General features: G+C 46.7%; 6 protein-coding genes across 17 annotated transcripts; all 6 read right to left on the bottom strand.

The window, feature by feature from the left end:
* Positions 1-11,497: 11,497 nt before the first annotated feature.
* Positions 11,498-97,001, bottom strand: LOC149443106 (uncharacterized). Of its 6 annotated transcripts, XM_089655808.1 has the most exons (10): positions 27,220-27,458; positions 27,010-27,133; positions 26,796-26,893; positions 26,378-26,605; positions 26,103-26,297; positions 25,713-25,910; positions 25,408-25,623; positions 25,139-25,318; positions 24,889-25,030; positions 11,498-18,597 (listed from the first exon to the last, which is right to left on the bottom strand). In XM_089655808.1, exons 2-10 carry the CDS (start codon positions 27,092-27,094, stop codon positions 16,349-16,351), a joined length of 3,591 nt encoding a protein of 1,196 aa, XP_089511934.1. In that variant the 5' UTR covers positions 27,095-27,133; positions 27,220-27,458; the 3' UTR covers positions 11,498-16,348. The 6 variants fall into 6 exon arrangements, with proteins under 6 accessions (XP_089511934.1, XP_089511935.1, XP_089511933.1 ...); XM_089655809.1 differs by lacking the exons at positions 26,796-26,893; positions 27,010-27,133; positions 27,220-27,458 and adding exons at positions 96,580-96,783; positions 96,864-97,001; XM_089655807.1 differs by having other exon boundaries at positions 27,010-27,458.
* LOC149443108 (uncharacterized) lies at positions 44,878-59,572 on the bottom strand. Of its 2 annotated transcripts, none has more exons than XM_089655875.1 (8): positions 59,464-59,572; positions 59,129-59,263; positions 58,919-59,042; positions 58,603-58,802; positions 58,338-58,479; positions 47,706-47,878; positions 47,469-47,610; positions 44,878-47,318 (listed from the first exon to the last, which is right to left on the bottom strand). In XM_089655875.1, the coding sequence occupies exons 1-8, from the start codon at positions 59,545-59,547 to the stop codon at positions 46,663-46,665; spliced, it is 1,656 nt and encodes a 551-aa protein (XP_089512001.1). In that variant the 5' UTR covers positions 59,548-59,572; the 3' UTR covers positions 44,878-46,662. The 2 variants fall into 2 exon arrangements, with proteins under 2 accessions (XP_089512001.1, XP_089512002.1); XM_089655876.1 differs by having other exon boundaries at positions 59,391-59,568.
* Positions 82,412-94,040, bottom strand: LOC149443107 (uncharacterized). Its single transcript, XM_089655806.1, has 2 exons — positions 93,854-94,040; positions 82,412-90,011 (listed from the first exon to the last, which is right to left on the bottom strand). Exons 1-2 carry the CDS (start codon positions 94,038-94,040, stop codon positions 88,723-88,725), a joined length of 1,476 nt encoding a protein of 491 aa, XP_089511932.1. The 3' UTR covers positions 82,412-88,722.
* A 444-nt stretch (positions 97,002-97,445) lies between the features above and the next one.
* Positions 97,446-98,502, bottom strand: LOC149443105 (uncharacterized). Of its 2 annotated transcripts, XM_089655903.1 has the most exons (5): positions 98,428-98,502; positions 98,258-98,319; positions 97,978-98,171; positions 97,662-97,861; positions 97,463-97,582 (listed from the first exon to the last, which is right to left on the bottom strand). In XM_089655903.1, exons 3-5 carry the CDS (start codon positions 98,153-98,155, stop codon positions 97,463-97,465), a joined length of 498 nt encoding a protein of 165 aa, XP_089512029.1. In that variant the 5' UTR covers positions 98,156-98,171; positions 98,258-98,319; positions 98,428-98,502. The 2 variants fall into 2 exon arrangements, with proteins under 2 accessions (XP_089512028.1, XP_089512029.1); XM_089655902.1 differs by having other exon boundaries at positions 97,446-97,582; positions 98,258-98,465.
* Positions 98,503-108,002: 9,500 nt separating this feature from the next.
* LOC149443104 (uncharacterized) lies at positions 108,003-116,392 on the bottom strand. Of its 4 annotated transcripts, XM_089655867.1 has the most exons (9): positions 113,885-116,392; positions 113,068-113,202; positions 112,858-112,981; positions 112,542-112,741; positions 112,226-112,453; positions 111,939-112,145; positions 111,383-111,524; positions 109,427-109,714; positions 108,003-108,489 (listed from the first exon to the last, which is right to left on the bottom strand). In XM_089655867.1, exons 1-9 carry the CDS (start codon positions 113,966-113,968, stop codon positions 108,473-108,475), a joined length of 1,425 nt encoding a protein of 474 aa, XP_089511993.1. In that variant the 5' UTR covers positions 113,969-116,392; the 3' UTR covers positions 108,003-108,472. The 4 variants fall into 4 exon arrangements, with proteins under 4 accessions (XP_089511993.1, XP_089511990.1, XP_089511991.1 ...); XM_089655864.1 differs by having other exon boundaries at positions 108,003-109,714; XM_089655865.1 differs by having other exon boundaries at positions 108,003-109,660.
* A 4,053-nt stretch (positions 116,393-120,445) lies between these two features.
* On the bottom strand, positions 120,446-123,504 carry LOC149443103 (uncharacterized). Of its 2 annotated transcripts, none has more exons than XM_089655869.1 (5): positions 123,222-123,504; positions 122,960-123,094; positions 122,486-122,794; positions 122,221-122,362; positions 120,446-121,992 (listed from the first exon to the last, which is right to left on the bottom strand). In XM_089655869.1, the coding sequence occupies exons 1-5, from the start codon at positions 123,303-123,305 to the stop codon at positions 120,923-120,925; spliced, it is 1,740 nt and encodes a 579-aa protein (XP_089511995.1). In that variant the 5' UTR covers positions 123,306-123,504; the 3' UTR covers positions 120,446-120,922. The 2 variants fall into 2 exon arrangements, with proteins under 2 accessions (XP_089511995.1, XP_089511996.1); XM_089655870.1 differs by having other exon boundaries at positions 122,486-122,873; positions 123,222-123,497.
* Between the last annotated feature and the right edge of the window lie 4,331 nt (positions 123,505-127,835).

The following is a 127,835-nucleotide window of genomic DNA, read 5'->3' as shown; positions in this document are numbered from 1 at the left end:
ACCTGTATGGTAAAGATTTTGTTGAAGTGTTGTTTTCTATTGCAATGTTCACTGGAAGATTCTGCTTAAAGGAGACTGTGCTATCCTGCTACCCCTGGATTACAAATACTCTCCCATGCAGAGAGTGAGCGCTCTTCCATTGATTAAAGGGCCCTGACGTTGAGAGACTTTAAGTTTCACCCCACTGGCCAGTGGTTAGGTAGGACATTTCTGCTCTAGATAATATTGCTATAGCAAATGTCAATAAGCTGCTAAATCAGAGGTGTCACCAGATTCAGGTGGGAGCTGAACCTATATATCTAGCCAAGCATCACCCAAGGGTGTGCTACATTTGGGGGCTCGTCCGGGATATTTGACTCCACCTACCTGATTTAGCTATACCTAGCTCACCCCACAGATGTGAGGATGGAGCCTGCCAAAGGGTTAAATATACCTATGTCTTGGAAATTCGCTTTCAATGAATTTCCCTTACCGTGAGTGACCGCAGTTGGATGCGCAGCAATCCCCCATAAAGCTGTGCGAACTTCACTGCAACCGTATTGTGCCCTTTGCTTACTGCGACTGCAGCTTAGCCCCACGATTCCTGCGCCTCCAACCTGTGTGCAAAGGTTTAGCTCTTTTGAGAGGTGGGGAAATGGAGCTCCAGTAATCCAGGAATAAGTCAGACGATACTCCCAGGTTAAAGTTGGAATCCACTCTGCCCGGGTCTAACCACAGACTCCTGTTTTTATTATCTTACAAAACACATCCCCCGCACGGGGCCAAGTCAATCCCCTCCCACAGAGCAATGTATAGGGAGTGTCCATACACGAGAATGTCCATCCTGCTCAGAGTGCAAAGTTCCCTCTTAACCTATACTAAAACCAGTTAAACCAGTTTTTCCTGCCCTCCCCCGTAAGCTTGCTTTGGATAGCAAGTTTCACATTATTTACATGCTATCAGCTCCCAGCAGTATGTACATTGTCTGTACAAGCATCCCTTAGATTAAACAGTGCCAGTCTGTATCTGAATGGGCACGATACAATCTTTATTAAAACACATCCATACAGATACAGTTCAGGTCGGTAGCGGCTTGTAGAGATATACATGAGCCTACACGTGGAGTTCGCACTGCCTGGCGTCTGGCCATACGAAGTCCATGTGGTACTATGCTGCTGATATGTGGATACAGGCCCGCGGCCTACCGCTGGCGGCATTCGCATCGAATGCCGTGGTAGCATACACGCCAGTCTATAAGCGCAGATCTGCCATCTCATCCATTACCGAGCTGAGTACTGTAATATATACATTGTAAATGCACATGGCCTAATTGCAGCCTTCAGAGCTTTAATTAAGCCACACGAGAGACATATGAATAACACTAATATATGACACATTTAAAGGACAACCTGTAATAGAAAATTTCCATGACACCTACTAGTGCAAATACTGCACAGGCTGAATCTGATTCTTCACCAACTACTGTTGGCTTAGAGGTTTTGAATACTCTTGGGAATCTAGTGGAGAAGTGTTTGACATCTATTCCATTGAATAATAGATCTGAATATCGCAAATTGCGATTCTTCTCTAGAAAGCAACCTACACCAGTGGGAGAAGATGATTTTGAGGAATGGAGGGAACAGGCCATACAGGCGTTAGATGAATGGGATGTCTCTGAGACACAAAAGAAACAGAGAATCTCTGAAAGTTTAAGGGGAGCAGCTTCAAGGGCAGTGCGAAGCCTAAAGCTCAGCCAACCAGACTGTACTGGCCAGGACTACCTCAGTGTTTTACAAGATGTTTTTGGGAAGACAGATAAGATCTCAGATCTTATGTACAAATTTGAACACACTTATCAGGCAAAAGGAGAGAAATTATCTGAGTATATAATGTGCCTGGATGAGATTATACATCAGCTGTTAACAAAGAAAGGTATCAACCCCAACACAGTAGACAAGATCAGAGTTTGGCAGGTTCTACAAGGAGCACAGCCCTTAGACCCTATTATGATCCAGTTGAGGACACGGACAGACAATGAAAACTTAAAATACCCTGAGCTGATCAGAATTGTAAGAGAGGAGGAAGCAAGGTTAGAAGAAAAAAAAAATACAGCATATTAAATATTAAATACAGCATATTCAGCTGTTGAGGTTAGGTTAGTAAGTACGACAAATACTCACTCTGAAATAGCCTCATTGAGGGCTGAGGTGTCTGAACTGAGGGAAATGATTGCCATGCTGATGTCCTCCAATGGGGGTGAATCAGGAGGGCCTCAGATCAAGACAAACCCCACTCTAGCTGGAAACAACAAAAACCCTGTAATCTGTTACAATTGTGGTGGTGCAGGCCACTATAGAAGCAGCTGTGTAAGTCCACCTAAAGGGAAACTTCAGGGGACCTTAGTAACGGATCCAGCCAAGTATCCAATTGTGAAGAGCTCCAATAACACAAAAAGATTCAAATCCACTGATCGCTTTTTTAGGGCCCCTGTCAAGAAGGGTAGAGAGCCAACAACTAAAGTTACCTCAGATCCACCTAAATGGATTAGAGACCAAAGGAGAGTAATTCAGAGAGAGTCTCCTTTTTCAAGACAAACCCCAGACAAGTCGAGAGGACAGTCATTTGTGCAACATGGAAACACTGATTGTGGATCTACTGGTCAACCTAGATCAAGAGGGTTACCCAAGGGATCAGTTGGACCTTCACCTGAAGTATCAGTGAACATAGAGGGAGTGTATGGCCGAGCTGTGTTGGATACTGGTGCACAAGTCACTATCCTCTACAGGGATTTTTACCAGAAGTACCTGACACATTTGCCCTTAAACAGATTGGAAGATTTGGAGATCTGGGGCCTGAGCAATACCAAAGTTCCTTATGATGGATATATTTCCCTCAAATTAGAGTTCCTTGATATTGTTGTGGGGTCTGCCGAAACCTTTGAGACCCTGGCAGTTGTGTGTTTTAGGCCAAAAGAAGAAACAGGCGCTGCTATTTTAGTAGGGACTAATACAGACTTTATTCAAAGGATGTTGCAGCCACAGCTGAGTCAACACCCTGTATTAAAATCTGTATTCCGTGCTTCACAACGAGAGAAGACTAACCCTAAAGAGGTTGGACATGTGTGGTTACAAAACTGGAAGAAACAGGTGATTCCTCCAAGGAGGGTCACCTGCTTGAGGACTAATGGTAAAATGTGTGGGTAACCCACTAGTTCCCATTACATGATGGAAATGGATCCAGGAGATTGTGCTAGCAAGATTTCTGATTTTGGATCTACACAGCTCAGCACTGCGGACCCTGAACAAGTACCAGAGGAACCTTTAGGCCCTGATTTACTAAGACTTGAGTCTACCAGCAGACTCTGAACATTCAGGCAGACTCAGTTAAATCAATCAAGACCTGTCAGTCTTCTGAGCGGCGTCTAGCAATCTCATTGACGAACGTCTACTTTGCTATTAGTAAATGTGAAATCGCGTCTGGCACATTTTTAGGTGCAATACCGGATATGTTCGCTAGATGGCGCACAAGCGCGGGCTTTGTAGCATTGGCGTTTTTCTGTTAGCAAAAGAGAATACTTAGAATGTAACATAATTAGTACACCTATATTATTAATTTTTTTTTTTTTTTTTTTTGCTGTTTCTCCAAAATGATCAGACAACTAATGCATTTTCAAATGTTAAACATTTTCACACTTATATCTCAAATATGTCTAGTTCTAATTTCCCAATATAATGATATATCTTCATTCTCTTTAATCACGTAACTATTCTATGGTAAAGACAAGTGCAGCGCTATAAATGCATGTGATCAATAATGAACGCATGTAAAAACCAAAAAGTGCAAAGAATTGCAATAATGATGTAAAATGGTAAATGGTGCTAAAATAAGTTCATATAATCATTCCTGAATAATGGAATGTCCTTCGTGTGACAGTACCAACTCAGAGAGTGCCTATGAATGGCACGTAGTGCATGAACTCATGAAAGATAAACCACCCTTGGGACTGGTCTACACTCACCAGAACAAAAGTATTAAAGCGCATGGATTATACACATCACACATCTGGGGGTGCAGCGGTATGCTGGCAGCTATGGGTTAGTCATCCAGCTCCATTCATCCATCCATCAGGGTGGGTGCCCAAATGGTCCTGGGGAGGAATTAGCTCAACCACAGGAGCCAGAAAGGTGCTTAATAGTGTAGTACACTGTCACAGGGGTGGATGACCTTTCGCGAGTTCATGCACTACTGTACGTGGTTATATTTATCTTGTGTAATACCATTTTAGTAGTCTATATAATTTGACCAGCGCTTGCTTTATCATTTTTAAACAATGGAACTATTCTACATTATAGCTCAAACTGTGTCTCCTACAGTGGTTTAGTGGTTAGCGCTCAGAACTTACAGCACTTGGGTCATGGGTTCTAATCCCAGTCATGGCTGCATCCCAGTTTGCATACTTTCCCTGTATGGATGTGTTTCTGCCAACACTCAAAAGACATGCTGTTATGTTCATTGGACCTAGTTACATGGCTGAGTTTCTGCCCTTAGATTATAAGCTCCTTGACATTTATGAATGTTAAAAAAATGGAGATCAATTTTCTGGGTTGTGTCAGTGCCAGGAATATTGATCAATCAATTATGATTTTGCCTAATGACTAGAAAGTGGATGAATGTTTCTTGCGTCCTGTTCTTCTGCCAAGTAGGAAATGTGTAAGTTTCATGCCGTGTATATTTCATTGTAACTTTTTTATCTTCTTTTAAATCTGTCTCCTTATACAACTTGACCCCCTCCCCCACCCCATCATCACCTGTCCCATATGCAAATTTATGGATCACCGCCCTACTCTTTTTAACTATTTACTGATCAAGTGAATGTGTCTCATTTTCTATCAGCTACAGCTCAGATCTCACATTATTATACGATTGCTGATTGTATTTCACCACTAGTCTGATTGAATTCACAATTCCTGGTCAGTCCCGTTCCCTTACCTCTAATAATCTTTAGGACCAGTTCACACTACATGTGTTTCAGTTGCTTTTTCGGCATCACAAACGCACAGAAAGAAGGTTATATGGTTGTCAATGTCATAGTTCACATCAGCGCTTGCATTTTCAGTGCATTGCAGGTGCTGTAAACAAAGTTGACCACGCTGCATTGTTTCTGCACAGAACTGTACTGGAACACATTGAAACGTCCTTGAATGTACTAAAACACACATGTCCCTAATTAAATTGAATAAAAAGAAAGAAAAAACTAACTGGAAGGGATACAAAAATGCAATGCAATGTGTCCAAAACGCATTCAAAATGTACTGGAACACACTAAACATGCATGCCAAAAGGGCATGCAAAAAGGCATCAGGAACACATCTAGACTGTTTCTATAGTGTGAACTGGCCCTTAAGACTTGTTCACACCATTGGTGGTGCAGAAACGCATGCAAGAACACACATTTTCCAGCACAGCAAAGAAATGCAATGCCCTTTGCAGATGTGCACGGTTAGGTGCAACACACTTTTAAAATAATATGCCTGCAATATTTTTGCATGTTCCCACACATTAGGCATCCCATTGAAATTAATGAGCTGAGGGGAAAAAAAAAGTAAAAAATGCCCCATTCACACAGGTCCTCTGGCCTGTACAGCATGAATGAGTGGGTTGTTTATGTGGCTAGAGCCACCTGTTACACTATGGGGACACAGCAGCTGTATGAACACAGGTTTTAATCTGACAGGTGTGAAGGCGTGGGGAAGTGGCCCTGAATGCTCACTGTCTGTGTTCAGGGCTGTACACCTGCACCCATATGCTTGTCAAATTATGACCTGCAGCATTTCCATAGTGTAACATAGGTTGCCTGCAAACGGCGATAGCCACAAAAACAAACCACTGATTCCCACTCTATAGGCCACAGCACCCATGAGCCCCAAAACCTCAATTACACCTCAATTACACACACAGCTTTATGAACTCAGTACAGTTTTATCATTTCACAGGAATATGGTTGGGATTATGTCCATTAATAATGGTTTTAGTGTATTTTTACCATAAATATAATTTGGATATTTTCTCTGCCGGTGGGGGGCTGTCAGGTATGCTGTACGGGGCCCCATGATATCTAACAGTGGCCCTGGGTGTATGCTTGTGTCTGTGCCACCTGTATAGTTAGGAAGAACCTTGAACCTCTGCTATGTACCTCAATGGATCTAGGAATTGGACGTTTTCAACTGAAAATACAACAATTATTAGTAATGTTTCCCCAGCAAATGAGGATCAGCTCCTCGGTGGAGAACAGCGATCTCGCCATGTCCAGATGTGGTCTGGAATTCCACAAAAGAACAATTCACAAAACTAAAAAATAGACTTGCAAATTACCACTAAACTCTCCTAACTACACTCCCATCCATTCACACTCCCCATTTCCGGGTGTGTGCAAACGTCCTTCCGCAAACGTCATGACGTATTTCCGGTATGACAGCTGCTCTAGTGCCTCCTCCAACAGCCATCTTGGCATTTATTTGTGCACCATAACAATTTTACATGCGGCTCCATTGTGTATATGACATTCGCAAATATATGTTTGCAGTTCTATTGTAGATTTGGCATTGGTGAATGTATGCTTGCAGCTATACTGTGTATATGACATTGGCGAATATATATTTGCCATTTATATTTTGAATACATTATATTTGCCAGTAATGTCCTAAAGTCAACATAAATTGGGGGCCCAATTTATTACTGTTAAGAGGATTGTAGAAAAAGAATAGCTAGCTGCACATTGAACACGACCTATTCATTGGTACATAACATGGTCTTGTGGTGCAATAGAAGGCTTTTGGTTTGTTATTTGGACATACTTGCACATGTGCGCTCTAACAAGGAAGATTTGGGCATATTATATAGCTAGCAAAAATAAGTGTTAGGGGTGTTAGTACATTTCAGATACTTATATAGCGCTGTCAATTTATGCAGCGCTTTACATATAGATGTGGTAAATTCACATCAGTCCCTAACCCTCAAGGGGCGTACTAAGAGCCCTAACTTACATTCATACATATACTAGGGCCAATTTTGACAATTAACCTACCAGCATGTCTTTAGAGTGTGGGAGGTAACCAGAGGAAACACAGGCACAGGGAGAACATGCAAACTCCAGGCAGGAGGTGCCATGGTTGGGATTCAAACCATCAATTCTAGTACTGCCAGGTGAAAGTGCTAACCATTTAGCCACTGTGCTACATTCAACTAGAACATGAAATAATCCCCCCAAAAATACATAGTCCAAATGTTTATTGATCAAATACACATTCCACATTTATTTGGACAGCAACAACAAGTAGGTACATGCAATATCTTGGTGAAAAAAAAAAGCAGGATTGATGTTGCTAAAATAGAACGGTTCTGCTCATAAGAGCTTACAATCTAAAAGATTATACTTCTAATGAACTGTGCTTTCACAGATTACAGCAGGAAACAAACGGTTAATATGAATCACTTGGGCTTATTCACAGAAGCTGCAGATCAAAATATCAATATAAAAATACATACATGCCAAAATAAAAACACCTCCCACCTCCCCAAATCCCCCACACATACATTTCTCACCATGTTTGTCTGAAAACTGCATTTCATTCTAAATAAAGCAAACTTGGAAGAGCAGAGCAATGGACATGTGTTATGATTACAGTACAAAGGTAATAAACACAATCATTGTACAATAACACACAAACACACCTTAGAAGGAAGAACATGCAAAACATTTACAGCCCACATCAAAACACAGCATGAGTGTGGCCTGGGGCAATTCACCACAATATCTCTTCCACCCCAAACCACCACAGACAAGGACTTGCTGAAATAATGTGGCCTGTACAAGGAAAATCAGCCACTACTGCATCTCTTTATATAAGGTAGGCCACACCCACCACTGTCATTCATTTGGTCAGAGAAAGTGTTTGCACCTGATTAATTCTCTTCCCACCTTTGTTAACCCTTGGTATACAGGCCCCACAAATCATAGTCAGAAAGAAATCCACAGTGAAGTGTACCTGTGCAGCATACAACAGAACATTGAACAGGGATGTGAAAGGGAACCCTAATGGCAATATTTCTTGGCCCTATGGGCACAATTCACTCCAGATTATCGCATGAGTTAAGGCAGTCACATGACCACATCTCGCATGCAATACTGAAAATGTCAATTCACTTTTGCTAGTATGTGGCATTTCCCATAAATCGGAAAAACACTCAGGAAATCAAACATAAAAAGGCCTTACACCGCGGTCACATCAAAGCCGATTTAGAAATTGTGCGACGTACAGTGAAGATGCCGATTCCTTGCAATTTGCAAGACATCTGACACAGATATCTATGCAAATCACCACAAAAGTAGTACATGTACTACTTTAGAAATCAGTGTTGGAAACGCACCCATGTGACTGCTCTAATAGCAGACAAATCGTATGCCAATTCGCATCCAGGGTACACGATTTCAGGTGCGATTTGGGAATTGAAATTGTACCTGATATCCGATCTAATGAATGTGGATGTGAGTGTCTTAACGTAAGCGATTTGCTGCAGCACAATTTCAAACGTCGTTCTTTTCTACCTTTTTCAGCATTTTGTAGCGATTTCACATATAGACTACAATAGAAACCGCAGGGCAAAACACAATTGAAAATTTAATAACTCATTGGTAAATCTACAGAAAATATGGTGAAATTGCCAACAAAAAGCACAATTTTAAATCACATCTAGTGTGAACCAAGCAGGCAATTCAACAAATTAAATAAATCTTTGAAGGCATGCGGTATCTGCATGCTTGGATAAGGGTCTGTTATGGATTTGGGGGGGGGGACTCCATGCCATTATTGTATTAATTATTTTTAATCCTTTTCTCTCTCTTGCTCACTCTTCTCATGGTTTGACAAACTTTCCCAAAAGGGGGTGGAGTGCAAACCAGCATTATCAAATCAATCATTAGTCCAGGCCCTTATCTCATGCCATCGTTTGACATTCACATAAGGTGCTACTTTAAAGGTGTTTGAACAGACAAGGCCCCATTCTAATTTACATTCTAGGGATCATTTAGACAGAAAGCAAAGATGCTGCTACCAGCACATGTATGTTAGGGTAGTCACACGGAGATCATCCAAATTCATTGCCATCGTTGGGATTCAAACCAACAACCCTAGCGTTGTGAGGCAGCAGGGCTAACCACTAATCCATGGAGCTGTTGAACACTAAACTAGCCTGTATTTCTGTGGTGTGAATCAATCCTAGGTCCCTGGGCAAGGTCAGTGTAACTAGCCAGATATCGCCAATGTGACACAAATGTTGTGCTATGTTGCCAATTCTGATGTATGTTGGTTCTATGTATCCCAATACAAAGGATTGCAATACTAATACTAATACTAATACAGGCGTACCTCGGTTTACCAACACCTCGGTTAACGGAATTTTTGGTTTACGAATGAAAATCCATTGAAAATAATGCCTCGGTTTACACAATTGTTAATAATTTTATTTCGCAATACAAAGTGTATGTCGGCGCTGATTTTCAAATGCAAATGCCAGCCTTTTTTTTTTCTTCACTATAGTTCACAAGCTTAGAAGTCACTTTCCCCGAAGTTACAGAAAACTTTTAATAAACTTAAAGTAAACATTGTTTCCTTTAGGGATATAAATTTCAAGAAAACTTTCTCTTTTAGCTGGGGGAAGTGACAGGTGAATTTCTGAGCTATAGTGAAGAAAAAAAAGGGAGAATTATATTTAAAAACCATAATAAATAAAAACCAGCGTGGGGTCCCAGCTCCCATCCACACCAAGCCCTTTGGGTCTGGTATGTATCTTAAGGGGTAACTCCACACCAAAGTGTAAACAAAAAACGGCGTGGGGTCCCCCCTCCCATCCACACCAAGCCCTTCGGGTCTGGTATGTATCTTAAGGGGAAACTCCACACCAAAATGTAAACAAAAAACGGCATGGGGTCCCCCCTCCCATCCACACCAAGCCCTTTGTGTCTGGTATGGATATTAAGGGGTAACTCCACGCCAAAATTAAATAAAAAACAGCGTGGGGTTACCCCCAAAATCCATACCAGACCCTTATCCAATCATGCAGCCCGGCAGGTCATGCCCTCAATATGGGTGCTTTGGTACAGGGGGGCTCCCACCCCAAAGCATTTTGTCCCCATGTTGATGGGGACAAGGGCCTCTTCCGTTAGTGGGATAATTGGTCAGCCATTTTTTGGGATTTCGGGACATCAAGCATGTGACATGGGGTGGGGTCACTTGGATGATGTTCCCGGCTGGCCCCGCCGCTTACTTATAAGAACTGTCACCCTGTCTCCTGCGTAACGCTGGTTGGTCTCTGTGGAGAGACAGGGTGACAGTTCTTATATAGGTAAGGGGCGGGGCCAGCCGGGAACATCATCCGAGTGACCCCACCCCATGTCACATGTTTGATGTCCCCAGCTGGCCCCGCCCCTTACCTATATAAGAACTGTCAGGCTGTCTCCTGCATAACGCTGGTTAGCTTCTGAATGGTGCGGAACTTTTTTTTTTCTTTCTTCGGGTCGCCGTCGTGACATTGTGATTGACGTTGGATCTACTTCGGGGGACATTGTTTTATTATAGGACTTGTCAAAGACTGTGTACTGTTTTTTTTTTTACACTACACTTTTACTTTTTTTGTGAATTAGTAGCGGTACCATGTACCGCAGACTCATTCCCGTGGGGGGGCGGGATCTGGGGGCCCCCTTGTTAAATGCGCCTAGGCTCAATAGTAAATCAGGGCCCTGGCGTCAAGAGTGCACGTGGCATGTGATGATCAATGGGGGTGAGGGGGCAACATTGATGCTGAAAGGGAAAGAGTGGGGGAACAATAGTGCCCAAGGGTCGGTGATGGGGATTGATAGGGCTTAGCAGGGGAACAATAGTGCCCAGCAGAGGGTTGGAGAAGAATAAAAATGTCCAGCAAGGGGTGGGATAAAAAGTGCTCAGCAGAGGGCGGGGGAGAACCATAGTGACAACCAGTGGGGCCAATATCCAAGCACAGTCCCATGGAATCCAAGATGTACCAGCTCCTGGTGCTCTTTTTAGACAATGGACAAAATCTAGTTTCAAGATTGCTCCCCCATAGACTTCAAAGGGATTCAATCCTAAATCTGGGTTTTGAGGATTTGACAAATTACTCCACAAATGGAAATGGCCACATGAGCTCAGCCATAAAAAGGATGTCCCTACTAACATAACATATACTGTACATTTAAAAACCATCCAACCAGTTAATAATATTGCTTTGGGAAAAAAACATCATTTAGTTGGTGTTCCAGAAAAACGGCTTGGCTCCTCCCAAGACTGGGCTGTTGGTAATCATGCTGATCCTCGTGCTTAGAGGGACATGGGACATAGAAAAGATGGAGGGGGGTTCCTCTATGTCAGATGTGCCGGAGATTGTGAAGGGCTGAGGGACTATGTGTGGAAGGATTTATGGACTGACAAAAAAAGACATCAACATATACGGATCTGAAGGTGGACTTTTATTAATCAACTTACAAAGAATATCATATATTTTATCATTCATTCATCCACCAGCAATATCTTACATGGTTGGTAAGGAGGACACCAGTCCATCCAGTTCAAGCTGTGTCAATGTGTGTGTGGGATTATGTCACTACCAATTCCCATACGATGAAAGTCTAAACGTTCTGTGAAATTATCGACACTTCCCACTGACACCACCAACTGTGGAAGGAAGTTCCACATCCTTACTATTCTAACAGTAAAGCACCCCCTACTTCACTGAGTGGCCCCCGTGTCTTCTTGAGCAACCCGAGACTGAATAGTTTCCTCCCTCAGCTAGAATCACCACTAAGATATTTGTATATTATGATCATATCTCCTCTTAAGTGTCTTTTGTCTATGGAAAATTAGCTTAACCATTTCCCGCCCGACCTATGGCCAAATGGCGGCCTGCAAAAACCCTCACCGCTCCAGGTGGACACCACATGGCGTCCTTTCAGGCATGCGCAATTTGCGCGCCTGTAGAGCCGCGCAGCGGCGCGATCTGTCACCGGCCGTGTACCTCCGACACGGCCATTGACAGATCTGTGTACCGGCCCCGTTGCCGGTACCATGTGACCTGCTGTGACCAATCACAGCAGGTCACATGATAGTTGTATACAATGGATGGCTTTATTCATGCCATCCATTGTATACTAGTGTGTCTAGCTGTGAATGATCACAGCAATCACATGCACAAGCTGGGCCAATCACAGCCCAGCTGTGCCATGTGATTAGCCGTGGCCAAATCACAGCTAAGCACAAAAAAAAAAAAAAAACCCTGAATGAATCGATGTCATTCAGTTAAATGCTTACTTATAGCAAAGTAATTCATTGATATAAGCAAATTGTGTAAAAAAAAAAAAAATACTGATCACTTCCCCAAAGTAGTACAATGTTACTATGGTAACAATATTCTACTTTGGACACAGTAAAATATGAAAAAAAAATCTTAAAAAAAGAAAAAAAAGTAATAAAAAATTAAAAATAAAAAAATTTAAAAAATTATATATTTTTTTTCGTACTGTCACCAGTCAGTGTCCCTGATCACTGCCATGCCAGTTATATGATGACGCTGTACTGCACTGGTGACAGGATGTAAAAAAAAAATAGTGAAAAATTTTTATTTAATGCTTTCATTTTCCGAAAAATTATGGCAAAAAAACTACAACTTCAAAAAACTCACCATGCCTCTTATGAAGGACGTTGGACTGTGTACTCTGCAAAAAGGGGTCATTTGGGGGATAACGGTACTGTCCTGACATTTGGGGGGTATCTGTACTGTCCTGACATTTGGGGAATATCGGTACTGTCCTGACATTTGGGGGATATCTGTACCGTCCTGACATTTGGGGGGTATCTGTACCGTCCTGACATTTGGGGAGATATCTGTACCGTCCTGACATTTGGGGGGATATCTGTACCGTTCTGACATTTGGGGGATATCTGTACCATCCTGACATTTGGGGGATATCTGTACCATCCTGACATTTGGGGGATATCTGTACTGTCCTGACATTTGGGGGATATCTGTACTGTCCTGACATTTGGGGGATATCTGTACTGTCCTGACATTTGGGGGATATCTGTACTATCCTGAAATTTGGAGGATATCTGTACTATCCTGACATTTGGGGGATATCTCTACTGACATGACATTCTTGGACCTCAAGAAATTAGATTGGCTGTCAGTACTTCAGGATTGATCAATATTCAGATCTATACCATAGTTTGTGAACTCTATAACTTTCCTACAAACTAAATAATACATCCTAATTTGGGTTATTTTCACCAAAGACATGGAGCAGAATACATCTCGGCCTAAATTTATGAAGACCAATTATTTAGTTGCAAACTTTTATTACAGAAACAAAGAAAAATGTGGGTTTTTTTTTACATTTTCAGTCTTTTTTTGTTAATTTAGCAAAACATAAAAACCCCAGCGATGATTAAATACCACCAAAAGAAAGCTCTAGTTGTGTGAAGAAAATGATAACATTTTAGTTTGGGTACAATGTTGTATGACCGCGCAATTGTCATTCAAAGTGTGAGAGCGCTGAAACCTGAAAAATGGCCTGGGAGGGAAGGGGGTGAAAGTGCACGGCATAAAAGAGGTTAATGTGTGTAGCCTTTCCTGATAGCTGAGGTCCTCCATCCCCCATACCTGAGGTCCTCCATCCCCCATACCTGAGATCCTCCATAACTGAACTCCTCCATCCCCCATAACCGAGGTCCTCCATCCCCCAGACCCTAGGTCCTCCATCCCCAAAACCTGAGGTCCTCCATCCCCTAGAACTGACGTCATCCATCCCACATAACTGAGGTCTTCCATCCCACATAACTGAGCTCCTTCATCCCTCATAACCGAGGTCATCCATCCTACAGAACGGAGGTCCTCCATCCTACAGAACTGAGCTACTTCATCCCTCATCACTAAGGTTCTCCATCTGATATAACTGAGGTCCTCCATCCCCCATAACTGAACTTGTCTATCCCTCATAATTGAAGTTCTCCATCCCCCATAACTGAGGTCCTCCATTCCCTATAACCGAGGTCCTCCATCCCCCATAACTGAGGTCCTCCATCCCCCATAACCGAGGTCCAACATCCCTCATAACCGAGGTCCTCAATCCTACAGAACGGAGGTCCTCCATCCTACAGAACTGAGCGACTTCATCCCTCATCACTGAGGTTCTCCATCTGATATAACTGAGGTTCTCCATCTGATATAACAGAGCTCCTCTATCCCTCATAATTGAGGTTCTCCATCCCACATAACTGAGCTCCTCCATCACCCATAACCGAGGTCCAACATCCCTCATAACCGAGGACCTCCATCCTACAGAACGGAGGTCCTGCATCCTACAGAACTGAGCTACTTCATCCCTCATCACTGAGATTCTACATCTGATGTAACGGAGGTCCTTCATTCCACATAACTGAGCTCCTCCATCCCCCATAACCGAGGTCCAACATCACCCATAACCGAGGTCCAACATCCCTCATAACCTAGGTCCAACATCACCCATAACCGAGGTCCAACATCCCTCATAATCGAGGACCTCTATCCTACAGAACGGTGGTCCTTCATCCTAAAGAACTGAGCTACTTCATCCCCCATCACTGAGATTCTCCATCTGATATAACTGAGGTCCTCCATCCCCCATAAAGGAGGTCCTCCATCCCCCATAAATGAACTCATCCATCCCTCATAATTGAGGTCCTCCATCCCCCATAACCGAGGTCCAACATTCCTCATAACCCAGGTCCAACATCCCTCATAACCGAGGTCCTCCATCCTACAGAACTGAGCTACTTTATCCCTCATCACTGAGGTTCTCCATCTGATATAACGGAGGTCCTCCATCCCCCATAACTGAACTCCTCTATCCCTCATAATTGAGGTTCTCCATCCCACAAAAACTGAGCTCCTCCATCCCCAATAACTGAGGTCCTCCATCCCCCATAACCGAGGTCCTCCATCCCCCATAACCGAGGTCCTCCATCCCCCATAAATGAGGTCCAACATCCCTCATAACCGAGGTCCTCCATCCTACAGAACGGAGGTCCTCAATCCTACAGAATGGAGCTACTTCATCCCTCATCACTGAGGTTCTCCATCTGATATAATGGAGGTCTTCCATCCCCCATAACTGAGCTCCTCTATTCCTCATAATTGAGGTTCTTCATCCCACATAACGGAGTTCCTCCATCTCCCATAACTGAGGACCTCCATCCCCCATAACCGAGGTACACCATCCCTCATAACCAAGGTCCTCCATCCCCCAGATTCTTCATCCCACAAAACTGAGGTCCTCCATCCTACAGAACTGAGCTACTTCATCATTCATAACAGGTTCTCCATCTGATATAACTGAGGTTCTCCATCACCTATAACTGAGGTCCTCCATCCCCCATAACTGAGATTCTCCATCCCCAATAACAGAGCTCCTCCATAACTGAGCTCCTCCATCCCCCATAACTGAGGTTTTCCATCTCCCATAACTGAGGTTTTCCATCCCCCATAACTGAGCTCCTCCATCCCCCATAACAGAGGCTCTCCATCCCCCATAATGGAGCTCCTTCATCCCCCTTATTAGTATTGTTGCCCTTCTCTGGACTCTCTCCAGTTCCAGTACCTCCTTCCTGAGGATTGGTGACCAGCACTGCACAGCAGATACAACTGAAGCAGAGTTGTGTAAAGTAGTAGTTTCATCTCCGGAGGTAGTCCCCTTTGTGATGCACGCTGATAGTCCTAGGACCCCCAGATCCTTTCCTATCCTTCATTCCTCCAGAAGTTCTCTTGCACCTCTTTCGTCAGGATTTCTCTCTACGAAGAGCAGGGAAGATCAGATTACATCGCAGGAGGGACCTAAACAGAAATGGTATGCCCCCTCCCTCCTAGCAGAGTAGGTCAGATAGAACTTTGATGTCTTTGGTGATTTTCTTTTGAAGATTTTTTTTTTTGTACATGACGTGTATCCAGGTTCTCAGCCACATTGTGAGATCTCTAATAGGCTGCAAAATATCATTCCATTTTTGAGACATTTCCCGCACTCAGGTCTCTAACCTGTCTCATCAGCAGTGTGTTTTCTCTGATGCCTGGCAAAACTGGACTGTTCGGTAAAACTTTTCCCGCATGTGGGGCATGTATACGGCTTCTCTCCTGTGTGGCATCTCTGGTGTTTAGCGAGATCCGATTTATTTACAAAACCTTTCCTGTACTCGCTGCAGGGATATGGCTTTACCGCTGAGTGAAATCTCTGATATCTAGCAAGATAGGACTTCTCATAAAAACATTTCCCGCACTAAGGGCAGGGATACGGCTTCTCCCCCATGTGAGACTTCTGATGTGCAGAAAGTTTTGACTTCTGTGAAAAACTTTTCCCGCACTCAGGGCAGGAATAGGGCTTCTCTTTTGTGTGAGACCTCTGATGTCTGACAAGGTCTGATTTCAATGGGAAACATTTTCCGCACTCAGGACAGGAATAGGAAAACTTGTTTGTATGAATCATTTGATGCCTCATAAGTTGGGAATGCCACGCAAAACATTTCCCACACTCTGTGCAGGAGTATGGCTTCTCTCCCGTGTGGGATCTCAGATGTCTGACAAGAGCTGCTTTCACTGGGAAACATTTCCCACACTCGTTACAAGAGAACGGCTTCTCCCCCGTGTGGGAGGTTAGATGTCTGACCAGTGCCGCTTTATATGGGTAACATTTCCCGCACTCGGGGCAGGGATACGGCTTCTCTTCTTTGTGAAGCGATAGATGTCTGACCAGTGTCGCTTTATATGGGTAACATTTCCCGCACTCGGGGCAGGGATACGGCTTCTCTTCTGTGTGAACTGTTAGATGTCTGACAAGAGTTGCTTTGTGTGAACAACATTTCCCGCACACAGGACAGGAAAATGACTTCTGTCTGTGAGATAACTGGTGTGAACTTAAACCCGCTTTATTGATAAAACATTTCCCGCACTCAGGACAGGAAAGATTCTTCTCACCCGTGTGGGTTATATGATGTCTGACAAGCTCTGATTTGCTTACAAAACATTTTCCGCACTCAGCACAGGAATACGGCTTCACCCCCGTGTGATATCTTTGGTGTGCGACAAGTTCTGATTTCCGTGGATAACATTTCCCGCACTCAGGACAGGAATACAGCTTATCTCCCGTGTGATATTTTAAATGTGTGACAAGTGTTGATTTCACCGAATAACATTTCCCGCACTCAGGGCACGAGTACGGCTTCTCTCCTGTGTGAGACCTCTGGTGTGCATCGAGTTTTGATTTACCAGAGAAACGTTTCCCGCACTCAGGACAGGAATATCGTTTCTCCCCCGTGTGACATGTCTGATGTGCAGAAAGAGATGACTTCCGTGAAAAACTTTTCCCGCACTCAGGGCAGGAATAGGGCTTCTCTTCTGTGTGAGACATCTGATGTCTGACAAGGTCTGATTTTAATGGGAAACATTTCCCGCACTCAGGACAGGAATAGGAAATCTTGTTTGCATGAATCATTTGATGCCTCATAAGTTGGGAATGCCACGTAAAACATTTCCCACACTCTGTGCAGGAGCATGGCTTCTCTCCCGTGTGGGATCTCAGATGTCTGACAAGAGCCGATTTCACTGGGAAACATTTCCCGCACTCATTACAGGAATACGGCTTCTCCCCGCTGTGAGATCTTTTATGCACATTAAGACTGGCTTTAGAATGGAAACATTTCCCGCACTCAGGGCAGGAATACGGCTTCTCCCCCGTGTGAGATCTTTTATGCCTACTGAGAACGGAATTAGAACGAAAACATTTCCCGCACTCAGGACAGGCATATGACTTCGCCCCTGTGTGCAATTGCCAATGTACATTAAGACTGGACTTCTGTGAAAAACATTTCCCGCACTCAGTACAGGAATATGGCTTTTCACCTGTGTGAGATCTTATATGCTCATTAAGACCAGATTTGAAACGGAAACATTTCCCACACTCATTACAGGAATATGGCTTCTCCCTGCTGTGAGATCTTTTATGTTCATTAAGACTGGCTTTAGAATGGAAACATTTCCCGCACTCGGGGCAGGAATACGGCTTCTCCCCCGTGTGAGCTCTTTCATGCCTACTGAGATTGGATTTAAAATGGAAACATTTCCCGCACTCAGCACAAATAAACGGCTTTTCTCCCGAGTGAAATCTCTGATGTGTGGAAAGATTGGACTTGTGTGAAAAACATTTCCCGCACTCAAGGCAGGAATATGGCTTCTCCCCTGTGTGAGATCTCTTATGACGATCGAAAACGGATTTAAAAAGGAAACATTTCCCGCACTCAGTACAAGAGAACCTCTTCCCTGTTGGAAGGACGGCCCAGTCCCGCACAGTCTGAGGTTCTTCAGGATACGAGGAATCCGATAGTCCATCTACACTGGGTGGTGCCGGATGGACATTGGAGGGAGCCGGGTTTTCTCCTGAACTATACTGTGTGATGTCCTCATCTTCTACTTTCCAGTCTGGAGACAAAGTGAGACAATCCTCGGAGGTTTTCCTTATCTCCCGGCCATGGACTAAAATACAAAGACAGAGGTTGTGTTTAGATATGAACTAAGGACTATGTCACCTACAACACGGAGTGCAGGGGTCAGGAGTATGCAACGTACAGCATGAAGATTGTAGGGGGTGAGGAGTATGGAACACACAAGTGATGGCTCCCTGCACAGTGTAACAGTCAGAATGTGAAAATGTACAACATAGCGCATAGTATCCACACATCAGGAGTATGAAACATACAACATACAAAGTGCAGGGGTCAGTATTATGTAACATATAACAATGTGTATATAGTGCAGGGGCTGGGAGTATGGAACATGCAACAATGTATGGAGTGCAGGGAGTCAAAAGTACACCATATTGCCCAAAGTATAAGGCCCGCCCTCCCAATCCTTGGATTCAGGTGTTGCAATCCCCTCCATATATATATCCTGTATATACCTCCATACACACTATATTGCTCCAAGTATTACCCCCCCCCCAATCTTTGGGTTTAGGTGTTCCAATACCCTCCATATCATGTGATTCAGGTGCTCCCATCCCCTCCATATCATGTGATTCAGGTGTTCCAATCCCCTCCATGGACACAGGTGTATACAATCAAGCCCCTTGGCATGCAGACTGCTTCTACAAACATTGGTGAAAGAATGGGTCGCTCTCAGGAGCTCAGTGACTCCAAGCGTGGTCCCGTGATAGGTGGCCACCTGTGCAATAAGTCCATCTGTGACATTTCCTGGCTACTAAATATTCCACGCTCAACTGTTAGTGGGATTATAACAAAGTGGAATCAACTGGGAACAACAGCAACTCAGCCACCAAGTGGTAGGCCACGTCACATGACAGGGCGGGGTCAGCACATGCTGAAGAGCACAGTGCGCAGAAGTCGCCAACTGTCTGCAGAGTCAATAGCTAAAGACCTCCAAACTTGGTGTGGCCTTCAGATGAGCCCAACAACAGTGTGTAGAGAGCTTCATGGAATGGGTTTCAATGGCCGAGCAGCTGCATCCAAGCCTTCCATCACCAAGTGCAATGCAAAGCGTCGGATGCCGTGGTGTAAAGCACGCCACCACTGGACTCTAGAGCAGAGGAGGCGTGTTCTCTGGAGTGACCAATCACGCTTCTCTGTCTGGGAATCCGATGCAAGTGTCTGGGTTTGGCGGTGGCCAGGAGAACGGTACTTGCCTGACTGCATTGTGCCAAGTGTAAAGTTTGGTGGAGGGGGGACATCGGTGCCTGACCTGACAAATGTGCTTCTGGAAGAATGGTCCAACATTCCCATAGACACCCTCCTAAACCTTGTGGACGGCCTTCCCAGAAGAGTTGAAGCTGTTATAGCTGCAAAGGGCGGTGCCAACCCAATATTGAACCCTACAGACTAGGACTGGGGGGCCATTAAAGGTCATGTGTGTGGAAAGGGCGGGGCCAACTCAATATTGAACCCTATGGACGAAGACTGGGGGGCCATTAAAGGTCATGTGCGTGGGAAGGCCGGCGGTCCGATACTTGGGGGAATATAGTGTATATAATAATGTGTATAGAATGCAGGGGCTGGAAGTATGTAACACACAACATAACGTAAGGAGCGCAAGGGTCAGGAGTATGGAAAGTAATGCCCCAATCATTGCTGTACAGCAGAAAAAAATATCTCCCCACTCATTATTGGCAATTAAAAGAGAAAAAAAAAAAAAGTAGACCACAGCTTTACTTTAACCACTAGCCTACCGGGCACTTCTACCCCCTTCCTGCCCACCGGGCACTGTCACCCCCTTCCTGCCTACTGGGCACTGTCACCCCCTTCCTGCCTACCGGATCCTTCTACCCCCTTCCTGCCTACCGGGCACTGCCACCCCCTCCCTGCCTACAGGGCACTTCTACCCCCTCCCTGCCTACAGGACACTGTCACCCCCTTCCTCCCTGCCGGGTACTTCTACCCCCTTCCTGCCCACCGGGCACTGTCACCCCCTTCCTGCCCACCGGGCACTGTCACCCCCTTCCTGTCCACCGGACACTGTCACCCCCTTCCTGCCCCCCGGGCACTCCTACCCCCATCCTGCCCCCCGGGCACTCCTACCCTTTTCCTGTCTACAGGGCACAATCACCCCCTTCCTGCCTACCGGACACTTCTACCCCCTTCCTGCCTACCGGGCACTTCTACCCCCTTCCTGCCTACAGGGCACTTCTACCCCCTTCCTGCCCACCGGGCACTCCTACCCCCTTCCTGCCCACCGGGCACTTCTACCCCTTCCTGCCCACCGGGCACTTCTACCCTTTTCCTGTCTACAGGGCACAATCACCCCTTTCCTGCCTACCGGGCACTTCTACCCCCTTCCTGCCTACCGGGCGCTTCTACCCCCTTCCTGCTTACAGGGCTCTTCCACCCCCTTCCTGCCTACCAGGCACTTCCACCCCCTTCCTGCCCACAGGGCACTGTCACCCCCTTCCTCGTTACCGGGCACTTCTACCCCCTTCCTCGTTACCGGGCACTTCTACCCCCTTCCTGCCTACCGGGCACTTCTACCCCCTTCCTGCCCACCGGGCACTGTCACCCCCTTCCTGCCCACCGGACACGGTCACCCCCTTCCTGCCCACCGGACACTGTCACCCCCTTCCTGCCCACTGGGCACTTTCTTCTGCCCCCTTCCTGCCCAGGCCAATTTCCAGCTTTTAGCGCTGTCGCACTTTAAATGACAATTGCGCAGTCATGCAACAATGTACCCATATGATATTTTTATCATTTTTTGTGATAGACAGAGCTTTCTTTTGGTGATATGTAAGCACCTCGGGGTTTTTTAGATTTTCTTAAACCAAAAACCACTGAAAATTTAGAAAAAAATGTTTTAGTTTTTGTTATAAAATTTTGTAAATAAGTGATTTTTCTTCTTCACGGATGTGCGCTAATGAGACTGCAGTGATGGGCATTGACAGGCATCACTGATGGGCACTGATAGGCGGCACTGACTGGCACTGTTAAGCAGCACTGATGGGTATTGATAGGCGGAACTGATAGGCAGCACTGACTGGCATTGATGGGTGGCACTGACGGGTGACACTGAAAGGCAGCTTAGATGGGCACTGAGAGCACTGGTGGATGGTACAGGACCTGTGCTGGAACAGGGTATGGTGGTGGGACAGTTGATGCTTGCTGATGCCCTTATAATTGGCAACTGTAATAATCAGTTGTCCCACCCCCTTCCTCCTTCCCTTATTTATTGGCTCACTCCAGTGGCCAATCAGGTCTAAAGAAAAGGCAGGTTGCCTTGAAACGCACCACCGCCCCCTTGGACGATTCCCAGCAACGTTTTGACGTCACTTCCGCTTGGCGGCCATCTTGGATGCGCCTCAAGCTGGCTCCATTACTTACGCTGATGTGAGAGATCAGCAGCGCCCGCCCTGGATCTCGGTTCCTCTCTGCGCCGCGACTCCCAGTTACTGCGCTTGCCGTCCTCGCTTCCTCCTGTGGGACCCGCCTAGAGTGCCAGCCTTGTAATACCTTGGCACTGCAGCCATCCACCTGTGAGGTGCAGCACAGATGACGTCCTCCTGGCGCACTTCTCTCTCTTCTCAATTTTGGTACTGCTGGAGCTACACTGATCATCAGTGCCCTGATGATCAGTGTAGATGTCCCCTCTTAGGAATGCCGATTATCGGCTCTCCTCTCCAATGTCAGCGTGACAGCTCGACAGGAGAGAAATGTCGATAACCGACATTTCCGTTTACACGCGATCGCTGTGATTAGACACAGCTGATAACATGACTGAGCCAACATCTTCGGCTCTTTCCGTGGATCGGTGATCCGCTGTGTCCGAGGGATACAGCGCACCACTAATTGCCACGCTGCACGCTCCTGGAGCCACGCATGCGCGGTTAGAATGGGAGAATGAGAGAACCGCCTTGCGCCCGTCATTGGACTATATGGCGGGCGGGAGGCGGTTAAGGAAATGGAAGAAACTAGTAAAGGTGGAATATATATTTTCATTTCTCTGAGAGATACAGAAAGTCTTTCACCTAAGGGTTATACAGCCGCCTACAGGAGAATTGAACACTGGCAAGCAAAGAATCTGTAGGCCATCCTAGGATAACTCCTCCCACTACCAGCATGCCTCAGGTCTTCTACTAGTGTCCTATATAAAGCTCTGCACCTCTTATCTTCTCTCATTGGAGACTTCTCATTTCTAGATTTGTAGTTTCCTGCATGGTCATCCTCAGCCTGGCCTTTGGAGTACCGCTTACAGGCCACCCTGGCCTGGAAATCATCTTCAAGCATTGGGTTCTATGTAGATTCTCTGCGGATTGCTTTCCAGGTTTCTAGCCCTTGGCGTTGCCTTAGCCTTTGCCCTTTCTCTGAAGGCTCGGTCAGTGGGTCTGGTGGGAGTTACCTGAACTATTTAGATTGCTGGGCACCTCGTTCTCACTGGTTTTGCCATAGAAGGAGTAATTCTGAGGGACTAAGTGCTGATATCATCCGCTAGAGTAATATGTGCCCATGGTCTCTTCTCTGCCATACAGCACGGAGAAAGCTGCTGCTCCTGCTTGAAAAGAGTCATGTGGATCTCGATCTGTTCCTGCTGCCCACCTACCGTGACTTTGATGACCTCTGGTCATGTCTGGGTTCACCTTGTCTTTTGCCCTGAGCCTATACATTGCCTCAGCCATGTCTAAATGTTGACATAGGGAACCATCTTGCTGTACCAGGTGCCCTCAGCCCTCCCTTGCTTGAAACAAGTCTTCTGACAGCTCTGAGGTCCCCAACCTGGAATCATGGTATCCTCTAGAGTTAGAATCTGTTCCATGCTCGGAGTCCTCAATCTGGCGGGTGATACTTATGAGCCTTGGATCTGTTCAGCGAAGGTTTTGTAGGATCTGGCAGAGTCCATCCTTAACAGGACACTTACCATTCCAGCAAGAGGATGCACTTGTAAGGTCCAAACTGGGAAGCAGTTAGAAGTCCATTTTGTAGCTCTGTTCTTCCTGGCAGGTCTCGATCTTCTCCCAACTCTGGCTGTTAAACCCAGATTCTGAGGGATGGGGACATCAGATCCCTACAATGCCAGGAGTTTCTCCATAGGATGGATTCTCACTTTTCTAAAGCTTGGTCTGGGGTCCGGACCAGCGTCTGACTGAACACTATCAGGGGTCAAGGTTCTGCCCTTTATTCTCTGTTTCTTTGCCCGTTGGCCTCTCACTCGCTGATTAAGACATTCGTACAGAGGGTCTTCCACGTAGCTCCCACCCCCCGTTTCTCTGTGATTTTTTGGGATCTGAACTTGGCACTTGAGAATCTATCATTTGAACCCACTAGATACATTCCTCTCCCTATTCTCATCTACAAGGTGCTTTCCGTTGTAGGCCATCGCCTCTGCTGGGGGGAGGGGGGGGTGTCAGAACTGCTGGCTTCATCTTGCAAGGAACCTATGGTGCTGAAGCCCAGGAATTCCTTCATGCCTGAAGTAGTTTCTGCCTTTCCCCTCAACCGGGATATTGTTCTTCTGTCCATCTCTCCAGCACCAGTTCATAAACAAATTGACCCTCGTCTGATTTTGGTTTGAGCTGTGAGTGTCTGAATCTCGGCCACTGCTTCTTTCAGGAAAACTCTGCACGCCGGGTCTCCAGTTCCACCATCTTGGTCCAGGCGCACTCTGCTGGATCTAGAAGCGCTTCTTGGACTTTATGGCATCGAGAAGCTATTTCCAAGATTTACAAGGTTGGATTCTGCTCCCATGTTCTCCAAGTTCTACCAGGTGGATGTTGTAGCCTCAGCCAAAGCCAGATACAAGTAGAGGTTTATTAAGGCCGCTCTTTGAGCTGCAGGCAGTTTTCAGTTCCATCTTGCCTCTTTCTTGGCCCTGCTAGCATTTGTTTGCTGCGTTTCTCATCCCTCGGCTGCACTGCTATTGGACTTCCTGAAGGTCAAAACTTCCTGCGTCCCTCAAGAGGCGATTATGAAAACAAGATTTTTGTACACCCGTTAAAATCCTTTTCTTGAAGTCTATTGGGGGACACGGGTCCCTCCCCTCTGTGTTTAGGATTATACTTTGGGTATTGCTTTGCTACAAAACTGAGGCATGCTGGTAGTGGTCATCCTGGGCTGGCCTGTAGGCTTTTCTTAATTGCTAATGATGAAACTTCCTGTAGGGGGATGGGGCAATATAACCCAAAGATTTAAGGGTTCCTGTGTTCCTCAATGGATTACAAGAACATTATTTTACATCGAGTATGACGGCACTACTTTAGCTTCTGTAAAAAAAATAATGAAACAATTTTGTGCCAGCAGTATGGGTGGAGGAATGGATTTAGTGTTCATGACCCACCTGTGCTGATCTCTGTAGGAGTGTCCTCCTCTATAAATGTCCCTGTTATTCCATCCTCCTCCATAGACTGCTGATCATCCCTCACATACGCCTCTTCTTCTTCTGATTTCACCTCAAATTCTATATCGATTGGATCTCCACTCTACATCAAGAGAAGGAGAGAAAATAACATTCTTCGGCATCTATACATCACTTCCGCATGTCAGAGTGTTGAGTCATTTTCATGTTCTAGAAGCTCTGTCCCACCTACCTGATGATGGTGAGGGATGGTGAGACAAATCTCTGGTGGGTTTCCATAGCTGGATGACTCCACCATGGTGTCCTGGTACAGATCTTTGGGAAGCTCTGACTTCTCAATCACCCCATCCTCATCATCCTCCCCTTTTATCTCTTCTTTAACCTTAACTGTAGAATCTCTCAGGTTTCCACTCTGAAAATATAATAAAAATGACATCAATGGTAACAATGCAGATAATGTACAGATCCTAATGATACTATCAGTGATTGTTTCTCATCTACCTGATGGTGAGGGATGGTGTGACCTTCCTGTGTGGAATCCCAGGAATACAGAGGACAGGGACATTTCTCTGGTGGGTTTCCATAGCTGGATGACTCCAGCATGGTGTCCTGGTACAGATCTTTGGGAAGCTCTGACTTCTCCATCTCCCCATTCTCATCATCCTCCTCTTTTATCTCTTCTTTAACCTCAACTGTAGACTCTCTCAGGTTTCCACTCTGAAAATATAATAAAAATGACATCAATGGTAACAATGCAGATAATGTACAGATCCTAATGATACTATCAGTGATTGTTCCTCATCTACCTGATGATGGTGAGGGATGGTGTGACCTTCCTGTGTGGAATCCCGGGAATACAGAGGATGGGGACATCTCTCTGGTGGGTTCCTGGTATTAGGTGGCTCCATCATATCCTTGTGTCCTTCTGAAAACTCCTCCATCACTCCATACTCCTCTTTATACTCTTCTTTAACATCAATATTATCATCCTCGAGGATTCCACTCTGAAAGATATAACAAAACATTCATTGTAACAAACATGCTGTTTATGAATCAGAACTACCAATAATGGTCATTGGTGTGACATATCTCTGGTGGGTTTCCATAGCTGGATGACTCCACCATGGTTTCCTGGTACAGATGTTTGGGAAGCTCTGACATCTCACTGGTGGGTTCCCATGACTGGAACCATCTACCTGATGATGGTGAGGGATGGTGTGACCTTCCTGTGTGGAATTCCGGGAATACAGAGGGCAGGGAAATCTCTCTGGTGGGTTCCTGGTATTAGGTGGCTTCATCATATCCTTGTGTCCTTCTGAAAACTCCTCCATCTCTCCATACTCCTCATCCTCCTCTTTAACATCAATATTATCATCCCCGAGGATTCCACTCTGAAAGATATAATAAAACATTCATTGTAACAAACATGCTGTGTATAAATCACAACTACCAATAATTGTCAATCATCTACCTGATGATGGTGAGGGATGATGTGACCTTCCTGTGTGGAATCCCGGCAATACAGAGGATGGGGACTTCTCTCTGGTGGGTTCCTGTAGCTGGATGACTCCTCCATGGTGTCCTGGTACAGATTTTTGTGTTCCTTTAGAAGCTCTGACTCCTCCATCACACCATTCTCATCCTCCTCCTCTTTTATCTCTTCTTTAACCTCAACTGTAGAATCTCTCAGGTTTCCACTCTGAATATATAATAAAAAGACATCAATGGTAACAATGCAGATAATGTACAGATCCTAATGATACTATCAGTGATTGTTCCTCATCTACCTGATGATGGTGAGGGATGGTGTGACCTTCCTGTGTGAAATCCCAGGAATACAGAGGGTGGGGACATCTCTCTGCTGGGTTCCCATGACTGGATCCACTTACCTGATGATGGTGAGGGATGGTGTGACCTTCCTGTGTGGAATCCTGGGAATACAGAGGAAGGGGACATCTCTCTGGTGGGTTCCCATGACTGGATACATCTGTAGGAAACACAAACACTGACTGAATCCATTGTTTCTATGTGTTTATCAGATGATGGGGGATCTAGGTGGATCCTCCGTACTGCTCTCTCCTTTCCAATAAAGTCTCCTCTTACCCGGTGATGTGAGGGGCGGCTGATTGTCCATCATGACGTCCTTGTAGAGGTCCTTGTGTCCTTCTAAATACTCCCACTCCTCCATGGAGAAATAGACAGTGACACCCTGACACCTTATAGGAACCTGACACACACAATGATACAGTCACCATCCAGACACATCCCTTGTCTGTTACTGGAGAATGTCCCAGAATTCCCGGCACCGCTCACCTCTCCTGTCAGCAGCTCAGTGATCTCTCTGGTGACTTCTAGAATCTTCTTCTTTCTCTCTTCTATCAGGGAGGGAGGTGGAGGCAATGTGATGTCATATGATCTCCAGACCTCACAGGAGGAAAACTCTGGCTTTTACTGAGTGTAAATATAAAATCAGATCCTCCTCTTCCAGCAAAGTCTCCTCTCTACCTCCTCCCAACTCACCACTCACCCAAAACTTCCCATTTATACCTGAGGTCACGTCCTGTCTGTCCCTGACATCACTTCCTATCTTCCATAGAGACTTCCTGTCTGGGTACAAGTGAGATCCCCACCTTGTGGAGCTCAGAGGAACTGCAGCCCCAAGAACCATCTGGTAGTGTGACCCCAGCCTTGTGCTGGGTGTGTATGGGCTGTATTTATTTATTTCAGGTACTTATATAGCGCCGTCAATTTACGAAGCGCTTTACACATATATATTGTACATTCACATCAGTCCCTAACCCTCAAGGGGTGTACAATCTAAGGTCCCTAACTTACATTCATACATACACATATTAGGGCCAATTTAGACAGGATCCAATTAACCTACCAGCATGTTTTTGGAGTGTTGGAGGAAACCAGAGTACCCAGAGGAAACCCACACAGGCACAGAGAGAACATGCAAGCTCCAGGTGGGTGGTGCCGTGGCTGGGATTCGAACCAACGACCCTAGTACTGCCAGGCGGAAGTGCTAACCACTAAGCCACTGTGCTGCTCCAAGGGTTCCTCCAAAGGGTTCTAGGGGTTCCTCCAAAGGGTTCTAGGGGTTCCTGGAGCAATGAACAATTTCTGTCTCTCAGTAACAACTATTAGCACAATGTATACATTCCTCCACTCACTCTGATGGGAATACATTAGACCTTGTTTTCTCCCATCGTTGCACTACCTACAACCTCACAAACACCCCCTTTCCTCTCTCTGATCACAGTTTCATCACCATGACAGTCTCCTCGTCTTCAAACACCTATCCCTCCAAGCAGCAAACAATTACCTGCAGAAACCTTCACAACTTGAATCCTGCTCCTTTCCACTCTGCAAACTGACCTCCTCTATGACACAATCTCTCCCCTGTCCTGCCCTGACCTGGCCACTGCTGTCTATAACCGTTCACTTTCATCCACATTAGACTAGCTTGCTCCTCTAACATCACGAAGCATCAGGCCCCGACCGTTACAACCGTGGCAGACTGATGTAATGACTTTTGGAACTGTTTATTAAAAATTATTATATTATTTCAAATTAGGATCCCAGTTGACTGGGAGTGAAATTTTCCTAGATATTTCAAGAGGTTACCACACAGACTGGACATTGAAAGAGGTGATTCAAGAGGGGATGAGATAGATATCACTATTTGAATTTCTACAGGTGAGCCAACACACGGAACCAAAATGACAATGATGAGATGGAAACCCATTGTCTGAAAGCTCTCACAAAACCTCGGAAAGTGTGATGAACAAACAAACTTCTTGAGATGTCACAATAGCTATTGAATAGGAAGGTTTAACTCCGGTCTCTTCTATTTACCCTAATTCTCAAAAAATAGTGAAAGCAACTAGACATTCTTTCCATCACATCGCCTTGAACTGTGTATGCAGAAGAAGGTGAAACCTGGGTCATTTCAGATACAAAGAAAAATGTGGTTTATATCAATAGAAATCTTATAAAGGGTATATTTCCACACACCAAAATATATTCAACAAAGTTGGGTATTGCATACCACTCAACTAAGTTTGAAGTGATGAAGAAGAAGATGATTTGTGAATTGGGGTAAATTGTATATTTCCAAAAGAAATCAGCTATTCCAAAACAGTTTAAATATCAGGAAAATGAGAAACCAAATGTATTTACATCTTTCTATGGTCCTTATCCAAGAGTTAGTGGTGAAATTAACTATACTTGAATAGGACATATATTTGATACATAAAGACATTTTGTTTCTATCAATGGATGGGTCATCATTAAGACCACCAATTCATTTGTGATACCGGACTGTCCCCAGTGGACAGGTGAGGAATATCTCTAAATACGCAACTTCTCAACCATGCAATCATCAAGTCTGTTGGGAGGTCTTTTCGGAACAATGGAATTGGATGATATAAAAATGCCAAACACCTAAACTCAAAAACTCACAAACTGATGAACTCACTTGCTCACCTGATCACTTCAAGACTTCAAGACCTTAAGACTTCAAGACTTCTAATAATCACTTCACTTCTTCTGAAAGACTGCTACTACTTCTTGATCACTTCTGAACTTAATCTTCCAACTATTTCTTCACTACTCCTACCACTATATACTGCACTATACTCACTTGCTACCTGTGGCCATTTTGCTGAGAACTTCCAGCTGCCATTTTAAAGGAAGAGAGCTCCACCAGAGACGCTGATGCTCAGTTAAATTTTGGGAGTGGTGAGACTGTGTTAGAATATTGTAATTTTCTTTGATATTTCCAATTTTCTAAAGACTTATAACATTGTATTTTGTGGTTAGGAATATATTAAGGTTATATATATAATTATCACTATACTGTTTGAAATTGGTATTAGATTATATATATTGCATATTAATTAATTTGTATTGTTGTTGTGGTGCAATTTATTAGAGAGATTTTCTTATTTTTCTATGGCCACGAAAAATAAGAAATAATATCTGAAGCACTATAAGGTTACACTAATCCTAAAAATGTTATCTTTCTTTTAAATTGATAATCACATATTGTTTAATAACAAAGAAATTAGAATATTATATTTTTGATTGTGTGTACGAGTATATATTCATCACCAGTATTTTGCATTTGTAATAATATATATACATAAATTTTGTACATAAATAAATGTATTTATGTATCAAAAAGGCAATTTTTGTGTATATGGTACGAAATCATACTGGTAAAAGAATTCAAGGTATATTATTAAGTGGTGATCAAATTATTAAGGTGTCCAAATTATTGGTTCATTAAATATTTGCCGTATTTGAACGGCTGGAGGCACTGTGATATTTTGTTTAAGGGAGAGGACACTGCCCTACATATTTAGAATAAATTATTACATAAACCACCACACTGACCACACCGGACATCTTAGGAGACATAGTCGTGTGCTGGAGTGATTGTGGTGTAAAACCAAATCCCAACAAGCATTCACCCAATATAAATCTGCTTTCTTCACATACAATTCCTCTCTCCATGCTGCCAAAGAAGCCTACTTTGTCCCTCTCATCAATAGCTTGTCATCCAGTCCTCATCGTCTCTTCTCTACTTTTAACTCTCTATTTTCTCCACCTCCACCCAGCACCTCCACCTCCGCTTAGTACCTCCACCTCCACCCAGTACCTCACTCACTGCTCACGAGATTGCAAATCATTTCAAAAACAAGATTGACGCAATTCGTAGGGGCATCTCCACCGCACAGACATCCATCCCACTTAGCATACCTCATACTAAACCTCCCTCAACACTTTTCTCTTTTGACCTCGCCACTACCGAAGAGGTCACTAAGGTTTTCTCAGAAGCCCGTCTCTCTACCTGCCCCCTAGATCCTGTCCCCTCACAACTACTACGGTCACCCTTTTCTTCCATCCTATGCTCCCTCACTCACATCTTCAATCTCTCCCTCTCTAACGGTGCCTTCCCCTCCCCTCTAAAGCATGCGCACATCACTCCCATACTTAACAAGCCCTCCCTGGATCCCACCAACCTGAACAACTTAAGACCCATCTCCCTGCTGCCATTTACCTCTAAACTCCTAGAACACTTAGTCTACAATCGTCTGAGCTCCCACCTCACCGACAATAACCTTCACCCTTTATAGTCTGGCTTTCGCTCACTACACTGCACTGAAACTGCCCTACTAAATCTCACTAATGATCTACTAACAGCTAAAACCAATGGCCATACTCATCCCGACCAATGGCCACTACTCCCTACTCATCCCAACCAATGCCCAATACTCCGTACTCATCCCAACCAATGGCCACTACTCCGTACTCATCCCAACCAATGGCCACTATTTCATACTCATCCCAACCAATGGCCACTACTCCGTACTCATCCCAACCAATGGCCACTACTCCATACTCACCCTAACCAATGGCCACTACTCCATACTCATCCCAACCAATGGCTACTACTCCGTACTCATCCCAACCAATGGCCACTACTCCATACTCATCCCAACCAATGGCCACTACTCCGTACTCATCCCAACCAATGGCCACTACTTCGTACTCATCCCAACCAATGGCCACTACTCCGTACTCATCCCAACCAATGGCCACTACTCCGTACTCATCCCAACCAATGGCCACTACTTTGTACTCATCCCAACCAATGGCCACTACTTCGTACTCATCCCAACCAATGGCCACTACTCCGTACTCATCCCAACCAATGGCCACTACTCCGTACTCATCCCAACCAATGGCCACTACTTTGTACTCATCCCAACCAATGGCCACTACTCCGTACTCATCCCAGCCAATGGCCACTACTCCGTACTCATCCCAACCATGGCCACTACTCCGTACTCAACTCAACCAATGGCCACTACTCCGTACTCATCCCAACCATGGCCACTACTCCGTACTCATCCCAACCAATAGCCACTATTTCGTACTCATCCCAACTAATGGCCACTACTCCGTACTCATTCCAACCAATGGCCACTACTCCGTACTCATCCCAACTAATGTCCACTACTCCGTACTCATCCCAACCAATGGCCACTACTCCGTACTCATCCCAACCAATGGCTACTACTCCGTACTCATCCAAACCAATGGTCACTACTCCGTACTCATCCCAACCAATGGCCACTACTCCGTACTCATCCCAACCAATGGCCACTACTCCGTACTCATCCCAACCAATGACCACTACTCCGTACTCATCCCAACCAATGGCCACTACTCCGTACTCATCCCAACCATTGGCCACTACTCCGTACTCATCCCAATCAATGGCCACTACTCTGTACTCACCCTAACCAATGGCTACTACTCCTTACTCTTACTACTCGACCTCTCTGTGGCTTTTGATACAGTTGACCATCCCCTCCTCCTCAAAAAACTCCACTCTCTTGGCCTCTGAGACCCTGCTCTCTCCTGGTTCTGCTCCTACCTATTGCAGCGCTCCTTAAGCGTTACCTATAACTCTGGTTCCTCCTCTCCACTCCCTCTTTCTGTAGGGGTCCCTCAAGGTTCCGCCCTTGGACCCCTTCTCTTCTCCATCTACACCTCTTCCCTTGGTCACGTGATAAACTCCCATGGCTTTAAGTACCATCTCTATGCTGATGACACACAAATCTATCTGTGTACCCCTCACCTCACCCCTTCAGTCTCCTCCTCACCTCACCCCTTCAGTCTCCTCTCGCATTACTAACCTACTTAGTGACATATCGGCATGGATGTAACTTCACTTCCTCAAACTCAATCTTTCCAAAACTGAGCTCTTCGTATTCCTTCCAGCCCGTGCCCCTTCCCCTGACTTCTCCATCAGAGATCAATAATACAACCATCAGTCCCTCCCCTCATGCCAGGGTACTAGGTGTAATCCTAGACTCCCATCTGTCCTTTTACCCCCAAATCCAATCACTGTCCAAATCTTGTAGACGTCACCTCCGCAACATCTCCAACCTCCACAACATCTCCAAGATACGGCCCTTCCTAACCTCGGAAACCACTAAGCAACTTATTCACTCCCTGGTTATATCTTGCCTTGACTATTGTAACTCCCTCCTCATTGGCCGACCTCATCGCAGGCTATCTCCTCTTCAGTCTATCATGAATGCTGCTGCCAGACTCATCCACCTTACTAACCGTTCTATATCAGCCACCCCCCTCTGCCAATCCCTCCACTAGCCTCCATTCAGTGTCCTCCACCCCTCTCTGCCAATCGCTCCACTGACCTCCATTCAGTGTCCTCCACCCTTCTCTGCCAATCCCTTCACTGGCCTCCATTCAGTGTCCTCCACCCCTCTCTGCCAATCCCTCCACTGGCCTCCATTCAGTGTCCTCCACCCCTCTCTGCCAATCCCCCCACTGGCCTCCATTCAGTGTCCTCCACCTCTCTCTGCAAATCCCTCCACTGACCTCCATTCAGTGTCCTCCACCACTCTCTGCCAATCCCTCCACTGGCCTCTAGTGTCCTCAACCCTTCTCTACCAATCCCTCCACTGACCTCCATTCAGTGTCCTCCACCCCTCTCTGCCAATCCCTCCACTTACCTCCATTCAGTGTCCTCCACACTTCTCTGCCAATCCCTTCACTGGCCTCCATTCAGTGTCCTCCACCCCTCTCTGCCAATCCCTCCACTGGCCTCCATTCAGTGTCCTCCACCCCTCTCTGCCAATCCCTTCACTGGCTTCCCATTGCCCAACGGATAAAATTCAAAACATTTACAATAACAAATAAAGCCATTTATAACTCTGCCCCAAATTACATCACCAATCCTGTCTCCAAATATCACCCAAACCGTACTCTCCGCTCCTCGCACAACCTCCTGCTCTCTAACTCCCTTGTCTCCTCCTCCCATGCTCATCTCCAGGACTTCTCCAGAGCTTCCCCCATCCTCTGGAACTCTCTGCCCCAATCCATCAGACTATCACCTACTCTGCTCACTTTTAGGCAATCTCTGAAAACCGATCTCTTCAGGGAAGCCTATCCTGCCCTCAGCTAATAATGGAATCTTCTACTCCTCCTACCAGTCCAACCCCCACAGTTACTACCTTTTGTACCACTAGCCCCTCCCTCTTAGATTGTAAGCTCCCAGGAGCAGGGCCCTCAAATCCCTCTTGTATTGATCTGTATTGTTACTGTACTGTCTCCCGTTATAATATAAAGTGCTGAGCAAACTGTTGGTGCCATAAATCCTGTATTATAATAATAATAATTTGTAAGGGGGGCAGTCTTCCCACTGATGAACATGTAAGAATGTCCTTCTCCCACTGACCACTACACTGGCCACTGATATAAGGGGGTCCTTCTCCCATCGGTCACCAATGTAAGGGACCACTAAACTGACCACTGATATAAGGGGGTCCTTCTCCAATTATCACCAATGTAAGGGACCGCTACACTGACCACTGATATAAGGGGGTCCTTCTCCCATCGGTCACCAATGTAAGGGACCACTACACTGACCACTGATATAAGGGGATCCTTCTCCCATCGGTCACCAATGTAAGGGACCACTACACTGACCACTGATATAAGGGGGTCCTTCTCCCATCGGTCACCAATGTAAGGGACCGCTACACTGACCACTGATATAAGGGGGTCCTTCTCCCATCGGTCACCAATGTAAGGGACCGCTACACTGACCACTGATATAAGGGGGTCCTTCTCCCATCGGTCACCAATGTAAGGGACCGCTACACTGACCACTGATATAAGGGGGTCCTTCTCCCATCGGTCACCAATGTAAGGGACCGCTACACTGACCACTGATATAAGGGGTCCTTCTCCCATCGGTCACCAATGTAAGGGACCGCTACACTGACCACTGATATAAGGGGGTCCTTCTCCCATCGGTCACCAATGTAAGGGACCGCTACACTGACCACTGATATAAGGGGGTCCTTCTCCCATCGGTCACCAATGTAAGGGACCACTACACTGACCACTGATATAAGGGGGTCCTTCTCCCATCGGTCACCAATGTAAGGGACCACTACACTGACCACTGATATAAGGGGGTCCTTCTCCCATCGGTCACCAATGTAAGGGACCACTACACTGACCACTGATATAAGGGGGTCCTTCTCCCATCGGTCACCAATGTAAAGGACCACTACACTGACCACTGATATAAGGGAGGTCCTTCTCCCATCGGTCACCAATATAAGGGACCACTACACTGACCACTGATATAAGGGGGTCCTTCTCCCATCGGTCACCAATGTAAGGGACCACTACACTGACCACTGATATAAGGGGGTCCTTCTCCCATCGGTCACTAATGTATGGGACCACTACACTGACCACTGACTTAAGGAGTTCTTTCTCCTTTGTGTCACAACCCCCCACCACATTTCCCAGGTTCTGTTATCCCACCTGTGGGCCTGGAACCGGCTTGGTAGATGTTGCCATGGAGGGGCAGGAGACCAGTGACACAACAATATCTTATCATGTCGGAGGATATTGATCACTTACAAGAAAGCAATAAAGTTAAGTGAAAAAAGTGTAAAGGTTAAAGTTGCACCCAAGCCCCTAAACACCTTTTCCTGCACAATGTTGAGCCCTTATGTGAATGCGTGTGTCATGGCTGCTTATATACAGAGGGGAAAATAATGATTTGACCCCCTGCAGATGGTGTAGGTTCGCCCACTTACACAGAAATGATCGGTCTATAATTATTATCATCGGTGTATATAAATGATAGAGACAGAATATCAACCAAAAATCCAGAAACAACACGATACAAATGTTATAAATGGAGTTGTAGCTCATGGAGTACAATAAGTATTTGATCCCCAACCAACACTGATTCTGGCTCCCACAGACTGGCTACGTGCTCATGTGGTACACAGATCAGTCCTGTCAATGTAAGAAGGCGCTCCTACCGACAACTCGTTCTGTGTGTAAAAGGCGCCTGTCCACAGAATCTCTTTCTTCCATTGAAACCTCACCACCACCATGGGCAAGACTAAAGAGCTGTCCAAGGACATCAGGGACAAGACTGTAGACCTGCACAAGGCTGGAATGGGTTACAAGACCATCAGTGAGAAGCTTGGTGAGAAGGAGACAACTGTTGGAGCGATTATTCCCAAAAGGAAGAAATACAAAATAACCATCAATCGCCCTCGGTCTGGAGCTCCGTGCAAGATTTCTTATGGGGTAAGGATGGCCATGAGAAAAGTGAGGGATCAGCCCAGAACTACATGGGAGGAGCTTGTGAATGATCTCAAGGCAGTTGGGACCACAGTCACCCAACAAACCATTGGTAACACAATACGCCCCCATGGATTGAAATCCTGCAGTGTCCGCAAGGTCCCCCTCCTCAAGAAAGCACATATACAGGCCATCTGAAGTTTGCCAATGAACATCTACTGTATACCGCTCAGTAGGCTGGTCATTCGGGCAGAGACTAAAGGAGTGAGGCGAGGGGTAGAGAGATAGATTTGCGTGTCATTGGTGCAGAGGTGGTAGTTGAAGCCGTGGGAGTGAATCAGTTGGCCAAGGGAGGAGGTGTAGATGGAGAAGAGAAGGGGCCCGAGGACAGAACCTTGAGGGACCCCAACAAAGAGGGCGAGTGAGGGGGAGGTGGCAGCGTTATAGGTAACACTGAAGGAGCGTTGCGATAGGTAGGAGGAGAGCCAGGAGAGAGCTGAGTCCCTGAGGCCAAGAAGGTATCGTTTTTTGAGGAGGAGGGGGTGGTCAACCGTGTCGAAAGCTGCAGAGAGGTTGAGGAGTAGGGGCACTGAGTAGTGGCCATTAACTTTGGTGGTTAGCAGGTCGTTGTTGAGTTTGAGTAGGGTGGTTTCGGTAGAGTGTAGGGGACGGAAGCCAGACTGAGTTTCTTCCCCATCCTATGGTCTCTGGTCCCCCTAGTCATGTGTTCTCTGGTCCCAAGTCATGTGGTCTCTGGTCCCCCCAGTCATGTGGTTTCTGGTCTCCCCAGTCATGTGGACTCTGTTCCCCCCAGTCATGTGGTCTCTGGTCTCCCCAGTCATGTGGTCTCTGTTCCCCCCAGTCATGTGGTCTCTGTTCCCCCCCAGTCATGGGGTCTCTGTTCACCCCCAGTCATGTGGTCTCTATTCCCCCCAGTCATGTGGTCTCTGTTCCCCCCAGTCATGTGGTCTCTGATCCCTCCAGTCATGTGGTCTCTGGTCCCCCCAGTCATGTGATCTCTGGTCCCCCCAGTCATGTGGTCGTTTTTCCCCCCAAGTCCTTCAGTCTCTGCACCTCTCAGTCCAGCAGGGATCTGATTCTCAGCTCAACGTACCAGCCAGCCTGCAACCAATTGCAGTGTCCCGGCGAACAGTTCACGTTAATTACGGGGGTTTAGTTTGCACACATTTGCAGACACATGTGTAAGCTGCAGAGCCCCTTCATGGCTAATAATGGATAGATTGAGGCAGGTAAGCCTGGAGGGAGCCCACCCCTGGACATCCAGCATATAGCACCATGGCAGTCCCCTTCCAGTACTGCAGTCCCTGTTTCCCCCAATCCTGTGGTTTTGGCACCCCCCCCCCCCCCCCCCCAGTCTTGTGGTGTTTTTTCCCCTATCCAGTCCTGTGGTCTCCTGTCCCCCCAGCCATGAGGTTTCTTTACCTTTCAGTCCTACAGGGATCTGTGGTTCTTCCCCAGTCCTGCAGTTTCTATCCCTCCTAGTCCTGTGGTCTCTGTGCCCCCCCCTCCAGTGCTGTTGTCTGTGTTTCTCCATTAGTCCTTTGGTCTTTGTCCCCCCACTAGTTCCACAGTCTGTGTGCCTCCCACCACCACCAGTCCTTCATTCTGTGTCCCATCAGTCCTTCAGTCTGTGTCCCCACCACCACCAGTCCTTCATTCTGTGTCCCAACGGTCCTTCATTTTGTGTCCCCCACCATCACCAGTCCTTCATTCTGTGTCCCCCACCACCACCAGTCCTTCATTCTGTGTCCCCCACCACCACCAGTCCTTCATTCTGGGTCCCACCAGTCCTTCATTCTGTGTCCCCCACCACCACCAGCCCTTCAGTCCGTGTCCCACCAGTCCTTCATTCTGTGTCCCCCACCACCACCAGTCCTTCAGTCTGTGTCCCCCACCACCACCAGTCCCTCATTCTGTGTCCCTCACCACCACCAGTCCTTCATTCTGTGTCCCCCACCTCCACCACTCCTTCAGTCTGTGTCCCATCAGTCCTTCATTCTATGTCCCCCAACTCCACCAGTCCTTCATTCTATGTCCTCCACCACCACCAGTCCTTCATTCTGTGTCCCCCACCACCAGTCCTTCATTCTGTGTCCCACCAGTCCTTCATTCTGTGTCCCCACCACCACCAGTCCTTTATTCTGTGTCCCCCACAACCACCAGTCCTTCATTCTGTGTCCCCCAACACCACCAGTCCTTCATTCTATGTCCTCCACCACCACCAATCCTTCATTCTATGTCCCCTACCATCAACAGTCTTTCATTCTGTGCCTCCCACCTCTACCAGTCCTTCAGTCTGTGTCCCACCAGTCCTTCATTCTGTGTCCCCCACCACCTCCAGTCCTTCATTCTGTGTCCCCCACCACCACCAGTCCTTCATTCTGTGTCCCACCAGTCCTTCATTCTGTGTCCCCCACCACCACCAGTCCTTCATTCTGTGTCCCCCACCTCCACCACTCCTTCAGTCTGTGTCCCCCACCACCACCAGTCCTTCATTTTGTGTCCCACCAGTCCTTCATTCTATGTCCTCCACCACCACCAGTCCTTCATTCTGTGTCCCCCACCACCAGTCCTTCATTCTGTGTCCCCACCACCACCAGTCCTTTATTCTGTGTCCCCCACAACTACCAGTCCTTCATTCTGTGTCCCCCACCACCACCACCTGTCCTTCAGTCTGTGTCCCACCAGTCCTTCATTCTGTGTCCCCCACCACCACCAGTCCTTCATTCTGTGTCCCCCACCACCACCAGTCCTTCATTCTATGTCCTCCACCACCACCACCACCAATCCTTCATTCTATGTCCCCCACCATCAACAATACTTCATTCTGTGCCCCCCACCTCCACCAGACCTTCAGTCTGTGTCCCACTAGTCCTTCATTCTGTGTCCCACCAGTCTTTCATTCTGTGTCCCCCACCACCACCAGTCCTTCATTCTGTGTCCCCCACCACCACCAGTCCTTCAGTCTGTGTCCCACCAGTCCTTCATTCTGGGTCCCACCAGTCCTTCATTCTGGGTCCCCCACCACCACCATCAGTCCTTCAATCTGTGTTACACCAGTCCTTCATTCTGTGTCCCCCACTACCACCAGTCCTTCATTCTATGTCCCCCACCACCACCAGTCTTTCATTCTGTGTCCCCCACCACCACCACCAGTCCTTCAGTCTGTGTCCCACCAGTCCTTCATTCTGGGTCCCACCAGTCCTTCATTCTCTGTCCCCCACCACCACCACCAGTCCTTCAGTCTGTGTTCCACCAGTCCTTCATTCTGTGTCCTCCACCACCACCAGTCCTTCATTCTATGTCCCCCACCACCACCAGTCCTTCATTCTGTGTCGCCCACCACCACCAGTCCTTCATTCTGTGTCCCACCAGTCCTTCATTCTGTGTCCCCACCACCACCAGTCCTTTATTCTGTGTCCCCTACAACCACCAGTCCTTCAGTCTGTGTCCCACCAGTCCTTCATTCTGTGCCCCCCCCCCCACCACCACCATTCCCTTATTCCGTGTCCTCCATCAACACCAGTCCTTCATTCTGTGTCCCCCACCACCAGTCCTTCATTCTGTGTCCCCACCACCACCAGTCCTTTATTCTGTGTCCCCCACAACCACCAGTCCTTCATTCTGTGTCCACCACCACCTGTCCTTCAGTCTGTGTCCCACCAGTCCTTCATTCTGTGTCCCCCACCACCACCAGTCCTTCATTCTGTGTCCCCCACCACCACCAGTCCTTCAGTCTGTGTCCCACCAGTCCTTCATTTTGTGTCCCCCACCACCACCAATCCTTCATTCTGTGCCCCCCACCTCCACCAGTCCTTCATTCTGTGTCCCTCACCACCACCAGTCCTTCATTCTGTGTCCCTCACCACCACCAGTCCTTCATTCTGTGTCCCTCACCACCACCAGTCCTTCATTCTATGTCCCCCACCATCACCTGTCCTTCAGTCTGTGTCCCCCACCACCACCAATCCTTCAGTCTGTGTTCCACCAGTCCTTCATTCTGTGTCCCCCACCACCACCTGTCCTTTATTCTGTGTCCCCCACCACCACCAATCCTTCAGTCTGTGTCCCACCAGTCCTTCATTCTGTGTCCCCCACCACCACCAGTCCTTCAATCTGTGTCCCCCACCACCACCAGTCCTTCATTCTGTGTTCCCCCACAACCACTAGTCCTTCATTCTGTGTCCCCCCACCCCCATCAGTGAATAGGGCTGGTGGAATCACTGGTTTATATTCCCAAAGATCTCCACCTGGGAGGGCCCCCTGAAAAACTGTATGTTGGGTTTTGTGTTTTCCACTGGTTGTAGGAAGGATTCACGGACTCCTAATCGGTCATTTGTTGCTTGGTTTCTTCCATTCACCTATTCTCCTCAAGTAGGGTGGTTCCCACTTCAGTAGGTCCGCCCCCCACTCTGTGTCTCCTGCGCAGTTGTTCCTCAAGAACCAGTATCAACTTACACACGAAGAAAAGCTAAGCTCCATGTCCGGGGCCTCTGTATCTCCTCTGTTATTCCAGTTCTCCGGCACTGTTAACATAACTCCCAACTTTTGAGAGAGGGACACCTTGGGATGGAGAAGATACCTGGCGTTAAGAGTGCACGTGGCACGTGATGATCAATGGGGGTGAGAGGGCAACATTGATGCTGAGAGGGAAGGAATGGGGGAACAATAGTGCCCAGCAGAGGGTTGGAGAAGAATAAAAATGTCCAGCAAGGGGTGGGGGATAAAAAGTGCTCAGCAGAGGGTGGGGGAGAACCATAGTGACAACCAGTGGGGCCAATATCCCAGCACAGTCCCATGAAATCCAAGATGGCCCAGCTCCCCGTGCTCTTTTTAAACAATGGACAAAATCTAGTTTCAAGATTGCTCCCCCATAGACTTCAAAGGGGTTCAATCTTAAGTTTGGGTTTTGAGGATTTGACAAATTCCTCCACAAATGGAAATGGCCACATAAGCTCAGCCATAAAAAATATATCCCTACTAACATAACATATACAATTAAAAACCATCCAACCAGTTAATAATAATGCTTTGGGGAAAAAACATCATTTAGTTGGTGTTCCAGAAACACGGCTTGACTCCTCCCAAGACTGGGCTGTTGGTAATCATGCTGATCCTCGTGCTTAGAGGGACACGGGACATAGAAAAGATGGAGGGGGGTTCCTCTATGTCAGATGTGCCAGAGATTGTGATGGGCTGAGGGACTATGTGTGGAAGGATTTATGGACTGACAAGAAAAAGACATCGACATATACGGATCTGAAGGTGGACTTTTATTAATAAACGTACAAAAAATGTCATATATTTTTATCATTCATTCATCCACCAGCAATATCTTACATGGTTGGTAAGGAGGACACCAGTCCATCCAGTTCAAGCTGTGTCAATGTGTGTGTGGGATTATGTCACTACCAATTCCCATACGATGAAAGTCTAAACGTTCTGTGAAATTATCGACTGACACCACCAACTGTGGAAGGAAGTTCCACATCCTTACTATTCTAACAGTAAAGCACCCCCTACTTCATTGAGTGGCCCCCGTGTCTTCTTGAGCAACCTGAGACTGAATAGTTTCCTCCCTCAGCTAGAATCACCATTAGGATATTTGTATATTATGATCATATCTCCTCTTAAGTGTCTTTTGTCTATGGAAAATTAGCACAATGTGTGTAGCCTTTCCTGAAAGCTGAGGTCCTCCATCCTCCATACCTTAGGTCCTCCATCCCCCATACTTGAGGTCCTCCATAATTGAGCTCCTCCATCCCCCATACCTGAGGTCCTCCATCCCCATACCTGAGGTCCTCCATCCTCTATACCTGAGGTCCTCCATCTCCCATACCTGAGATCCTCCATAACTGAACTCCTCCATCCCCCATAACCGAGGTCCTCCATCCCCGAGACCCTAGGTCCTCCATCCCCAATACCTGAGGTCCTCCATCCCCTAGAACTGACATCATCCATCCCACATAACTGAGCTCTTTCATCCCACATAACTGCGTTCCTCTATCCCTCATAACTTATCTCCTCCATCCCACATAACCGAGGTCCTCCATCCTCAATAACAGAGGTTCTCCATCCTCATAACTGAGCTCCTCCATCCCACATAAAAGAGGTTCTCCATCCCACATAACCGAGGAGCTCCATCCTCAATAACTGAGGTTCTCCATCCTCATAACTGAGCTACTTCATCCCTCATAACTGCAGTCCTCCATCCCCCATAACCGAGGTTCTCTATCCCATATAACTGAGCTCCTCCGTCCCTGTTTTGCCTCAAAACAAAGTGTTTTTAGCACTACTACAATCGCTCACTAATACACGGATTAGGCTTAATAAGTATTAAAGCAAAACATGATTTATTGAATAAGTTCTGTTAGTATAATAATATAAGAATTATCAGAATTGAAAATCATATTTAGATCGTATTATAGCAAGAATAAAGCATCAATAAATCACTGGATATTGTAGCATCACCCATTGCCCAACGACTGGGGGACTCCAACAACCAGCAAGGGGGAATCCGGGAAATCACCGCAAGGCACATCTGCGGCATCTTCAATGAGTCCCAAATTCCCCTAGAATCCCCCGTCTTTTATATACATAATTTGGAATGTCCTTATCTCGTGCCATGCGCAATATCTCCTGATTATATGACATCATGTATGACTCTGCGTAGTAGTTAGAGTCAACGCATGATCAGCTGTGCCATCACGCGTAGGTACCGATTTTGATGGAATGCGCATCTGGTGAATATCAGCCATATCTCTGGTTTTAACTGGTTTAATGTACACTGTGAACTCCAGTTACCCATCTAATGGTTATAATCATTAGCATTATGACAGTTGAGTGTCAATCACTTCTCATCCATACATCCTATACACTTATATCACATATGTATCACAGTCCCCCATAACTAAGCTCCTCCATCCCCCATAACGGAGGTTCTCTATCCCTCATAACTGAGGTCCTCCTGTCACGGCTATAGCGGATAGCTCTATAGATCCACAGCTTGGGGTTCCCCAGGGCGTGGAATCTAAGCCCCAGTCTGCTTGTTCACCAGGGCCCGATGGTGGGGATGGACTTGGAGAAGGCTGGGACCAGGTCGCGGCCCCCAGGTACACCCAGCTGAGGTAGAGGAGACCGCCAGCAGAAACGGGGTGCAATGCGACTTCCACGTACAGGATTGGGGGAGCCTGAAGTGGAGAGAGAGCGTCCCCTTATAACTCCTGCTCGGAGCCCCTGAAGGTAAGAGCAGGGGCGCAGAGCCAGGAGGGGCAGGGATGCAGTGTGGGTCTTGCAGCCGTCAGCAGGTAACTGGGGACCCAGGAGGTCCGGGCACAAGCTAGGTGTGGATGCAGCGGCGTAGGTGCAGCGGTGAAAGGATCTAGGAGCTGACAAAATGCCGGTCAGGTGCAGGTGCAGGCAGAGCAATACAGCAGAGTCAGGCAGGCCGGGTCGGTAACTAGCGGGCAGATTAGTACACAAGGAGCAGGCAGGAGAATGGTCAGGGATAGCCGGGGTCGGTGCAGGCGGAGTTCATTCACAGGCGGGTATACAGAATGCAGGTATCAGGATCAGATCAGGAAATATATGCAGGGATGTATTTAGACCAGAAGGCAATGATTACGATTCACAGCGGGTTTAAATATCCCGCCAGACATGACAGGTGCGCTACTGCGCATGCGCGAGCCTGCCGCGCTACCACGCATGCGCAGCGGCACGCTCCCACGCCTGCGCACTCGCACCCCTCATCACTGAGGTTCTCCATCTGATATAACGGAGGTCCTCCATCCCCCATAACTTAGGTTCTCAATCCACCATAACTGAGGTCCTCTATCCCTCATAATTGAGGCTCTCCATCCCACATAACTGAGCTCCTCCATCCCCCATAACCGAGCTCCTCCATCCCCCATAACCAAGCTCCTCCATCCCCCATAACCGAGGTCCAACATCCCACATAACCAAGGTCCTCCATCCTACAGAACAGAAGTCCTCAATCCTACAGAACGGAGGTCCTCCATCCTACAGAACTGCTCTACTTCATCCCTCATCACTGAGGTTCTCCATCTGATATAACGGACAGTGGCGGACTGACAACTTATGGGGCCCCCGGGCAATAGGGGATCATGGGGCCCGTGTCCTTGCCCAAACTCAAAAAAGCCTATGAAAAAGGTACCAGGGACATCTCATAGGGCCCCCTACTGACCCTGGGCCCTCGGGCAGTGCCCGAGTTTCCAAATGGTCAGTCCGCCCCTGATAACGGAGGTCCTCCATCCCCCATAACTGAGCTCTTAAGTCCCCCATAACTGAGCTCCTCCATCCCTCATAACTGAGGTCCTCCATCCTACAGAACTGAGCTACTTCATCCCTCATCACTGAGGTTCTCCATCTGATATAACGGAGGTCCTCCATCCCCCATAACTTAGGTTCTCAATCCACCATAACTGAGGTCCTCTATCCCTCATAACCGAGGTCCAACATCCCTCATAACCGAAGTCCTCCATCCTACAGAACGGAGGTCCTCCATCCCCCTTAACTGAGCTCCCCCATAACTGAGGTTCTCCATCCCCCATAACTGAGCTCCCCCATAACTAAGGTTCTCCATCCCCCATTAACAGAGGCTCTCCATCCCCCATAACTAAGGTTCTCCATCCCCCATAACAGAGGTTCTCCATGTGGCGGAACCGTTCCGCCTGGGCTTCCTCGTGCGGAGCAGTGCGTCTCACCCAATGGTCCTCATTTCCGGCAAGTCTTCCAGCATTCTCCCAAGGTAGGTATTATAGCCAGAACTTTGTGTAGGGTGAAACTGACAATCTTTATTAAACACAGCTCAGTATATACAACTTCACCCCACCCCCACCAGACAGACTGGCACCAGGTTTTCCCCACCCACAACAAACCATACAATACAACAATACCTAGGAACTCTATAGAAGTGAAAGACTACAAGGTCACATTTTCCTAAACAAACAGTGTAGAATGTCTGTGAAACATGTCCAGCTTTACAAAGGGGATAAAAACCAGAACAGAAAGGGCAAAATGGTATCACAAAGGGACAATTCGTCACACTCCATCCCCCATAACTGAGGTTCTCCATCCCCCGTAACTGAGGTCCCCCATCCCCCCTAACAGAGGTCCTCCATCCCCCCTAACAGAGGTTCTCCATCCCCCATAACTAAGGTTCTCCATCCCCTATAACAAAGGTTCTCCATCCCCCATAACTGAGCTCCCCCATAACTAAGGTACTCCATCCCCTATAACAGAGGTTCTCCATCCCCCATAACTGAGCTCCCCCATAACTAAGGTACTCCATCCCCTATAACAGAGGCTCTCCATCCCCCATAACTGAGCTCCCCCATAACTAAGGTTCTCCATCCCCTATAACAGAGGTTCTCCATCCCCCATAACTGAGCTCACCCATAACTAAGGTTCTCCATCCCCTATAACAGAGGTTCTCCATCCCCCATAACTGAGCTCCTCCATCCCCCATAACTGAGCTCCTCCATCCCCCATAACAGAGGCTCTCCATCCCCCATAATGGAGCTCCTCCATCTCCGTTATTAGATTTGTTGCCCTTCTCTGGACTCTCTCCAGTTCCAGTACCTCCTTCCTGAGGATTGGTGACCAGCACTGCACAGCAGATACAACTGAAGCAGAGTTGTGTAAAGTAGTAGTTTCATCTCCGGAGGTAGTCCCCTTTGTAATGCAAGCTAATAGTCCTAGGACCCCCAGATCCTTTCCTATCCTTCATTCCTCCAGAAGTTCTCTTGCACCTCTTTCATCGGGATTTCTCTCTATGAAGAGCAGGGGAGATCAGACTACATCGCAGGAGGGACCTAAACAGAAATGGTATGCCCCCTCCCTCCTAGCAGAGTAGGTCAGATAGAACTTTGATGTCTTTGGTGATTTTCTTTTGAGGATTTTTTTTTTGTACATGACATGTATCCGGGTTCTCAGCCACATTGTGAGATCTCTAAGAGGCTGCAAAATATCATTCTGTTTTTGAGACATTTCCCGTCTCTAACCTGTCTCAACAGCAGTGTGTTTTCTCTGATGCCTGGCAAAACTGGACTGTTCTGTAAAACTTTTCCCGCACATGCGGCATGTATACAGCTTCTCTCCCGTGTGGCATCTCTGGTGTTTAGCGAGATCCGATTAATATACAAAACATTTCCCGCACTCGCTGCAGGGATATGGCTTTGCCGCTGAGTGAAATCTCTGATGTCTGGAAAGATAGGACTTATTATAAAAACATTTCCCGCACTTAGGACAGGAATATCGCTTCTCCCCGTGTGAGATCTCTGATGTGCAGAAAGTTTTGACTTCTGTGAATGACTTCTTCTTTGACTTGTTTGTATGAATCATTTGATGCCTCATAAGTTGGGAATGCCACACAAAACATTTCCCACACTCTGTGCAGGAGTATGGCTTCTCTCCCATGTGGGATCTCAGATGTTTCACAAGAGCTGCTTTCACTGGGAAACATTTCTCACACTCGTTACAGGAGAACGACTTCTTCCCCACGTGGGAGGTTAGATGTCCGACCAGTGCCGCTTTATATGGGTAACATTTCCATCACTCGGGGCAGGGATACGGCTTCTCTTCTTTGTGAAGCGTTAGATGTCTGACAAGAGTTGCTTTGTGTGAACAACATTTCCCGCACACAGGACAGGAAAATGACTTCGGTCTGTGAGATAACTTGTGTGAACTTAAACCCGATTTATTGATAAAACATTTCCCGCACTCAGGACAGGAATGAGACTTCACACCCGTGTGGGTTATATGATGTCTGACAAGCTGTGATTTGTTTACAAAACATTTCCCGCACTCAGGACAGGAATGTGGCTTCTTCCCTGTGTGAGATCTTACATGCATAGTGAGATCAGTTTTAAAACGGAAACATTTCCCGCACTCAGGGCAGGAATACAACTTCTCCCCCGTGTGAGATCTTTTATGCCTACTGAGATTGGATTTAAAACAGAAATATTTCCCGCACTCAGGGCAGGAGAACCTCTTCTCTGGTGGAAGGCCGGCCCGGTCCCGCACAGTCTGAGATTCCTCAGGATACCAGGAATCCGATGGTCCATCTACACTGAGTGGTGCCGGTTGGACATTGGAGGGAGCCGGGTTTTCTCCTGGACTATACTGTGTGATGTCCTCATCTTCTACTTTCCAGTCTGGAGACAAAGTGAGACAATCCTCGGAGGTTTTCCTCATCTCCCGGCCATGGACTAAAAGAAAAAGAAAAAGAGGATTACTAGACAGGAGCTGATTGGTTCCCCAAACCAGAATGACAGAGAGAGATCCAATGAGAACTTTATCATCTGGACCAATCAGTGAGCAGTATGGATGGAGGAATGGATTTAGTGTTCATGACCCACCTGTGCTGATCTCTGTAGGAGTGTCCTCCTCTATAAATGTCCCCGTTATTCCATCCTCCTCCATAGACTGCTGATCATCCCTCACATACGCCTCTTCTTCTTCTGATTTCACCTCAACTTTTATATCTGTCAGATCTTCACCCTAAACCAAGAGAAGGAGAGAAAATATCATCTTGTAAGGTCTATAGATCTTCTCCATGATCTCACTCCATTTTCTAGACGCTCCGTCCCACCTACCTGATGATGGTGAGGGATGGTGTGATCTTCCTGTGTGGAATCCCGGGAATACAGAGGATGGGGACATCTCTCTGGTGGGTTCCCATGACTGGATCCATCTACCTTATCTTCTACTTTCCAGTCTGGAGACAAAGTGAGACAATCCTCTGAGGTTTTCATCTTCCGGCCATGGACTAAAATACAAAGACAAAGACGATTACTAGACAGGAGCCCCACCAGAGGTCAGAGAGTGAGGATGGGGGGAGGACAACCAAGAGGAAGACTGGACTCATCCTGAAGACTATATATATTAAAGTAATTTGGTGCAGCGCTAAATGGTAATACACTTTAATATACACAATGACATGCCATTTCAAACATATGTGGATACGTGGTATCACCTTAAGGTGATTAATAGTGATATAATTAGTTCAATATGATTGTGTGGATCATGAAGAGATCACAATTCCAAGTGTGTGGACGTCCTGATCCGGGAGTGACAACAGGTGCAAGCCAAACGAATGGATAAAAAACGCACTCACCAGATGTGCGTTTAAAATGCACAATAATTAATCCTGCGTCACCAGGCTATAGATAGGTCATCAGGTCTCGGGTCAGGCTACCATACGAATCCCCATCCAAGCTCCACAGAAAAGGTCACCAGAAACTGCTACCAGGTATCACCATCAGGGTCATCTTTCCTCCAAATGGGCACTGTGAATGATGACACTCACACAGAGTGCCCAATAAGAGACCACATAGTGTGATATTGCTTAAGGTACCTTTTATTCAAGGATAATGGGTGTAATGGTAAATTTCAAATTCTCAAAAAAGTTCCAAAAAGTTACTGACCATGTATTCAGGATAGGCTGTGGTTAGATGTCCAGTTGCTGCAGCTCCCTGACGCATTTCGTGCAATGCACGTAGTCATAGGGATAAGGGCTTACAGCATGGGCATCTATAGTGGTAGTATTTATATCCTGCAGTGGCAGATTAGGCTTGAAGCGCCCGCCATCTTGCTGGCTATCGGCGCATGCGCAGATCGTCGGCGCCATCTTGCCGACTTACGGCGCATGCGCGGGTCATCGGCGCCATTTTGTCGTGGATCGCATATGCGATCTCTAATAAGAAAACAGTCTCCCTTAGTGCGGCGCCATTTTACCGGTGGTAATAGGGAATACTGAAGAACTGCCTAATTCATCATCATGAATTGTGCATATATTGTGATGGGGAACGGGTCTCTATGCAAAATATATTAGGAATAGGGACCTCTATAGGATCGTGGGGGTCATGAGGTATTAATTATGATCCCTTATGTGCACGTTAATGTGCGGAACCCACCCTATTACACATAAATATAGATCATGGTCATATTATACATTATGTGTAATTAGATAAATATATAAATCCACGACCTATTGTTTCCCATTAAAATGTTGAAAATAAAGATATAAATATAAATAGCACGATTATTGAAATAAAAATTAATATAAATAAAATGCAAATACATGGTCAGATAAAAATATACATAAAAATACAATCACCAAATATATAAAACTGAAATACAAGGTCAGGAAATAAAACATCAGGTTAAAAATACACAATCCGGACAAAAATACAAGATACAAATTAATAAAAATGGTAAGAGACAATAAAAACAATAAAAGCGATGATGAGGAATGTTCAATATTAGCGCCAAATACCACTTATTGGATACGGTGATGTCATAAAAGTTAGATAATCATTAATCATTATCGATTATAATTAAAATATAGTAAATCAGATACAGGTGGATGGAAAAGAATAAATACTATTGTATGTCTTACTCACCCTAGCTATTATCCAAAAAGCAGTTTAGATCAAAATCTATATTCAATCCTCTGGGGTGTAGGGAGCCTAATTCGTAGATCCATCTCGATTCGAGCTGTGACACTGCTCGTCTTTTATTTGTTCCTCGCCAATGGGCGTTGATAATACCTATGCCCATAAATCTGAGAGACGATGGATCTTTATTATGATGGATCTTGTAGTGATGCGACAGGGAATGCTCCCTATACCCCTTTTTTATGTTATTAACATGCTCCTTTAGTCTGTCCCTAAGGTGCCTAGTAGTGCATCCAACATATTGAAGGTTGCATGGACACTGGAGCAAGTACACTACGAATCTGCTTGTACAAGTAATAAAATCCTCAATAACATGATGTTTGTCCCTTGTTGTAGATATAAAGTAATTACTTTTATTCGTATGCTTACTACATCGACAGATAACACATTTTTTGCAAGGATAAAATCCTTTTAGGTTAGTAATCATAGTAATGCTCTTAGGAGGATCTACTATATTGGGGGCAATTTTATTTCTAAGTGATGTCGCTTTCCGGAAAATAATTTTCGGTTTCTCCGGCAATACAGTACTCAGAATTGGGTCAGACTTCAAAATCTTCCAGTTATTGTTGATAATACTGGCTTTTTGTATTGTGCGGAATAGTTAGTGATGAAAGGACATATCCACTTTGGTTTTTGTTTAGAAATGTTATTCAACATCAGCTTTCTGTCAGATTTTCCTATGATGTCAATGGTATAATCAAGGGTGGATTCATCATACCCTTTTTCAACAAACATATCTTTAATGATTACTGCTTGCTTATAATATGCGTCTATATTAGTACAATTGCGCTTGATTCTGGAAAACTGCCCCTTTGGAATATTGTGTAACCAAACGGGGTGGTGGCAGCTGTCTATTGAAATAAAACCATTTCTATCTGTTGGTTTAAAGTAAGTCTCTATTTTACCATTGTGATTTATTAACACCAGATCTAAGAAATTGACACTAACTTGACTGTATTCAAACGTGAGCGTAATATTTAAAGAGTTAAAAGAGTTTAAAAGAGTTTTTATTTTATTACATCCTGAAGACTGCCATCCTTGGGCTATTGGCTCCTCCCCCATCCTGAAGACTGCCATCATTGGGCTATTGGCTCCTCCCCCATCCTGACTCTGAAGACCACTATCATTGGGGTATTGGCTCCTCCCCCATCCTGAAGACCACTATCATTGGGGTATTGGCTCCTCCCCTATCCTGGCCCTGGAGGCCACCATCATTGGGGTATTGGCTCCTCCCTCCATCCTGAAGACCACCATCATTGGGGTATTGGCTCCTCCCCCATCCTGACCCTGAAGACCACCATCTCCCGGCCATAGACTAAAATACAAAAACAAAGGTTGTGTTTAGATATGAACTGAGGACTATGTCACCTACAACACGGAGTGCAGGGGTCAGGAGTATGCAACGTACAGCATGAAGATTGTAGGGGGTGAGGACTATGTAACACACAAGTGACGGCACCCTGTACAGTATAACAGTCAGAATGTGAAAATGTACAACATAGCGCATAGTATCCACAGATCAGGAGTATGAAACATACAACAGAACATATAAAGCGCAGGGGTCAGTATTATGTAACATATAACAATGTGTATATAGTGCAGAGGTGAGAAGTATGTGACACACAACATCATTTATAGATTGCAGGTTGTCAAGAGTATATAATATATAACAATGTGTATAGAATGCAGGGGCTGGGAGTATGGAACATGCAACAATGTATGGAGTGCAAGGGTCAGGAGTATATAACAATGTGTATAGAGTGCAGGGGCTGGGAGTATGGAACATGCAACAATGTATGGAGTGCAGGTAGTCAAAAGTACACCATATTGCCCAAAGAATAGGGCCCGCCCTCCCAATCCTTGGATTCAGGTGTTGCAATCCCCTCCATATATATATCCTGTATATACCTCCATACACACTATATTGCTCCAAGTATTACCCCCAATCTTTGGGTTCAGATGTTCCAATCCCCTCCATATCATGCAATTCAGGTGTCCCCATCCCTTCCATATCATGCGATTCAGGTGTCCCCATCCCCTCCATATCATGTGATTCAGGTGTTCCCATCCCCTCCATATCATGCCAATCAGGTGTCCCCATCCCTTCCATATCATGCGATTCAGGTGTCCCCATCCCCTCCATATCATGTGATTCAGGTGTTCCCATCCCCTCCCAATCATGCGATTCAGGTGTTCCAATCCCCTCCATATTATGTGATTCAGGTGTTCCAATCCCCTCCATATCATGTGATTCAGGTGTTCCAATCCCCTCCATGGTCACAGGTGTATACAATCAAGCCCCTAGGCATGCAGACTGCTTCTACAAACATTGGTGAAAGAATGGGTCGTTCTCAGGAGCTCAGTGACTCCAAGCATGGCCACCTGGGCAATAAGTCCATCGGTGACATTTCCTGGCTACTAAATATTCCACTCAACTGTTAGTGGGATTATAACAAAGTGGAAGCAACTGGGAACAACAGCAACTCAGCCACCAAGTGGTAGGCCACGTCAAATGACAGAGCGGGGTCAGCACATGCTGAAGTGCGCCGAAGTCGCCAACAGTCTGCAGAGTCAATAGCTATAGACCTCCAAACTTGGTGTGGCCTTCAGATGAGCCCAACAACAGTGTGGAGAGAGCTTCATGGAAGAGGTTTCCATGGCCGAGCAGCTTTATCCAAGCATTCCATCACCAAATGCAATGCAAAGCGTCAGATGCTGTGGTGTAAAGCACGCTGCCACTGGACTCTAGAGCAGTGGAGACGTGTTCTCTGGAGTGACCAATCATGCTCCTCTGTCTGGCAATCCGATGGGCGTGTCTGGGTTTGGTGGTGGCCAGGAGAACGATATTTGCCTGACTGCATTGTGCCAAGTGTAAAGTTTGGTGGAGGGGGGATTATGGTGTGGGGTCGTTTTTCAGGCGTGGGCTTGGCCCCCTAGTTCCAGTGAAGGGAACTCTTAGGTGACATTTTGGACAATTTCATGCTCCCAACTTTGTGGGAAGAGTTTGGGGATGGCCCCTTCCTGTTCCAACATGACTGCCCACCAGTGCACAAAGCAAAGTCCATAAAGACATGGAGGAGCCAGTTTGGGGTGGAGGAACTTGACTGGCCTGCACAGAGTCCTGACCTCAACCCCATAGAACACCTTTGGGATGAATTAGAGCGGAGACCGCGAGCCAGGCTTCCTCCCCCAAAATCAGTGCCTGACCTGACAAATGTGCTTCTGGAAGAATGGTCCAACCTTCCCATAGACACCCTCCTAAACCTTGTGGACGGCCTTCCCATAAAAGTTGAAGCTGTTATAGCTGCAAAGATGCGGGGCCCACTCAATATTGAACCCTACGGACTAAGACTGGGGGGCCATTAAAAGGTCATGTGCGTGAAAAGGCTGGCCAACTCAATATTGAACCCTACGGACTAAGACTGGGAGACCATTAAAGGTCATGTGTGTGGGAAGGGCGGGGCCAACTCAATATTGAACCCTACGGACTAAGACTGGGGGGCCATTAAAGGTCATGTGTGTGGAAAGGACTGCAGTCCGATACTTGGGGCAATACAGGGTATATAATATATAACAATGTGTATAGAATGCAGGGGCTGGGAGTATGTAACATACAACATACAGTGAGGAACAGAACTATTTGAACACCCTGCGATTTTGCAATTTCTCCCACTTAGAAATCATGGAGGGGTCTGACATTCACATTGTAGGTGCATTCCCACTCAGAGACAGAATTCAGGAAATCACATTGTATGATTTGTAAAGAATTTATTTGTCTTGCACTGCTGAACATAAGTATTTGAACACCTAAGAAACAGCAAGAATTCTGGCTCTCAAAGACCTGTTATTGTGCCTTTAAAAAGTCCACCTCTACTCCACTCATTAATCTAACTTAGTAGTACCTGTCTGAGCTCTTTAAAGACACCTGTCCACCCCACAGTCAGTCAGACGCCAACTACTACCATGGGCAAGACAAAGAGCTGTCAAAAGACACCAGAGACAAAATTGTGGACCTCCACAAGGCTGGAAAGGGCTACGGGGCAATTGCCAAGCAGCTTGGTGAAAATAGATCAACTGTTGGAGCAATTGTTAGAAAATGGAAGAGGCTAAAGATGACTGTCAGTCTCCCTCGGACTGGAGCTCCATGCCAGATCTCACCTCGTGGGGTATCACTGATGATAAGAAAGGTGAGGAATCAGCCCAGAACTACAAGGGAGGAGCTGGTCAATGACATGAAGCGAGCTGGGACCACAGTTCCAAAGGTCACTGTCGGTAGAACACTACGCCGTCATGGTTTCAGATCATGCATTGTACGGAAGGTTCCCCTGCTCAAGTCATCACATGTCCAGGCCCGTCTGAAGTCTGCCAATGACCATCTGGATGATCCAGAGGAGGCATGGGCGAAAGTCATGTGGTCAGATGAGACCAAAGAAGAACTTTTTGGTCTAAACTTCACTCATCGTGTTTGGAGGAAAAAGAAGGATGAGTTGCATCCCAAGAACACCATCCCTACTGTGAAGCATGGGGGTGGTAACATCATACTTTGGGGGTGCTTTTCTGTGAAGGGGACAGGACGACTGCACTGTATTAAGGAGAGGATGAATGTGGCCATTTATTGTGAGATTTTGAGCAACAACCTCCTTCCCTCAGTCAGAGCATTGAAGATGGGTCGTGACTGGGTCTTCCAACATGACAACGACCCGAAGCACACAGCCAGGATAACGAAGGAGTGGCTCCGTAAGAAGCATATCAAGGTTCTGGAGTGGCCTAGCCAGTCTCCAGACCTAAATCCAATAGAACATCTTTGGAGGGAGCTGAAACTCTGTGTTGCTCAGCGACAGCTCCGAAACCTGACAGATCTAGAGGAGATCTGTGTGAAGGAGTGGGCCAAAATCCCTGTTGCAGTGTGTGCAAACCTGGTCAAGAACTACAGGAAACGTTTGATCTCTGTAATTACAAACAAAGGCTTCTGTACCAAATATTAACACTGATTTTCTCAGGTGTTCTAATACTTATGTTCCTCACTGTAACGTATGGAGCACAAGGGTCAGGAGTATGGAAAGTAATGACCCGATCATTTCCGGACAGCAGAAAAAAAAAATATCTCCACAATCATTATTGGCAATTAAAAGAGAAATAAAAAAGTAGATCGCAGGTTTACTTTATGGAAATGGAAGAAACTAGTAAAGGTGGAATACATATTTTCATTTCTCCGAGAGATACAGGAAGTCTTTCACCTAAGGGTTATACAGCCGCCTACAGGAGAATTGAACACTGGCAAGCAAAGAATCTGTAGGCCATCCTAAGATAACTCCTCCCACTATGGCCATCCTAGGATAACTCCTCCCACTACCAGCATGCCTCAGGTCTTCTACTAGTGTCCTATATAAAGCTCTGCACCTCTTATCTTCTCTCATTCGAGACTTCTCATTTCTAGATTTGCAGTTTCCTGCATGGTCATCCTCAGCCTGGCCTTTGGAGTACCGCTTACAGGCCACCCTGGACTGGACATGGCTGGCCTGGAAATCATCTTCAAGCATTGGGTTCTATGGAAGTTCTCTGCGGATTGCTTTCCAGGTTTCTAGCCCTTGGCGTTGCCTTAGCCTTTGCCCTTTCTCTGAAGGCTCGGTCAGTGGGTCTGGTGGGAGTTACCTGAACTATTTAGATTGCTGGGCACCTCGTTCTCACTAGTTTGGCCATAGAAGGAGTAATTCTGAGGAACTAAGTGCTGATATCATCCGCAAGAGTAATATGTGCTCATGATCTCTTTTCTGCCATACAGTACGGAGAAAGCTGCTGCTCCTGCTTGAAAAGAGTCATGTGGAGCTCGATCTGTTCCTGCAGCCCACCTACCGTGACTTTGATGACCTCCGGTCATGTCCTACAAGCTGTCTGGGTTCACCTTGTCTTTTGCCCTGAGCCTATACGTTGCCTCATCCATGTCTAAATCTTGACATGGGGGACCATCTTGCTTTACCAGGTGCCCTCAGCCCTCCCTTGCTTGTCTTCTGACAGTTCTGAGGTCCCCAACCTGAAATCATGGTATTCTCTAGAGTCAGAATCTGTTCCATGCTCGGAGTCCTCAATCTGTCGGGTGATACTTCTGAGCCTTGGATCTGTTCAGCAAAGGTTTTGTAGGATCTGGCAGAGTCCTTCCTTAACATGACACTTACCATTCCAGCAAGAGGATGCACTTGTAAGGTCCAAACTAGGAAGCAGTTAGAAGTCCATTTTGTAGCTCTATAGTAAATGGTGCAGCGCTAACTAATACAAATAACTAAACATATAATATATTAAAATAATAAAGTGCTATAAATGTGATAACACAAATAAAAGTGAACAACACTGGTGTAAGGGTCACCTTGATGACCTAAATTGGTGATAAACACACAGAATATCCAATAAATAAACTCGTGTTAAGTGTCCTTATTCGTACTCAAAAAAACCTATAAACCAAACACTTATAAGTCCACAAATCACAAATATTTAGTGTTCTCAAAACCATGCAATATGTGATAAGTGATAGCTTCGTGTAAGTGCCAGCACACTTTAAATCCACTCCAGCTGCAGTGCCTCCTCACCTCCTATACTTGACCCCAAAGGGCCAAACAAGCATTCAGGATCACTCTGGATCCTTTACATCACCAGCTGATCACTCTCCAGAAAGCCAAGGATTATAAACGATCTCCTGTTCCTCCTCCAATACTTCCTCCTCTGCCCTTAATCAGGTGCTCTGTGGGGTGTATTACTCACAATACCAGTGAGTAATAAAAAAGATCCTCCATAGTGTAGTACATAATGCAGTCTTTTTATTAAAAATTAAAGAAGTACACTCACATGAACATGCAGTCCCTTCCTCCTGCTGTGTGTGGGTATGCTGCATCCATGTGGTATTTCCTGGGTGTACTAGGTGTGCTAAGGAGGCGTCCTCCACCGGAAGTGCGTCACTCGTATCGGAAACTGCGTGTCGGCGTACCTACGCGTTATGTCACGTGGTCTCGTGACTTCTTAGGGGTGTGATTTATGGACTTAGAAGTGTTTGGTTTATAGGTTTTTTTGAGAATGAATAAGGACACTTAACACGAGTTTATTTATTGGATATTCTGTGTGTTTATCACCAATTTAGGTCATCAAGGTGACCCTTACACCAGTGTTGTTCACTTTTATTTGTGTTATCACATTTATAGCACTTTATTATTTTAATATATTATATATGTTTAGTTATTTGTATTAGTTAGTGCTGCACCATTTACTATAGTACTTTTTATTTGGTTGATTGGTTATTACTATAGGGTGTTGACTGCTATTAAGTAGGGTTTATTTCCATATCAGCGCAGGAGGATTTTTTTCAGCTTTTTCTTCCATTTTGTGGCTCTGTTCTTTCTGGCAGGTCTTGATCTTCTCCCAACTCTGGCTGTTAAACCCAGATTCTGAGGGACAGGGACATCTGATCTCTACAATGCCAGGAGTTTCTCCATAGGATGGATTCTCACTTTTCTAAAGCTGGGTCTGGACCAGCGTCTGACTGAACACTATCAGGGGTCAAGGTTCTGCCCTTTATTCTCTGTTTCTTTGCCCGTTGGCCTCTCACTCGCTGATTAAGACATTCGTACAGAGGGTCTTCCATGTAGCTGCCACCCCCCGTTTCTCAGTGATTTTTTGGGATCTGAACTTGGCACTTGAGAATCCATCATTTGAACCCAATAGATACATTCCTCTCCCTATTCTCATCTACAAGGTGGTTTTCGTTGTAGGCCATCGCCTCTGCTGGGAGGGGTGGGGGATGTCAGAACTGCTGGCTTCATCTTGCAAGGAACCTATGGTGCTGAAGCCCAGGAGTTCCTTCATGCCTGAAGTAGTTTCTGCCTTTCATCCCAACCTGGATATTGTTCTTCTGTCCATCTCTCCAGCACCAGTTCATAAACAAATTGACCCTCGTCTGAATTTGTTTTGAGCTGTGAGTGTCTGAATCTCGGCCACTGCTTCTTTCAGGAAAACTCTGCACATCGGGTCTCCAGTTCCACCATCTTTAGTTGTCTCAGGCAGACCATCATCCAAGCCTATATACTCAAGGATTGGGTTCCATCTTTAACTGTCCAGGCGCACTCTGCTGGATCTAGAAGCGCTTCTTGGACTTTATGGCATCGAGAAGCTATTTCCAAGATTTACAAGTTGGATTTCTGCTCCCATGTTCTCCAAGTTCTACCAGGTGGATGTTGTAGCCTCACCCAAAGCCAAATACAAGTAGAGGTATTTAAGGCCGCTCTTTGAGCTGCAGGCAGTTTTCAGTTCCGTCTTGCTTCTTTCTTGGCCCTGCTAGCATTTGTTTGCCGTGTTTCTCATCCCTCGGCTGCACTGCTATTGGACTTCCTGAAGGTCGAAACTTCCTGCGTCCCTCAAGAGGCGAGTATGAAAACAAGATTTTTGTACACCCGTTAAAATCCTTTTCTATTGGGGGACACGGGTCCCTCCCCTCCGTGTTTAGGATTATACTTTGGGTATTGCATTGCTACAAAACTGAGGCATGCTGGTAGTGGTCATCCTGGGCTGGCCTGTAAGCTTTTTTAATTGCCAACGATGAAACTTCCTGTAGGGGGATGGGGCAAGATAAACCAAAGATTTAAGGGTTCCTGTGTTCCTCAATGGATTACAAGAACATTATTTTACATCAAGTATGAAGACACTATTTTAGCTTCTGTAAAAAAAATAATGAAACAATTTTGTGCCAGCAGTATGGGTGGAGGAATGGATTTAGTGTTCATGACCCACCTGTGCTGATCTCTGTAGGAGTGTCCTCCTCTATAAATGTCCCCGTTATTCCATCCTCCTCCATAGACTGCTGATCATCCCTCACATACGCCTCTTCTTCTTCTGATTTCACCTCAAATTCTATATCGATTGGATCTCCACTCTACATCAAGAGAAGGAGAGAAAATATCATCTGTAAGATAGAAGATTTATTATTGTGACATCACATAGAAAATCCGCACATTGTCTCCATGAGTCCATGTTCTAGACTCTCTGTCCCACCAACCTTGTAATAGTGAGGGATGGTGTGACCTTTCTGTGTGGAATCCCGGGAATACAGAGGACGGGGACATCTCTCTGGTGGGTTCCCATGACTGGATTCATCTACCTGATGATGGTGAGGGATGGTGTGACCTTCCTGTGTGGAATCCCGGGAATACAGAGGACGGGGACATCTCTTTGGTGGGTTCCCATGACTGGATCCATCTGTAGGAAACACACACACTGACTGAATCCATTGTTTCTATGTGTTTATCAGATGATGGGGGATCTAGGTGGACCCTCCGTACTGCTCTCTTCTTTCCAATAAAGTCTCCTCTTACCCGGTGATGTGAGGGGCGGCTGATTGTCCATCATGACGTCCTTGTAGAGGTCCTTGTGTCCTTCTAAATACTCCCACTCCTCCATGGAGAAATAGACAGTGACACCCTGACACCTTATAGGAACCTGACACACACAATGATACAGTCACCATCCAGACACATCCCTTGTCTGTTACTGGAGAATGTCCCAGAATTCCCGGCACCGCTCACCTCTCCTGTCAGCAGCTCCATCATCTTCTTGGTGACTTCTAGAATCTTCTCCATGTTGGGTCTCTCAGGGTTTAGGGAGTCACATGGAGGCACTGTGATGGTCATATAATCACCTGACTTCAGAAGAGGAAATCTCTGTATTAGGGAACCAATAGGAACATCATGTTAGACTCCCAGAATCCTCCTCACCTCTCTGGTCAGGTCTGTGTTTTATTAAGAGAGATGAGATTGATGTCATGTGACCTCCCAGAATCCTCCTCACCTCTCCGGTCAGGTCTGTGTTTTATTAATAGAGATGAGATTGATGTCATGTGACCTCCCAGAATCCTCCTCACCTCTCCGGTCAGCAGATAGATGATCTCCAGGGTGAGGTTTAGTATCCTCTCAGTCATGTGACTCCGGTCCTCCTCCATCTTCATTGGTCATGTGATCTATACAGGTTTCCTGTAGACCAATAATTGATAACAGAGAATGATCTGGACTGTACTGGTTGTACAATATTAGGATGGGGGGGAGGGGGGATAATATGAGGGTCTCTATCATGTAAGAACGGCCCCCAGTGGGATTACACACAGAGGAACATTCAGTTTAGGGTTTGCTGTGCATTGTGATCCAGGAGTCAATATTAGTTTAGCTCGATGGGTTTTCTATGTAAGGTCCGTAGTTCTGGATCCACCAACAAAGAAAGCCAATAAATATTCTCTGTCTACATACGCCATTAGAAATAAAAGTGGTATAATCCATCAGTATAGACTGAGGAGGTGAGAAGGTAATTGGTGGGAAAGGTGACACCTCCACAAGGAGGAGAATGTTCCGGCCCCGGAAGTGGGGGAATGTTCTACCCCTGAAGGAGTTAATCTGGGTCCCCACACTATATATGTGTGTATCATCATCTGCGGACGGACATGACGGTGGAGGAAGAGGACGGGCCTGACGGTGGAGGAAGAGGACAGGAATTACGATGGAGGAAAAGGACGGACGTGACGGTGGAGGAAGAGCACGGGCGTGACGGTGGAGGAAGAGCACGGGCGTGACGGTAGAGGAAGAACACGGGCGTGACGGTGGAGGTGGAGGATGGGAATTACAATGGAGGAATAGGATGTATGTGACAATGGAGGAGGGGACGGGCGTGACGGTGGAGGAAGAGCACAGGGGTGATGATGGAGGAAGAGCACGGGCGTGACGGTGGAGGAAGAGGACGAACATGAGGGGGGGTTACTGGATATAAATATAAAATCAGATCTTATTACCTCCTCTGCTGCCACTTCCAGCAATGTCTCCTCTCTACTTCCTCCTGACTCACCTCTCACCCCCCCCCCAACTTCCCATTTAAACCTGACATCACTTCTTGTCTGTCCCTGACATCACTTCCTTTCATCCATAGAGACTTCCTGTCTGGGTAGAAGTGGGATCACCACCTTGTGGAGCACAGAGGAACTGCAGCCCCGAGAAACATCTCAGCGAGTACCTCTCAGACAAGTGGGGATTATTAAGTGTTCCTGCATGGCAAGACCACTTACTGTTATCCCACATATATATTCTTATTATTATAGCCAAATTTACCACCCTAACTCCTCCCACAGTTTTTACACTACATAGACAGTAATAAACCGAAACGTGCGGATTGTTCCCGATTGGTGTGCTATTACTTGGTGGAACGTTTCGCCGAATGGTTCACGAAATATCGCCATTTTTCTGGTGAAATTGGTCCCATAGGAATGAATGGCGGAATGTTCAAAACTAGAGTGTGAGCTGAAAAATCAGGACATGATTTCTAAACTGCCATCACTCCCTCATTTTCAAGCCCACCTACACAAATCTTATATCAAAACGTTCAGCTATCCCTGCTGCCACTAAAAATGTCCACGGCTAAGCCATAGTCCTGATAGTTTTCACAATATGACCATTTGTTTGCAAATCACACCGCCCATTGACATTCATTGAAACTCCACTCCAGCCACCTCAAATTTGTAGGGCAATTTCTAAACTGCGACTGTCCCTTCAATTGTTATATTTCAGAGACATACTATGCATAAAATGTAGGTCTGGGTCTTGTGATTCTCGCAATATAAAGCTCTTTGGTGTAGGATTTATAATTTTTAAACTACAACCGTTTGAAGATGGCAACCGCCAGTGAAGTGAGCAAGTTGGAGCAGTTTGTTTTTAACTGCTCTTCTCTGCCCTTGCTGTAGAGTGAGTTGCCATAGGAACCCAGGTGTGTGAGCAGGCAGCAGAGTGACAAAATCTAGCCCGGGTACTCCGCCCACTCCAGTTGTAGACTACTGGTGGAGGCAAGAACACTTCACACAATTTCCCCAGAAATTGTAACTTTTCTAGTTATTATTATTATTATACAGGATTTATATAGCGCCAACAGTTTGCTCAGCGCTGTACATTATAATGGGAGACAATACAGCAACAATACAATACACGAGGGGTTCGAGGGCTCTGCTCCTTGGAGCTTACAATCTAGGAGGGAGGGGATAGTGGTACAGGAGGAAATAGCTGTGGGGGATGAAGTGGTAGGAAGAGTGGAGGAGATCGGCAATCAGGTGAGGGCGGGGTACGCTTCCCTAAAGAGGTGGGTTTTCAGGGTGCGCCTAAAGGTGAGGAGGGTAGGTGACAGTCTGATGGATTGGGGTAGTGAGTTCCAGAGGATGGGAAAGCCCTGGAGAAGTCCTGGAGATGGGCATGGGAGGAGGAGACCAGGGAACTAGAGAGTAGGAGGTCTTGTGAGGAGCGGAGAGTGCGTTTTGGGTGGTATTTGGATATCAGGTCGGTGATGTAGTTTGGGGCAGTGTCATGAATAGCTTTGTACGTCAATGTTAGCATTTTGAATTTTATGCGTTGGGCAATTGGAAGCCAGTGGAGGGATTGACAGAGAGGGGTGGAGGACACTGAATGGAGGCCAGTGGAGGGATTGGCAGAGGGGGGTGGAGGACACTGAATGGAGGGCAGTGGAGGGATTGGCAGAGAGGGGTGGAGGACACTGAATGGAGGGCAGTGGAGGGTTTGGCAGAGAGGGGTGGAGGACACTGAATGGAGGCCAGTGGAGGGATTGGCAGAGGGGGGTGGAGGACACTGAATGGAGGGCAGTGGAGGGATTGGCAGAGAGGGGTGGAGGACACTGAATGGAGGGCAGTGGAGGGATTGGCAGAGAGGGGTGGAGGACACTGAGTGGAGGCCAGTGGAGAGATTGGCAGAGGGGGGTGGAGGATACTGAATGGAGGCCAGTGGAGGGATTGGCAGAGAGGGGTGGAGGACACTGAATGGAGGGAAGTGGAGGGATTGGCAGAGAGGGGTGGAGGACACTGAATGGAGGCCAGTGGAGGGATTGGCAGAGAGGGGTGGAGGACACTGAATGGAGGCCAGTGGAGGGATTGGCAGAGGGGGGGTGGCAGATGTGGAGCAGTTGGTGAGGTGGATGAGTCTGGCCGCTGAGTTCAGAATAGACTGAAGCAGGGATAGCCTGCGGTGAGGTAAGCCGGTGAGGAGGGAGTTACAGTAGTCAAGGCGCGAAATGATGAGGGAGTGAATGAGTTGCTTTGTAGTCTCTGGAGTTAGGAATGGATGTATTTTGGAGATGTTGCGGAGGTGGAGTCTACATGAGTTTGTCAGCGATTGGACCTGGGGCTGGAAAGACAGATTGGAGTCTAGAGTGACACCTAGTACTCTGGCTTGCGGGGTGGGACTGATGGTGGCGTTGTAGGTCATGATGGAGAAGTCCGGGGGCGGGGGACTTCCCTCCAGTCATGTGGTCTCTGGTCCCCCCAGTCATGTGGTCTCTGGTTCCCCCAAGTCATGTGGTCTCTGGTCCCCCCAGTCATGTGGTCTCTGGTCCCCCCAGTCATGTGGTCTCTGGTCCCCCCAGTCATGTGGTCTCTGGTCCCCCAGTCATGTGGTTTCTGGTCCCCCAGTCATGTGGTCTCTGGTCCCCCCAGGCATGTGGTCTCTGGTCCCCCCAGTCATGTGGTCTCTGATCCCTCCAGTCATGTGGTCTCTGGTCCCCCCAGTCACGTGGTCTCTGGTCCCCCTAGTCATGTGGTCTCTGTTCCCCCCAAGTCCTTCACTCTCTGCACCTCTCAGTCCAGCAGGGATCTGATTCTCAGCTCAACGTTCCGGCCAGCCTGCAACCAAATGAATTGTCCTGGCGAACAGTTAACGTTAAATACGGGGGTTTAGTTTGCACACATTTGCAGACACATGTGTAAGCTGCAGAGTCCCTTCATGGCCCCCTGATATTCTGCGGTTCTTAACTCTGTACATTGTGAGATCCTCCATAGTAGAAGGACATATACTGTATCATAATGGATAGATTGGAGGCAGGTAAGCCTGGAGGGAGCCCACCCCTGGACACCCAGCATATAGCACAATGGCAGTCCCTTTTCAGTACTGCAGTCCCTGTTTCCCCCAATCCTGTGGTTTCGGCACAGACCCCCCCCCCCCCCAATCTTGCGGTCTTTGTTCCCCTCTCCAGTCCTGTGGTCTCCTGTCCCCCCAGCCATGAGGCTTCTTTACCTCTCAGTCCTGCAGGGATCTGTGGTTCTTACCCAGTCCTACAGTTTCTATACCTCCTAGTCCTGTGGTCTCTGTGCCAGCCCTCCAGTGCTGTTGTCTGTGTTCCTCCAACCCTTTGGTCTGTGTCCCCCCACTAGTTCCTCAGTCTGTGTTCCTCCCACAAGTCCTTCAGTCTGTACGCCCCACCACCACCAGTCCTTCATTCTGTGTCCCCACCACCACCAGTCCTTCATTCTGTGTCCCCCACCACCATCAGTCCTTCATTCTGTGTCCCACAAGTCCTTCATTCTGGGTCCCACCAGTCCTTCATTCTGTGTCCCCCACCAGTTCTTCAGTCTGTGTCCCCCACCACCACCAGTCCTTCATTCTGTGTCCCACCAGTCCTTCATTCTGTGTGCCCCACCACCACCAGTCCATTCTGGGTCCCACCAGTCCTTCACTCTGTGTCACCCACCACTACCAGTCCTTCATTCTGTGTCCCACCAGTCCTTCATTCTGTGTCCCCCACCACCACCAGTCCTTCATTCTTTGTCCCCCACCACCTCCAGTCGTTCAGTCTGTGTCCCACCAGTCCTTCATTCTGTGCCCCCCCACCACCACCAGTCCTTCATTCTGTGTCCACCACCACCACCAGTCCTTCACTCTGTGTCCCCCACCACCAGTCCTTCATTCTGTGTCCCCCACCACCACCAGTCCTTCATTCTGTGTCCCCCACCACCACCAGTCCTTCATTCTATGTCCACCACCACCACCAGTCCTTCATTCTGTGTCCCCCACCAGTCCTTCATTCTGTGTCCCCCACCACCAGTCCTTCATTCTCTGTCCCCACCATCACCACCAGTGAATAGGGCTGGTGGAATCACTGGTTTATATCCCCAAAGATCTCCACCTGGGAGGGCCCACTACAGTCCTTGGTGGATTTTTAACCATCTGGTTTTGAGCCTTGATGAAAGGGGGAGATTTGGCCCCTGAAATATGTTTGGTTTTTTGTTTTCTACTGGTTGTAGGAAGGATTCACGGACTCCTAATCGGTCATTTGTTGCTTGGTTTCTTTCATTCACCTATTCTCCTCAAGTAGGGTGGTTCCCACTTCAGTAGGTCCACCCCCCACTCTGTGTCTCCTGCGCGGTCGTTCCACAAGAATCAGCATCAATTTACACACAAAGAAAAGCTAAGCTCCATGTCCGGGGCCTCTGTATCTCCTCTGTTATTCCAGTTCTCCGGCACTGTTAACATAACTCCCAACTTTTGAACCTGAGAGAGAGGGACATCTTGGGATGGAGAAGACACCTGGGCCCTGATTTACTATTGTGCCTGGGCGCATTTCTGTGGGCGAACGCCTAATTTTTATGAGCGACCGTCTACTTTACCCCGCTAAGAGCTTTACTATTGAGCAGCGTCAACAAGTAGACGCCCAATCGAATTTACTAACGAGACACACACCAGGAATCAGACTCACAAAGCAGACTTGCTAAGAGGCACGTCTAACACCATGAAAAATCACTGCAGAAACATGTTCACTTTGAAACTTGCTTTGCCAAATATCAGGACTTCACTTTAAACAATATCTACCATTTAAAATAAAAATTAAAATGTGATAAGTTTTTTTTTTAAGCAAGACGACACAGTGAAAAACTAGACGCTCGTGCAGTTTATTTGGCTGATATAACTGAGCATGTGCAGAACACATTTTAGACGTCCTCTGCAGGCGCTTGCTTTTTAGCCACTGCTCAATAGTAAATCTCAGTGTGGATTCCTCTGACAGCCGGCACTCCGTCGTGTCTACTGTGTTAAACAAACAGCACTAAGCATATCTTTATGTATTCTAATTTGATTTCCTTAGTTCTAGTGATTCTATTTTTGTTTCTTATCCTTTATAATTATTTCTGTAATGATTTTACTTATTTCGAAGGTCTAGATAATATTTATTTTGACAGCTGAATGTAAAAATAAAGGTCTGCAATAAAAAAAAACAAAAATCAAAAAAACAGCGTGGGTCCCCCCTCTCATCCATACCAAGCCCTTCAGGTCTGGTATGGATATTAAGGGGGAACTCCACGCCGAAATTAGAAAAAAAAAACAGCGTGGAGTCCCCCCCAATATCCATACCAGACCCTTATTCGAGCATGCAGCCCGGCAGGTCAGGAAAGGGGGGGGGACGAGCGAGCGACCCCCTCCTGAACCATACCAGGCCACATGCCCTCAACATGGGGGGTGCTTTGGGGCAGGGGGGCTTCCCCCCCAAAGCACCTTGTCCCCATGTTTATGGGGACAAGGGCCTCTTCCCCACAACCCTGGCTGGTGGTTGTGGGGGTCTGCGGGCGGGGGGCTTATCAGAATCTGGAAGCCCCCTTTAACAAGGGGGCCCTTAGATCCCAGCCCCCCCCCTACGTGAATGAGTCTGCGGTACATGGTCCCACTACTCATTCAAGTGTTGTGTAAAAAAAACACAGTACAGGGTCTTTGACAAGTCCTTTAATAAAACAATGTCCCCCAAAGTAGATCCGTCAATCACGGTGGCGATCCGAAAAAAAAAAAAAAATCTGGTCCCGTCGGAGGCTTTCAGCCTTATGAAGAAAGTCTCGCTGACAGCTCTTAAATAGGTTGGGGCGGGGCCAGCCGGGGACATCATCCGAGTGACCCCGCCCCATGTCACATGCTTGCTGTCCCCGGCTGGCCCTGCCCCTTACCTATACAAGAACTGTCAGACTGTCTCCTGCATAAAGCTGGTTAGCCTCAGTGGAGAGACAGGGTAACAGTTCTTAAATAGGTAAGGGGCGGGGCTAGCTGGGGACATCATCCGAGTGACCCCGCCCCATGTGACATCAATGATGTCACATGGGGCGGGGTCACTCGGATGATGTCCCCGGCTGGCCCTGCCCCTAACCTATTTAAGAGCTGTCAGCGAGACTTTCTTCATAAGGCTGGAAGACTGCAACGGGACCGGAACTTTTTTTTTTCTTTTTTCGGATCGCCGCCGCCGCCGTGATTGACATTGGATCTACTTCAGGGGACATTGTTTTATTTAAGAACTTGTCAAAGACCCTGTACTGTGTTTTTTTTACACAACACTTTGTTTTTTTGTGAATGAGTAGCGGGACCATGTACTGCAGACTCATTCACGTAGGGGGGGTGGGATCTGGGGGCCCCCTTGTTAAAGCACCCCCCCATGTTGGGGACAGGTCTGGTCTGCCGGGCTGCATATTCGGATAAGGGTCTGGTATGGATTTTGGGGGGAACCCCACGCTGTTTTTTTTTTATTTTGGCGTGGAGTTACTCCTTAATATCCATACCAGATCCGAAGGGCTTGGTATGGATGGGAGGGGGTCCCCACGCTGTATTTTTATTATTTATTCAATAAAGGAAATTATTTTACATTCAGCTGTCAGTGGGGAACCCCGCTGGCAGCTGAAACATTAACACATGGTTGTCGCTCCTAAAATCCCGCATGAGTTACGTTATCAACTCATGCTGCGTTTTAGTAGTGAAAACCAATGCAGCGCTCATGTTTCATCTGTCGGCGGAGTTCCCCACTGACAGTTGAATGTAAAAGTATTGCAGGGAATTATAAACAATTTTTAAAAAAACCGGCGTGGGGTCCCCCCTCTCATCCATACCAAGCCCATCGTTGATGTCACATGGAGTAGGATCACATGCTTGATGTCCCCGGCTGGCCCCACCCCTTACCTATTTCAGAGCTGTCAGCGAGCGACTCACCGCATAAGGCTAGTAAGCCTCATCGAGTGCGGAATGGGTTTTCGTTTTTTTTCTTTTTTCCGGTCGCCGGCGCGTGACACTGTGATTGATGTTGGATCTACTTCGGGGGACATTCTTTTAATAAAGGACTTGTCAAAGACCCTGTACTGTGTTTTTTTTACACCACACTTTGTTTTTTTGTAAATGAGTAGCGGGACCATGTACCACATACTCATTCACGTAGGGGGGGGCGGGATCTGGGGGCCCCCTTTTTAAAGGGGCTTCCAGATTCTGATAAGCCCCCCGCCCGCAGACCCCCACAACCACCGGCCAGGGTTGAGGGGAAGAGGCCCTTTTCCCCATCAACATGGGGACAAGGTGCTTTGGGGGGGAGCCCCCCTGCCCCAAAGCACCGCCCCCATGTTGAGGGCATGTGGCCTGGTATGGTTCAGGAGGGGGGGGCGCTCACTCGTCCCCCCCCCTTTCCTGACCTGCCGGGCTGCATGCTCGGATAAGGGTCTGGTATGGATTTTGGGGGGAACCCCACGCTGTTTTTTTTATTATTTAAATAACGGAAATTATTTAAAATTCAGCTGTCAGTGGTGAACCCCGCTGACAGCTGAAACGTTACTTCTGTCCCTGCAGAGAGCTCCGCTATTATATTTGACATTAAAAAGTATGGAGGTTGCAACATTGTATCTATTTGTATCCATTTCGGGTAAAGATGGTTTTATTTGGATACAAATAGATACAACGTTGCAACCTCTATACTTTTTAATGTCAAATATAATAGCGCAGCTCTCTGCAGGGACAGAAGTAATTACTTCACTATTATATTTGCCGGCCACAGACGGGGCGAAAATTGGCCTATTTTTTTTACCGTTGGTGGTAAGGTCGGCCGATTGAACAACCGATTTTTATTTTTACTTTTTTAAACAGCCAGTTTTCGCCCCGTCTATGGCCTGCATTTTTCTTTTTCTGCTTTTTCTTATTCTTCTTTTTCATTTTCTTCTTCTTTTTCTTGCAGGTCATGGCTCATGCGCAAATTTTTTATCGGTGAAAAGATCCACCGATTTGCCGATCATTGCCGTGAAAATCGGCCGATCTGCAAAATTATCCATTTTTTATCCAGATTTATGCAGGCCATAGACGGGGAAAAAACTGGCCATTTTTTCACCAAAAAAACTAAAAATTCAATTCGTTCAATAGGCCGACGTTAACACCAACAGTAAAAAAAATTGTCCGATTTGCTTCCCGTCTATGGCCGGCATTTAATTACTTCTGTCCCTGCAGATAGCCCCGCTATTATATTTGACATTAAAAAGGATTGCGGTTGCAACATTTTATCTACCGTATTTGCCGGCGTATAAGACGACTTTTTGACCCTTGAAAATCTTCTCAAAAGTCGGGGGTCGTCTTATACGCCGGTACACATGTTAGGGGGGCTGCGGCATTAAGTACAGGGGTTTGCAGGGGCTGATGTCTCTTACCTGGATCCAGTCCCACGACGATCCGGTCCAGGAAGCGCGGCGTCTCCTTCAGTTCGGCCACTGGATGTTCGTGCGGCTGCTCGGCTCCGCCTCCTCACCGGTGATTGGCCGCCAGAACTGTAGCTCAGGAAAGGCACACAGGCGGCCAATCACCGGCGAGGGGGCGGAGCCGAGCGGCCCCGCGAAAATTGAGTGCCGGAGCAGCAGGTAAGTGTTCTGTGTAGAGATGCTGCTGCAACCACATATGCTGGCTGCAGCAGCACCATACGAGAACAGGGTCAGCAAGTCTCAGTGGGAGGAATAGTGCCCCATCATTGGAGTCACTGATACCAATGATGGGGCACTATTCCTCCCACTGATACCAACGATGGGGCACTATTCCTCCCACTGACACCAACGATGGGGCACTATTCCTCCCCCCCACTGACACCAACGATGGGGCACTATTCCCCCCCCCACTGACACCAACGATGGGGCACTATTCCACCCCCCACTGACACCAATGATGGGGCACTATTCCACCCCTCACTGACACCAATGATGGGACACCATTCCTCCCACTGACACCAATGATGGGGCACTATTCCTGCCACTGATACCAATGATGGGGCACCATTCCTGCCACTGATACCAATGATGGGGCACCTATTCCCCTCACTGATACCAATGATGGGGCACTATTCCTCCCACTGACACCAATGATGGGGCACTATTCCTCCCACTGATACCAATGATGGGGCACTATTCCTCCCACTGGTGTGCATTGGAAGAGGGGTAGTCTTATACGGCGAGTATAGCCCAAACACTACATTTTAGCAGGAAAAGTAGGGGGGTCGTCTTATACGCCCAGTCGTCTTATACGCCGGCAAATACGGTATTTGTATCCATTTCGGATACAGATGGTTTTTTCGGATACAAATAGATACATTGTTGCAACAGTAATACCTTTTAATGTCAAATGTAATAGAGGACTGGAATTCTTCTTCTTTCTCTTCTTCTGCTTCTCTCTCTTCTTCTTCCTCTTCTTCCTCTTCTTTCTCCTCTTCTTTCTCCTTCTTCTTTCTCCTCTTCTCCTTCTTCTTTCTCCTCTTCTTCTTCTCTTCTTCTTCTTCTCTTCTTCTTCTTCTTCTTCTTCTTCTCTTCTTCTTCTTCTCTTCTTCTTCTTCTTCTCTTCTTCTTCTCCTTCTCTTCTTCTTCTTCTTCTCTTCTTCTTCTTCTTCTCTTCTTCTTCTTCTTCTCTTCTTCTTCTTCTTTCTCTTCGTCTTCTCTTCTTCTTCTCTTCTTCTTCTTCTTTCTCTTCGTCTTCTCTTCTTCTTTCTCTTCGTCTTCTCTTCTTCTTCTTTCTCTTCGTCTTCTCTTCTTCTTCTTTCTCTTCGTCTTCTCTTCTTCTTCTTTCTCTTCGTCTTCTTCTTCTTTCTCTTCGTCTTTTTCTTCTTTTTATTTTTTTTCTTCTTCTTTTTCTTGCAGGTCGTGGCTCATGCACAGATTTTTTTATCGGTAAAGATCATTGCAGCGAAAATCGTCCAATCGGCAAAATCGGCTAATTTTTTTCCAACCTTACTGATCAAAAAAATCTGACAAAATCCAGAAAAACAGCCAACCAATTAACCCATTAACGGTGCGAAAATCGGCCGATGTTTTTTTTTTTCTATGGCCTGCTTTAGATGGGCCTAAAATCGGCCGATTTTTTTGCCGAAAAAAACCCAGCCAATTTTCGGGCCATTAGTGGGTTAATTGGTTGGCCGTTTTTCGGGATTTTGCCCCTTTTTTTATCAGTAAATTTGGAAAAAAATCATCAGATTTTGCCGATCATTGCCGCGAAAATTGGGCGATCGGCAAAATCGGCAGATTTTTTTCCAAATTTACCAATAAACAAAATGTGCCAAAATCCCAAAAAACAGCCGACCAATTATCCCACTAACGGAAGAGGCTCTTGTCCCCATCAACATGGGGACAAGGTGCTTTTGGGGGGGAGCCCCCGTGCCCAAAAGCACCCCCCATGTTGAGGGCATGTGGCCTGGTATGGTTCAGGGGGGGGCGCTCGCTCATCCCCCGCTTTCCTGACCTGCCAGGCTGCATGCTCGGATAAGGATCTGGTATGGATTTTGGGGGGACCACATGCAGTTTTTTTTTTAATTTCAGCATGGAGTTACCCCTTAATATCCATGCCAGACCCGAAGGGCTTGGTGTGGATGGGACCCCACGCCATTTTTTTTTACATTTTGGTGTGGAGTTACACCTTAAGATACATACCAGACCCAAAGAGCTTGGTATGGATGGGAGGGGGGACCCCATGCCGTTTTTCATTTATTATGGTACTGGTTTTTAAATGTAATTCTCCCTTATATTTTTCCTTCACTATAGCTCAGAAATTCACCTGTCACTTCCCCCAGCTAAAAGAGAAAGTTTTCTTGGAATTTATATCCCTAAAGGAAACAATGTTTACTTTGAGTTTATTAAAAGATACAAAGTTTTCTGTAACTTCGGAGAAAGTGACTTCTAAGCTTGTGAACTATAGTGAAGAAACAAAAAAGGCTGGCATTTGCATTTGAAAATCAGCGCCGACATACACTTTGTATTGCGAAAAAAAATTATTAACAATTGTGTAAACCGAGGCATTATTTTCAATGGATTTTCATTCGTAAACCGAAAATTCCGTTCCCCGAGGCGCTGGTACACCGAGGTACGCCTGTATTAGTATTGCAATCCTTTGTATTGGGATACATAGAACCAACATACATCTGAATTGGTAACATAGCACAACATTTGTGTCACATTGGAGATATCTGGCTAGTTACACTGACCTTGCCCAGGGACTTATGGTTGATTCACACCACAGAAATACAGGCTAGTTTAGTGTTCAACAGCTCTGTGGATTAGTGGTTAGCCCTGCTGCCTCACAACACTAGCGTGGTTGGTTTGAATCCCAACCACGGCAATGAATTTGCATGATCTCCGTGTGACTACCCTAACATACATGTGCTGGTGGCAGCATCTTTGCTTTCTGTCTAAATGATCCCTAGAATGTGAATTAGAATGAGGCCTTGTCTGTTCAAACACCTTTAAAGTTGTCCCTTATGTGAATGTCAAACGATGGGATGAGATAAGGGCCTGGACTAATGATTGATTGGATAATGCTGATTTGCACTTCACCCCCTTTTGGGAAAGGTTTGTCAAACCAAGAGAAGAGTGAGCGAGAGAACAGTGAGAGAAAAGGATTTAAAAAAAAAATAATGGCATGGAGTCCCCCCCCAAATCCACAACAGATCCTTATCCAAGCATGCAGATACCGCATGCCTTCAAAGATTTATTTCCTTTGTTGAATTGCCTGCTTGGTTCACACTAGATGCGATTTAAATTTTGCTTTTTTTTCACCGTATTTTCTGTAGATTTACCAATGAGTTATTGCATTTTCAATTGTGTTTTGCATTGTGATTTCTATTGTAGTCTATATGTGAAATTGCTACAAAATGCTGAAAAAGTTAGACAAGAACTACTTTTGAAATTGTGCTGCAGCAAATCACTTACGTTAAGACACTCACATCTACATTCATTAGATCCGATATCAGGTACAATTTCAATTCCCAAATCGCACCTGAAATCGTGCACCCTGGATGCGACTTGGCATTCGATTTGCATGCCGTGCGACTTGCAAATCGCATGCCAAATTGCACCCAATGTGACTGGGGGCTAACTCCACAGTCACATCAAAGCGGATTTTGAAGTGGTGCGACTTAGACTACGGTCACATCATGGGACTTACAGTGAAGTCACATGATTTCAAAGTCAGGGGACATGCTGATTTAAAGTGCGATCTGCAACACATCTGACACAGATCTCTCTGCAAATCGCATGAAAAGTAGTGTATTCATTACTTTAGAAATTGTTGCAGCTCCAAACAAGTTTGAACCACACCAATATTGAACACTCTAATAGCGGTCACATTGAGTGTGACTTGGCATGTGATTTGCATGACCTGCGAGTTGCAACTCATATGCCAAGTCGCACCCTATTGTCTGCTATTAGAGCGGTCACATGGGTACGTTTCCGATACTGATTTCTAAAGTAGTACATGTACTACTTTTGTGGTGATTTGCAGAGATATCTGTGTCAGATGTCTTGCAAATTGCAAGGAAATTGGCATCTTCACTGTACGTCGCACAATTTCTAAATCGGCTTTGATGTGACCGCGGTGTAAGGTCTTTTTATCTTTGATTTCCTGAGTGTTTTTCCGATTTATGGGAAATCCCGCATGCTAGCAAAAGTGAATTGACCTTTTCAGTATTGCATGCGAGATGTGGTCATGTGACTGCCTTAACTCATGCGATAATCTGGAGTGAATTGTGCCCATAGTGCCAAGAAAAATTGCCAATAGGGTTCCCTTTCACATCCCTGTTCAATGCTCTGTTGTATGCTGCACTGGTACACTTCACTGTGGCTTTCTTTCTGACTCTGATTTGTGTGGCCTGTATACCAGGGGTTAAGGCAGGTGGGAAGAGAATTAATCAGGTGCAAACACTTTCTCTGACCAAATGAATGACAGTGGTGGGTGTGGCCTACCTTATATAAAGAGATGCAGTAGTGGCTGAATTTTTCCTTGTACAGGCACATTATTTTCTTGTCTGTGGTGGTTAGGAGAGGAAGAGATATTGTGGTGAATTGCCCCAGGCCACAGTCACATTATGTTTTGATGTGGGCTGTAAATGTTTTGCATTTTTTTTCTTCTAAGGTGTGTTTGTGTGTTTATTATCTTTGTATTGTAATCCTAACACGTCAATTGCTCTGCTCTTCCAAGTTTGCTTTATTTAGACTGAAATGCAGTTTTCAGACAAACCTGATGAGAAATGTATGTGTGGGGGATTTGGGGAGGTGGGAAGTGTTTTAATTTGGCAGGTATGTATTTTTATATTGATATTTTGATCTGCAGCTTGTTTTGTGGATAGATAAGCCTACTATGTAATTTATATTAACTGTTTGTTTCCTGCTGTAACCTGTGAAAGCACAGTTCATTAGAAGTATAGTCTTTTAGATTGTAAGCTCTTATGAGCAGGACCGTTCTATTTTAGCAACATCAAATGTTTTTATTTTTTTGTTTTGTTTTGTTTTTTTTTACTAAGAAATTGAATGTACCTACTTGTTGTTGCTGTCCAAAATAAATGTGGAATGTGTATTTGATGAATAAACATTTGGACTATGTATTTTTGGGGGATTATTTCATGTTCTAGTTGAATGTACTAGCACCCCTAACACTTATTTTTGCTAGCTATATAATATGCCCAAATCTTCCTGAGTGCACTTATGCTGGTATGTCGAAACTAACAAACCAAAAGCCACCTATTGCACCACAAGACTATGTTATGTACCAATGAATAGGTCGTGTTCAATGTGCAGGTAGCTATTCTTTTTCTATAATCCTTTTAACAGTAATACATTAGGCCCCCAATTTATGTTGACTTTGGGCCTTTACCGGCAAATATATACTCGCCAATGTCATATAGAGCTGCAAACCTACATTTACCATTGCCATATCCACAATAGAACTGCAGACATATTTGTGAATGTCATATACTGTACACAATGAAGCCGCATGGAAAATTGCTATGGTGCACAAATAAATGCCAAGATGGCTGTTGGAGGAGGTGCTAGAGGAGCTGTCATACCGGAAATACGTCATGACGTTTGCCGAAGGATGTTTGCACACACCCAGAAGTGGTAGTGGGAAGTGTTAGTGGATGGGAGTGTAGTTAGGAGAGTTTAGTGGTAATTTGAAATTCTATTTTTTAGCTTTGTGAATTGTTGTTTTGTGGAATTCCAGACATCTGGACATGGCGATCAGCTCTCTTCCAAGGAGCTGATCCTCATTTGCTAGGGAAACATTACTAATGTTGTATTTTTCAGTTGATAACATGTCCAATTCCTAGATCCATTGAGGTACATAGCAGAGGTTCAAGGTATTCCATAGAAGTTATTTTTCTTCCTAACTATACAGGTGGAACAGACACAAGCATACACCCAGGGCCACTGTTAGATATCATGGCGTCCCCCATACAGCATACCTGACAGCCCCCCACTGTCAGAGAAAATATCCAAATTATATTGTAAAAATACACTAAAAACATTAATGGACAACCATATTCCAACCAACCATATTCATGTGAAATCTAAATGATAAAACTGTACTGAGTTCATAAATAAAGCTGTGTGTAATTGAGGTCTTGGGGCTCATGGGTGCTGTGGCCTGTAGAGCGGGAATCAGTGGTTTGTTTATGTGGCTATCGCCGTTTGCAGTTAACCTATGTTACACAATGGAAATGCTGCAGGTCGTAATTTGACAAGCATATGGGTGCAGGTGTACAGCCCTGAACACAGACAGTAAGCATTCACACCTGTCAGATTAAAAACTGTGTTCATACAGCTGCTGTGTCCCCATAGTGTAACAGGTGGCTCTAGCCACATGAACAACCCACTCATTCATGCTGTACAGGCCAGGGGCCCTGTTTGAATGGGGCATTTTGTGTTTTTTTTTTTCCTCAGCCCATTAAATTCAATGGGCTGCCTAACGTGTGGAAACATGCCAAAATACTGCAGGCATATTATTTTCAAAGTGTGTTGCACCTAACCGCACAGTAGTAACGTGGTGCCATGTGTTTTTGTGGCTGTGAATGGGTCTGTTTTTAATAGACGTTTGTAGGTGCAATTACATTTTCAGCATGGTACCTGCGCACATCTACAGAGGGCATTGCATTTCTTTGCTGTGCTGGAAAATGTGTGTTCTTGCATGCGTTTCTGCACTATAAATGGTGTGAACAAGTCCTAAGGGCCAGTTCACAATATAGAAACAGTCTAGATGTGTTCCTGATGCGTTTTTTTCATTCCCTTTTGGCATGCATGTTTAGTGTGTTCCAGTACATTTTGGATGCGTTTTGGACGCGTTGGATTGCATTTTTGTATCCCTTCCAGTTAGTTTTTTCTACTTTCTTTTTATTCAATTTAATTAGGGACGTCTGCGTTTTAGTACATTCAAGGACATTTCAACATGTTTCAGTACAGTTCTGTGCAGAAATAATGTAGCGTGGTCAACTTTGTTTACAACACCTGCAATGCACTGAAAATGCAAGTGCTGATGTGAACTATGACATTGACAACCATATAACCTTCTTTCTGTGTGTTTGTGATGCTGAAAAAGCAACTGAAACACATGTAGTGTGAACTGGCCCTAAAGATTATTAGAGGTAAGGGAACGGGACTGACCAGGAATTGTGAATTCAATCAGACTAGTGGTGAGATACAATCAGCAATCGTATAATAATGTGAGATCTGAGCTGTAGCTGATAGAAAATGAGACACATTCACTTGCTCAGTAAATAGATAGTTAAAAAGAGTGGGGCGGTGATCCATAGATTTGCATATGGGACAGGTGATGATGGGGTGGGGAGGGGGTCAAGTTGTATAAGGAGACAGATTTAAAAGAAGATAAAAAAGTTACAATGAAATATACACAGCATGAAACTTGCACATTTCCTAATTGGCAGAAGAACAGGACGCAGGTAACATTCATCCACTTTCTAGTCATTAGGCAAAATCATAATTGATTGATCAATATTCCTGGCACTGACACAACCCAGAAAATTGATCTCCATTTTTTTAACGTTCATAAATGTCAAGGAGCTTATAATCTAAGGGCAGAAACTCAGCCATGTAACTAGGTCCAATGAACATAACAGCATGTCTTTTGAGTGTTGGCAGAAACACATCCATACAGGGAAAGCATGCAAAATGGGATGCAGCCATGACTGGGATTAGAATCCATGACCCATGAAGAGCTGTAAATTCTGAGCTCTAACCACTAAGCCACCGTGGGAGGCACAGTTTGAGCTACAATGTAGAATAGTTACATTGTTTAAAAATGATAAAGCGAGTCAAATTATATAGACTACTAAAATGGTATTACACAAGATAAATATAGCCACATACAGTAGTGCATGAACTCGTGAAAGGTCATCCACCCTTGCGACAGTGTACTACACTATTAAGTGCCTTTCTGGCTCCTGTGGCTGAGCTAATTCCTCCCCAGGACCATTTGGGCACCCACCCTGATGGATGGATGGCTGGAGATGGATGACTAACCCATAGCTGCCAGCATACCACTGCACCCCCAGATGTGTGATGTGTATAACCCATGCGCATTAATACTTTTGTTCTGGTGAGTGTAGACCAGTCCCAAGGGTGGTTTCTTTCACGAGTTCATGCACTACTGTCCATCACGGAGAAACAACACGTGCCATTCATAGGCACTCTCTGAGTTGGTACTCTCACACGAAGGACATTCCATTATTCAGGAATGATTATATGAACTTATTTTAGCACCATTTACCATTTTACATCATTATTACAATTATTTGCACTTTTTGGTTTTTACATGCGTTCATTATTGATCACATGCATCTTTAGCGCTGCACTTGACTTTAACATAGAATAGTTACATGATTAAAGAGAAGGAAGCTATATCATTATATTGGGAAATTAGAACTAGACATTACAAATTATTTGAGATATAAGTGTGAAAATGTTTAACATTTGAAAATAGAATGTATGACATTCATTAGTAAATGCATTAGTTGTCTGATCATTTTGGAGAAACAGCAAAAAAAAAAAAAAAAATTATAATATACAGTAGGTGTACTATTTATGTTACCAATGTAACGGAGCCGGTACCCGACCGCACTTGGGTATATTCCGTTATACTGCAGCTTCCCCTGTCCGAACACCATCCACGGACCACACCCTGAAATCCCTCAGGAGAAAAGAGACAGCACCCAGCTCTTACTAAAACAGGAAGCCAACAACTCTTTATTTTTCACAAAACATGTTTTATACAGAGGGCGGGGAAACACATCCAGGAACAGGACATACATCATCAGCCCACCCTCTCAGTGGGAAGGAATACAGTATAGGCAGGAAACACCTCATCACCCCTCCCCATCCAACCAGACACAGAACAATTGGATGCAACCATGTGGCAAAGGACATTGACCAACCCCCACACCAATACACAAACAGTACATCCCATAATAGTTGGGTGGACAGGAAGATACAGCACCATGGGGGGGGAGCACATGGCAGGGACAAAGGAACACACACTATACACAATACTGGGACATTCACATTCACACCCTGTACCCCTTAACAGGCACAGGGTGGGTTAAACATAATGAGGGGGACATGAGCTGACCAAGCGGTCCCCCCACCCCCAAAAGTCACTCCCGTCACATATCTCCCCTTTCGGCAGGAGAGTAACGCAGGAGTAGATCCCAGACGGATGTACTCTGAAGTTACTCTGCACCTCCAGTCTCTCAATGCCAGCACCCACACAGTACCCCATGCAAATTGTCCCACACCAAGCTTTACTCACCCAGCCAACCTCTGCCTCTCCCGTAGAACATACCCGCCGCTGGGGAGAAGTACGGACTAGTCCTTCTCCCTGAAGTCCTCTCAGCCGCTGGGGAGAAGACAGGGTGGCTGGGCCGACTCCATCCTTCTGTGGGGGATCTGGGCCAACTGCCCAGCATCCCTGGGGTATCCAGGTGGTGGCTGTAGTTGCTAGGCAGAGGCCAGCGGCGCTCTGCCCTGTTGCCAGCACTTCTGCTGGGGACCCCACATCTGCTCCGGCTAACCGTAGGGGAGGGAGGCCGGCTTCCTCCCCTCCCAGACTGTGGATCTGCTGCTGAGATGGCATTCCTCTGTCACTGTTCCCCTGGTGCACAGATCCTGACTTGGGAGGGAAAAGAGTTTCCTCCACTTTGGCTGACTGTGGGGGAGGGAGGACAACAACCTCCTCTTCCTTCTCACCCTGGGCCTCTGAAACTACCACAGGTGTGGGGCAGAGGTCCTGGACCCTCTGTCCAGTTGTCAGCGCTTCAGCTGGCAGCTCCCCGGCTGGTTCCTCCTCAGAAAAAAAATCAGTACAATCCCCAGTCTCTGGAATGGCTAAATGTCCAGGGCACGGGCTGGTGGCCCTTGAGTCCAGTGCCAGCACTTTGGCAGGTGACTCATCACCCACAACGTCCTCCATTGAAAAATCAATTAGATCCATGCATTTTGGGATCTGTACTTGGAGGGATGAGCCAACTTCTCCATCTTCCATACCCTCATCCAGTTGTTGGACAGACGCGTTTCTCCATCCAAGCTCATCCCATGTAGAAACCGGGTCATCTAAATAAGCCAGCACTTGCTGCATCCGCCATAAGACCTCAGTTTCCATAGCTGTGAGTGGTATCTGTCTCTCCTCTCCTGCTCTTGGATCCCGGTGATGTTTGGATGTGTTTACAGGTTGGAAGCACAATCCCACCGCTTGCCACCAATGTAACGGAACCGGAACCGAGACCGCACTGAGTTTTTCCGTTATAGCACAACTTCCCCTGTCCGAACACCATCCACGGACCACGCCCTTGAAATCCCTCAGGAGAATAGACAATACCCAGCTCTTACTAAAACAGGAAGCCAACAACCTTTACTCAAACTCTCCAACGACCTGCTAACCGCCAAATCTAATGGCCACTATTCAGTGCTCCTACTCCTTGACCTCTCTGCCGCGTTCGACACAGTCGATCACCCCCTCCTCCTCAAAAAACTACACTCCCTCGGCCTCAGAGATTCTGCTCTCTCCTGGCTCTCATCCTACCTGTCACAACGCTCCTTCAGCGTTACCTATAATGCTACCACCTCCCCCTCACTCCCCCTCTCTGTTGGGGTCCCTCAAGGCTCTGTCCTTGGGCCCCTTCTCTTCTCCATCTATACCTCCTCCCTTGGCCAACTCATACACTCTCACGGCTTCAACTACCACCTCTATGCCGACGACACACTAATCTATCTCTCAACCCCTCACCTCCTTGGTCTCAGCCCGAATCACACACTTACTGAGCGACATATCAGACTGGATGTCGCTCCACTTCCTTAAATTGAACCTCTCCAAAATCGAGTTTCTTGTCTTCCCCCCAACCCGGACACCACCCCCCATTGATTTCTCCGTCACATCCAACAACGCTACCATCAAACCCGCCCTGCAGGCCAGAGTACTGGGTGTCATTCTGGACTCCAACCTATCCTTCCAGCCCCAAGTCCAATCTTTAACAAACTCGTGCAGACTCCACCTCCGCAACATCGCCAAAATCCGCACGTTCCTAACCCCAGAAACCACTAAACAGCTCATCCACTCTCTCATCATATCACGACTCGACTACTGCAACTCCCTCCTCACTGGCCTGTCTCGCCGCTGGCTATCCCCGCTTCAGTCGATCCTGAATACGGCTGCCAGACTCATTCACCTTTCCAACCGCTCTGTCTCCGCCACCCCCCTCTGCCAATCCCTCTACTGGCTTCCGATTGCGCAACGGATCAAATTCAAAATCCTAATGCTGACGTACAAAGCTGTCCACCATACTGCCCCGAACTACATCACTGACCTAATATCCAAGTACCGCCCAGCACGCACACTCCGCTCCTCACAAGACCTCCTTCTCTCTAGTTCCCTGGTCTCCTCCTCCCATGCCCGCCTCCAGGACTTCTCCAGGGTGTCACCCATCCTCTGGAACTCCCTGCCCCAACCCATCAGATTATCACCTACTCTCCTCTCCTTTAGGCGCACCCTGAAAACCCATCTCTTCAGGGAAGCCTACCCCACCCCCTGCTAACTTGCCGACCTCCTCCACTCTTCCTACCACTCCATCCCCCACAGCTATCTCCTCCTGTGCCACCACCCCCTCCCTCCTAGATTGTAAGCTTGAAAGAGCAGGGCCCTCGAACCCCTCGTGTATCACATTGTATTGATATTGTTCTGTCACATGTTCTGTCCCCTTTGTAATGTACAGCGCTGAACGAACTATTGGCGCTTTATAAATACTGTATTATAATAATAATAATATGTTACATTCTAAGTATTCTCTTATGCTAACAAGAAAACGCCAATGCTACAAAGCCCGTGCTTGTGCGCCATCTAGTGAACATATCCGGTATTGCACCTAAAAATGTGCCAGACGCGATTCCACATTTACTAATAGCAAAGTAGATGTTCGTCAATGAGATTGCTAGACGCCGCTCAGAAGACTGACAGGTGTTCATTGATTTAACTGAGTCTGCCTGAATGTTCAGAGTCTGCTGGTAGACTCAAGTCTTAGTAAATCAGGGCCCTAGCGTCAAGAGTGCACGTGGCACGTGATGATCAATGGGGGTGAGGGGGCAACATTGATGCTGAAAGGGAAGGAGTGGGGGAACAATAGTGCCCAGGGGTCGGTGATGGGGACTGATAGGGCTTAGCAGGGGAACAATAGTGCCCAGCAGAGGGTTGGAGAAGAATAAAAATGTCTAGCAAGGGGTGGGTGATAAAAGTGCTCAGCAGAGGGCGGGGGAGAACCATAGTGACAACCAGTGGAGCCAATATCCCAGCACAGTTCCATGGAGTCCAAGATGGCCCAGCTCCCCGTGCTCTTTTCAGACAATGGACAAAATCTAGCTTCAAGATTGCTCCCCCATAGACTTCAAAGAGGTTCAATTTTAAGTTTGGGTTTTGCGGATTTGACAAATTCCTCCACAAATGGAAATGGTCACATAAGCTCAGCCATAAAAAAAGATGTCCCTGCTAACATAACATATACAATTAAAAATCATCCAACCAGTTAATTTTGCTTTGGGAAAAATACATAATTTAGTTGGTGTTCCAGAAACACGGCTAGACTCATGCTGATCCTCTAGTTTAGAGGGACACGGGACATAGAAAAGATTGAGGGGGGGTTTCTCTATGGTAGATGTGATGTGAGAAGAAAGACGATCTTGTGGTTGGAGGTAGTGATGGTGCAGAGGAGGAATTACGGGAGGAATGATAGATGGGTCTATGGACTGATGGACTTACCATTGGAGTATACTACAGACATCCTGAGGTCTATGAGAAGGGGGAGAGTTGGCTGTTCCAACAAGGACAAGCTGGGAACACCAAACTACTAAGACACAAGATGAAGACTAAAACCTACAGGATGGACCGTACTTGTAGTGCTAGGAAATGGAGGAGGAGAAAAGAGAAGGAGACTGGAGGAGTAGGGAAAAGACAAGAATGATCTTGTGGTTGGAGGTGGTGATGGTGCGGAGGAGGAATTAAGGGAGGAATGATTGATGGGTCTATGGACTGATGGACTTATCATTGGAGTATACTACAGATGTCCTGAGGTCTATGAGAAGGGGGAAAGTCGGCCTCTTAAACAAAAAGCAACGTGGCTCATTCATAGTAGTAAAAAAAGAAAGAAACATTTATATCCCTATTAACATAACATATACAATTAAAAACCAACCAACGAGTTAATAATATTGCTTTGGGAAAAATAACATCATTTAGTTGGTGTTCCAGAAACACGGCTTGGCTCCTCCCAAGACCGGGTTGTTGGTATTCATGCCAATCCTCTTATTTAGAGGGACACGGGACATAGAAAAGATGGAGGGGGGTTCCTCTATGTTTGATGTTCTAGAGATTGTGATGGGCTGAGGCACTATGTGTGGAAGGATCTATGGACTGACAAGAAAAGACATCGACATATACGGATCTGAAGGTGGACATTTATTAATCAACTTACAAAGAATATCATATATTTTAGCATTCATTCATCCACCAGCAATATTATTATACGGGATTTATGGCGCCAACAGTTTGCGCAGTACTGCACAATATAAGGGGGGCGGTACAATTACAAGACATTTCAGTACAGAAGGAATAGGAGGGCCTGTGTCAGGGAGTGAGGAGCCAGACACACAAGGAGGTGCAATTAAAGGTAGGTTTATTAATATAAAAATAAGACAAGAGTCTATGCAAGTCCAACAGCAGAAATCGTAGCCAAAGCCAGGGTCAAGAGCCAGGAAGAATCGTCGCCAGAGCCGGGATCAGGAGCCAGGAAGAATCGTCGCCAGAGCCAGGATCAGGAGCCAGGAAGAACGGTTCTGGCGACCAGGGTCAGAAGCCAGGAAGAATGGTCGCCAGAGCCAAAGCCGAGTCGGTATCCAGGAAAGCAATGAGTAGCTAAACAGGAGCTTTCTGTTGTGCAACAGACAGGACACAAATGCAATGGACAGCCACAAACAGCAGACTTAAATGTGATAAGCCGCCACCTCCTGGGGGAGGAGCTGCAGAGGGCTGAAAGCATAAAGGATCCCACAATGCTTTGCAGACACCTAAAATAAATGCCAGCACATGGAGCAGCACAAGGTCTGAGGAAAGGTAGGACCTTGACAATCCCTCCTCCTCAAGGGCCCCTCCCCCTCCGCGGCTCAACGTAAGGCTTCTGTGGAAAGCGGGCGTGAAAAGCGAGGAGGAGGGCAGGAGCATGAACATCCGCGAAAGGAACCCAGGAACGCTCCTCGGGACCATAACCACGCCAATGGACCAGGAACTGCACCCGACCGCGGACCAACCGACAGTCCAGGATGCGGCTTACCTCATACTCCTCATGACCGTCGACCCGGATAGGACGAGGCCGAGGCAGAGAGGCAGTAAAGCGATTACAGACCAGAGGCTTCAACAGGGATACGTGGAAGACATTTGAGATACGCATCCCAGGAGGAAGAGCAAGGGCATAGGCAACCGGGTTCACCCTGCGGAGGATGCGGAAAAGACCAACAAAATGGGGAGCCAGTTTCGGTGCGGGCACCCGAAGATTGAGGTTACGAGTGGACAACCACACCAGATCTCCGACCTGGTATGAAGGAGCGGGCAACCGTCTACGATCAGCCTGGAGCTTCTGGCGCTGAGCTGAGTCCTTCAAGGACCTCTGGATCTGCCCCCATGAGGAACGCAGGGCAGCAAGATGGTTATCCACAGCCGGAATGTCCTGTGGCGAGAACAACTCAGGCAATACAGCGGGTTGGAACCCATAGTTTGCCATGAAGGGAGACATCCCGGAGGAGGAGTTGACAGCCGAGTTCCTCGCAAACTCTGCCCATGGCTGGAGATCGACCCAATTGTCTTGATGGTCAGAGATATAGCAGCGAAGGAATTGTTCCTGGGCCTGGTTTGAATGCTCCGCAGCCCCATTGGACTGCGGGTTGTAGGCCGAAGAGAAGGAGAGCTTGATACCAAACTGGGAGCAGAAGGCGTGCCAGAACCTGGACACAAACTGGCTCCCATGGTCAGAGACAATCACCTTAGGCAACCCATGCAAGCGAAAGATCTCCCTGGCGAAAACCGTAGCCAATTCTTGCGCAGTCGGCAATTTCTTGAATAGAACACAATGGCACATCTGTGAGAAATGATCAATGACCATAAGAATGACCATATGGCCTCAAGACGCAGGGAGGTCTACAATAAAATCCATGCCCAGGTGTGACCAGGGACACTCCCCATTGGGAATGGGTTGCAGAAGGCCCAGTGGAAGATGCCGAGATTTATTCTGGGCACAGACAGAACATGCCGCTACATATGAGGCGATGTCGGAACGGAGAGATGGCCATCAGAATAAACGAGAAATGACCCAGGACAACTGGTTCCTCCCTGGATGACCGGCGGTCTTGGAATTATGGTAGGTACGCAGCAAGCGGATGCGCAATCCCTCAGGTACGAAACATCTACCAGCTGGTCTCTCAGAGGGAGCATCAGTTTGAGCCGCCAAAATCTGCTCCCCAAGGGGAGAAGTCAGGCTGGTACGAATGGCAGCCAGGATCTGATCCGGAGGTATGACCGAGTCCTCCCTGGACAGCTCAGAGTATTGCCACGACAAGGCATCAGCCCTGACATTCTTGGAGCCAGGCAAATAGGAGAACACAGTTAAAATGTGACAAGAATAGAACCCATCTGGCCTGATGGGGCGTCAACCTCTTAGCTTCCGAGAGATACGTCAGGTTCTTGTGGTCAGTGAGAATGAGAACCGGAACCGCAGAACCCTCGAGTAGGTGCCTCCATTCCTTGAGAGCCTGAATAATGGCCAACAACTCCCTGTCTCCAATCTGGTAGTTGCATTCTGCGGAGGAAAGCTTCCTGGAGTAGAACCCACAGGGAAGTAGGGGTCCATCAGGCAACCGACGCTGAGACAGGAGGGCGCCAACTCCCGTCTCAGATGCATCAACCTCGAGGACAAAAGGCAACCAAGGATTGGGATGAGACAGTATCGGAGCCGAAGCGAAGGCGGATTTCAGAGCTTCGAAAGCTAAGATGGCCTCGGATGACCACTCGTGGGGATTACTGCCCTTCTTGGTCAGATCTGAGAGAGGCTTGGCCAGTGTGGAGAAGTTCCTGATAAACTTCCGATAACAGTTGGTGAATCCCAAAAAGCGCTAAATAGACCGAAGACCACTGGGACGAAGCCACTGCATAACCGCCGAAACCTTCTGAGGGTCCATGGAAAATCACACAGCGGAAATGATGTAGCCCAAAAAGGCAACCTGGGATCGGTGAAATTCACACTTCTAAGCTTACAGAAAAGCTCGTTCTCACGTAATCGTTGCAGCACTCGCTTAACATCCTGGATATGAGACTCCATGGACGCAGAGTAAACCAGGGTGTCGTCCAAGTAAACCACCACGCACTGCTGCAACAAGTCACGAAAGACATCATTAATGAACTCCTGAAAGACCGCAGGCGTGTTACACAACCCGAAGGGCATAACCAGGGATTCATAGTGGCCGGTTCTGGTGTTGAACGCGGTCTTCCACTTGTCGCCCTCCTTTTTTTTTTTTGGGTATCAACCCTTTCGCCGCATTCAAGAAGTACCATATACCTGAGTCTTTATATTTATTTACAGATGTCTCCACATTGTGTAGGAGGCACGTCATTGGGTCTAACCCTATGTCAATTTCAGTTATTTCTTCAATCAATTTGACTATTATCTTCCAAAAAACCTGGATTTTCGGACATTCCCACCATATGTGAAACACCGTGCGAGTCGGTATCCAGGAAAGCAATGAGTAGCTAAACAGGAGCTTGCTGTTGTGCAACAGACAGGACACAAATGCAATGGACAGCCATAAACAGCAGAGTTATATGTGATAAGCTGCCACCTCCTTGGGGAGGAGCCGCAGAGGGCTGAAAGCATAAAGGTTCCCACAATGCTTTGCAAAAGATGGTTGCCAGCACATGGAGCAGCACAAGGTCTGAGGAAAGGTAGGACCTTGACAGCCCAGCTCCTGGAACTTACAATCTAAAGGAAGGTGGAGGTGATACAAAAGGTGATAGCTGCGGGTGATGATCTGGTGGAGGTGATTCAAGTACAGTTCTTAGGTGGAGGTGGGGTAGGCTTCCCTGAAAAAGTGAGTTTTCAAAGATCGCCTAAAGGCAGATAGGGTGACCGGACATGCTGTGGTAGGGAGTTCCAGAGGATGGGAAAAGTCCTGGAGGTGAGCATGGGAGGAAGTGATGAGGGAGCTTGAGAGGAGGATATCATGGTTGGTAAGGAGGACACCAGTCCATCCAGTTCAAGCTGTGTCAGTGTGTGTATAGGATTATGTCACTACCAATTCCCATACGATGAAAGTCTAAACGTTCTGTGAAATTATCGACACTTCCCACTGCCACCACCAACTGTGGAAGGAAGTTCCACATCCTTACTGTTCTACCAGTAAAGCACCCCCTACCCAATTTAAGGTTAAACTGCTTCTCATCCAACTTCATTGAGTGGCTCCCGTGTCTTCTTGAGCAACCCAAGACTGAATAGTTTCCTCCCTCAGCTAGAATCACCATTAAGATATTTGTATATTAGGATCATATCTCCTCTTTAAGTGTCTTCTGTCTATGGAAAATTAGCTCAATGTGGGTAGCCTTTCCTGATCGCTGAGGTTCACCATCCCCCAAACCCTAGGTCCTCCATCCCGTATACCTGAGGTCCTCCATCCCCCATACTTGAGGTTCTCCATCTGCCATACCTGAGATCCTCCATAACTGAACTCCTCCATCCCCATAACCGAGGTCCTCCATCCCCCAGACCCTAGGTCCTCCATTCCCAATACCTGAGGTCCTCCATCCCCTAGAACTGACGTCATCCATCCCACATAACTGAGGTCTTCCATCCCACATAACTGCGGCCCTCCATCCCTCATAACTGAGCTCCTCCATCCCACATAAAAGAGGTTCTCCATCCCACATAACCGAGGTCCTCCATCATCAATGACTGAGGTTCTCCATCCTCATATATGAGCTACTTCATCCCTCATAACTGCAGTCCCCCATAACCAAAGTTCTCCATCCCTCATAACTGCGGTCCTCCATCCCCCATAACCGAGGTTCTCCATCCCACATAACCGATGTTCTCCATCCCACATAACTGAGCTCCTCCATCCCTCATAACCGAGGTCCTCCATCCTACAGAACAGAGGTCCTCCATCCTACAGAACAGAGGTACTTCATCCCTCCTCATTGAGGTTCTCCATCTGATATAATGGAGGTCCTCCATCCCACAAAACTGAGCTCCTCCATCCCCCATAATTGAGGTCCTCTATCCCCCATAACCAAGGTCCAACATCCCTCATAACCAAGGTCCTCCATCCCCTAGGTTCTCCATCCCCCAGAACTGAGGTCCTCCATCCTACAGAACTGAGCTACGTCATCATTCATACCAGGTTCTCCATCTGATATAACTGAGGTCCTCCATAACTGAGGTTCTCCATCCCCCCATAACTGAGGTCCTCCATCCCCCATAACTGAGCTCCCCCATAACTGAGGTTCTCCATCCCCCATAACTGAGCTCCTCCATCCCCCATAACTGAGGTTCTCCATCCCCCATAACTGAGCTCCTCTATCCCCCATAACTGAGGTTCTCCATCCCCCATAACTGAGCTCCTCCATCCCCCATAACTGAGGTCCTTCATCATCCATAACTGAGCTCCTCCATCCCCCATAACTGAGCTCCTCCATCCCCCATAACTGAGCTCCTCCATCCCCCATAACTGAGCTCCTCCATCCCCCATAACAGAGGCTCTCCATCCCCCATAACGGAGCTCCTCCATCCCCCTTATTAGATTTGTCACCCTTCTCTGGACTCTCTCCAGTTCCAGCACCTCCTTCCTGTGGACTGGTGACCAGCACTGCACAGCAGATACAACTGAAGCAGAGTTGTGTATAGTAGTTTCATCTCCGGAGGTCGTCCCCTTTGTAATGCACGCTGATAGTCCTAGGACCCCCAGATCCTTTCCTATCCTTCATTCCTCCAGAAGTTCTCTTGCGCCTCTTTTCGTCAGGATTTCTCTCTATGAAGAGCAGGGGAGATCAGACTACATCGCAGCAGGGACCTAAACAGAAATGGTATGCCCCCTCCCTCCTAGCAGAGTAGGTCAGATAGAACTTTGATGTCTTTGGTGACTTTCTTTTGAAGATTTTTTTTTTGGTACATGATGTGTTTAAGACATTTCCCGCACTCAGATCTCTAACCTGTCTCATCAGCAGTGTGTTTTCTCTGACGCTTGGCAAGACTGGACTGTTCTGTAAAACTTTTCCCGCACGTGGGGCATGTATACGGCTTCTCTGGTGTTTAGCGAGATCTGATTTATTTACAAAACATTTCCAGCACTCGCTGCAGGAATATGGCTTTACCGCTGAGTGAAATCTCTGATGTCTGCCAAGATAGGACTTATCATAAAAACATTTCCTGCACTCAGGACAGGAATATCGCTTCTCCCCCGTGTGAGATCTCTGATGTACAGTAAGTTTTGACTTCTGTGAAAAACATTTCCCGCACTCAGGGCAGGAATAGGGATTCTCTTTTGTGTGAGACAGGAATCGGAAATCTTGTTTGCATGAATCATTTGATGCCTCATAAATTGGGAATGCCACGCAAAACATTTCCCACGCTCTGTGCAGGAGTATGGCTTTTCTCCCGTGTGGGATCTCAGATGTCTGACAAGAGCTGCTTTCACTGGGAAACATTTCTCACACTAATTACAGGAGAACGGCTTCTCCCCCGTGTGGGAGGTTAGATGTCTGACCAGTGCTGCTTTATATGGGTAACATTTCCTGCACTCGGGGTAGGGATACAGATTCTCTTCTTTGTGAAGCGTTAGATGTCTGACAAGAGTTGCTTTGTGTGAACAACATTTCCCGCACACAGGACAGGAAAATGACTTCTGTCTGTGAGATAACTGGTGTGAACTTAAACCCACTTTATTGATTAAACATTTCCCACTTTCAGGACAAGAAAGATTCTTCTCACCCATGTGGGTTATATGATGTCTGACAAGCTGTGATTTGCTTACAAAACATTTCCCGCACTCAGGACAGGAATACGGCTTCTCCCCTGTGTGATATCTTTGGTATGCGACAAGTTCTGATTTCCGTGGATAACATTTCCCGCACTCAGGACAGAAATACAGCTTATCTCCCGTGTGATATTTTAAATGTGTGACAAGTGTTGATTTCACCGAATAACATTTCCCGCACTCACGGCACGAGTACGGCTTCTCTCTTGTGTGAGACCTCTGGTGTGCATCGACTTTTGATTTACCAGAGAAACATTTCCCGCACTCAGGACAGGAATATCGCTTCTCCCCCGTGTGACATGTCAGATGTACAGAAAGATATGACTTCCGTGAAAAACATTTACCACACTCAGGGCAGGAGCATGGCTTCTCTCCCGTGTGAGATCTCAGATGGCTGACAAGAGCCGATTTCACTGTGAAACATTTACCGCACTCATTACAGGAATGCGGCTTCTCCCCATTGTGAGATCTTTTATGCACATTAAGACTGGCTTTAGAATGGAAACATTTCCCGCACTCAGGGCAGGAATACGGCTTCTCCCCCATGTGAGATCTTTTAAGCCTACTGAGTTGGGATTTAAAATGGAAACATTTCCCGCACTCAGGACAGGAATAGGACTTCTCTCCCGTGTGCAATCGCCAATGTACGTTAAGACTGGACTTCTGTGAAAAACATTTCCTGCACTCAGTACAGGAATACGGCTTTTCACCTATGTGAGATCTGTTATGCTCATTAAGACTGCCTTTAGAATGGAAACATTTGCCACACTCGGGGCAGGAATACGGCTTCTCTTCCGTGTGAGATCTTTTATGCCTACTGAGATTGGATTTAGAATGGAAACATTTCCCACACTCAGCACAAGTAAACGGCTTTTCTCCCGTGTGAAATCTCTGATGTTTGGAAAGATTGGACTTGTGTGAAAAACATTTCCCGCACTCAAGGCAGGCATATGCCCTCTCCCCGATCTCTTATGCGCATTAAGAGGAGATTTAAAATGGAAGCCCTTCCCGCACTCAGGACAGGGAAATCTCTTCCCTGTGTGAAGGCCGGCCCAGTCCCGCACAGTCTGAGGTTCCTCAGGATATGAGGAATCCGATAGTCCATCTACACTGGGTGGTGCCGGATGGACATTGGAGGGAGCCGGGTTTTCTCCTGGACTATACTGTGTGATGTCCTCATCTTCTACTTTCCAGTCTGGAGACAAAGTGAGACAATCCTCTGAGGTTTTCCTTATCTCCCGGCCATGGACTAAAATACAAAGACAGAGGTTGTGTTTAGATATGAACTAAGGACTATGTCACCTACAACACGGAGTGCAGGGGTCAGGAGTATGCAACGTACAGCATGAAGATTGTAGGGGGTGAGGAGTATGGAACACACAAGTGATGGCTCCCTGCACAGTGTAACAGTCAGAATGTGAAAATGTACAACATAGCGCATAGTATCCACACATCAGGAGTATGAAACATACCACAAAGTGCAGGGGTCAGTATTATGTAACATATAACAATGTGTATATAGTGCAGGGGCTGGGAGTATGGAACATGCAACAATGTATGGAGTGCAAGGGTCAGGAGAATATAACAATGTGTATAGAATGCAGGGGCTGGGAGTATGGAACATGCAACAATGTATGGAGTGCAGGGAGTCAAAAGTACACCATATTGTCCAAAGTATAAGGCCCGCCCTCCCAATCCTTGGATTCAGGTGTTGCAATCCCCTCCATATATATATCTTGTAAATACCTCCATACACACACTATTTTGCTCCAAGTATTACTCCCCCCCCCAGGTGTTTCAATCCTCTCCACATCATGTGATTCAGGTGTTCCAATCCCCTCCATATCATGTGATTCAGGTATTGCAATCCCCTCCATATCATGTGATTCAGGTGTCCCAATCCCCTCCCTATCATGTGATTCAGTTCTTCCAATCCCCTCCGTATCATGTGATTCAGGTATCCCAATCCCCTCCATATCATGTGATTCAGGTGTTCCAATCCCCTCCATATCATGTGATTCAGGTGTTCCAATCCCCTCCATGGACACAGGTGTATACAATCAATCCCCTAGGCATGCAGACTGCTTCTACAAACATTGGTGAAAGAATGGGTCGCTCTCAGGAGCTCAGTGACTCCAAGCGTGGTCCCGTGATAGGTGGCCACCTGTGCAATAAGTCCATCCGGGACATTTCCTGGCTACTAAATATTCCACGCTCAACTGTTAGTGGGATTATAACAAAGTGGAATCAACTGGGAACAACAGCCACTCAGCCACCAAGTGGTAGGCCACGTCACATGACAGGGCGGGGTCAGCACATGCTGAAGCGCACAGTGCGCAGAAGTTGCCAACTGTCTGCAGAGTCAATAGCTATAGACCTCCAAACTTGGTGTGGCCTTCAGATGAGCCCAACAACAGTGTGTAGAGAGCTTCATGGAATGGGTTTCCATGGCCAAGCAGCTGCATCCAAGCCTTCAATCACCAAGTGCAATGCAAAGCGTCGGATGCCGTGCTGTAAAGCATGCCACCACTGGACTCTAGAGCAGAGGAGACATGTTCTCTGGAGTGACCAATCATGCTTCTCTATCTGGCAATCCGATGGACGTGTCTGGGTTTGGCGGTGGCCAGGAGAACGATACTTGTGCCAAGTGTAAAGTTTGGTGGAGGGGGAATTATGGTGTGGGGGTGTTTTTCAGGGGTTGGGTTGGCCCCCTAGTTCCAGTGAAGGGAACTCTTAAGGCGACATTTTGGACAATTTCATGCTCCTAACTTTGTGGGAAAAGTTTGGGGATGGCCCCTTCCTGTTCCAACATGACCTGCCCACCAGTGCACAAAGCAAGGTCCATAAAGACATGGAGGAGCCAGTTTGGGGTGGAGGAACTTGACTGGCCTGCACAGAGTCCTGACCTCAACCCCATAGAACACCTTTGGGATGAATTAAAGCAAAGATTGCGAGCCAGGCCTCCTTCCCCGACATCAGTACCTGACCTGACAAATGTGCTTCTGGAAGAATGATCCAACCTTCCCATAGACACCCTCCTAAACCTTGTGGACGGCCTTCCCAGAAGAGCTGAAGCTGTTATAGCTGCAAAGGGCAGGGCCAACTCAATATTGAACCCTACAGCGTAAGACTGGGGGGCCATTAAAGGTCAAGTGCATGGAAAGGGCGGGGCCAACTCAATATTGAACCCTATGGACTAAGACTGGGAGGCCATTAAAGGTCATGTGTGTGGAAAGGCCGGCGGTCTGATACTTGGGGGAATATAGGGTATATAATAATGTGTATAGAGTGCAGGGGCTGGGGTACAACATAACGTAAGGAGCGCAAGGGTCAGGAGTATGGAAAGTCATGCCCCAATCATTGCTGTACAGCAGAAGAATAAAATATCTCCACGATCATTATTGGCAATTAAAAAAATAAATAAATTAAAAAAAAAGAAAAAAAAAAAAGGGTACACTACAGCTTTACTTTAACCACTAGCCTACCAGGCGCTTCTACCCCCTTCCTGCCCACAGGGCACTTCTACCCCCTTCCTACCCACCGGATGCTTCTACCCCCTTCCCTCCTACCGCGCACTTCTACCCCCTTTGAATGACAATTGCGCGGTCATGCAACACTGTACCCATATGAAATTTTGTAAATAAGTGATTTTTCTCCTTCACTGATGTGCGCTAATGAGGTTGCACTGATGGACACTGATAGATGGACACTGATAGGTGGCACTGATGGGCATTGACAGGCATCACTGATAGGCATCACTGACTGGCACTGATAGGCAGTACTGATAGGTGGCAGTGATAGGCGGCACTAATGCACACTGATAGGCGGCACTGACGGGTGACACTGAAAAGCAGCTCAGATGGGCACTGATATGTGGCATTGATGTGCACTGGTAGGCACTGATATGTGGCATTGATGTGACACTAATGGGCACTGGCAGGTGGCATGGATGGACACTGACAGGTGGTACTGCTTGGGCTACACTGATCAGGACAAACTGATCATCAGTGCCCTGATGATCAGTGTAGATATCCCCTCCACGAAATGCTGATTACTGGCTCTCCTCTGTCAGCGTGACAGCTCGAGAGGAGAGGAATGCCGATAACCGACATTTCCCTGTTTACATGCGATCGCTGTGATTGGACACAGCTGATCACATGACTGATCCAACATCTTTGGCTCTTTCCGTGGATCGGTGATCTGCTATATCCGAGGGATACAGCACACCACCAATTGCCGCGCTACGCGCTCCTGAAGCCACGCATGCGCGGTTAGAATGGGAGAATGAGAGAACCGCCTTGCGCCCATCATTGGACTATATGGCAGTCGGGAGGCGGTTAACCCTTTGAGGACCAAGGGACTTATTTGTCCCATGTTTGTAATTGTGTGTATCATCTGATTAAGAACTTAAAACTCTTTTTTTTTTTTTGGTTTGAGTCAAAATATTAGTTATCAATAAAACAACAAATGGATCTAGCTTTTTGCCAATTATTTCATGAAATGGCTTAGTTACAGCAACTGAAGTATACGAACTTTAAAAACAAAAAAATTGATTCTTTTGGCGTTCCAAAACCTTACGCTCCTCAAAGGGTTAAGGAAATGGAAGAAATAGTAAAGGTGGAATATATATTTTCATTTCTCCGAGAGATACAGAAAGTCTTTCACCTAAGGGTTATACAGCCGCCTACAGGAGGATAGGACACTGGCAAGCAAAGAATCTGTAGGCCATCCTAGGATAACTCCTCCCACTATGGCCATCCTAGGATAACTCCTCTCACTACAACCATCCTAGGATAACTCCTCCCACTACCAGCATGCCTCAGGTCTTCTACTAGTGTCCTATATAAAGCTCTGCACCTCTTATCTTCTCTCATTCGAGACTTCTCATTTCTAGATTTGCAGTTTCCTGCATGGTCATCCTCAGCCTGGCCTTTGGAGTACCGCTTACAGGCCACCCTGGACTGGACATGGATGGCCTGGAAATCATCTTCAAGCATTGGGTTCTATGGAGGTTTTCTGCTTTCCAGGTTTCTAGCCCTTGGCGTTGCCTTAGCCTTTGCCCTTTCTCTGAAGGCTCGGTCAGTGGGTCTGGTGGGAGTTACCTGAACTATTTAGATTGCTGGGCACCTCGTTCTCACTGGTTTTGCCATAGAAGGAGTAATTCTGAGGGACTAAGTGCTGATATCATCCGCAAGAGTAAAATGTGCTCATGGTCTCTTTTCTGCCATACAGCACAGAGAAAGCTGCTGCTCCTGCTTGAAAAGAGTCATGTGGAGCTCGATCTGTTCCCGCTGCCCATCTACCGCTACTTTGATGACCTCCGGTCATGTCCTACAAGCTGTCTGGGTTCACCTTGTCTTTTGCCCTGAGCCTATACGTTGCCTCATCCATGTCTAAATCTTGACATGGGGGACCATCTTGCTTTACCAGGTGCCCTCAGCCCTCCCTTGCTTGAAACAAGTCTTCTGACAGCTCTAAGGTCCCCAACCTGGAATCATGGTATTCTCTAGAGTTAGAATCTGTTCCATGCTCAGAGTCCTCAATCTGTCGGGTGATACTTATGAGCCTTGGATCTGTTCAGCGAAGGTTTTGTAGGATCTGGCAGAGTCCTTCTTTAACAGGACACTTACCATTCCAGCAAGAGGATGCACTTGTAAGGTCCAAACTAGGAAGCAGTTAAAAGTCCATATTGTAGCTCTGTTCTTCCTGGCAGGTCCTGATCTTCTCCCATTTCTGGCTGTTAAACCCAGATTCTGAGGGACGGGGACATCTGATCCCTACAATGCCAGGAGGTTCTCCATAGGATGCATTCTCACTTTTCTAAAGCTGGGTCTGGACCAGCGTCTGAGTGAACACTATCAAGGGTCAAGGTTCTGCCTTTGGAATCTGAACTTGGCACTTGAGAATCCATCATTTGAACCCACTAGATACATTCCTCTCCCTATTCTCATCTACAAGGTGCTTTTCGTTGTAGGCCATCGCCTCTGCTGGGTGTGGGTGGGGGAGAACTGCTGACTTCATCTTGCAAGGAACTTATGGTGCTGAAGCCCAGGAATTCCTTCATGCCTGAAGTAGTTTCTGCCTTGCACCTCAACCTGGATATTGTTCTTCTGTCCATCTCTCCAGCACCAGTTCAAAAAGAAATTGACCCTCGTCTGAATTTGGTTTGAGCTGTGAATGTCTGAATCTCGGCCACTGCTTCTTTCAGGAAAACTCTGCACACCGGGTCTCCAGTTCCACCATTTTTAGTTGTCTCAGGCAGACCATCATCCAAGCCTATATACTCAAGGATTGGGTTCCATCTTTAACTCTCCAGGCGCACACTGCTGGATCTAGAAGCGCTTCTTGGACTTTATGGCATCGAGAAGCTATTTCCAAGATTTACAAGGCTGGATTTCTGCTCCCATGTTCTCCAAGTTCTACCAGGTGAATGTTGTAGCCTCACCCAAAGCCAGATACAAGTAGAGGTTTATTAAGGCCGCTCTTTGAGCTGCAGGCAGTTTTCAGTTCCATCTTGCTTCTTTCTTGGCCCTGCTAGCATTTGTTTGCTGTGTTTCTGCTATTGGACTTCCTGAAGGTCAAAACTTCCTGCGTCCCTCAAGAGGCAAGTATGAAAACAAGATTTTTGTACACCCGTTAAAATTCTTTTCTTGAAGTCTATTGGGGGACACGGGTCCCTCCCCCTCTGTGTTTAGGATTATACTTTGGGTATTGCTTTGCTACAAAACTGAGGCATGCTGGTAGTGGTCATCCTGGGCTGGCCTGTAAGCTTTTTAAATTGCTAATGATGAAACTTCCTGTAGGGGGGGGGGGGGGGATATAACCCAAACATTTAAGGGTTCCTGTGTTCCTCAATGGATTACAAGAACATTATTTTACATCGAGTATGACGACACTACTTTAGCTTCTGTAAAAAAAATAATGAAACAATTTTGTGCCAGCAGTATGGTGGAGGAATGGATTTAGTGTTCATGACCCACCTGTGCTGATCTCTGTAGGAGTGTCCTCCTCTATAAATGTCCCCGTTATTCCATCCTCCTCCATAGACTGCTGATCATCCCTCACATACGCCTCTTCTTCTTCTGATTTCACCTCAAAAATTCTATATCGATTGGATCTCCACTCTACATCAAGAGAAGCAGAGAAAATAACATTCTTCGGCATCTATACATCACTTCTACATGTCAGAGTGTTGAGTCATTTTCATATTCTAGAAGCTCTGACCCACCTAGCTGATGATGGTGAGGGATGGTGTGACCTTCCTGTGTGGAATCCCGGGAATACAGAGGACGGGGACATCTCTCTGGTGGGTTTCCATAGCTGGATGACTCCACCATGGTGTCCTGGTACAGATCTATGGGAAGCTCTGACTCCTCCATCACCCCATCCTCATCCTCCTCTTTTATCTCTTCTTTAACCCCAACTGTAGACTCTCTCAGGTTTCCACTCTGAATATATAATAAAATGACATCAATGGTAACAATGCAGATAATGTACAGATCCTAATGATACTATCAGTGATTGTACCTCATCTACCTGATGATGGTGAGGGATGGTGTGACCTTCCTGTGTGGAATCCCGGGAATACAGAGGACGGGGACAACTCTCTGGTGGGTTCCTGGTATTTGGTGGCTCCATCATATTCTTGTGTCCTGAAAACTCCTCCATCTCTCCATACTCCTCATCCTCCTCTTTATACTCTTCTTTAACATCAATATTATCATCCCTGAGGATTCCACTCTGAAAGTTATAATAAAACATTAATTTTAACAAACATGCTGTGTATAAATCATAACTATCAGTGATTGTTCCTCATCTACCTAATGGTGAGGGAAGGTGTGACCTTCCTGTGTGGAATCCCGGGAATACAGAGGACATCTATCTGGTGGGTTCCTGTAGCTGGATGACTCCACCATGGTGTCCTGGTACAGATCTTTGTGTCCTTCTTGAATCTCTGACTCCTCCATCCCCCCATCTTCATCCTCCTCCTCTTTTATCTCTTCTTTAACCTCAACTGTAGACTCTCTCAGGTTTCCACTCTGAATATATAATAAAATGACATCAATGGTAACAATGCAGATAATGTACAGATCCTGATGATACTATCAGTGATTGTTCCTCATCTACCTGATGATGGTGAGGGATGGTGTGACCTTCCTGTGTGGAATCCCGGGAATACAGAGGATGGGGACATCTCTCTGGTGGGTTCCCATGACTGGATCCACCTACCTGATGATGGTGAGGGATGGTGTGACCTTCCTGTGTGGAATCCTGGGAATACAGAAGATAAGGAAAACTCTCTGATGGGTTCCCATGACTGGATCCACCTACCTGATGATGGTGAGGGAAGGTGTGACCTTCCTGTGTGGAATCCCGGGAATACAAAGGGCGGGGACATCTCTATGGTGGGTTTCTGGTATTAGGTGGCTCCATCGTGTCCTTCTGAAAACTCCTCTATCACTCCATCCTCCTCCTCATCCTCTTTATACTCTTCTTTAACATCAATATTTTCATCCCCGAGGATTCCACTCTGAGTACTCTGAATGTAAATTGAAACATTCATTGTAACAAACATACCATATATACATTATAACCACCAGTGATTGTTCCTCATCTACCTGATGATGGTGAGGGATGGTGTGACCTTCCTGTGTGGAATCCTGGAAATACAGAGGACGGGGACATCTCTCTGGTGGGTTCCCATGACTGGATCCATCTACCTGATGATGGTGAGGGATGGTGTTACCTTCCTGTGTGGAATCCCAGGAATACAGAGGACAGGGACATCTCTCTGGTGAGTTCCCATGACTGGATCCATCTGTAGGAAACACACACACTGACTGAATCCATTGTTTCTATGTGTTTATCAGATGATGGGGGATCTAGGTGGATCCTCCGTACTGCTCTCTCCTTTCCAATAAAGTCTCCTCTTACCCGGTGATGTGAGGGGCGGCTGATTGTCCATCAGGACGTCCTTGTAGAGGTCCTTGTGTCCTTTCTGGTGGTCCTCCATCATGACGTCCTTGTAGAGATCCTTGTGTCCTTTCCGGTGGTCCTCCATCATGACATTCTTGTAGAGATCCTTGTGTCCTTTCTGGTGGTCCTCCATCATGACACCTTATAGGAACCTGACACACACAATGATACAGTCACCATCCAGACACATCCTTTGTCTGTTACTGGAGAATGTCCCAGAATTCCCGGCACCGCTCACCTCTCCTGTCAGCAGCTCGGTGATCTCTCTGGTGACTTCTAGAATCTTCTTCTTTCTCTCTTCTATCAGGGAGGGAGGTGGAGGCAATGTGATGTCAGATGATCTCCAGACTTCACAGGAGGAAAACTCTGGATTTTACTGGGTGTAAATATAAAATCAGATCTTATTACCTCCTCTGCTGCAAATTCTCCTCTCTACTTCCTCCCGACTCACCTCTCACCCGAAACGTCCCATTTATACCTGAGGTCACTTCCTGTCTGTCCCTGACATCACTTCCTGTCTTCCATAGAGACTTCCTGTCTGGGTAGAAGTGAGATCACCACCTTGTGGAGCTCAGAGGAACTGCAGCCCCGAGAACCGTCTGGTAGTGTGACCCCGCCCTTGTGCTGGGTGTGTATGGATTGTATGTCCTCATAGCGGGGTCACCTCCACTCCCACCAAGGGGGACAGAAATATATGACTGCCTAGTCCAGCCTTTCTCAGCCAGGGGTCCTCCAAAGGGTTCTAGGGGGTCCTCCAGCAATGAACCATTAACTGAGCTCAATGATCTGTAAGGGGGGCAGTCTTCCCACTGATGACCATCTAGGAATGTCCTTCTCCCGCTGACCACTACACTGACCACTGATATAAGGGGGTCCTTCTCCCATCGGTCACCAATGTAAGGGACCACTACACTGACCACTGATATAAGGGGGTCCCTCACCCATCGGTCACCAATGTAAGGGACCACTACACTGACCATTGATATAAGGGGGTCCTTCTCTCATCGGTCACCAATGTAAGGGACAACTACACTGACCACTGATATAAGGGGGTCCTTCTCCCATGGTTCACCAATGTAAGGGACCATTACACTGACCACTGACTTAAGGAGTTCTTTCTCCCATCGGTCACCAATATAAAAGGGACCGCTACACTGACCACTGATATAAGGGGGTCCTTCTCCCATCGGTCACCAATGTAAGGGACCACAACACTGACCACTGACTTAAGGAGTTCTTTCTCCTTTGGGTCACAACCTCCCACCACATTTCCCAGATTCTGTTTTCTCACCTGTGGGCCTGGAACCAGCTTGGTAGATGTTGCCATGGAGGGGCAGGAGACCAGTGACACAACAATATCTTATCATGTCGGAGGATATTGATCACTTACAAGAAAGCAATAAAGTTAAGTGAAAAAAGTGTAAAGGTTAAAGTTGCACCCAAGCACCTAAACACCTTTTCCTGCACAATGTTGAGCCCTTATGTGAATGCGTGTGTCATGGCTGCTTATATACAGAGGGGAAAATAATGATTTGACCCCCTGCAGATTCTGTAGGTTCGCCCACTTACACAGAAATGATCGGTCTATAATTGTTATCATCGATGTATATAAATGATAGAGACAGAATATCAACCAAAAATCCAGAAACAACACAATACAAATGTTATAAATGGAGTTGTAGCTCATGGAGTACAATAAGTATTTGATCCCCTACCAACCAACACTGATTCTGGCTCCCACAGACTGGCTATGTGCTCATGTGGTACACAGATCAGTCCTGTCAATGTAAGAAGGCGATCCTACCGACAACTCGTTCTGTGTATAAAAGTCACCTGTCCACAGAATCTCTTTCTTACATTCAAACCTCACCACCACCATGGGCATGACAAAAGAGCTGTCAAAGGACATCAGGGACAAGACTGTAGACCTGCACAAGGCTGGAATGGGCTACAAGACCATCAATGAGAAGCTTGGTGAGAAGGAGACAACTGTTGGAGCGATTATTCCCAAAAGGAAGAAATACAAGATAACCATCAATCACCTTCCTCGGTCTGGAGCTCCATGCAAGATATCTCCTCATGGGGTAAGGATGGCCATGAGAAAAGTGAGGGATCAACCCAGAACTACATAGGAGGAGCTTGTGAAGGATCTCCAGGCAGTTGGGACCACAGTCACCCAACAAACCATTGGTAACGCAATATGCCACCATGGATTGAAATCCTGCACTGTCCGCAAGGTCCCCCTCCTCAGGAAGGCACATGTACAGGCCATCTGAAGTTTGCCAATGAACATCTACAGTGAGGAACAGTAGTATTTGAACAACCTGCGATTTTGCAAGTTCTCCCACTTAGAAATCATGGAGGAGTCTGAAATTCACATTGTAGGTGCATTCCCACTCTGAGAGACAGAATTTAAAAAAATAATTCAGGAAATCAGATTGTATGATTTGTAAAGAATGTATTTGTCTTGCACTGCTGAACATAAGTATTTGAACACCTGAGAAAATCAGTAATTACAAAGATCAAACGTTTCCTGTAGTTCTTGACCAGGTTTGCACACACTGCAACAGGGATTTTGGCCCACTCCTCCACACAGATCTCCTCTAGATCTGTCAGGTTTCGGAGCTGTCGCTGAGCAACACGGAGTTTCAGCTCCCTCCAAAGATGTTCTATTGGATTTAGGTCTGGAGACTGGCTAGGCCACTCCAGAACCTTGATATGCTTCTTACGGAGCCACGCCTTGGTTATCCTGGCTGTGTGCTTCGGGTCGTTGTCATGTTGGAAGACCCAGCCACGACCCATCTTCAATGCTCTGACTGAGGGAAGGAGGTTGTTGCTCAAAATCTCACAATAAATGGCCCCATTCATCCTCTCCTTAATACAGTGCAGTCGTCCTGTCCATTTCACAGAAAAGCACCCCCAAAGCATGATGTTACCACCCCCATGCTTCACAGTAGGGATGGTGTTCTTGGGATGCAACTCATCCTTCTTTTTCCTCCAAACACGACGAGCGAAGTTTAGACCAAAAAGTTCTACTTTGGTCTCATCTGACCACATGACCTTCTCCCATGCCTCCTCTGGATCATCCAGATGGTCATTGGCAAACTTCAGACGGGCCTGGACATGTGATGACTTGAGCAAGGGAACCTTCCGTGCAATGCATGATTTGAAACCATGACGGCGTCATGTTCTACCGACAGTGACCTTTGGAACTGTGGTCCCAGCTCTCTTCATGTCATTGACCAGCTCCTTCTTTGTAGTTCTGGGCTGATTCCTCACCTTTCTTATCATCAGTGATACCCCACGAGGTGAGATCTTGCATGGAGCCCCAGTCCGAGGGAGACTGACAGTCGTCTTTAGCCTCTTCCATTCTCTAACAATTGCTCCAACAGTTGATCTATTTTCACCAAGCTGCTTGGCAATTGCCCCTTAGCCCTTTCCAGCCTTGTGGAGGTCCACAATTTTGTCTCTGGTGTCTTTTGACAGCTCTTTAGTCTTGCCCATGGTAGTATTTGGCGTCTGATTGACTGTGGGGTGGACAGGTGTCTTTAAAGAGCTCAGACAGGTGCTACTAAGTTAGATTAATGAGTGGAGTAAAGGTGGACTTTTTAAAGGCACAATAACAGGTCTTTGAGAGACAGAATTCTTGCTGTTTCTTAGGTGTTCAAATACTTATGTTCAGCAGTGCAAGACAAATAAATTCTTTAAAAATCATACAATGTGATTTCCTGAATTCTGTCTCTGAGTGGGAATGCACCTACAATGTGAATTTCAGACCCCTCCATGATTTCTAAGTGGGAGAACTTGCAAAATCGCAGGGTGTTCAAATACCTCTGTTCCTCACTGTATGTCAGGGCTTTGTTCTCGGCAGAGGTGTTAGGAGACCTGGCACCCCTGCCAGTACCTTGCATGGCCGCAGAAGTTCACATCGGCTCAAATTTGGCGGCAAATGGCCTTTATAAGGAAGCCCTGCACTACTCTCAGGTGCTGGTTGATCTCTGGCTTCCCTGTACCTTGTTCCTGTTTCCTGTGCTAATGTGACCTTTGATTTCCTGATAACGACTCGGCTTGCTCCTGGACCTGTCTACTCTGCTTAACCCCTGATCTGACCTTGGCTTGGCTAATGGATATTCCCTCTTTGCTCCTCTGTGTATGACCTCGGCTATCCCATCTGACTACGTCTGCTTTGATTCCCACCTGGTACCTGACCTCGGCTTTGAACTGGCTAGCCTGTGATCCTCCATTTCCCGGAAGGGCTTGTATCCCTCGCACAGGCACCACCTGTCTGCAGATCCCTTCTAAGTGCATCAGCTGTGACCCTGGGTGGACCACCAACAAGCACTCCTACAGGCGACCTTTGCCACTTTGGGCCTGACTCCCGCTGTCCCACTCTCAGGGGAGTCTGGAACTTAGCCACAAGGGAAGTCCTCTCTCCATTGGCCTCTAACACCAGGTACGTGACAATCTAAATGATTCAGAGGAGGATTGGGAGGAAGTGCTGTGGTCAGATGAGACCAAAATTGAGCTCTTTGGCATTTACTCGACTCGCTGTGTTTGGAGGAAGAAAAATGCTGACTATGACCCCAAGAACACCATCCCTACAGTCAAGCACAGAGGTGGAAACATTATGCTTTGGCCTGTTTCTCTGCTAAAGGTACAGGCTGAATTTGCCACATTGAGGGGCCCATGGACGGGCCATGTATTGTCATATCTTGGATGAGAACCTTCTTCCCTCAGCAAGGACATTGAAGATGGGTCGTGGATGGGTCTTCCAGCATGACAATGAGCCAAAACATACCACCAAGGCAACAAAGCAGTGGCTCAAGAAGCACATTAAGGCCATGGAGTGGCCTAGCCAGTCTCCAGACCTTCATCCTATAGAAAATTTATGGAGGTGGCTGAAACTTCAAGTTGCCAAGTGAAAGCCAAAAAAACCTTAAAGATTTAGAGAAGATCTGCAAAGAAGAGTGGACCAAAATCCCTCCTGAGATGTGTGCAAACCTGGGAACCAACTACAAGGAACATCTTACCTCTGTGCTTCCCAACAAGGGTTCCTCCACCAACTACAAGGAATGTCTTACCTCTGTGCTCGCCAACAAGGGTTTCTCCACCAACTACAAGGAATGTCTTACCTCTGTGCTCGCCAACAAGGGTTCCTCCACCAACTACAAGGAATGTCTCACCTCTGTGCTCGCCAACAAAGGTTCCTCCACCAACTACAAGGAAGGTCTCACCTCTGTGCTCGCCAACAAGGGTTCCTCCACCAACTACAAGGAACGTCTCACCTCTGTGCTCGCCAGCAAGGGTTCCTCCACCAACTACAAGAAACGTCTCACCTCTGTGCTGGCCAACAAGGGTTCCTCCACCAACTACAAGACACGTCTTACCTCTGTGCTCGCCAACAAGGGTTCCTCCACCAATTACAAGGAACGTCTCACCTCTGTGCTCGCCAACAAGGGTTCCTCCACCAACTACAAGGAACATCTCACCTCTGTGCTCGCCAACAAGGATTCCTCCACCAACTACAAGGAATGTCTCACCTCTGTGCTCACACACAAGGGTTCCTCCACCAACTACAAGGAACGTCTCATCTCTGTGCTCGCCAACAAGGGTTCCTCCACCAACTACAAGGAACGTCTTACCTCTGTACTCCCCAACAAGGGTTCCTCCACCAACTACAAGAGACGTCTCACCTCTGTGCTCGCCAACAAGGGTTCCTCCACCAAGTACAAGAAACGTCTCACCTCTGTGCTCGCCAACAAGGGTTCCTCCACCAACTACAAGGAACGTCTCACCTCTGTGCTCGCCAACAAGGGTTCCTCCACCAAGTACAAGGAATGTCTCACCTCTGTGCTCGCCAACAAGGGTTCCTCCACCAAGTACAAGGAACGTCTCACCTCTGTACTTGCCAACAAGGGTTCCTCCACCAACTACAAGGAACGTCTCACCTCTGTGCTCGCCAACAAGGGTTCCTCCACCAACTACAAGGAACATCTCACCTCTGTGCTCGCCAACAAGGGCTCTTCCACCAACTACAAGGAACGTCTCACCTCTGTGCTCGCCATCAATGGTTCCTCCACCAAGTACAAGGAACGTCTCACCTCTGTGCTCGCCAACAAGGGTTCCTCCACCAACTACAAGAAATGTCTCACCTCTGTGCTCGCCAACAAGGGTTCCTCCACTAACTACAAGAAACGTCTCACCTCTGTGCTCGCCAACAAGGGTTTCTCCACCAACTACAAGGAACGTCTCACCTCTGTGCTCGCCAACAAGGGTTCCTCCACCAACTACAAGGAACATCTTAGCTCTTTGCTCCCCAACAAGGGTTCCTCCACCAACTACAAGAGACGTCTCACCTCTGTGCTCGCCAGCAAGGGTTCCTCCAACAACTACAAGGAACGTCTCAACTCTGTGCTCGCCAACAAGGGTTCCTCCACCAACTACAAGGAACGTCTCACCACTGTGCTCACCAAGGGTTCCTCCACCAACTACAAGGAACGTCTCACCTCTTTGCTGGCCAACAAGGGTTCCTCCACCAACTACAAGGAACATCTCACCTCTGTGCTCGCCAACAAGGGTTCTTCCACCAACTACAAGGAACGTCTCACCTCTGTGCTCGCCATCAATGGTTCCTCCACCAAGTACAAGGAACGTCTCACCTCTATGCTGGCAAGCAAGGGTTCCTCCACCAACTACAAGAAATGTCTCACCTCTGTGCTCACCAACAAGGGTTCCTCCACCAACTACAAGGAACATCTCACCTCTTTGCTGGCCAACAAGGGTTCCTCCACCAACTACAAGGAACATCTCACCTCTGTGCTCGCCAACAAGGGTTCTTCCACCAACTACAAGGAACGTCTCACCTCTGTGCTCGCCATCAATGGTTCCTCCACCAAGTACAAGGAACGTCTCACCTCTGTGCTGGCAAGCAAGGGTTCCTCCACCAACTACAAGAAATGTCTCACCTCTGTGCTCGCCAACAAGGGTTCCTCCACTAACTACAAGAAACGTCTCACCTCTGTGCCCGCCAACAAGGGTTCCTCCACCAACTACAAGGAACGTCTCACCTCTGTGCTGGCCAACAATTGTTCCTCCATTAACTACAAGACATGTCTTACCTCTGTGTTCGCCAACAAGGGTTCCTCCACCAACTACAAGGAACGTCTCATCTCTGTGCTCGCCAACAAGGGTTCCTCCACCAACTACAAGGAACATCTTAGCTCTTTGCTCCCCAACAAGGGTTCCTCCACCAACTACAAGAGACGTCTCACCTCTGTGCTCGCCAGCAAGGGTTCCTCCAACAACTACAAGGAACGTCTCACCTCTGTGCTCGCCAACAAGGGTTCCTCCACCAACTACAAGGAACGTCTCACCTCTGTGCTCGCCAACAAGGGTTCCTCCACCAACTACAAGAAACGTCTCACCTCTGTGCTCGCCAACAAGGGTTCCTCCACCAAGTACAAGGAACGTCTCACCTCTGTGCTCGCCACCAAGGGTTCCTCCATCAAGTACAAGGAACGTCTCACCTCTGTGCTCGCCAACAAGAGTTCCTCCACCAAGTACAAGAGTTGTCTCACCTCTGTGCTCGCCAAACAAGGGTTCCTCCACCAACTACAAGAGACGTCTCATCTCTGTGCTCGCCAACAAGGGTTCCTCCACCAACTACAAGGAACGTCTCACCTCTGTGCTGGCCAACAAGGGTTCCTCCACAACTACAAGGAACATCTTAGCTCTTTGCTCGCCAGCAAGGGTTCCTCCAACAACTATAAGGAACGTCTCAACTCTGTGCTCGCCAACAAGGGTTCCTCCACCAACTACAAGGAATGTCTCACCACTGTGCTCACCAAGGGTTCCTCCACCAACTACAAGGAACGTCTCACCTCTGTGCCCACCAACAAGGGTTCCTCCACCAAGTACCAAGTCAGGTTTTGCTTGAGGATCGAATAATTATTTTACTCCCTGAACTGCAACTCCATTTATAACATTTGTATCGTGTTGTTTCTGGATTTTTGGTTGATATTCTGTATCTATTATTTATATACACCTGTGATAACATATTCCTAGATTGTAAGCTCCAAGGAGCAGGGCCCTCCTTTCCCTCTTGTATTGAACTGTATTGTTGATGTATTGTCTCCCATTATATTGTAAAGCACTGAGTGAACTGTTGGCGCTATATAAATCCTGTATTATAATAATAATAATATTGCAGACCCTTAATTTCTCAGTGGGAAAACCTACAAAATCTGCTGGGGATCAAATCCTCATTTCCCCCTCTGTATGAAGACGTCGGTTGTGCTGCATGTTACTGTGACATAAATGTACAGATTTGAGTAGCTGAAATGTGACCTGTAGCAATATGTAATCCTAAATGTAGTTTCATTCCTTGTCATTAAAGAAATATTCAGTCATAGGTACTCAGAGACAGATGGTCACCAATTAGCATCTGAAAAGAGACAGAGCTTTCTCTGGAAGTGGCACCTCGGGGCTAATAAGTTGTTGTCACCTATATGTAATCAGACTCTGCCATCTTCCTGAAGTTTAAAAGAGGAAAGCAGACAATTTGGCTTCATGACACCAGGGGGGCCCCGATCTGTCTGGGGAGCTCTAAAGTATATACATAGATCAAAGGAGTATGTTTCATCGCTCATAAAAGCTAAAATATTAGTTGCAGAGAGATGAAAATACTTCCTTCTGATTGGACACTCTGTGGGCTACATCGGCATATAAAAACTATATAAATGCAGGAAATGGTTATGTGGCGCTGGAGTGCGATAGTGGAACAGTGATTGGTACTGTCGTGATCGGACTGATGCGCTGGTGTGGGAAATTCAATCCCTGACTTGGTGATTCAAGCCGTTCCTGGTCCAATAGACTTTGGGCAGTTCAGCACCCAGAACATTATGTGGGCAGGTACAGGAACACCCCCCAGAGTCAATCGGCCAAGAACTAATGTCCCGCCTACGTCCATATCCCCATAAATTGAGGACCCTGACACTGGGACATTGTGATTCGTATGGAGCCAGTTCGATCAACTAACGGTCTACGGACTTTTTCTGACTTGCTCCAGTCGCAGAGTAAATCTTGGTAAAAGTTTTATTTCTGTTTTATTTCCTTTTATTTTATAGTGAATAGTCATTTGTGTGTCTTCTTGTATTTCTGTAACTTTTTATATTTTGTACATATTTTATGCTCCGCCCACTTTTGGGATATTAAATCTTAAAATTAATTATTGACTTCTGTGTATTTAAGCACATGCTCATATCTCCGGATAGATTAGATTGGAGAGATTAGATTGTATCGCACAGTCAAGTTCATTGCCAATCTGTATGCAATTGCACTGTGTGTGGGCAGATTGCGTGCAGATTGTAAAGGTAACAGATTGGCCAGACAGAGATCTGTGTGTGTGTAGGGTGTCCCAGTAGACCGTTCTGCAGATAAACTGTTGGGTGGTGGCAGGCTACCTTTTCTGGTGTGGGGGGTGTGGACAGTGGAAGGGTGATTAACGCCAGGGTCCAAGCTGTAGATAGCTGGAGGGACCTTAGAAGGGTGGGTGATTACTAAGCTGCTCCTCAACTCTAATCAGTGCACCAGATTGTATGTAAGATTTGTATCTGCCAGTGTGTGGGGTCGACCAGCTGGATTGGAGTCTCCCTCCGGTGGTGGCCAAGAGGAAGTGCGGACTGTGGAAGTATATCACAGCTGATCTTATATACGGTTTTATATATTGAAAGTTATGTCCCCTTTATTCCCTCTTACCCCAAGTCACGGCTGCATGTGTGCACCTCGGTTAGCTAGTCGTTGTGGGCGTGGCGTGTGGGGTGGACCGTGAAAGTTACATATTCCCAGGCTGGAATGAGAGCGATAACTCTACACCCAATATTCACAATCAACAATAAACTGACGACCTGTAAAGACTTGTAAAACGCCACCTAGGAGCAATGTGTAGGTACTGCAGTTTGCTATCATCACACTGACACTCACCATTTATTGTTCATTCAATAAAGTTTTTATTAGAATTTTACTTTGGACAAGATTGCAGTCATAGAAGCAGGAGATAGTAAAGGCAGAAATACGATTGATCGGGAAGAACCCCAGTCTGGAATGTGGAGGCGGAGTCATTATTAATTGGCGTACAATACACAACGTGTTCCATTGTTATAACAAAGTTTTGTAGGAAAGATCCTGACAGACAATGGGGGGAGGGGAGGGGGAAATTAGCGGATATAGAGGGGGATTTGCATATGAGGAACTCTTTCACAGTCACCATTTTATTCTCCAGGGCTTTGGCTTCCAGAAAATATGTTTGGGGGGTTAGATAATATTCATGCCAATGACAGGGCAGGACTCCATTTTTATTCTTCTCCTGCTATCAATGGCCAACCCGGTCCCAAACTTCATCCACGTCTTTGGTGACCTCTGACCTCCTTATAAACTGTTTCTTCCATGATGAAGATCAGCCATGGAGTATATCTGAGGTGTATATTATTATTATTATAATTATTATACAGTATTTATAAAGCGCCAATAGTTCACTCAGCGCTGTACATTACAAAGGGGGACAGAACATGTGACAGAACAATACCAATACAATGCAAAACATGAGGGGATCGAGGGCCCTGCTCTTTCGAGCTTACAATCTATCAGGGGGTGCTTCTTCCCCACATGAGAGCTGGGATGTCCAGCAACATTCATCTAGAAGACATTTCCCGCACTCAAGGCACTAATACACCCCCAGGGTTGTGTGGGACCCCTGATGTACAGGAAGACAGGGCTTCAGTGAGGAACATTTCCCTCAGTCAGGACAAAAAAATGGCTTCTCTTCCGTGTGGGATCTCTGATATTTGGAAATACTCAACTGTGAAAAACATTTCCCGCACTCAGGACTTCAGTGAGGAACAATTCCCTCAGTCAGACCAGGAAAGTTCATTCGCCTCCGTGTCCAATCTCAGATGACTGTAAGCAGAGGACTTCTGAGGACATGGATCCCTCGTGTGAGATCTCTTATGTGTGGAAAGATACCACTTCTTCGAAAAGCATTCCCCACACTCAAGACAGGGAAACGACTTCTCCCCCATGTGAGATTTTTGATGTTTGGCAAGCTCTGATTTTTGTATAAAACCTTCTCCGCACTCAGGGCAGGAATACGGCTTCTCCCCCGTGTGAGATCTCTGATGTACAACAAGTTCTGATCTTTGTACAAAACATTTTCCGCACTCAAGACAGGAAAAAGGCTTCTCCCCCGTGTGCAACCTCTGATGTATGGAAAGATAATACTTTCTTGAAAAACATTTCCCGCACATAGGGCAGGAATACTGATTCTTACCTGTGTGCAATCTTTGATGATTATAAAGACAGTACTTATTTAAAAAACATTTCCCGCACTCAGGACAGGAAAATGGCTTCTCACCTGTGTGAGTCCTTTTATGAATGTTAAGACGGGATTTATAACGGAAATGTTTCCCGCACTCAGTACAGGAGAACCTCTTCTCTGTTGGAAGGACAGCCCGGTCCCGCACAGTCTGAGGTTCCTCAGGATACGAGGAATCCGATGGTACATTCACAATATAGGGCACCACAAAGATATACAAGGTGGTGGGGTCTTCTGGATTCTGTGTGATGTCCTCATCTTCTACTTTCCAGTCTGGAGACAAAGTGAGACAATCCTCAGAAGTTTTTCTCATATCCCGGCCATGGACTAAAATATAAAGACAAAGAGGATTTCTAGACAGGAGCTGATTGGTTCCCCCAAACCAGGACTCCGCCCACATTAGGCAGCTTGGTCTCTGAGGAGCTTACAATTCCACCCTCAAGGGAACTAGGAAATGGCTCCTCTGATCTCCTACCTGGTCATTTCTTTATTCATGGACCTTAGTCAGAGAGTGAGGAAACAACCAGAACTGTCTTTTATAAGAGGGACAGTGATGAGGGAATTATAGGACGAGGATCCCCACCCCCTCTATCACTCATCGCCATCTTCCCAACACAAGAAGTACTGCACTTCCTGATTTAGTCCATGATTTAGTCATGAAGAACAGCGGGGCTGAGCCCCACCAGAGGTCAGAGAGTGAGGATGGGGCTGGACTGATGAAGACTGGACTGATCCTGAAGACCACAATCATTTGGTTATTGGCTTCTCCCCCATACTGAAGACCACCATCGTTGGGGTATTTGCTCCTCCCCCAACCTTAAGACCACCATCATTGGGGTATTGGCTCCTCCCCCAACCTGATCCTGAAGACCACCATCATTTGGTTATTAGCTCCTCCCCCATACTGAAGACCATCATTGTTGGGGTATTGGCTCCTCCCCCATCCTGAAGACTACCATCATTGTGGTATAGGCTCCTCCCTCATCCTGACCCTGAAGACCACCATCATTGGCGTATTGGCTCCTCCCCCATCCTGAAGATCACCATCATTGGGGTATTGGCCCTCCTCCAACATGAAGACCACCATCATTGGGGTATTGGCTAAATGGTTAGCACTTCCACCTGGCAGTACTCGGGTCGTTGGTTCAAATCCCAGCCACGGCACCACCTGCCTGGAGTTTGTATGTTCTCCCTGCGCCTGCGTGGGTTCCCTCCGGGTACTCCGGTTTCCTCCCAAAGGTTAATTGGATCCTGTCTAAATTGGCCCTAGTATGTGTACGTATGAATGTGAGTTAGGGACCTTAGATTGCAAGCCCCTTGAGGGTTAGGGACTGATGTGAATGTACAAATATATATATGTAAAGCGCTGCGTAAATTGACGGCGCTATATAAGCACCTGAAATAAATATTGGCTCCTCCCCCATCCTGAAGACCACCATCTTTGGGGTATTGGCTCCTCCCCCATTCTGAAGACCACCATCATTGGTTTATTGGCTCCTCCTCAATTCTGAAGACCACCATCATTGGGCTATTGGTTCCTCCCTCATTATCACTTTTTGGGTGGAGGATGTGATCACATTATTATCCCCAATTAACAGTCTGAGCTCCAATCATGAATGGATGGAGATAGTGGACCCTCTGTACAGTCTGTACGCTGGATGGCGGTGGGCTCCAGGAGTGCAGGCTACAGCTGGACTGGTACAAGGAAGCAGAGAAAGGAATCCAGGAAAGGAAAGGCAAGGAAAAGTGCGGTGCAAGGCAGGAAGGGCCTGGAATGCGGATAAGTGGCATCCACAGCGTGGGGTTCTAGGGATTAAGGGGTGACTGGAGTTCAGGAAACGCTCTACAGCAGTAGGAGGCCGAGAGTGATCCCCACCAGGAAACACTGGAGGACACCAACCTTACTAGAGGACAATTTCACCCCGCCCCCGCCTTACTCTGGACCAATCAGTGAGCAGTATGGGTGGAGGAATGGATTTAGTGTTCATGACCCACCTGTGCTGATCTCTGTAGGAGTGTCCTCCTCTATAAATGTCCCCGTTATTCCATCCTCCTCCATAGACTGCTGATCATCCCTCACATACGCATCTTCTTCCTCTGATTTCACCTCAAATTCTATATCGATTGGATCTCCACTCTACATCAAGAGAAGGGTTGGAAAATATCAGATTTAAAGTGGTTGAACACCTGCAAAAACACAAACTTCACAGAAAATCTAATAGACATGAGCACAAACCATGTTGTGTCTAGTATGGCTGGTAGAAGATAGAGACAGACAAGACAAGCTTTGGTGAAATGCCACGCCCACAGATTGGCAGACCTATGAGGGTACAACTGATTGAGGAGGCATTTTGGAGAGATACGCACAATGTGATTTAGGTTATAACAACATTATCTACTGAACTAAGCAAAAAAAATTGTGTTTTGGGAAATTGGGTTTTCAGCCACTTCAGTAATGCAAGACCACAGAGAGAACGTCATCATGAAGGATCCACACATTGTCTGGCATGGCTGAGTCACTTTCATGGCCTAGATCCTCCATCAAACCAACCTTGTAATAGCGTGCGTAGTTGTGGTCTTCCAATGTGGAATCCCGAGAATACAGAGGACATCTCTCTGGTGGGCTTGATGGCTTCATCATGATGTCCTCATAGAGATCCTTGTGCTCTTCAGAAAGCTGCTTCATCACTCCATACTCCTCATCCTCCTCTTTTATCTCTTCTTTAACATCAATATTATCATCCCCAAGGATTCCACTCTGAATATATAATAAAACATTCATTGTAACAAACACCCTTGAGGAACAATCACTAAAAGCTATGATTTATACACATCTACCTGATGATGTTGTCTATAGTTGTGATCTTCCTGTGTGGAATCCTGGGAATACAGAGGACGGGGATATCTCTCTGGTGGGTTCCTATAGCTGGATGACTCCACCATGGTGTCCTGGTACAGATCTTTGTGTCCTGCTGGAATCTCTGACTCCTCCATCACCCCATCCTCATCATCCTCCTCTTTTATCACTTCTTTAACCTCAACTGTAGACTCTCTCAGGTTTCCACTCTGAATATATAATAAAATGACATCAATGGTAACAATGCAGATAATGTACAGATCCTAATGATACTATCAGTGATTGTACCTCATCTACCTGATGATGGTGAGGGATGGTGTGACCTTCCTGTGTGGAATCCCGGGAATACAGAGGACGGGGACATCTCTTTGGTGGGTTCCCATGACTGGATCCACCTACCTGATGATGGTGAGGGATGGTGTGACCTTCCTGTGTGGAATCCCGGGAATACAGAGGATGGGGACATCTCTCTGGTAGGTTCCCATGACAGGATCCATCTGTAGGAAACACACACACTGACTGAATCCATTGTTTCTATGTGTTTATCAGATGATGGGGGATCTAGGTGGATCCTCCATACTGCTCTCTCCTTTCCAATAAAGTCTCCTCTTACCCGTTGATGTGAGGGGCGGCTGATTGTCCATCATGACGTCCTTGTAGAGGTCCTTGTGTCCTTCTAAATACTCCCACTCCTCCATGGAGAAATAGACAGTGACACCCTGACACCTTATAGGAACCTGACACACACAATGATACAGTCACCATCCAGACACATCCCTTGTCTGTTACTGGAGAATGTCCCAGAATTCCCGGCACCGCTCACCTCTCCTGTCAGCAGCTCCATCATCTTCTTGGTGACTTCTAGAATCTTCTGCATGTTGTGTCTCTCAGGGTTTAGGGAGTCACATGGAGGCACTGTGATGGTCATATGAGCACCTGACTTCAGAGGAGGAAATCTCTGTATTGGGGAACCAATAGGAATATCGTGTGACCTCCCAGAATCCTCCTCACCTCTCCGGTCAGGTCTGTGTTTTATTAATAGAGATGAGAGTGATGTCGTGTGACCTCCCAGAATCCTCCTAACCTCTCTGGTCAGGTCTGTGCAATGTCATGTGACCTCCCAGAAACCTCCTCACCTCTCCGGTCAGGTCTATGTGATGTCATGTGACCTCCCAGAATCCTCCTCACCTCTCCGGTCAGGTCTGTGTGATGTCATGTAACCTTCCAGAATCCTCCTCACCTCTCCGGCCAGGTCTGTGTGATGTCATGTGACCTCCCAGAATCCTCACCTCTCCGGTCAGGTCTGTGTGATGTCATGTGACCTCCCAGAATCCTCCTCACCTCTCCGGTCAGGTCTGTGTGATGTCATGTGACCTCCCAGAATCCTCCTCACCTCTCCGGTCAGGTCTATGTGATGTCATGTACCTCCCAGAATCCTCCTCACCTCTCTGGTCAGGTCTGTGTGATGTCATGTGACCTCCCAGAATCCTCCTCACCTCTCTGGTCAGTTCTGTGTTTTATTAATAGAGAGACGAGTGATGTCATGTGACCTCCCAGAATCCTCCTCACCTCTCCAGTCAGGTCTGTGTTTTATTAAGAGATGAGAGTAATGTCATGTGACCTCCCAGAATCCTCCTCACCTCTCCAAGCAGCAGGTAGATGATCTCCAGGGTGAGGTTTAGTATCCTCTCAGTCATGTGACTCCGGTCCTCCTCCATCCTCATTGGTCATGTGATCTATACAGGTTTCCTGTAGACCAATAATTGATAACAGAGAATGATCCGGACTGTACTGGTTGTACAATATTAGGATGGGGGGGAGGGGGAATAATATGAGGGTCTCTATCATGGAAGAACGGCCCCCAGTGGGATTACACACAGAGGAACATTCAGTTTATGGTTTGCTGTGGTTTGTGATCCGGGAGTCAATATTCGTTTAGCTTGATGGGTCACAAAACCCTTTTTCTATGTAAGGTCCGTAGTTCTTGATCCACCAACAAAGAAAGCCAATAAATATTTTCTGTTTAAATCCCCCCATTAGTAATAGAAGTGGTATAATCCATTAGTATAGACTGAGGAGGTGAGAAGGTGATTGGTAGGAAAGGTGACATCTCCACAATGAGGAGAATGTTCTGGCCCCGGAAGTGGGGGAATGTTCTGCCCCTGAAGGGGTTAATCTGGGTTCCCACACTATATATGTGTGTATCATCATCTGCTGGAGATAAAAGACGTCACAGTGACTATGGAGAAAGAGGATGGACGTGACGACAGAGGAAGAGGACGGACGCGACGGTGGAGGAAGAGGACGGACGCCACGGTGGAGGAAGAGGACGGACGCCACGGTGGAGGAAGAGGACGGACGCCACGGTGGAGGAAGAGGAAGGACGCCACGGTGGAGGAAGAGGAAGGAGGCGACGGTGGAGGAAGAGGACGGACGTGACGGTGGAGGAAGAGGACGGACGTGACTATAGAGGAAGAGGACGGACATGACTATAGAGGAAGAGGACGGGCGTGACTATAGAGGAAGAGGACGGGCATGATGGTGGAGGAAGAGGACGGGAGTGACTGTGGAGGAAGAGGACGGACAAGACGATGGAGGAAGAGGACGGGCGTGACGGTGGAGGAAGAGGACGGACAAGACGATGGAAGAAGAGGACGGGCGTGACGATGGAGGAAGAGGACGGGCGTGACGATGGAGGAAGAGGACGGGCGTGACGATGGAGGAAGAGGACGGGCGTGACGATGGAGGAAGAGGACGGGCGTGACGATGGAGGAAGAGGACGGGCGTGACAATGGAGGAAGAGGACGGGCGTGACGGTGGAGGAAGAGGACGGGTGTGATGGTGGAGAAAGAGGATGAGCGTGATGGTGGAGGAAGAGGACGGGCGTGACGGTGGAGGAAGAGGATGGTGCAAAACCAGGTCCCAACAAGCGTTCAACCGGTATAAATCCGCCTTCCTCACCTACACCTCCTACCTCCATGCTGCCAAGCAAGCCTACTTCGTAGCCCTCATCAATACCCTCTCCTCCAGCCCTCGCCGGCTCTTCTCCACCTTCAAATCCCTGCTCTCTCCGCCCCCACCTCCACCCAGTACCTCACTCACCGCCCACGAGATTGCTAACCACTTCCAAAGCAAGATCGACACAATTCGCAGGGACATCACCACTGCTCAGACTTCCGCCCCACCTAGCATCCCTCACACGAAAACCCCTTCAACACTCCTCTCCTTCGACCTTGCCACTGTCCAGACCTCCACCCCGCCCAACATTCCTCACACTAAAACCCCCTCAACACTTCACTCCTTAAACCCCGTTATCACCGAAGAGGTCACTAAGGTCTTCTCTGAAGCTCACCTTACCACCTGCCCCCTCACAACTCCTACGGTCACCCTCTTCTTCCATCCTACGCTCCCTCACTCACATCTTTAATCTCTCCCTCTCTATTGGTGCATTCCCCTCCACTCTGAAGCACGCGCACATCACTCCCATACTCAAAAAACCCTCCGTGGACCCCACCGACCTAAATAACCTTAGACCCATCTCCCTGCTGCCATTTTCATCCAAACTCCTTGAGCGCTTAGTCTATAATCGCCTAAGCTCCCACCTTACCGACAACAACCTCCTTGATCCCCTACAATCTGGCTTCCGTCCCCTACACTCCACCGAAACCGCCCTACTCAAACTCACCAACGACCTGCTAACCGCCAAAGTCCACTATTCAGTCTTCCTACTCCTCGACCTCTCTGCAGCTTTCGACATGGTCGACCACCCCCTCCTCAAAAAAAAACTATACTCTTTCGGCCTCAGAGTCTTTGCTCTCTCCTGGCTCTCCTCCTATCTATCCCAACGTTCCTTCAGTGTTACCTATAACGCTGTCACCTCCCCCTCATTCCCCCTCTCTGTTGGGGTCCCCCAAGGCTCTGTCCTCGGGCCCCTTCTCTTCTCCATCTACACCTCCTCCCTTGGCCAACTGATACACTCCCATGGCTTCAACTACCATCTCTATGCCGATGACACGCAAATCTCTCTACCCCTAGCCTCACTCCTTTAGTCTCCGCCCGAATCACTAGCCTTCTGAAGGACATATCAGACTGGATGTCACTCCACTTCCTCAAACTAAACCTTGCTAAAACCGAGCTCCTGGTTTTCCCCCCAGCCCAACACCCCCCCCCGACCTGAAAGGAAGACTCTGAGAACAAATCAGACCTCAATGGGAAGGAATCTCCTGCTGGATCTCTATACTGACATGGACGGGGGATGGGTGAGGAACATAAGGACGCCCCATCGTATGATGGGAATACGATTGATTGACCTTCAGAGGACTGAATTCAAAGACACCCCGAAAATCAAAGTGAAGAAATGATGCAGCAGATGAGTCCATTTGGCTGAAATGTCATTGCAGCAACTCAGAATGATCCTCAGTAGTTTGTGTGGCCCCCATGTACCTGTATGCATGCCTGACAACATCGGGGGAGGCTCCTAATGAGACCAAGGATGGTGTCCTGGGGGATTTCCTCCCAGTTCTGGACGAGGGCATCACTGAGCTCCTGGACAGTCTGAAGTGCAACCTGGCGGCGTCGGATGGACCGAAACTTGACATCCCAGAGGGGTTCTATTGGGTTTAGGTCAGGGGAGTGTGGGGGCCATTCAATGTTATCAATTCCTTCATCCTCCAGGAACTGCCTGCACACTCTCGCCACGAGGCAGTGTATTTTCGTGCACCAGGAGGAACCCAGGACCCACCGCATCAGGAGAAACCCAGGACCCACTGCACCAGGAGGAACCCAGGACCCACTGCACCAGCGTAGGGTCTGACAATGGGTCCAAGGATTTCATCCCCATACCTAATGGAAATCAGGGTGCCATTGTCTAGGCTGTCGAGGTCTGTATGTCCCTCAATGGATATGCCTCCCCAGACCATCACTGTGCCACCACCAGAACGGTCATGCTGAACCATGTTACAGGCAGCAGACTTTTCTCCACGGCTTCTCCAGACACTTTCACGTCTGTCACATGTGCTCAGGGTGAACCTGCTCTCATCTGTGAAAAGCACAGGGTGCCAGTGGTGGACCTGCCAATTCTGGTGTTCAATGGCAAATGCCAATCCAGCTCTATGGTGCCGGGCAGTTAGCACAGGGCCCACTAGAGGACGTCAGGCCCTCAGGCCACCCTCATGAAGTCTGTTTCTGGTTGTTTGGTCACAGACATTCACACCAGTGGCCTGCTGAAGGTCATTTTGTAGGGTTCTGGCAGGGCTCATCCTGTTCCTCCTTGCAGAAAGGAGAAGATACTGGTCCTACTGATGGGTTAAGGACCTTCTAAGGCTCTGTCCAGCTCTCCTAGAGGAACTGACTGTCTCCTGGAATCTCCTCCATGCTCTTGAGACTGTGCTGGGAGACACAGCAAACCCTCTGGAAATGTCACATATTGATGGGCCATCCTGGAGAAGTTGGACTGCCTGTGCAACCTCTGTAGGGTCCAGGTATGGCCTCATGCTACCAGTAGTGACACTGACCCTAGCCAAATGCAAAGCGAGTGAAAAAGTCAGAAAAGATAGAGGGAAAAAATGTCAGTGGCCTCCACCTGTAAAACCATTCCTGTTTTGGGGGTGGTCTCATTGTTGCCCATCTAGTGCACTTGTTGTTAATTTCATTAACACCAAAGCAGCTGAAACTGATGAACAACCCCCTCTGCTACTTACCTGACCAGATCAATATGCCAGGAGTAATGGACTTGATGACAGACTCAGATTACAGAGTCTTCCTTTCATTTTTTTGGAGCCATGTATTTACCAGGCAGGGAGGGTTCTGTACATCATCACTCTGTGGAGTAGGGAGCCATCTATTGGGCATTCACTGCAATTGCACCCTTTCTGTATTTTTTTATCAATAAATAACAGGAAATGGCTATGCTTGTTAAAAATAAAGCTTTCCCATCTACCACTGCAGTTCTAGTTTAGCTTCCAGCAGAACACACCAGTGAAGGCCTCCTTTCTCCCTTTATTAATATTATTTATTACTTCAGGTACTTATAGCGCTGTCAATTTACTCAGCGCTTTACATATACAGTCATGGCCGAAATTGTTGGCACCCTTGATATTTCTCCAGGAAATCATGTATTTCTCACGAAACGTATTGCATTAACACATGTTTTGCTATACACATGTTTATTCCCTTTGTGTGTATTGGGACAAAACAAAAAAAGGGAGGAAAGAAAGCAAATTCGACATAATGTCACACAAACCTCCAAAAATGGGCTGGACAAAAGTATTGGCACCCTTTCACAACTGCGGATAAATAAGAATGTTACAAGCATGTGATGCTCCTGTAAACTCACCTGGGGCAAGTAACAGGTGTGGGCAATATAGAAATCACACCTGAAAGCAGATAAAAAGGAGAGACGTTCACTTAACCTTTGCATTGTGTGTCTGTCTGTGCCACACTAAGCATGGACAACAGAAAGAGGAGACGAGAACTGTCTGAGGACCTGAGAACCAAAATTGTGGCAAAATATCAACAATCTCAAGGTTACAAGTCCATCTCCAGAGAACTAGATTTGCCTTTGTCCACAGTGCGCAACATTATCAAGAAGTTTGCAACCCATGGCACTGTAGCTAATCTCCCTGGTCGTGGACGGATGAGGAAAATTGATGAAAGATTGCAACGCAGAATAGTCCGGATGGTGGATAAGCAGCCCCAAACATGTTCCAAAGACATTCAAGCTGTCCTGCAGGCTCAGGGAGCATCAGTGTCAGCGCGAACTATCCGTCGACATTTAAATGAAATGAAACGCTATGGCAGGAGACCCAGGAGGACCCCACTGCTGACACAGAGACATAAAAAAGCAAGACTACAGTTTGCCAAAATGTACTTGAGTAAGCCAAAAGCCTTCTGGGAAAACGTCTTGTGGACAGATGAGACCAAGATAGAGCTTTTCGGTAAAGCACATCATTCTACTGTTTACCGAAAACGGAATGAGGCCTACAAAGAACAAAACACAGTACCTACGGTAAAATATGGTGGAGGTTCAATGATGTTTTGGGGTTGTTTTGCTGCCTCTGGCACTGGGTGCCTTGACTGTGTGCAAGGCATCATGAAATCTGAGGATTACCAAAGGATTTTGGGTCGCACTGTAGGGCCCAGTGTCAGAAAGCTGGGTTTGCGTCCAAGATCCTGGGTCTTCCAGCAGGACAATGACCCCAAACATACGTCAAAAAGCACTCAGAAATGGATGGCAAAGAAGCGCTGGAGAGTTCTGAAGTGGCCAGCAATGAGCCCAGATCTAAATCCCATTGAACACCTGTGGAGAGATCTTAAAATTGCTGTTGGGAAAAGGTGTCCTTCCAATAAGAGAGACCTGGAGCTGTTTGCAAAGGAAGAGTGGTCCAAAATTCCGGGTGAGAGGTGTCAGAAGCTTATTGATGGTTATAGGAAGCGACTGATTTCAGTTATGTTTTCCAAAGGGTGTGCAACCAAATATTAAGTTAAGGGTGCCAATACTTTTGTCCAGCCCATTTTTGGGGTTTTGTGTGACATTATGTCATATTTGCTTTTCTGCCTCTGTTTTATATTTGTTCCAATACATACAAAGGGAATAAACATGTGTATAGCAAAACATGTGTTAATGCAATACCTTTTTTGTGTGAAATACTTGATTTTCAGGAAAAATATCAAGGGTGCCAACAATTTCGGCCATGACTGTATATTGTACATTCACATCAGTCCCTAACCCTCAAGGAGTGTACAATCTAAGGTCCCTAACTCACATTCATATACTAGGGACAATTTAGACAGGAGCCAATTCACCTAGCAGCATGTTTTTGGAGTGTGGGAGGAAACCCACGCAGGCACAGGGAGAACATGCAAACTCCAGGCAGGTGGTGTCATGGTTGGGATTTGAACCAACAACCCGAGGACTGCCAGGCGGAAGTGCTAACCATTTAGCCACTGTGCTGCCCTTTGATACATAAATGCCTGTAAGCTTATTCATTGTGTTTGTTAAAGTCACGTGTATATCTAGATCGCATTTAAATATATTTAAAGTGATTTGTAGGTAGCGGTTTGCAAGAAATGTGTTCATTGTATGCATTTGTGAGAGACGTATCTACAAGCATATTGTAACTTCAGTTTATGTGATTGTATTGCAGTTTTACAGAATTATTCACAGAAGTAAATTCAGTTTTGGAATGAAACACAAACACTGCTTCTGTCAGTTTTGTTCGCTAACCTTTATTAGGATAGCACGCTCAGCTTCCTCTAGTGTCCATAATATGGTATTATCTTCCACCACAAAATGTGCTCAGCAAATGACAGGTGAGGACGCCATTTTTATTCCTCTCCTGCTATCAATGGCCAACCCGGTCCCACACTTCATCCACGTCTTTGGTGACCTCTGACCTCCTTATGAACGGTTTCTTCCATGATGAAGATCAGCTTCTTCCCCACATGAGAGCTGGGATGTCCAGCAACATTCATCTAGAAGACATTTCCCGCACTCAAGGCACTAATACACCTCCAGGGTTTGTGGGACCCCAGGAAGACATGACTTCAGTGAGGAACATTTCCCTCAGTCAGGACAGGAACGTGACTTCTCCCCCGTGTGAGATCTCTGATGTCTGGAAATACTCGACTTCTCTGAAAAACATTTCCCACACTCAGGTCTTCAGGGAGGAAAATTTCCCTCAATCAGACCAGGAAAGTTTGTTCTCCTCCGTATCCAATCTCAGATGACTGTAAGCAGAGGACTTCTGTGATTGACCATTCTCATCTTGAAGACATGAATTCTCCGTGTGAGTGCTCTGATGTGTGGTAAGAGAGTATTTCTTTGAAAAACATTTCTGGCATTTAGGGCAGGAATACGGCTTGTCACCTGTGTGAGACAGTTGGTGGCTAATAAAACTGGGCTTGTGTGAAAAACATTTCCCGCACTCAGGGCAGAAATATGGATTTTCGCCCGTGTGAGTCCTTTGGTGGATGTTCAGACTGGACTTGTATGAAAAACATTTCCCGCACAGGGAGCAACAATACGGCTTTTCCCCCGTGTGAGATCTCTGATGTATGTAAAGACTGGACTTGTCTAAAAAAAATTTCCCACACTCTGAACAGGAATGTGGCTTTTGCCCCATGTGAGACCATTGGTGTCTGCTGAGAGTAGATTTCTTTGAAAAAAGTTTCCCACACTCAGAACAAGAAAACGGTGTTTCCCCTGTGTGGGATCTCTGGTGTTTGACAAGGTATGATATTTGTACAAAACATTTCCCGCAGTCAGAACAGGAATGAAGCTTCTCCCTTGTGTGAGATCGCTGATGAGTGTAAAGATTGGACTTATCTGAAAAACATTTCCCGCACTTAGCACAGGAAAACGGCTTCTCTCCAGTGTGAGATGTCTGATGTCGGGAAAGAATGGATTTATTTGAAAAACATTTCCCGCACTCAGGATAGGCATGTGGCTTCTCTCCTGTGTGAGATCTTTTATGCTCATTAAGATTGAATTTAGAATGGAAACATTTCCCGCACTCAGGACAGGGAAACCTCCTATTTGTTGGAAGGCCGGCCCGGTCCTGCAAAGTCTGAGGTTCCTCAGGATACGAGGAATCCGATGGTCCATCTACACTGGGTGGTGCCGGATGGACATTGGAGGGAGCCAGATTTTCTCCTGGACTATACTGTGTGATGTCCTCATCTTCTACTTTCCAGTCTGGAGACAAAGTGAGACAATCCTCGGAGGTTTTCCTCATCTCTCGGCCATGGACTAAAATACAAAGACAAAGAGGATTACTAGACAGGAGCTGATTGGTTCCCCCAAACCAGGACTCCGCCCACATCATGCAGCTTGGTCTCTGAGGAGATTACAAGGTGAATGGTTCCTCCTGAGATCCAGGCTCTTGTCAGACAGAGAGAGATTCAATGAGAACTTTATCATCTGGACCAATCAGTGAGCAGTATGGGTGGAGGAATAGATTTAGTGTTCATGACCCACCTGTGCTGATCTCTGTAGGAGTGTCCTCCTCTATAAATGTCCCCGTTATTCCATCCTCCTCCATAGACTGCTGATCATCCCTCACATACGCCTCTTCTTCTTCTGATTTCACCTCAAATTCTATATCGATTGGATCTCCACTCTACATCATGAGAAGGAGAGGAAATATCATCTGTAAGATAGAAGATTTATTATTTTGACATCACATAGAAAATCCGGACATTGTCTCCATGAGTCCATGTTCTAGATTCTCCGTTCCACCAACCTTGTAATAGTGAGGGATGGTGTGATCTTCCTGTGTGGAATCCCGGGAATCCAGAGGACGGGGACATCTCTCTGGTGGGTTCCCATGGCTGGATCCATGTACCTGATGATGGTGAGGGATGGTGTGACCTTCCTGTGTGGAGTCCCGGGAATCCAGAGGACGGGGACATCTCTCTGGTGGGTTCCTGGTATTAGGTGGCTTCATCATATCCTTGTGTCCTTCTGAAAAATCCTCCATCACTTCATACTCCTCATCCTCCTCTTTATACTCTTCTTTTACGACAATTTTATATTGCCCGAGGATTCCACTCTGAATATTCAAAAGGATATTCAATGTATTGTAACTCCATGGAGAAATTGACAGTGACACCCTGACACCTTATAGGAACCTGACACACACAATGATACAGTCACCATCCAGACACATCCCTTGTCTGTTACTGGAGAATGTCCCAGAATTCCCGGCACCGCTCACCTCTCCTGTCAGCAGCTCCATCATCTTCTTGGTGACTTCTAGAATCTTCTCCATGTTGGGTCTCTCATGGTTTAGGGAGTCACATGGAGGCACTGTGATGGTCATATGATCACCTGACTTCAGAAGAGGAAATCTCTGTATTGGGAAACCAATAGGAACATCATGTTAGACTCCCAGAATCCTCCTCACCTCTCCGCTCAGGTCTGTGTTTTATTAATAGAGATAAGAGTGATGTCATGTGACCTCCCAGAATCCTCCTCACCTCTCCGGTCAGCAGGTAGATGATCTCCAGGGTGAGGTTTAGTATCCTCTTAGTCATGTGACTCCGGTCCTCCTCCATCCTCATTGGTCATGTGATCTATACAGGTTTCCTGTAGACCAATAATTGATAACAGAGAATGATCTGGACTGTACTGGTTGTACAATACTAGGATGGGGGGGAAGGGGGATAATATGAGGGTCTCTATCATGGAGGAACAGACCCCACTAGGATTACATACAGAGGAACATTCTTGATCCACCATCATGGAAATACGATTAAGATTCTTCTTCTGTCTAAATGACCCCCCCATCCCCTGATAGAAGTGGTATAATCCATTAATATAGACTAAGGAGGTGAGAAGGTGATTGGTGGGAAAGGTGACATCTCCACACTGAGGAGAATGTTCCAGCCCCAGAAGTGGGGGAATTTTCTGTCCCTGAAGGGGTTAATCTGGGTTCCCACACTATATATATGTCTGTATCATCATCTGCAGACGTCACAGTGACTATGGAGGAAGAGGATGGACATGACGGTGGAGAAAGAGGACGGACGTGACGGTGGGGGAAGAGAACGGACGTGACGGTGGAGGAAGAGGACGGGCGTGACAGGGGGTTACTGGGTGTAAATATAATATCAGATCTTATTACCTCCTCTGCTGCCACTTCCAGCAATGTCTCCTCTCTACTTCCTCCCAACTCGCCTCTCACCAGCAACTTCCCAGTTATACCTGACATCACTTCCTGTCTGTAGCTGACATCACTTCCTGTCTTCCAGAGACTTCCTATCTGGGTAGAAGTGAGATCCCCACCTTGTGGAGCTCAGAGGAACTGCAGCCCCAAGAACCGTCTGGTAGTGTGACCCCGGCCTTGTGCTGGGTGTGTATGGACTGTATGTCTTCATAGAGGGGTCAACTCCACTCCCACCAAGGGGGACAGAAATATAGGCTGGACTAGGCAGTCATTTCTCAGACAGGGTTCCTCCAAAGGGTTCTAGGTTTCCTCCAGCAATGAACAATTTCTGTTTCTCAGTAACAACTGACATCAATGATCTGTAAGGGGGGCAGACTTCCCACTGATGACGATGTAGGAATGTCCTTCCCCCACTGATATAAGGGGGTCCTTCTCCCATTGGTCACCAATGTAAGGGACCACTACACTGACCACTGGTATAAGTGGGTCCTTCTCCCATCGGTCACCAATGTAAGGGACCACTACACTGACATAAGGAGTTCTTTCTCCTTTGGGTCACAAACCCCCACCACATTTCCCAGGTCCTGTTATCCCACTCGTGGGCCTGGCACCGGCTTGGTAGATGTTGCCATGCAGAGGGGTGGGAGATCAGTGAACAGCAGATCTAACAGACCCGTGATGTCTCATTAAAGATATGACACAACAACATCCTATCATGTTGGAGGATATTTAAGTGAAAGTTTTCTGCACACTTTTGAGCCCTTATGTGAATGCATGTGTCATGGCTGCTTATATACAGTGGTGAAAACAATGATTTGATCCCCTGCAGATTGTGTAGGTTCACCCACTTACACAGAAATGAAGGGTCTGTAATTGTTATCATCGGTGTATACAAATGATAGAGGTAGAATATCAACCAACAATCCAGAAACAACACGATACAAATGTTATAAATGGAGTTGCAGTTCAGGGAGTACAATAAGTATTTGATCCCCAAACAAAACATGACTTCGTACTTGGTGGAGGAACCCTTGTTGGTGAGCACAGAGGTGAGATGTTCCTTGTACTTTGTGGAGGAACCCTTGTTGGTGAGCACAGAGGTGAGATGTTCCTTGTACTTTGTGGAGGAACCCTTGTTGGCGAGCACAGAGGTGAGACATTTCTTGTACTTTGTGGAGGAACCCTTGTTGGCGAGCACAGAGGTGAGACGTTCCTTGTAGTTGGTGGAGGAACCCTTGTTGGCTAGCACAGAGGTGAGACGTTTCTTGTAGTTGGTGGAGGAACCCTTGTTGGCGAGCACAGAGGTGAGACGTTTCTTGTAGTTGGTGGAGGAACCCTTGTTGGTGAGCACAGAGGTGAGACGTTTCTTGTAGTTGGTGGAGGAACCCTTGTTGGCGAGCACAGAGGTGAGACGTTCCTTGTAGTTGATAAAATCAAAACCACTTACTAAATAAATAAATAAATTATATAAATACAATTCCCCACAGCACCATCAACACCTTCACCCCAAAAGATGTGTAAAATTAATAAAGAGAAAATGCTATACAATAAATCCTCAGTAATAGATAAAAATGTGAAGTCCAAACCCTATGGCCCTGATTCACTATTGGGCGTGGGCGCATATTTATGGGCTTAAGCCCAATTTTCATGGGCGTCCGTCATTTTTTACCCTGCAACCTAATTCACTATTGAACAGAGCCCATAAGCAGATGCCCAATCTAATTCACAAAAAGACACACGCCCGAAATCAGACTCACAAAACAGACTTGCTAAGAAGCACGTCTAAAACCATGAAAAATCACTGCAGAGACATGTTCACTTAGAAATTTGCTTTGCCAAATATCAGGACTTCACTTTAAACAATATCTGCTATTTCCAAAAAAATTAAAAATGTGTTAAAAATCGTTTTTTTCAAGGAAATCGACACAGTAAAAATCTAGAAGCCCGTGCAGTGTCTTTGGCAGATACAACTGAGCATGTGCAGAACACATTTTAGACCTCTGCCATGGGCGTTTGCTTTTTAGCCACTGACTAATAGTGAATCTTACTGTGGATTCCTCTGACAGCCGGCACTCGGTCGTGACTATTGTGTTTAATAAACAGCACTCGGCATATCTTCATGTAATCTAATTAGATTTCCTTAGTTCTAGTGATTCTATTTTTGTTTCTTATCCTTTATAATTATTTCTGTAATGATTTTACTTATTTCAAAGGTCTAGATAATATTTATTTTGACAGCTGAATGTAAAAATAAAGGTCCACAATAAAAAAAAAAAAAAAAAACAGCGTGGGTCCCCCCTCTCATCCTTACCAAGCCCTTCAGGTCTGGTATGGATATTAAGGGGGAACTCCACGCTGAAATTTAAAAAAAAAAACAGCGTGGGTCCCCCTCAATATCCATACCAGACCCTTATCCGAGCATGCAGCCCGGCAGGTCAGGAAAGGGGGGGGGACGAGCGAGCGCCCCCCCCCTCCTGAACCATACCAGGCCACATGCCCTCAACATGGGGGGGTGCTTTGAGGCAGGGGGGCTCCCCCCCCAAAGCACCTTGTCCCCATGTTGATGAGGACAAGGGCCTCTTCCCCACAACCCTGGCCGGTGGTTGTGGGGGTCTGCGGGCGGGGGGCTTATCAGAATCTGGAAGCCCCCTTTAACAAGGGGGCCCCCAGATCCCGGCCCCCCCCCCTACGTGAAGGAGTCTGCGGTAGATGCTCCCGCAGACTCCTTCACAAAAAAAAAAAGTGTGGTGTAAAAAAAACACAGTACAGGGTCTTTGACAAGTCCTTTATTAAAACAATGTCCCCCGAAGTAGATCCAACGTCAATCACGGCGGCGGCGGCAGGGACCCGAAAAAAGAAAAAAAAAAAAAGGTTCCGCTCCGTCGGAGGCTTCCAGCCTTGTGAAGAAGAGGCTAGCTGACAGTTCTTATATAGGTATGGGGCGGGACCCACGCTGTTTTTTTTATTATTTATTTAATTCACGGAAATAATTTAAAATTCAGCTGTCAGTGGGAAACCCCGATGACAGCTGAAACATTCCTTCTGTCCCTGCAGAGAGCTCCGCTATTATATTTGACATTAAAAAGTATAGAGACTGCAACATTGTATCCATTTGTATCCATTCCGGATATAGATGTTTTTATTCGGATACAAATAGATACAATGTTGCAACCTTTATACTTTTTGATGTCAAATATAATAGCGCAGCTCTCTGCAGGGACAGAAGTAATTACTTCGCTATTATATTTGCAGGCCGTAGATGGGGCGAAAATCGAACAATTTTTTTACCATTGGTGGTAACGTCGGCCCATTGAACAACCGATTTTTTTTTTTTAAAACGGTCAGTTTTCGCCCCATCTAAGGCCTGCATTTTTCTTTTTCTTATTCTTTTTTTTTATTCTTTTTCTTGCAGGTCATGGCTCATGTGCAGATTATTTATCTGTTAAAAGATCAGCCAATTTGCCGATCATTGCAGCTAAAATCGGCCGATCTGCAAAATCGGCCAATTTTTATCCAAATTTACCAATTAAAAACAGTTGCAAAATCCCCAAAAATGGCTGACCAATTAACCCACTAACGGGCTGAAAATCAGCCGATTTTTTTTGCGGACGATTTTAGACCCATGTAAAGCAGGCCATAGATGGGTCTAAAATCGGCCGATTTTTCTGCCGAAAAGAAAATCGAACAATTTTCGGGCCGTTAGTGGGTTAATTGGTCAGCTGTTTTTCGGGATTTTGGCACATTTTTTTTATCAGTAAATTTGGAACAAAAATTTTTCAACTTTAAAATGGCTGACCAATTATCCCAATAACGGAAGAGGCCCTTGTCCCCATTAACATGGGGACAAGGTGCTTTGGGGGGGAGCCCCCCTTCCCCAAAGCACCCCCCCATGTTGAGGGCAGGTGGCCTGGTATAGTTCAGGAGG

Source organism: Staurois parvus, unplaced genomic scaffold, assembly GCF_062004578.1.
Source record: "Staurois parvus isolate SC_StPar_1 unplaced genomic scaffold, SC_StPar_1.0 ptg000874l, whole genome shotgun sequence".
NCBI lineage: Eukaryota > Metazoa > Chordata > Amphibia > Anura > Ranidae > Staurois > Staurois parvus.
The sequence above is the reverse complement of the archived record's forward strand: the minus strand, read 5'-3'. Positions and strand labels throughout refer to the sequence as shown.

Coding starts and splice junctions, on each gene's coding strand:
- LOC149443104 (XM_089655864.1), bottom strand. CDS start 113,968: ATGAGGATGGAGGAGGACCGGAGTCACATGACTGAGAGGATACTAAAC. Junction 112,742..112,857: donor GCCGCCCCTCACATCAACGG/GTAAGAGGAGAC, acceptor TGTTTCCTACAG/ATGGATCCTGTCATGGGAAC. Junction 111,525..111,938: donor ACTACGCACGCTATTACAAG/GTTGGTTTGATG, acceptor CTCTTGATGTAG/AGTGGAGATCCAATCGATAT.
- LOC149443108 (XM_089655875.1), bottom strand. CDS start 59,547: ATGAAGATGGAGGAGGACCGGAGTCACATGACTGAGAGGATACTAAAC. Junction 58,803..58,918: donor GCCGCCCCTCACATCACCGG/GTAAGAGGAGAC, acceptor TGTTTCCTACAG/ATGGATCCAGTCATGGGAAC. Junction 58,480..58,602: donor CCATCCCTCACTATTACAAG/GTTGGTGGGACA, acceptor CTCTTGATGTAG/AGTGGAGATCCAATCGATAT.
- LOC149443106 (XM_089655807.1), bottom strand. CDS start 27,094: ATGGAGGAGTGGGAGTATTTAGAAGGACACAAGGACCTCTACAAGGAC. Junction 25,624..25,712: donor CCATCCCTCACCATCATCAG/GTAGATGAGGAA, acceptor TTATATTTTCAG/AGTGGAAACCTGAGAGAGTC. Junction 25,319..25,407: donor ACACCATCCCTCACCATCAG/GTAGATGAGAAA, acceptor TTATATTTTCAG/AGTGGAAACCTGAGAGATTC.
- LOC149443105 (XM_089655903.1), bottom strand. CDS start 98,155: ATGATGGAGGACCACCAGAAAGGACACAAGGATCTCTACAAGAATGTC. Junction 97,862..97,977: donor GCCGCCCCTCACATCACCGG/GTAAGAGGAGAC, acceptor TGTTTCCTACAG/ATGGATCCAGTCATGGGAAC. Junction 97,583..97,661: donor CCATCCCTCACCATCATCAG/GTAGATGAGGAA, acceptor ATTTACATTCAG/AGTACTCAGAGTGGAATCCT.
- LOC149443107 (XM_089655806.1), bottom strand. CDS start 94,040: ATGCTTGAAGATGATTTCCAGGCCATCCATGTCCAGTCCAGGGTGGCC. Junction 90,012..93,853: donor AGAAGACCTGAGGCATGCTG/GTAGTGGGAGGA, acceptor AATGCGCATAAG/AGATCGGGGAGAGGGCATAT.
- LOC149443103 (XM_089655869.1), bottom strand. CDS start 123,305: ATGAGGATGGAGGAGGACCGGAGTCACATGACTAAGAGGATACTAAAC. Junction 122,363..122,485: donor CCATCCCTCACTATTACAAG/GTTGGTGGAACG, acceptor CTCATGATGTAG/AGTGGAGATCCAATCGATAT. Junction 121,993..122,220: donor TCCTACAGAGATCAGCACAG/GTGGGTCATGAA, acceptor TTTGTATTTTAG/TCCATGGCCGAGAGATGAGG.